This window comes from Petromyzon marinus, unplaced genomic scaffold, assembly GCF_048934315.1.
Source record: "Petromyzon marinus isolate PM22_M1 ecotype Great Lakes invasive population unplaced genomic scaffold, UKy_Petmar_22M1.pri1.0 PM_G_Scaffold_11, whole genome shotgun sequence".
Lineage (NCBI taxonomy): Eukaryota > Metazoa > Chordata > Hyperoartia > Petromyzontiformes > Petromyzontidae > Petromyzon > Petromyzon marinus.
Window position 1 is genome coordinate 3,707,040 of NW_027422662.1, and position 144,179 is coordinate 3,851,218.

The window sequence follows — 144,179 nt, forward strand, 5'->3', positions numbered from 1 at the left end:
AACCTCACACACACACACACTCTGACAACCTCACACTCACACACACACTGACAACCTCACACTCACACACACTGACAACCTCACACTCACACCCACTGACAACCTCACACTCACACACTGACAATCTCACACACACACACACTGACAACCTCACACACACACACACTGACAACCTCACACACGCACACTGACAACCTCACACACACAGTGACAACCTCACACTCACACACTCTGACAACCTCACACTCACACACACTGACAACCTCACCCTCACACACACACTGACAACCTCACACACACACCAACTGACAACCTCACACTCACACACACTGACAACCTCACACTCACACACACTGTGACAAACTCACTCACACACACTGACAACCTCACACTCACACACACTGACAACCTCACACACACACCAACTGACAACCTCACACTCACACACACACACTGACAACCTCACACACACACACACTGACAACCTCACACACACACACACTGACAACCTCACACACACACTGACAACCTCACACTCACACACACACACTGACAACCTCACACTCACACAGGCTGACAATCTCACACACACACACTGACAACATCACACACACTGACAACCTCACTCACAACCTCACACACACACACTGACAATCTCACACACACACAAGCTGACAATCTCACACACACACAGACTGACAATCTCACACACACACACTGACAACCTCACACTCACACAGGCTGACAACCTCACACACACACTGACAACCTCACACTCACACAGACTGACAATCTCACACACACACACTGACAATTACACACTCACACAGACTGACAATCTCACACACACACTGACAATTACACACTCACACATTCTGACAATCTCACACACAGGCTGACAATCTCACACTCACACACGCCCTGACAATCTCACACTCACACAGGCTGACAATCTCACACTCACACACAGACTGACAATCTCACACTCACACAGACTGACAATCTCACACTCACACAGGCTGACAATCTCACACAGGCTGACAATCTCACACACACACAGACTGACAATCTCACTCACATACAGACTGATAATCTCACACACACACTGACAATCTCACACTCACACAGGCTGACAATCACACACACACTAACAATCTCACACTCACACATTTTGACAATCTCAAACACACACAGGCTGACAACCTCACACTCACACAGACTGACAATCTCACACACACACTGACAATTACACACTCACACATTCTGACAATCTCACACACACAGGCTGACAATCTCACACTCACACACACACTGACAACCTCACACACACACTGACAATCTCACACTCACACACTGACAACCTCACACTTACACACTGACAACCTCACACACACACACACACTGACAACCTCACACTCACACCCACTGACAACCTCACACTCACACACTGACAACCTCACACTCACACACACTGACAATCTCACACTCACACACACTGACAACCTCACACACACACACTGACAACCTCACACACACACACAGTGACAACCTCACACACACACACTGACAACCTCACACACACACACACAGTGACAACCTCACACTCACACACTCTGACAACCTCACACTCACACACACACTGACAACCTCACACTCACACCCACTGACAACCTCACAATCACACACACTGACAACCTCACACACACACACTGACAACCTCACACACACACACACACACTGACAACCTCACACTCACACACACTGACAATCTCACACTCACACACACTGACAACCTCTCACACACACACACTGACAACCTCACACACACACACACTGACAACCTCACACACACACAGTGACAACCTCACACACACACAGACTGACAACCTCACACTCACACACAGTGACAACCTCACACACACAGACTGACAACCTCACACTCACACACAGTGACAACCTCACACACACACACTGACAACCTCACACTCACACACACACTGACAACCTCACACTCACACCCACTGACAACCTCACACTCACACACTGACAACCTCACACACACACACACTGACAACCTCACACACACACACTGACAACCTCACACACACAGTGACAACCTCACACTCACACACTCTGACAACCTCACACTCACACACTGACAACCTCACACTCACACACTGACAACCTCACACACACACCAACTGACAACCTCACACTCACACACACACACTGACAACCTCACACTCACACACACTGACAACCTCACACTCACACACTGACAACCTCACACTCACACACTGACAACCTCACACACACACCAACTGACAACCTCACACTCACACACACACACTGACAACCTCACACTCACACACACTGACAACCTCACACGCACACACACTGACAACCTCACACTCACACACACTGACAACCTCACACACACACACACTGACAACCTCACACACACACACTGACAACCTCACACTCACACACACTGACAACCTCACACACACACACACTGACAACCTCACACACACACTGACAATCTCACACTCACACACTGACAACCTCACACTTACACACTGACAACCTCACACACACACACACTCTGACAACCTCACACTCACACACACACTGACAACCTCACACTCACACACACTGACAACCTCACACTCACACCCACTGACAACCTCACACTCACACACTGACAATCTCACACACACACACACTGACAACCTCACACACACACACACTGACAACCTCACACACGCACACTGACAACCTCACACACACAGTGACAACCTCACACTCACACACTCTGACAACCTCACACTCACACACACTGACAACCTCACCCTCACACACACACTGACAACCTCACACACACACCAACTGACAACCTCACACTCACACACACTGACAACCTCACACTCACACACACTGTGACAAACTCACTCACACACACTGACAACCTCACACTCACACACACTGACAACCTCACACACACACCAACTGACAACCTCACACTCACACACACACACTGACAACCTCACACACACACACACTGACAACCTCACACACACACACACTGACAACCTCACACACACACTGACAACCTCACACTCACACACACACACTGACAACCTCACACTCACACAGGCTGACAATCTCACACACACACACTGACAACATCACACACACTGACAACCTCACTCACAACCTCACACACACACACTGACAATCTCACACACACACAAGCTGACAATCTCACACACACACAGACTGACAATCTCACACACACACACTGACAACCTCACACTCACACAGGCTGACAACCTCACACACACACTGACAACCTCACACTCACACAGACTGACAATCTCACACACACACACTGACAATTACACACTCACACAGACTGACAATCTCACACACACACTGACAATTACACACTCACACATTCTGACAATCTCACACACAGGCTGACAATCTCACACTCACACACGCCCTGACAATCTCACACTCACACAGGCTGACAATCTCACACTCACACACAGACTGACAATCTCACACTCACACAGACTGACAATCTCACACTCACACAGGCTGACAATCTCACACAGGCTGACAATCTCACACACACACAGACTGACAATCTCACTCACATACAGACTGATAATCTCACACACACACTGACAATCTCACACTCACACAGGCTGACAATCACACACACACTAACAATCTCACACTCACACATTTTGACAATCTCAAACACACACAGGCTGACAACCTCACACTCACACAGACTGACAATCTCACACACACACTGACAATTACACACTCACACATTCTGACAATCTCACACACACAGGCTGACAATCTCACACTCACACACACACTGACAACCTCACACACACACTGACAATCTCACACTCACACACTGACAACCTCACACTTACACACTGACAACCTCACACACACACACACACTGACAACCTCACACTCACACCCACTGACAACCTCACACTCACACACTGACAACCTCACACTCACACACACTGACAATCTCACACTCACACACACTGACAACCTCACACACACACACTGACAACCTCACACACACACACAGTGACAACCTCACACACACACACTGACAACCTCACACACACACACACAGTGACAACCTCACACTCACACACTCTGACAACCTCACACTCACACACACACTGACAACCTCACACTCACACCCACTGACAACCTCACAATCACACACACTGACAACCTCACACACACACACTGACAACCTCACACACACACACACACACTGACAACCTCACACTCACACACACTGACAATCTCACACTCACACACACTGACAACCTCTCACACACACACACTGACAACCTCACACACACACACACTGACAACCTCACACACACACAGTGACAACCTCACACACACACAGACTGACAACCTCACACTCACACACAGTGACAACCTCACACACACAGACTGACAACCTCACACTCACACACAGTGACAACCTCACACACACACACTGACAACCTCACACTCACACACACACTGACAACCTCACACTCACACCCACTGACAACCTCACACTCACACACTGACAACCTCACACACACACACACTGACAACCTCACACACACACACTGACAACCTCACACACACAGTGACAACCTCACACTCACACACTCTGACAACCTCACACTCACACACTGACAACCTCACACTCACACACTGACAACCTCACACACACACCAACTGACAACCTCACACTCACACACACACACTGACAACCTCACACTCACACACACTGACAACCTCACACTCACACACTGACAACCTCACACTCACACACTGACAACCTCACACACACACCAACTGACAACCTCACACTCACACACACACACTGACAACCTCACACTCACACACACTGACAACCTCACACGCACACACACTGACAACCTCACACTCACACACACTGACAACCTCACACACACACACACTGACAACCTCACACACACACACTGACAACCTCACACTCACACACACTGACAACCTCACACACACACACACTGACAACCTCACACTCACACACACAGTGACAACCTCACACACACACACACTGACAACCTCACACACACACACACTGACAACCTCACACTCACACACACTGTGACAACCTCACACACACACACTGACAACATCACACTCACACACACTGACAACCTCACTCACAACCTCACACACACACACTGACAATCTCACACACACACAGGCTGACAATCTCACAGTCACACAAGCTGACAATCTCACACACACACACAGACTGACAATCTCACTCACACACACATACAGACTGATAATCTCACACACACACTGACAATCTCACACTCACACAGGCTGACAATCTCACACACACTAACAATCTCACACTCACACATTTTGACAATCTCAGACACACACAGGCTGACAACCTCACACTCACACATACTGACAATCTCACACACACACTGACAATTACACACTCACACATTCTGACAATCTCACACACACAGGCTGACAATCTCACACTCACACACACACTGACAACCTCACACACACACTGACAATCTCACACTCACACACTGACAACCTCACACTTACACACTGACAACCTCACACACACACACACACTCTGACAACCTCACACTCACACACACACTGACAACCTCACACTCACACACACTGACAACCTCACACTCACACCCACTGACAACCTCACACTCACACACTGACAACCTCACACACACACACACTGACAACCTCACACACACACACACTGACAACCTCACACATGCACACTGACAACCTCACACACACAGTGACAACCTCACACTCACACACTCTGACAACCTCACACTCACACACACTGACAACCTCACCCTCACACACACACTGACAACCTCACACACACACCAACTGACAACCTCACACTCACACACACTGACAACCTCACACTCACACACACTGTGACAAACTCACTCACACACACTGACAACCTCACACTCACACACACTGACAACCTCACACACACACCAACTGACAACCTCACACTCACACACACACACACTGACAACCTCACACACACACACACTGACAACCTCACACACACACACACTGACAACCTCACACACACACTGACAACCTCACACTCACACACACACACTGACAACCTCACACTCACACAGGCTGACAATCTCACACACACACACTGACAACATCACACACACTGACAACCTCACTCACAACCTCACACACACACACTGACAATCTCACACACACACAAGCTGACAATCTCACACACACACAGACTGACAATCTCACACACACACACTGACAACCTCACACTCACACAGGCTGACAACCTCACACACACACTGACAACCTCACACTCACACAGACTGACAATCTCACACACACACACTGACAATTACACACTCACACAGACTGACAATCTCACACACACACTGACAATTACACACTCACACATTCTGACAATCTCACACACAGGCTGACAATCTCACACTCACACACGCACTGACAATCTCACACTCACACAGGCTGACAATCTCACACTCACACACAGACTGACAATCTCACACTCACACAGACTGACAATCTCACACTCACACAGGCTGACAATCTCACACAGGCTGACAATCTCACACACACACAGACTGACAATCTCACTCACATACAGACTGATAATCTCACACACACACTGACAATCTCACACTCACACAGGCTGACAATCTCACACACACTAACAATCTCACACTCACACATTTTGACAATCTCAAACACACACAGGCTGACAACCTCACACTCACACAGACTGACAATCTCACACACACACTGACAATTACACACTCACACATTCTGACAATCTCACACACACAGGCTGACAATCTCACACTCACACACACACTGACAACCTCACACACACACTGACAATCTCACACTCACACACTGACAACCTCACACTTACACACTGACAACCTCACACACACACACACACTGACAACCTCACACTCACACCCACTGACAACCTCACACTCACACACTGACAACCTCACACTCACACACACTGACAATCTCACACTCACACACACTGACAACCTCACACACACACACTGACAACCTCACACACACACACAGTGACAACCTCACACACACACACTGACAACCTCACACACACACACACACAGTGACAACCTCACACTCACACACTCTGACAACCTCACACACACACTGACAACCTCACACTCACACACACTGACAACCTCACACTCACACCCACTGACAACCTCACACTCACACACTGACAACCTCACACACACACACACTGACAACCTCACACACACACACACTGACAACCTCACACACACACACTGACAACCTCACACACACTCACAACCTCACACTCACACCCACTGACAACCTCACACTCACACACACACTGACAACCTCACACTCACACACACTGACAATCTCACACTCACACACACTGACAACCTCACACTCACACACACTGACAACCTCACACTCACACACACTGACAACCTCACACACACACACACTGACAACCTCACACACACACACAATGACAACCTCACACTCACACACACTGACAACCTCACACTCACACACACTGACAACCTCACACACACACACACACACTGACAACCTCACACTCACACACACACACTGACAACATCACACTCACACACACTGACAACCTCACTCACAACCTCACACACACACACTGACAATCTCACACACACACAGGCTGACAATCTCACAGTCACACAAGCTGACAATCTCACACACACACAGACTGACAATCTCACTCACACACACATACAGACTGATAATCTCACACACACACTGAAAATCTCACACTCACACAGGCTGACAATCTCACACACTAACAATCTCACACTCACACATTTTGACAATCTCAAACACACACAGGCTGACAACCTCACACTCACACAGACTGACAATCTCACACACACACTGACAATTACACACTCACACATTCTGACAATCTCACACACACAGGCTGACAATCTCACACTCACACACACACTGACAACCTCACACACACACTGACAATCTCACACTCACACACTGACAACCTCACACTTACACACTGACAACCTCACACACACTCACACACTCACAACCTCACACTCACACCCACTGACAACCTCACACTCACACACTGACAACCTCACACTCACACACACTGACAATCTCACACTCACACACACTGACAACCTCACACACACACACTGACAACCTCACACACACACACAGTGACAACCTCACACACACACACTGACAACCTCACACACACACACAGTGACAACCTCACACTCACACACTCTGACAACCTCACACTCACACACACACTGACAACCTCACACTCACACACACTGACAACCTCACACCCTCTTACAACCTCACACTCACACACTGACAACCTCACACACACACACACTGACAACCTCACACACACACACACTGACAACCTCACACACACACACTGACAACCTCACACACACACACAGTCACAACCTCACACTCGCACACTCTGACAACCTCACACTCACACACACACTGACAACCTCACACTCACACACACTGACAACCTCACACACACACACTGACAACCTCACACACACACACTGACAACCTCACACACACACCAACTGACAACCTCACACTCACACACACTGACAACCTCACACACACACACACTGACAACCTCACACTCACACACACACACTGACAACCTCACACTCACACAGGCTGACAATCTCACACACACACACTGACAACATCACACTCACACACACTGACAACCTCACTCACAACCTCACACACACACACACTGACAATCTCACACACACACAGGCTGACAATCTCACAGTCACACAAGCTGACAATCTCACACACACACAGACTGACAATCTCACACACACACACTGACAACCTCACACTCACACAGGCTGACAACCTCACACACACACACTGACAACCTCACACTCACACAGACTGACAACCTCACACACACACACTGACAATCTCACACACACACTAACAATCTCACACTCACACATTCTGACAATCTCAAACACATACAGGCTGACAACCTCACACTCACACAGACTGACAATCTCACACACACACTGACAATTACACACTCACACATTCTGACAATCTCACACACAGGCTGACAATCTCACACTCACACACACACTGACAATCTCACACTCACACAGGCTGACAATCTCACACTCACGCACACACTGACAATCTCACACTCACACAGACTGACAATCTCACACAGGCTGACAATCTCACACACACAGACTGACAATCTCACACTCACACAGACTGACAATCTCACACTCACACAGGCTAACAATCTCACACAGGCTGACAATCTCACACACACACACAGACTGACAATCTCGCTCACACACACATACAGACTGATAATCTCACACTCACACAGGCTGACAATCTCACACACACTAACATCTCACACTCACACATTTTGACAATCTCAAACACACACGCTGACAACCTCACACTCACACAGACTGACAATCTCACACACACACTGACAATTACACACTCACACATTCTGACAATCTCACACACACAGGCTGACAATCTCACACTCACACACACACTGACAATCTCACACTCACACAGGCTGACAATCTCACACTCACACAGGCTGACAATCTCACACAGGCTGACAATCTCACACAGGCTGACAATCTCACACTCACACAGGTTGACAATCTCACACTCACACAGGCTGACAATCTCACACACACTGACAACCTCACACACACACACACTGACAACCTCACACACACACACTGACAATCTCACACTCACACACAGACTGACAATCTCACACTCACACAGACTGACAATCTCACACTCACACAGGCTGACAATCTCACACACACACAGACTGACAATCTCACACTCACACAGGCTGACAATCTCACACAGGCTGACAATCTCACACACACACAGACTGAGAATCTCACTCACACAGACATACAGACTGATAATCTCACACACACTGACAATCTCACACTCACACAGGCTGACAATCTCACACACACACTGACAATCTCACACTCACACAGGCTGACAATATCACACACATAGGCTGACAATCTCACACTCACACACACTGACAATCTCACACTCACTGACAATCTCACACTCACACAGGCTGACAATCTCACACTCACACAGGCTGACAATCTTACACTCACATACAGACTTACAATCTCACATTCACACCCTGCCCCAACACAATTAAGGCTGCACACGAGCAGGTCCGGATTAAGATTGTGTAGGCCCCTATGCTACACTTTTACGTGGCCTTCACGTGGCCTCAAGGTGCACATGGCCTGGCACAAGCGTCGTGGTGATGTCACCGCCACTTAGTGGCGAATGGCGCTTGTTGTTGCTACAGGTACTTTGAGGCCCCCAGTAATATTCCCAAAAGGAAAACAAAGTTAAAGAACAATACAATTCATTTTTACAAGGCTAACGAGAAAATAAATTCAGCATTCACAACTGAAAAAAACTTTTTCTCTTAATCTCTGGAGGCCCTCCAGCTGGCGGAGGCCTCTGGGCTGCAGTTCCTAAAGCCCCCACGCCTCAATCCGGCCCTGCACACGGTCGATGCTTGTCTCTGTAGTGTGCGTGTGATTTTGTGTGTAACGTGTAAGGTTTATCTGCAGAGTCGATCGCATGGAGAAGTCCTCGACAGAGCCCGGTGCTAAAAGGCACCAATGCGACCGGTGTACCTACAGCACGGATCACGCTGAACACATGAAGCATCATCAGAGAACACACACGGGCGAAAAGCCATTCTGGTGCACCGTGTGTGAGAAGGCATTTGCTTGTTTAACAAATCTAAAAATTCACCAGAGAACACACGCGGGCGAAAAGCCATTCAAGTGCACCGTGTGTGAGAAGGCATTTGCTTGTGTAGTGTTGTAAGGACAAGCAGACTTCTTTAGGAGGCACACTCTGTTTATTGTATTATTTCCTTATACAACGCCTAACACACACAGAGGGATATTCGGTCCCCTCACCCGATACCCTAGGGAGGTACAGCCTCCGGACCTGGCGGGACTCTCACGTCTACCGCTAACCTCCTTGATACCTAAGGAGGTACAACCTCCGGACTTGGCGGGACTCACACGTCTGCCGCTATCCTAGTCCTCCGGCTAGGACCTAGGGGAGGCTATCTGACCCACCGCTGGCCCGGTGGGTCCTGACCACTGGGTATGCCGAGCCTTAGCCCTTAGAAGGGCTGGAAGGCTGGTCCAGGGTCCTAGCTAGGCTTCAGCCCAGTCTTCTATCTTCGTGCAGGGAGAGAACTCCCCGAGGTCCGTTGGGTCACCCGTCTTATACCCCTTTGTGGCCAGGTAGAACCAATCATACATTCCCACGTGGAACCGTCTGATTGGTTCGCACCAAACCCTGGCCACGATCCGTTTCACCTCGACTGACCCCAACCGTTGTACCCAGGGGTAATGCTGCACTGCCCTGGTGGCAACGCAGGTTACGCAACAGCGCGTAGTTAACACCTCTACATCACCCCCTCCTTCGGAAGCTCCAGCCGTCCCGGCTGCAACAATGGGAAACTCCGAAATTACCAATGGTAGAAGAATTGTGAGTGTGCCTCACGAACAACAAGAACAATTAAACCCCTATAAATACCCCCCTTAACAACATAACGTATGTACAAGGCACTAGACATGCCAAAAAAACATTATAACAACCGGCGAGATTTCGCGCGCGTGCGTTTCGCGGGACCATCGTAGGGGATGGCAGGCTTTGTCGGCGGCACAAGGGAAGGAGGAGGATGAGCCAGAGCATCCGGTGGGCCTTTATGCATCTCCACGGGGACACCTGCTGTTCCACGGTCCATTGAGGCCGAACGTGGCCTGCATGGAGCCGTCACTCCCACGTCATCTGCAGGAGGAATGGCACGCCTGCGCTGCGGGTTAGGCACCAATGGGGCAACATCCGGCTCGTCGGACGCGTCGCACACTCGGCCCCCATGTCGTGTGTGTTGTGGAGGGACGCGTGGCGTGACGAAGGGTTTTAACCGAGAGGGGTGAACGCACCAGCGACGCCGTCCCAGCTAATTTTAACACATTGGGGACGCAGGACTTCCACTACCTCAACCGGGCCTCGCCATGGTCTGAGGAGTTTGGCCGACGTGGACACCGGCACCTGGGGGCAGTGGAGCCATGCCCTGTCTCCCGGTGCCCACCGATGCATGTACGACCGAGGGTCCCGCAGTCGCAAATTCGCCCGTTGGCGGGAAGCCGAATTTTCAATGGCGGCGTCCCGTGCCTCGGCCAACTTACGGAGGTTGAATCGCAAGTGGTCAACGAGCTTTGACTTTTGCGGTGGCTGTTCGATTTCCAGCCGAACGTCGGCGGGAGGAAAGGCATCCCTGCCGTACATTAGAAAGAACGGGGAAAATCCCGTCGCCGCGTGAGGTGCCATACGGTATGCGGCGAGGACCCCCGGAACCTGCAAGTCCCAATCGAGGTGGGATTCATCGACCTGATGGCATAACATAGCGGTGAGAGTTCTATGAAGGCGCTCCACCATGCCGTCGGTCTGGGGATGGTAGGGCGAAGTGCGCACTTTCTTAGTGCCCAACAGGCGGCACACATCAGTCAGCAAGGCTCCCGAAAAATTTCTTCCCTGATCGGTCAGCAACCGTTCTGGTGCGCCCTTGTCCAGGACGTAGCCTTGAGCAAAGGCGTCCACAACGGCCGCCGCCGACTGGTTGGGGAGGGCCCAGGCCATATGCCACCGTGTAAAATACTCTACCCCAACCAGAAGGTACTTATTACCCCGTGGCGTAGTAGGAAAAGGGCCCAAAATATCGAGAGCCACCAACTCATTTATACGAGAGACCGAAATGGGTTGCAGGGGTGGACATGCCGGTTTAGCCGGCGGTTTACGTTGCGCACAATGGGTGCATCCCAGCAAAATGTCAGTGACGTCGCGCAGCATGCCCGGCCAGAAAAATTGCAACCGCAACAACCCAATGGTCTTATGAACACCCAGGTGCAATAAACGCTCATGCGCCGCCCATACGGCCTTGCATCGCAAGGCGGATGGCACGACGATTTTATGTTGACACGAGTCAGCATCCCAATGCATCAACAAGCCGCGCTTCATGACAAATGAATTAAATTTGCCCTGTCTTGGAACCGCATTATTCGCGTGGCGACGCAACCTCAATAACGACATGTCCTCGCCCTGGTGCCGACCCCATTCGGCCAAAGTTAGCCCCAGCAAATCGTCACTGGCCATTGGATCTGCATGATCCAACATCGGCGCTGAGGCGGCGGGAAGTGCGGCTGACACCGTTGTGAGAGCCGCGACCTGCGCAGGCAGTGGCGGCTTACAACGGCCCGAGCCCAAAAAACACGCACATTTTTGAGCCGGCAGAAGGCGAGACAACGCATCGGCATTCGTGTGTTGTGCACCCCTACGGTAAGTGACATTGAAATCGTAGTCCTGAAGGACTTCGAGCCACCGAGAAAGCTGCCCGGACTGTTGGTCAACCCGCAGAGCGTACTGTAAAGCCGAATGATCAGATCGCACGGTAAAATGCTGACCATACAGGTACGGCCTGTATTGCTGAATAAAAAAAACAATGGCCAGCAGCTCACGTCTGGTCACACAGTATCTTTGTTCAGCAAGAGACAAGACTCTGCTACCATAGGCAACAACCCTTTCAATGCCATCAACTTTTTGGGACAGAACACCCCCAATGCCCGTATTGCTAGCGTCGGTGTCCAACACGAATGGCACGGAAAAATCGGGGTACGCAAGGGACGGTGCCGTCTCGAGCGCGTTCCGCAAGGAGTCGAACGCAGCCTGTTCTGCGTCCCCCCAATGAAACGCCACCCCTTTTGACGTAAGGGCGTGGAGCGGCTTGGCAATCATCGCGAAGCCAGCAACAAACCGGCGGTAGTACGACGCAAAACCAATAAAACTACGAACATCGCCCGCAGATGTAGGGGTCGGCCAATGTTGAACACATTTGTTTTTTTCAGGGTCGGTAGAGATGCCCGAGCGGCTAACTATGTGGCCCAGATAGCGCACAGACTCACGCAAAAGGTGACACTTCTGCGGCTTGAATTTCAAGTTAGCGGCCCGCATTTTCAAGAAGACAGCACTCAACCGTTCGATGTGTTCGCCGAACGTGCGGCTAAAGACGATGACGTCGTCAAGATAAATGAGACATGAGTCCCACTGGAGCCCAGCGAGGACCAGCTCCATGAGCCTCTGGAACGTCGCTGGGGCCGAGTGGAGACCCATGGGCAATCTATTAAACTCGAAAAGGCCCTGTGGTGTCCGAAAAGCAGTCTTAGGTTTTGACGACTCGTCGAGGGGGAGTTGCCAAAACCCCGACAGAAGGTCCAAGGTGGAGAAATAGTGCGCCCCTGCCAGGGCATCCAATGACTCGTCCATACGAGGGAGAGGGTAGGCGTCCGCTAGCGAGATTTTATTTAGGCGCCGAAAATCAACGCAAAAACGGAGACTGCCATCGTGCTTTTTGACCAGCACTATTGGAGCACCCCAGGGACTAGTGGAGGGAGAAATTATATCGGCCTTCAGCATGTCATCCACAGCCGATTTAACATGCTGTTTCTCCGCCAGGCTAAGCCGAAACGGGTTTTGTCGAATCGGGGCAGCGTCACCAGTATCAATGTGGTGACGCAGCAGCTTGGTGCAGCCAATATCAAATTTAGATTTACTAAAGACATCGGAAAATTCTCGCAGAAGAGCGCGCAATTTAATTCGCTGCGAATGAGACAGATCACCCGTGTCTGTGCAGAGCGCGTCCAACCATCTCTCATCCGATTCAGAAGGAGGTGGGACCTGCGGCGTGTCATGCACGTGTCCCGCGACTCCGGTCCCCAACGGCACCGGGGTCGCGTGAGCGAGCACAGTTCCTTGCGGAATGACGGTTGTGGACAATCCGACATTCAAAACCTGCAAGAACGGCTCCCTGTCGGCTGCTACGAGGGTCTTTGCAGCCACCAAATCTAACCCCTTAGCAGCTGCGTTTGAAGGCCCCAGCAAAATGCCATGTGCCGAGGCCTCCGGGGCTAGCGGTTTTTTAAGTTGCAAGGGCACGAGCATTTGTGTCCCTGGCGGAATGCGGACTGTGCTCGCAACAAACGCCTGCACCGAGGCACTAGCCATGCGCGGATGTGAGGGTGTGGGCAAGAACGCCATCCGTCGACCCGACGGGAGTTCGATGCAGCCTTGATCTACAAGGATCTTAATAGGCATTTTCGCGAGAAAATCAGTGCCTAACAAACACGGCACGGCGAGGGAAGAAGAGACCAAAATTGGCCCTGCCAATTTAATGTCTCCAATCGAAATTTGCGCCCGAATTTGCCCAATAATACCAAGTGAACTGCCATTAGCGGCGAAACACGGGATAGAAACCCGTTCCAAGGGGCGGCATCGTACGGGCAGTATATTGTAAATCAGATCCGAAATGATCGTAGCCGACGCACCAGTATCGACCAACACGCGAAATTCCACACCCTCGATTGATCCGACAACCACGGACGAACCTGCCGTCGCCGCGACTACCCTATGGGCCAACTCGGACCACTGCCCAGGTCCGAGTGGCCGCGAACAAACGCCAGAATACCCCCCATCACACGCCGAATCGCGAGCCCTTCTTATGGTGCGTTGCAGTGTGTATGGTGTGAATGAGGGCCGAGCGTGAGAGGCGTCGCGACTTGCCTGGTTTTGCCGCGATGCCGTGGACGTCCTGTAGTCCTGGCCCCGGGATGCGGAGGGGCGTCGTCGAGGCGCACGGCAGTCAGAGGAGATGTGGCCTCGTCGGCCACAGTTGAAGCACGTCACGTCGCCGCGTGGAGCAGGCCGTCCCCGCTGCTGGTCGTTGCGGCGACCACCGTGGCCGGACGATCGCCGGCCCGTTGACCTGGTCGCCATGAAGGCCCGGTCGGGGGAGAACTCGGCGTCCCTGCTGGCAGGCTCCGACGTCGAAGCCGAGGCGGCGATGGTCGATTCCGTGTGGAGCAGCAGATGTGCGTGGATGCACCGAGCGGCTCGTAGCGAGCACATACCGTCGTCGTCCACCGCTTGGATGACGATGCGCAGCTCGCGCGCCAGCTCCAGCATCTTCTGGAGAACGATGGCATCGATGGCCTCGTCATCCATGCGAGGGTAACCCGCTCTTGCCATCGCCAGTAGAGCGGTCCGGAATGCCAACGGAGACTCTTTAGGGCGGCGTCGCCTGTCGTAAAATCGGCTGCGGACGTCGGATGGAGGCCCGTACACGTCGGACATCCGTCGGAGGGCCGATTGAAGAGTCGCCCTTTGTTGCCTGGGGATGGTGAGGAGCGAGGCGAGAGCGTCGTCATCCAAAGTGGCCGGTAGTGCTCGGAGCGCCTGTGCGTCCGACCAGCCCACCATCTCTTGGTGGCTCAGGAAGCGACGCTGGAACGCCACCCAGTCGCCCCCTTCAGATGTGAATTCTCGGAAGATGGGCAGGCGTTGTTGGAGGGCGGACGTCGTCTCCCCCTCAGCTTGTACCGTCTCGAGCCGGAGATCGGCGATTTCCCGACCGATAGAGTCTACTGTACCGTGTCGGTACAGTGATGACGCGGCGTCCGCTGAGGAACTCGAATTCGCAGCGTCGCGTGCTGATGATGTTGCGGGTTGTGATTGACCCCCCGCGTTCCCAGGATGCCCCTGGCTTCCGCTTCCGGCGGAATCACGTGGTTCCCCGGCGGGAAAATCAAAATGTCTGCCCCGGCCGATGGCGGGAACGTCTGCCGGCGGTTGACTCGGCCTGCCCGCAACCTCCAAGTTGATCTCTTCAAGAATGGAGGCCGCGGCATGTAGGAGTTGAGCGAGACGGCCGTGTGCTGCCCTGAGTCCGTCCCCCATGGCAGGGGGAGCAACCGGCTGCTCAACCGGTGGCTGGGCGGCCGTCAACGCGGCAGCGTTTTCAGCGGAGCTGGCGGTGCTTGCAGGTGAGACAGCGTTATCTTCGTTCTGGCTCCGCGCATGGGTTGAACTTCTGGTTTCCATTTCCAACCACTTCTGACTCCAGTTGTAGTGCTGTAAGGACGAGCAGACTTCTTTAGGAGGCACACTCTGTTTATTGTATTATTTCCTTATACAACGCCTAACACACACAGAGGGATATTCGGTCCCCTCACCCGATACCCTAGGGAGGTACAGCCTCCGGACCTGGCGGGACTCTCACGTCTACCGCTAACCTCCTTGATACCTAAGGAGGTACAACCTCCGGACTTGGCGGGACTCACACGTCTACCGCTATCCTAGTCCTCCGGCTAGGACCTAGGGGAGGCTATCTGACCCACCGCTGGCCCGGTGGGTCCTGACCACTGGGTATGCCGAGCCTTAGCCCTTAGAAGGGCTGGAAGGCTGGTCCAGGGTCCTAGCTAGGCTTCAGCCCAGTCTTCTATCTTCGTGCAGGGAGAGAACTCCCCGAGGTCCGTTGGGTCACCCGTCTTATACCCCTTTGTGGCCAGGTAGAACCAATCATACATTCCCACGTGGAACCGTCTGATTGGTTCGCACCAAACCCTGGCCACGATCCGTTTCACCTCGACTGACCCCAACCGTTGTACCCAGGGGTAATGCTGCACTGCCCTGGTGGCAACGCAGGTTACGCAACAGCGCGTAGTTAACACCTCTACACTTGTTTAACAAATCAAAAAATTCACCAGAGAACACACACGGGCGAAAAGCCATTCAAGTGCACCGTGTGTGAGAAGGCATTTGTGCATTCATCATATGTTCGAATTCACCAGAGAATGCACACGGGTGAGAAGCCCTACAAGTGCACTCTGTGCATGAAGGCATTTACTCGTTTAGAAATTCTTCAACATCACCAGAGTACACATACAGGCGACAAGCCCTACAAGTGCACCGTATGTGGGAAGGCATTTGTCTATTCAAGCTCTCTTCGGATTCACCAGAGAACACACACGGGCGAGAAGCCCTACAAGTGCAGCGTGTGTGGGAAAGGGTTTATCGCGTCAGGACAACGAACGATGCATGAAAAGATCCACGAGAGGGTGAAATCTACTTGTGAAGGCCAAAGTGCCGCTGCCATGAGTCCATCTCTCATAAAACAAGAACCGGAAGAAAATGACAACTTCGCTACGTGGCCAGGAGTGATGGTGGAGTGTGAAGAAGAGATAACGGTGAAGCGTGAAGGTCAGGGTTCGACTCGAGGTGGTGACCTCCTGGTGGATGGAGTAAGCGTCAAGCGGGAAGAGGAGAACTGAGACTGTCGCTTGTGATTGCCCGGTCGCTTCTGAACACATTCTGCGGAGGGAGCTAGTAGGAACGTTGGGTTGCCCCGTCAATGGCCAGGGTCAACGGCGGCGCCATCACGTGGTGTATTCCGCAAATATGCCCGACTGTGAGGGCTGGCACAAGTCGGCGTGAGTAGGTTAAACGTTTAGTTTTATAAGGGCACCACGGGGTGACCAGCCCCTCACCACCCAGCCCCACCCAGCCTCTCCCCTCTCCACCCAGCCCCACCCCTCCCATTTTTGGATGCACGACGGACGGACAGACACAATAATCCCCTGTGGGCTGGTGGTGTAACCAGGAAGTTCCTACCAGTAAAAGGGGTCGTGTAGCTCAGTCGGAATTACTGGGAAAAATAACCATTTTGTCTAATCTTGATTTGAAGCTTTCGTGATTTCTTTGTCTATTAAACTGGAAAAGGACTTTGGCCACATTCCAGGGAACCATTTGTGCTCCGTTTTTTTTTTGTTTGGGGGGGGATGTTATAGATTGCGTAAATATAAATATATACCCGGTGCGGGTTGTAAACATCGCCCCCTAGGGAGACAAAGGCGGTCAGCCGTGGTGCTGGCTACCCACCCCCTTGAGTGCCATTCGGGATGTGTTGCTCGCTAGTGTATAATGTAACATAGACTCACATAGAGACCCAGAGACTCATCACGCAGATACCCATAGATTAATCACACATACCCATAGACTCACCACGCAGAGACCCATAGACTCATCACACAGAGATCCATAGACTCATCACACAGAGACCCATAGACTCATCACACAGAGACCCATAGACTCACCACGCAGAGACCCATAGACTCATCACACAGAGACCCATAGACTCATCACACAGAGACCCATATACTCATCACACAGAGACCCATAGACTCATCACACACAGACCCATAGACTCACCACACAGAGACCCATAGACTCATCATAAAGAGACCCACAGACTCACCACACAGAGACCCATAGACTCATCATACAGAGACCCATAGACTCACCACAGAGACAGTCGACTCATCACACAGAGACCCACAGATTCATCACACAGAGACCCATAGACTCATCACACAGAGACCCATTGTAATAAAATAATTGCATTGTGAAAATTCTAAATTTTTCTGAAATGTTAGTTGTGTAATGTAATGAACGATGTGTTAAAGTGTCATTACAAACGTGTGTGTTGTGTGTATTATTGTGATTGATATTCTTGTTTAATATGTATGTACATTATTATGTGCGGTTATGCATAAAGTTTATCACGACTTATTATCTTTCAGTTTACCTTGTGTTATGAGGTGTGGTTCAGAGGATGAGGATGGGAGAAAATCTGGGTCACGTGACCCTGATAGTTGAGGACCATGAGTTTCATCCTCTTCCTCGTCTGACTCAAGTGAGAATGATTCTGGTGCATCAGGAACCGGCAGTCCTTCTCGTGGGGTCCTGGGCGTATAGCTGATGGAATGTTTGGATAATGCCCAGTCCACTTTTTATTCTTTGACAAACCTTTCCTAACTGGAGGCGCCATGCAGAAGTAACAATTGCCGATATGATCTGTTGGCTCTCTCCGAATCATTGGCACCCCAAAAGGCATAGATTTCCTGTTCCACCACTGGTGAAGATTTGTTGCACAAGTGTTGCAGTATAGAAGACAGTATATAAGGCTAGCGGTCACGAGTGGTAATAACAGGCTAGGTAGCAGAGAGGGAGCGATATTGGATCTTCGGGAAGGTTCAAGAACCTTCGAGAGAGTTCGAGAAGTAGGGGCGTGGCCGGGGGTGGGTGGATGGCCACGCTGGGGGTAAAAAGGGGGTGAGGAGCGAGGTTCTGGGCTGCCGTGGGAGTCGTCGCTGTCAAGGTAACCCTCACCAGTCAGAGTGTCCGAGAGTCGTTACACGTGGATTGTGTGTTGGGTAGAGGGGGCTCAATAGGAGCAGCATTGGCTGGAGAAGAGATGGATCTGACGGGTGAGTGAGTGGATGGGAGAGTGAGTGAGTGGATGGGTGAGTGGGTGGGTGAGTGCGTGAGTGGGTGGATGGGTGAGTGAGTTGAGTGAGTGGGTGAGTGAGTGAGTGGGTGGGTGAGTGGAAGGGGGAGTGAGTGGGTGGGTGAGTGGATGGGTGAGTGGGTGGGTGAGTGGATGGGTGAGTGGATAGGTGAGTGGGTGAGTGAGTGGGTGGGTGGATGGGTGAGTGGGTGAGTGAGTGGCGTGGGCTGGAGAAGAGATGGAGCTGACGCGGTACGGGAGGATGTGGGAGCTGAGTGGACATCTTCCCACGCCGTCTGGACACCGTGGAAGAGGAGGCCAAATACCCTGAAGGGTTCACTCGATTGGAGGGGGGGAGGGGTCAAGTTTTGACATTTTTGCGTATGTACTAAATGGATGGCCCCCAAGTTGATGTGTGGAATGTAACATTTAATCCGTGTGGATTACAGCATTCGATTCGATTCAGGTGAATATATAAGATTTTAGTTTTACAAAAATACAATAATTACAATTCCTAACCCCCGAACCAAAAAAGTAACCAATAAGGAAAAAACACAACTGTAAAAAGACAAAAAACACATTAACTGTAAAAAGACAAGAGCATGAGCCTGAACTTCTGTTGACCCCAATCCCTCGTGAAAACCTTCGTCTTAAAACATCACTAAATACGTTCACTATACGCAGTATTTGGGAGTATTTAGCTGCTATAGATTTCCACATTTCATATAAGCCCCTTCGTTCAGCTATAATTTGTGATAACCAGGTAGTTTCTGGCTTTACCTAGTAAAATATATAGTTTAATCAGCAGTAACCTACTTTAGGAGCTTAATATAATACATTAATTACCTGCTATAATCACCCAGAAATGTCTGTCCGTCCCGCGCGTGACGTCACTACACATGAGGCCTACCCCCCTGCGTGTCGTCACTCCACATGAGCCCCTCCCCCTTCATTAATATTCACGCACGCATGGAAATTTACACTGACGCACAAGAAGGTCGCGCACTCCACATGCTGCACCCCTCTCCCCCCATGAATATTCATGAGCAGGTGACGTCACTACATGGCGCACCCCTCCACAACCATGAGCCGGAGACGTCACTCCACATGGGGCAACCCCCACCCCCCCACGATTAATAATCACGAGCTGAACAATTTTTCTATTGAATATTTAAGACTTACTGCAATATACACCCGTCCTTGGACGGGCAAAAAGCTCGTCTCACATATTAAACTAAAACAATTTAATAAATCAAAATAGCAACCAGTAACGCCTAAAACAACTGTCTTATTAAGGTTACGAGCGCGAGGGGTGACGTCACGCGGGGGGGGGGGGGGTCCGTGACGTCACACGGTTGCCCACAACCACTCTCCCTCATCGTGACGTCACGAAAGCCTGCAACCACCCCCGCACCGTGACGTCACGAGCGCAACTGCAGGGTGACGTCACCGAGCGTGTGGATTGCTGTGAGGTAAAAACAATACAAAACTATATATTTTTCTATAAATCATATTAAACATTTCGGGGTTTATATCAAGTAGAGGACGTGGGGCGGCTGTTATTTTATGTTGCCGAGTAGTTTATTTATAAATACAATTTTACACGTCTGTTTTTTTAAGACTTCGGAGTCTGAGGGGGGGTTTTTTTCCTTAATTTTTTTCTCACCCCTTGAAGGTCACGAAACAAGCAATAAAAAGTGTGGGAATCCGAGTGTTTATAAATAACAAAAACAACATTACACGCTGGGGGGGGGGGGGGGGGGGGTGGCCGGGTTAAAAGTCGCCTCATAGAAAAAAAGAGCGGGAAACTGTAAAAAGTTGTGAGGCGATGGATTTAATTGTTTTATTTTATTTTTTATTTGGTATCGCCCTGTGAGCCACGACCCAGCGTCGCTTTCGTGAGGGCGAAACTTTCATCAGCCTCATCGGGGTCCACAACATTTTACTTTGCTTGGAAATACGACGTTTTACACCCCCCCTCCCATCCCCAGCGATTCGATTGCTGTGCAGTGTTTGGAATGTGCTAGGAGATGTTAACTACCTCGCCTGTTATCATCACAGTGACTAGGAGATGTTAACTACCTCACCTGTCATCATCACGGTGACTAGGAGATGTTAACTACCTCGCCTGTTATCATCACAGTGACTAGGAGATGTTAACTACCTCGCCTGTCATCATCACGGTGACTAAGAGATGTTAACTACCTCGCCTGTCATCATCACGGTGACTAGGAGATGTTGACTACCTCGCCTGTTATCATCACGGTGACTAGGAGATGTTAACTAGCTCGCCTGTCATCATCGCAGTGACTAGGAGATGTTAACTACCTCGCCTGTTATCATCACGGTGACTAGGAGATGTTAACTACCTCGCCTGTTATCATCACGATGACTAGGAGATGTTAACTACCTCGCCTGTTATCATCACGGTGACTAGGAGATGTTAACTACCTCGCCTGTCATCATCACGGTGACTAGGAGATGTTAACTACCTCGCCTGTCATCATCACGGTGACTAGGAGGTGTTAACTACCTCGCCTGTCATCATCACGGTGACTAGGAGATGTTAACTACCTCGCCTGTTATCATCACGATGACTAGGAGATGTTAACTACCTCGCCTGTTATCATCACGGTGACTAGGAGATGTTAACTACCCCGCCTGTCATCATCACGGTGACTAAGAGATGTTAACTACCTCGCCTGTCATCATCACGGTGACTAGGAGATGTTAACTACCTCACCTGTTATCATCACGGTGACTAGGAGATGTTAACTACCTCGCCTGTCATCATCACGGTGACTAGGAGATGTTAACTACCTCGCATGTCATCATCACGGTGACTAAGAGATGTTAACTACCTCGCCTGTCATCATCACGGTGACTAGGAGATGTTGACTACCTCGCCTGTTATCATCACGGTGACTAGGAGATGTTAATTAGCTCGCCTGTCATCATCGCAGTGACTAGGAGATGTTAACTACCTCGCCTGTTATCATCACGGTGACTAGGAGATGTTAACTACCTCGCCTGTTATCATCACGATGACTAGGAGATGTTAACTACCTCGCCTGTTATCATCACGGTGACTAGGAGATGTTAACTACCTCGCCTGTCATCATCACGGTGACTAGGAGATGTTAACTACCTCGCCTGTCATCATCACGGTGACTAGGAGGTGTTAACTACCTCGCCTGTCATCATCACGGTGACTAGGAGATGTTAACTACCTCGCCTGTCATCATCACGGTGACTAGGAGATGTTAACTACCTCACCTGTTATCATCACGGTGACTAGGAGATGTTAACTACCCCGCCTGTCATCATCACGGTGACTAAGAGATGTTAACTACCTCGCCTGTCATCATCACGGTGATTAGGAGATGTTGACTACCTCGCCTGTTATCATCACGGTGACTAGGAGATGTTAACTACCTCGCCTGTTATCATCACGATGACTAGGAGATGTTAACTACCTCGCCTGTCATCATCACGGTGACTAGGAGATGTTAACTACCTCGCCTGTTATCATCACAGTGACTAGGAGATGTTAACTACCTCGCCTGTCATCATCACGGTGACTAAGAGATGTTAACTACCTCGCCTGTCATCATCACGGTGACTAGGAGATGTTGACTACCTCGCCTGTTATTATCACGGTGACTAGGAGATGTTAACTAGCTCGCCTGTCATCATCGCAGTGACTAGGAGATGTTAACTACCTCGCCTGTTATCATCACGGTGACTAGGAGATGTTAACTACCTCGCCTGTTATCATCACGATGACTAGGAGATGTTAACTACCTCGCCTGTTATCATCACGGTGACTAGGAGATGTTAACTACCTCGCCTGTCATCATCACGGTGACTAGGAGATGTTAACTACCTCGCCTGTCATCATCACGGTGACTAGGAGGTGTTAACTACCTCGCCTGTCATCATCACGGTGACTAGGAGATGTTAACTACCTCGCCTGTCATCATCACGGTGACTAGGAGATGTTAACTACCTCACCTGTTATCATCACGGTGACTAGGAGATGTTAACTACCCCGCCTGTCATCATCACGGTGACTAAGAGATGTTAACTACCTCGCCTGTCATCATCACGGTGACTAGGAGATGTTGACTACCTCGCCTGTTATCATCACGGTGACTAGGAGATGTTAACTACCTCGCCTGTCATCATCACGGTGACTAGGAGATGTTAACTACCTCACCTGTTATCATCACGGTGACTAGGAGATGTTAACTACCTTGCCTGTCATCATCACGGTGACTAGGAGATGTTAACTACCTCGCCTGTTATCATCACGGTGACTAAGAGGTGTTAACTACCTCGCCTGTTATCACGGTGACTTGGAGATGTTAACTACCTCACCTGTTATCATCACGGTGACTAGGAGATGTTAACTACCTCGCCTGTTGTCATCACGGTGACTAGGCGATGTTAACTACCTCGCCTGTTGTCATCACGGTGACTAGGAGATGTTAACTACCTCGCCTGTTATCATCACGGTGACTAGGAGATGTTAACTACCTCGCCTGTTATCATCACGGTGACTAGGAGATGTTAACTACCTCGCCTGTCATTATCACGGTGACTAGGAGATGTTAACTACCTCGCCTGTTGTCATCACGGTGACTAGGAGATGTTAACTACCTCGCCTGTCAATCACGGTGACTAAGAGATGTTAACTACCTCGCCTGTTATCATCACGGTGACTAGGAGATGTTAACTACCTCGCCTGTTGTCATCACGGTGACTAGGAGATGTTAACTATCTTGCCTGTTATGGTGACTAGAAGATGTTAACTACCTCACCTGTTGTCATCACGGTGACTAGGAGATGTTAACTACCTCGCCTGTTATGGTGACTAGAAGATGTTAACTACCTCACCTGTTATCATCACGGTGACTAGGAGATGTTAACTACCTCGCCTGTTATGGTGACTAGAAGATGTTAACTACCTCACCTGTTGTCATCACGGTGACTAGGAGATGTTAACTACCTCGCCTGTCATAATCACGGTGACTAAGAGATGTTAACTACCTCGCCTGTTATCATCACGGTGACTAGGAGATGTTAACTAGCTCGCCTGTTATCATCACGGTGACTAGGAGATGTTAACTACCTCGCCTGTCATAATCACGGTGACTAAGAGATGTTAACTACCTCGCCTGTTATCATCACGGTGACTAGGAGATGTTAACTACCTCGCCTGTCATAATCACGGTGACTAGGAGATGTTAACTACCTCGCCTGTTGTCATCAAGATGACTAGGAGATGTTAACTACCTCGCCTGTCATCACGGTGACTAGGAGATGTTAACTACCTCACCTGTCATAATCACGGTGACTAGGAGATGTTAACTACCTCGCCTGTTATCATCACGGTGACTAGGAGATGTTAACTGCCTCGCCTGTAATCATCACGGTGGCTAGGAGATGTTAACTACCTCGCCTGTTATCATCACGGTGACTAAGAGGTGTTAACTACCTCGCCTGTTATCACGGTGACTTGGAGATGTTAACTACCTCACCTGTTATCATCACGGTGACTAGGAGATGTTAACTACCTCGCCTGTTGTCATCACGGTGACTAGGCGATGTTAACTACCTCGCCTGTTGTCATCACGGTGACTAGGAGATGTTAACTACCTCGCCTGTCATCATCACGGTGACTAGGAGATGTTAACTACCTCGCCTGTTATCATCACGGTGACTAGGAGATGTTAACTACCTCGCCTGTCATTATCACGGTGACTAGGAGATGTTAACTACCTCGCCTGTTGTCATCACGGTGACTAGGAGATGTTAACTACCTCGCCTGTCAATCACGGTGACTAGGAGATGTTAACTACCTCGCCTGTCATTATCACGGTGACTAGGAGATGTTAACTACCTCGCCTGTTGTCATCACGGTGACTAGGAGATGTTAACTACCTCGCCTGTCAATCACGGTGACTAAGAGATGTTAACTACCTCGCCTGTTATCATCACGGTGACTAGGAGATGTTAACTACCTCGCCTGTTGTCATCACGGTGACTAGGAGATGTTAACTATCTTGCCTGTTATGGTGACTAGAAGATGTTAACTACCTCACCTGTTGTCATCACGGTGACTAGGAGATGTTAACATCCTCGCCTGTTATGGTGACTAGAAGATGTTAACTACCTCGCCTGTTATCATCACGGTGACTAGGAGATGTTAACTACCTCGCCTGTTATGGTGACTAGAAGATGTTAACTACCTCACCTGTTGTCATCACGGTGACTAGGAGATGTTAACTACCTCGCCTGTCATAATCACGGTGACTAAGAGATGTTAACTACCTCGCCTGTTATCATCACGGTGACTAGGAGATGTTAACTACCTCGCCTGTTATCATCACGGTGACTAGGAGATGTTAACTACCTCGCCTGTCATAATCACGGTGACTAAGAGATGTTAACTACCTCGCCTGTTATCATTACGGTGACTAGGAGATGTTAACTACCTCGCCTGTCATAATCACTGTGACTAGGAGATGTTAACTACCTCGCCTGTTGTCATCAAGATGACTAGGAGATGTTAATTACCTCGCCTGTCATCACGGTGACTAGGAGATGTTAACTACCTCACCTGTCATAATCACGGTGACTAGGAGATGTTAACTACCTCGCCTGTTATCATCACGGTGACTAGGAGATGTTAACTGCCTCGCCTGTTATCATCACGGTGGCTAGGAGATGTTAACTACCTCACGCGTTATCATCACGGTGACTAGGAGATGTTAACTACCTTGCCTGTTATCATCACGGTGACTAGGAGATGTTAACTACCTCACCTGTCATCATCACGGTGACTAGGAGATGTTAACTACCTCGCCTGTTATCATCATGGTGACTAAGAGATGTTAACTACCTCGCCTGTTATCATCACGGTGACTAGGAGATGTTAACTACCTCGCCTGTCACATCACGGTGACTAGGAGATGTTAACTACCTCGCCTGTTGTCATCAAGATGACTAGGAGATGTTAACTACCTCGCCTGTCATCACGGTGACTAGGAGATGTTAACTACCTCACCTGTCATAATCACGGTGACTAGGAGATGTTAACTACCTCGCCTGTTATCATCACGGTGACTAGGAGATGTTAACTGCCTCGCCTGTTATCATCACGGTGGCTAGGAGATGTTAACTACCTCGCGTGTTATCATCACGGTGACTAGGAGATGTTAACTACCTTGCCTGTTATCATCACGGTGACTAGGAGATGTTAACTCCCTCACCTGTCATCATCACGGTGACTAGGAGATGTTAACTACCTCGCCTATTAATCACGGTGACTAAGAGATGTTAACTACCTCGCCTGTTATCATCACGGTGACTAGGAGATGTTAACTGCCTCACCTGTTATCATCACGGTGGCCAGGAGATGTTAACTACCTCGCGTGTTATCACGGTGACTAGGAGATGTTAACTTCCTCACCTGTTATCATCACGGTGACTAGGAGATGTTAACTACCTCGCCTGTCATCATCACAGTGACTAGGAGATGTTAACTACCTCGCCTGTTATCATCACGGTGACTAGGAGATGTTAACTACCTCGCCTGTTATCATCACGGTGACTAGGAGATGTTAACTACCTCGCCTGTTATCATCACGGTGACTAGGAGATGTTAACTACCTCGCCTGTCATCACGGTGACTAGGAGATGTTAACTACCTCACCTGTTATCATCACGGTGACTAGGAGATGTTAACTACCTCGCCTGTCATCATCACGGTGACTAGGAGATGTTAACTACCTCGCCTGTCATCATCACGGTGACTAGGAGATATTAACTACCTCGCCTGTCATCATCACGGTGACTAGGAGATGTTAACTACCTCGCCTGTCATCATCACGGTGACTAGGAGATGTTAACTCCCTCGCCTGTCATCATCACGGTGACTAGGAGATGTTAACTACCTTGCCTGTTATCATCACGGTGACTAGGAGATGTTAACAACCTCGCCTGTTATCATCGCGGTGACTAAGAGATGTTAACTACCTCGCCTGTTATCATCACGGTGACTAGGAGATGTTAACTCCCTCGCCTGTTATCATCACGGTAACTAGGAGATGTTAACTACCTCGCCTGTTGTCATCAAGGTGACTAGGAGATGTTAACTACCTCGCCTGTCATCACGGTGACTAGGAGATGTTAACTACCTCGCCTGTCATCATCACGGTGACTAGGAGATGTTAACTACCTCGCCTGTTATCATCACGGTGACTAGGAGATGTTAACTACCTCACCTGTTATCATCACAGTGACTAGGAGATGTTAACTACCTCGCCTGTCATCATCACGGTGACTAGGATATGTTAACTGCCTCGCCTGTTATCATCACGGTGGCTAGGAGATGTTAACTACCTCGCCTGTTATCATCACGGTGACTAGGAGATGTTAGCTACCTCGCCTGTTATCATCACGGTGACTAGGAGATGTTAACTACCTCGCCTGTCATAATCACGGTGACTAAGAGATGTTAGCTACCTCGCCTGTCATCATCACGGTGACTAGGAGATGTTAACTACCTCACCTGTTATCATCACGGTGACTAAGAGATGTTAACTACCTTGCCTGTTATCATCACGGTGACTAGGAGATGTTAACTACTTCGCCTGTCATAATCACGGTGACTAAGAGATGTTAGCTACCTCGCCTGTTATCATCATGGTGACTAAGAGATGTTAACTGCCTCGCCTGTTATCATCACGGTGACTAGGAGATGTTAACTACCTCGCCTGTCATCATCACGGTGACTAGGAGATGTTAACTACCTCGCCTGTTGTCATCAAGATGACTAGGAGATGTTAACTACCTCGCCTGTCATCACGGTGACTAGGAGATGTTAACTACCTCGCCTGTTATCATCACGGTGACTAGGAGATGTTAACTACCTCGCCTGTTATCATCACGGTGACTAGGAGATGTTAACTACCTCGCCTGTCATCATCACGGTGACTAGGAGATGTTAACTACCTCGCCTGTCATCATCACGGTGACTAGGAGATGTTAACTACCTCGCCTGTCATCATCACGGTGACTAGGAGATATTAACTACCTCGCCTGTCATCATCATGGTGACTAGGAGATGTTAACTACCTCGCCTGTCATCATCACGGTGACTAGGAGATGTTAACTACCTCGCCTGTCATCATCACGGTGACTAGGAGATGTTAACTACCTTGCCTGTTATCATCACGGTGACTAGGAGATGTTAACTACCTCGCCTGCTATTATCAAGGTGACTAAGAGGTGTTAACTACCCCACCTGTTATCATCACGGTGACTAGGGGATGTTAACTACCTCGCCTGTCATAATCACGGTGACTAGGAGATGTTAACTACCTCGCCTGTTATCATCACGGTGACTAAGAGATGTTAACTACCTCGCCTGTTATCATCACGATGACTAGGAGATGTTAACTACCTCGCCTGTTATCATCACGGTGACTAAGAGATGTTAACTACCTCGCCTGTTATCATCACGGTGACTAGGAGATGTTAACTCCCTCGCCTGTTATCATCACGGTAACTAGGAGATGTTAACTACCTCGCCTGCTATTATCAAGGTGACTAAGAGGTGTTAACTACCCCACCTGTTATCATCACGGTGACTAGGGGATGTTAACTACCTCGCCTGTCATAATCACGGTGACTAGGAGATGTTAACTGCCTCACCTGTTATCATCACGGTGGCCAGGAGATGTTAACTACCTCGCGTGTTATCATCATGGTGACTAGGAGATGTTAACTACCTCGCCTGTCATCATCACGGTGACTAGGAGATGTTAACTACCTCGCCTGTTATCATCACGGTGACTAGGAGATGTTAACTACCTCACCTGTTATCATCACAGTGACTAGGAGATGTTAAATACCTCGCCTGTCATCATCACGGTGACTAGGAGATGTTAACTGCCTCGCCTGTTATCATCACGGTGGCTAGGAGATGTTAACTACCTCGCCTGTTATCATCACGGTGACTAGGAGATGTTAACTACCTCGCCTGTCGTCATCACGGTGACTAGGAGATGTTAACTACCTTGCCTGTCATCATCACGGTGACTAGGAGATGTTAACTACCTTGCCTGTTATCATCACGGTGACTAGGAGATGTTAACTACCTCGCCTGTTATCATCACGGTGACTAAGAGATGTTAGCTACCTCGCCTGTTATCATCACGGTGACTAGGAGATGTTAACTACCTCGCCTGTCATAATCACGGTGACTAAGAGATGTTAGCTACCTCGCCTGTCATCATCACGGTGACTAGGAGATGTTAACTACCTCACCTGTTATCATCACGGTGACTAAGAGATGTTAACTACCTTGCCTGTTATCATCACGGTGACTAGGAGATGTTAACTACCTCACCTGTCATAATCACGGTGACTAAGAGATGTTAGCTACCTCGCCTGTTATCATCATGGTGACTAAGAGATGTTAACTACCTCGCCTGTTATCATCACGGTGACTAGGAGATGTTAACTACCTCGCCTGTCATCATCACGGTGACTAGGAGATGTTAACTACCTCGCCTGTTGTCATCAAGATGACTAGGAGATGTTAACTACCTCGCCTGTCATCACGGTGACTAGGAGATGTTAACTACCTCACCTGTCATAATCACGGTGACTAGGAGATGTTAACTACCTCGCCCGTTATCATCATGGTGACTAGGAGATGTTAACTGCCTCGCCTGTTATCATCACGGTGGCTAGGAGATGTTAACTACCTCGCGTGTTATCATCACGGTGACTAGGAGATGTTAACTACCTTGCCTGTTATCATCACGGTGACTAGGAGATGTTAACTACCTCACCTGTCATCATCACGGTGACTAGGAGATGTTAACTACCTCGCCTATTAATCACGGTGACTAAGAGATGTTAACTACCTCGCCTGTTATCATCACGGTGACTAGGAGATGTTAACTGCCTCACCTGTTATCATCACGGTGGCCAGGAGATGTTAACTACCTCGCGTGTTATCATCACGGTGACTAGGAGATGTTAACTACCTCACCTGTTATCATCACGGTGACTAGGAGATGTTAACTACCTCGCCTGTCATCATCACGGTGACTAGGAGATGTTAACTACCTCGCCTGTTATCATCACGGTGACTAGGAGATGTTAACTACCTCGCCTGTTATCATCACGGTGACTAGGAGATGTTAACTACCTCGCCTGTTATCATCACGGTGACTAGGAGATGTTAACTACCTCGCCTGTCATCATCACGGTGACTAGGAGATGTTAACTACCTCACCTGTTATCATCACGGTGACTAGGAGATGTTAACTACCTCGCCTGTCATCATCACGGTGACTAGGAGATGTTAACTACCTCGCCTGTTATCATCACCGTGACTAAGAGATGTTAACTACCTTGCCTGTTATCATCACGGTGACTAGGAGATGTTAACTAACTCGCCTGTCATAATCACGGTGACTAAGAGATGTTAGCTACCTCGCCTGTTATCATCATGGTGACTAAGAGATGTTAACTACCTCGCCTGTTATAATCACGGTGACTAGGAGATGTTAACTACCTCGCCTGTCATCATCACGGTGACTAGGAGATGTTAACTACCTCGCCTGTTGTCATCAAGATGACTAGGAGATGTTAACTACCTCGCCTGTCATCACGGTGACTAGGAGATGTTAACTACCTCACCTGTCATAATCACGGTGACTAGGAGATGTTAACTACCTCGCCCGTTATCATCACGGTGACTAGGAGATGTTAACTGCCTCGCCTGTTATCATCACGGTGGCTAGGAGATGTTAACTACCTCGCGTGTTATCATCACGGTGACTTGGAGATGTTAACTACCTTGCCTGTTATCACGGTGACTAGGAGATGTTAACTACCTCGCCTGTCATCATCACGGTGACTAGGAGATGTTAACTACCTCGCCTGTTATCATCACGGTGACTAGGAGATGTTAACTACCTCGCCTGTTATCATCACGGTGACTAGGAGATGTTAACTACCTCGCCTGTTATCATCACGGTGACTAGGAGATGTTAACTACCTCGCCTGTCATCATCACGGTGACTAGGAGATGTTAACTACCTCACCTGTTATCATCACGGTGACTAGGAGATGTTAACTACCTCGCCTGTCATCATCACGGTGACTAGGAGATGTTAACTACCTCGCCTGTTATCATCACCGTGACTAAGAGATGTTAACTACCTTGCCTGTTATCATCACGGTGACTAGGAGATGTTAACTAACTCGCCTGTCATAATCACGGTGACTAAGAGATGTTAGCTACCTCGCCTGTTATCATCATGGTGACTAAGAGATGTTAACTACCTCGCCTGTTATAATCACGGTGACTAGGAGATGTTAACTACCTCGCCTGTCATCATCACGGTGACTAGGAGATGTTAACTACCTCGCCTGTTGTCATCAAGATGACTAGGAGATGTTAACTACCTCGCCTGTCATCACGGTGACTAGGAGATGTTAACTACCTCACCTGTCATAATCACGGTGACTAGGAGATGTTAACTACCTCGCCCGTTATCATCACGGTGACTAGGAGATGTTAACTGCCTCGCCTGTTATCATCACGGTGGCTAGGAGATGTTAACTACCTCGCGTGTTATCATCACGGTGACTTGGAGATGTTAACTACCTTGCCTGTTATCATCACGGTGACTAGGAGATGTTAACTACCTCACCTGTCATCATCACGGTGACTAGGAGACGTTAACTACCTCGCCTATTAATCACGGTGACTAAGAGATGTTAACTACCTCGCCTGTTATCATCACGGTGACTAGGAGATGTTAACTGCCTCACCTGTTATCATCACGGTGGCCAGGAGATGTTAACTACCTCGCCTGTCATCATCACGGTGACTAGGAAATGTTAACTACCTCACCTGTTATCATCACGGTGACTAGGAGATGTTAACTACCTCGCCTGTCATCATAACGGTGACTAGGAGATGTTAACTACCTCGCCTGTTATCATCACGGTGACTAGGAGATGTTAACTACCTCGCCTGTTATCATCACGGTGACTAGGAGATGTTAACTACCTCGCCTGTTATCATCACGGTGACTAGGAGATGTTAACTACCTCGCCTGTCATCATCACGGTGACTAGGAGATGTTAACTACCTCACCTGTTATCATCACGGTGACTAGGAGATGTTAACTACTTCGCCTGTCATCATCACGGTGACTAGGAGATGTTAGCTACCTCGCCTGTCATCATCACGGTGACTAGGAGATATTAACTACCTCGCCTGTCATCATCACGGTGACTAGGAGATGTTAACTACCTCGCCTGTCATCATCACGGTGACTAGGAGATGTTAACTACCTCGCCTGTCATCATCACGGTGACTAGGAGATGTTAACTACCTTGCCTGTTATCATCACGGTGACTAGGAGATGTTAACTACCTCGCCTGTTATCATCAAGGTGACTAAGAGGTGTTAACTACCTCACCTGTTATCATCACGGTGACTAGGGGATGTTAACTACCTCGCCTGTCATAATCACGGTGACTAGGAGATGTTAACTACCTCGCCTGTTATCATCACGGTGACTAAGAGATGTTAACTACCTCGCCTGTTATCATCACGATGACTAGGAGATGTTAACTACCTCGCCTGTTATCATCACGGTGACTAAGAGATGTTAACTACCTCGCCTGTTATCATCACGGTGACTAGGAGATGTTAACTACCTCGCCTGTTATCATCACGGTAACTAGGAGATGTTAACTACCTCGCCTGTTGTCATCAAGGTGACTAGGAGATGTTAACTACCTTGCCTGTCATCACGGTGACTAGGAGATGTTAACTACGTCGCCTGTTATCATCACGGTGACTAGGAGATGTTAACTACCTCGCCTGTTGTCATCATGGTGACTAGGAGATGTTAACTACCTCGCCTGTCATCATCACGGTGACTAGGAGATGTTAACTACCTCGCCTGTTATCATCCCGGTGACTAGGAGATGTTAACTACCTCACCTGTTATCATCACAGTGACTAGGAGATGTTAACTACCTCGCCTGTCATCATCACGGTGACTAGGAGATGTTAACTGCCTCGCCTGTTATCATCACGGTGGCTAGGAGATGTTAACTACCTCGCCTGTTATCATCACGGTGACTAGGAGATGTTAACTACCTCGCCTGTCGTCATCACGGTGACTAGGAGATGTTAACTACCTTGCCTGTCATCATCACGGTGACTAGGAGATGTTAACTACCTTGCCTGTTATCATCACGGTGACTAGGAGATGTTAACTACCTCGCCTGTTATCATCACGGTGACTAAGAGATGTTAGCTACCTCGCCTGTTATCATCACGGTGACTAGGAGATGTTAACTACCTCGCCTGTCATAATCACGGTGACTAAGAGATGTTAGCTACCTCGCCTGTTATCATCACGGTGACTAGGAGATGTTAACTACCTCGCCTGTTATCATCACGGTGACTAAGAGATGTTAACTACCTTGCCTGTTATCATCACAGTGACTAGGAGATGTTAACTACCTCGCCTGTCATAATCACGGTGACTAAGAGATGTTAGCTACCTCGCCTGTTATCATCATGGTGACTCGGAGATGTTAACTACCTCGCCTGTCATCATCACGGTGACTAGGAGATGTTAACTACCTCGCCTGTTATCATCACGGTGACTAGGAGATGTTAACTACCTCACCTGTTATGATCACAGTGACTAGGAGATGTTAACTACCTCGCCTGTCATCATCACGGTGACTAGGAGATGCTAACTGCCTCGCCTGTTATCATCACAGTGGCTAGGAGATGTTAACTACCTCGCCTGTTATCATCACGGTGACTAGGAGATGTTAACTACCTCGCCTGTCGTCATCACGGTGACTAGGAGATGTTAACTACCTTGCTTGTCATCATCACGGTGACTAGGAGATGTTAACTACCTTGCCTGTTATCATCATGGTGACTAGGAGATGTTAACTACCTCGCCTGTTATCATCACGGTGACTAAGAGATGTTAGCTACCTCGCCTGTTATCATCACGGTGACTAGGAGATGTTAACTACCTCGCCTGTTATCATCACGGTAACTAGGAGATGTTAACTACCTCGCCTGTTGTCATCAAGGTGACTAGGAGATGTTAACTACCTCGCCTGTCATCACGGTGACTAGGAGATGTTAACTACGTCGCCTGTTATCATCACGGTGACTAGGAGATGTTAACTACCTCGCCTGTTGTCATCATGGTGACTAGGAGATGTTAACTACCTCGCCTGTCATCATCACGGTGACTAGGAGATGTTAACTACCTCGCCTGTTATCATCCCGGTGACTAGGAGATGTTAACTACCTCACCTGTTATCATCACAGTGACTAGGAGATGTTAACTACCTCGCCTGTCATCATCACGGTGACTAGGAGATGTTAACTGCCTCGCCTGTTATCATCACGGTGGCTAGGAGATGTTAACTACCTCGCCTGTTATCATCACGGTGACTAGGAGATGTTAACTACCTCGCCTGTCGTCATCACGGTGACTAGGAGATGTTAACTACCTTGCCTGTCATCATCACAGTGACTAGGAGATGTTAACTACCTTGCCTGTTATCATCACGGTGACTAGGAGATGTTAACTACCTCGCCTGTTATCATCACGGTGACTAAGAGATGTTAGCTACCTCGCCTGTTATCATCACGGTGACTAGGAGATGTTAACTACCTCGCCTGTCATAATCACGGTGACTAAGAGATGTTAGCTACCTCGCCTGTTATCATCACGGTGACTAGGAGATGTTAACTACCTCGCCTGTTATCATCACGGTGACTAAGAGATGTTAACTACCTTGCCTGTTATCATCACAGTGACTAGGAGATGTTAACTACCTCGCCTGTCATAATCACGGTGACTAACAGATGTTAGCTACCTCGCCTGTTATCATCATGGTGACTCGGAGATGTTAACTACCTCGCCTGTCATCATCACGGTGACTAGGAGATGTTAACTACCTCGCCTGTTATCATCACGGTGACTAGGAGATGTTAACTACCTCACCTGTTATGATCACAGTGACTAGGAGATGTTAACTACCTCGCCTGTCATCATCACGGTGACTAGGAGATGCTAACTGCCTCGCCTGTTATCATCACGGTGGCTAGGAGATGTTAACTACCTCGCCTGTTATCATCACGGTGACTAGGAGATGTTAACTACCTCGCCTGTCGTCATCACGGTGACTAGGAGATGTTAACTACCTTGCCTGTCATCATCACGGTGACTAGGAGATGTTAACTACCTTGCCTGTTATCATCATGGTGACTAGGAGATGTTAACTACCTCGCCTGTTATCATCACGGTGACTAAGAGATGTTAGCTACCTCGCCTGTTATCATCACGGTGACTAGGAGATGTTAACTACCTCGCCTGTTATCATCACAGTGACTAAGAGATGTTAACTACCTTGCCTGTTATCATCACGGTGACTAGGAGATGTTAACTACCTCGCCTGTCATAATCACGGTGACTAGGAGATGTTAACTACCTCGCCTGTTATCATCACGGTGACTAGGAGATGTTAACTACCTCGCCTGTCATAATCACGGTGACTAAGAGATGTTAGCTACCTCGCCTGTTATCATCACGGTGACTAGGAGATGTTAACTACCTCGCCTGTCATAATCACGGTGACTAAGAGATGTTAGCTACCTCGCCTGTTATAATCACGGTGACTAGGAGATGTTAACTACCTCACCTGTCATAATCACGGTGACTAGGAGATGTTAACTACCTCGCCTGTTATCATCACGGTGACTAGGAGATGTTAACTACCTCGCCTGTCATCACAGTGACTAGAAGATGTTAACTACCTCGCCTGTTATCATCATGGTGACTAGGAGATGTTAACTACCTCGCCTGTCATCATCACGGTGACTAGGAGATGTTAACTACCTCGCCTGTTGTCATCAAGGTGACTAGGAGATGTTAACTACCTCGCCTGTTGTCATCAAGGTGACTAGGAGATGTTAACTACCTCGCCTGTTGTCATCAAGGTGACTAGGAGATGTTAACTACCTCGACTGTTGTCATCAAGGTGACTAGGAGATGTTAATTACCTCGCCTGGCTTACAGGAGATTGTCGGTTTGCGCCCAGGCCCTGAGCACGCTTGCTCCTGCTGCTGTATATTTGGAGTCTGCGTCTCTCTCCCCATGTTGATTGCGTGGATTTGTCTCAGGGTCCTCCGATTTTTCCCGATACGGGGCCATCCATTTAGTTCGTTGTCATGGAGGGGGTTACCCAAAATGCGTACGCTTGCGTATGGGGGGTCTACTCACAATGTACGCATAGGAAACGGGGGGGGGGGGGGGGGTTGAAGCCTCGATAATAATGCAGCCGGCGGTGGACTATCTGTTTGCTTAAACACGTTAATATTAATAATTGATCGTTTCTGCGTGGATTACATATCGGCCGTTCTACAGGATTCTAGGGGGTGGGGGGGGGGGGGGGGGGTGATGCGTCAGGCGAACGTACGTAGGCAGGTGGGGGGGGTGTGTAAAAAGCCCGCGTGCGTACGGGGTCAGGTTTTGACAGATTTTTGCGTACCCACGAAAGGGATGGCCCCTACACATTTAGATACTGTACAGCACTGTACACGGAGTGATCCCAGCTGTCCGGCAATGGTTTGTGTGATCACTCTCTGTACTACAGAGTGGCATGTGTGTGATCTCCATTGGTTTCCTCCGAGTTTCCCTCCCATAGCTAAACCCACAAACACAGTGGAACTGGTACTGCCAGAACCACATCCCAAAGATAACAGATTACCTGGAAATGGCTCAGTGGGGGGATGACAGCAACATCGCCCCCTCTTGTGCAAACTTGGCAGGACCCCTCCTGAAGAAGAGTTGAGACTCAGTGGGGCTTTCCTGAGCAACAGGCGTATTCATACATTAACAATACGGATGAATACAGACGGCACATTGAGTGTGGCATGCAGTCATTATCCTCTGCCATTGTCAATCAACTTCCGGAACGAAAACCTCCCCAATTCGTCCCAATCTCAAGTGGTGAGGACTCAACACAGCCAGTCAGCCACTGACAAGCTCACTCACCCATTAACTCACTCACCCACCACACTGCAGGTCACAGCAGCACATTCGCGCAGCTAGTCAGCCACTGACAAGCTCCCTCACCCACTAACTCACTCATCCAACCACCCACTCATCACATTGAAGGTTACGACAGCACGCTAAGCCAGCCAGCCACTGACAGGCTCACTCACCCACTAATTCACTTGCACCCACTCACCAAACTGCAAGCACAACAAGACACTCACTGAGCCAACCAGCCACTGACTAGTTCACTCACTCACCCACGAACGCATCCACCTACCCACTCACCACATTGCAGGTCACGACAGCACACTAAAGCCAGTCGGCCACTCACAGGCTCACTCACCCACTAACTCACCCACTCACCAAACTGCAGGCACAAACAAGACACTCACTGAACCAGTCAGCCACTGACAAGTTCACTCACCAGAAACCCATCCACTCACCCCACCACCCTGCAGGTCACAACACACTCACCCTCGCAGAGGTTTTTGGGCAAGCCGTTGCGCACTTTCAGATGCGCTTCTGCGTCCGTCTGGAACCATTTTCCTTCCGTTATTAGGAATCCACTGAAACTGTGCATTTTAAAATCATCTAGATTGAAAACTTAATTTCTTTTGCACTGGTCTTTGTGTTTAGTTTCTTGTCCCTACCCGTACCTCCGATTAGCACGGTTCGCTCTGTACGGTGTGAAATAAGTTCAACGTGCATACACCCAGCCCATCAGCCACTTACAAGTTTGCTCACTCACCCACAAACTCATCCACCCACTCACCAAACGCAGGTCAGAACACTCCCCCTGCTCAGCAATTTATCCTCTAAAACCGTCGCTCTCCCAACTGATTTCTGTTTGCTTCGCCATCGTACTTTACCTCACTTGCCTTCCGTCATTACGCTGACCAAGATCTCTCGCTGCCCTTAACGAATGAGACCGCACCCCGGCGCTCTCTCTGGAGCTCTCAGCCGGTCAATAAACGGCAGGAGCTCGCAAAAAAAACGCGAACGCTTTTCGCGCGCTCCATGCGAAAACGTGTTTCACCCGCGATTCGTTTCCCTCAACCAGAACGGCGGCGACTGGAACAGAAGAACTGGCGGCCCCCCGGGGCCCAGTGGTCAGGCGGGGAGGAAATGTCGGCGCACGAACAATTTGGTGTGCAACTTGAGGAAGTGCCGGCGCATTGTCGGCGACTTCGCCTGGGTCACCTCCTGCTCGCACCTCTTTTGCGACGAGGACGGCGAACGCGAGTTCAAGACGGGGGCGGTCGCCTGCCCGGCGTGCGGCGCCTTGCCGCGCGGCAGCCTGGACGTGGTGCGGGTCTGCTTGAACCCCCCGAGGAGCACAAGTCCATGGTGCTGGCGGGCCTAGGGCCGGACGTCATCCAGGAGATATGTTCGCGGGCGCTTTCATTCTGGATCTTTCAGGTATCGGCGACGGATCGGTGACTTTTTAAAAATAAAATTATTTTTAAAAAGTAACAAACTGAAATGTTTTATATTTTAGCGGATAAAGTCCCACTGAGCTACGTAACCTCTTTTTTTGCAGAAGCGACCTGGCCATCACGAATGATAGCCCAACCCAAGCGGCTGTTATCATCACATGGAAATTTACAGCAGTCAAATACTCTAAAAACCGTTAGATGTCATTTCTAAACATTGGGAGGGAAAAACCAGAGGACCTGGAGAAAATCCACACGGCCACTGGGAGAACGTGCAAACTCCAAACATAAGTAGTGACTAACTCGGAGACAAAAAGGACTTGGAGCCACTTCTTTATTTAGCGAGCACCATTGGAATGACGCAGTTAATATTTAGTCCGTCTATTATCGGTGGCACTACTTAGAACATGTACAGCGTTTAAGATGTCACTCTTGAATTAATTTGCGTGATTTATGAATATTTTTCTCCTGCTGGGTTCTTTCGGTAAAGTCACGTAGAATGGAGATAAAATAATAAAAATAATAACAGAATTTATTATGTTATTATTATTTTAATTTTTTATTACAGAATAAATTCTGTTTTATTTTTTTATCTCAATTCTACGTGGTGACTTTACCGAAAGAACCCAGAACATGAATCCCTGCAGTCACGAAAGCTTTAAATTGAAAATTATGAATATTTGTTTTTCATTCTTTCGATTTTTTTTTGGAGCTTCGTCATTCCCAGAGGCTTCGCTAACCGAGTTATTCTTCTACATGTAAGTCCCCTTGCGCGTACGGCTCTTTAACCGATTAAAAATATGTTTAATCAAATTTTCCATCTCGCAGGTGCACCAGGAGAGACTGTATCAGGAACACTTGGCCGTGAATCAAAGAGGCTCAGGGTGCAGTCTGAGGACCGCTTCAAGCAGGAGATCCAGAACAAGGTCACAGAGGTCGCCACTCTAAAGCGGCAGTTCTCGCTTGCCAAGAGCGAGCTGGCCAAGTTCAAGAAGAGGTACAACGAGGCTGCCGAGAAACTGCTGGAGAGGGACCGGGAGCAGAAGAAACTGCAGGTCTCGTACGATCGCCTCCGCCTGCGATCCTCCGCTATCGACGAGGGGAGACGCGCCGAGGAGGAGGAGGCTCTGAACGGCGCGGCGTCCTCGCCATTCTTAGTGAGATTCGGTAGGGCCGTTTGAACTTTAGTAATAGGTTTTTACCCTTTTAGCTGGCACAAAAACTGACACCTTTATTCAAGGCATCATGTTTGCAATAACCACAACACAAGCAGTCAAAATGCAAACAAAAGAGACAACTCTGATAATAATATGCACTGTCCTTGAATTTGATTGGTCCACACCTGAGACGGGCTTTTCTTAGAGCCTAGTCTCCACTGGTGTTGGACCAGAAGACGCCAAAAGGCGTACAACTCAAAAACAGCGCACCATCAGGGAGTATTGAGGGCTCGGGTAAGCCTTTACATTATGAGACCTCCTTTGCCAGTAACAAGATATAGGAATATGTTTTTTACCCTTTTGGCTGGCACAAAAACTGACATCTTTATATAAGGGATCATGTTTGCAATAACCACAACACAAGCAGTCAAAAATGCAAACAAAAAGAAACAACTCTGATAATGATATGTTTGAACTTTGTTAGGAACCAACCAAGCAGGGAAAATGGGGATAGGTTAATACGGTGACGTTTGTACGTAATGTAATTTCCCCCCCCCCCCCCCCCCCCCGTAGCAGAGACGTCGACCCCGCGAACGTCGCAAGGCGCGGAGGGAAACGCGTGGAGCTGGATGATGAAAACGCCTTCGTGCTGCCGCCCCGAGGAGGCGGAGTTTGCGCCGAGGCCGTTGTTTTTCGACGGCAGCCCCCCGGGCAGGTCGCCGCAATCCGACGGCTTCCTCCGCTTCCCCTTCCCCGCCAAAGCCGCGGTGACCGGAGCCAGGAAGTGACCTCCCCCCGGTAACAACGCGAGAGTCCTTCCCTCGCCCGCCTCCCGCCCTCCAATGCGGTCGCAGGGTTCCCCAAAAAAAACGACGCAGAAAGGACCTCGCCCACTGGCCTCACCACTCATCAGATTCCTGTGGTCTTAACGCTGCCCGCAGGTCATCTGCTTACTCCCTGTGGCGCTTGGCAGGAGCCTCTCGTCGTTACCGCCAGTCGATTGCCTCCTGAGTGCAAACGGAATTCGAATCGGAAATATTTATTTACGCTGGAGGTAGGAATCCGACAAGCTGTGAAGCTCTTTTCCCACAGACTTCTGGTCGGGGGCCCCGGGTAAAAACGTTACAGCGACAAACAAATACAAAAAACCACATCGTGCACAAGCGTCACGGGGTCCACGCGTGCGAGCGCGTGGCTCGTCGCCCCCGTCAATTGTGTTCGGAGAGCCGCTCGCTGGAGATTTTCATGCACGACGACGATAACGCCGCGTCATTGAGCTATCGTTTGTGATGGCCAGGTCGCTTGTGAAAATAGCTGCATGGGCCGGTGGGTCCTCGCCTGGTAAAATGAAAAAAAAAATTGTTGAGTTTAATAGTTTCAATTCGTTACTACTTTAGCGCACACCAATTGTGTTCTGAGAGGGCAAACCCACGACGTTGACAGTGGAGTTTGACGTCCCGCTTGGTGATTACCACCAGCGGCAGTAACTGAACGACCGCACTCCGTTCAAGTGACAAACGTCTCCCATCATTGGCCGTGCCGGGTGGGGCTCACAGCGTTACGTCACTTTCACATCCATCAGAAACTTTTGTTTATACTGGAGGAATCCGTGCAGCCCTACAGGAGGTCGTAGGTGCGATCCCAATTCTGACAGCTGCTGCCATATATTTGGAGCTTGCGTCTCTCTCACTCTCTCATCATCATCACCACAGTGGCTATGAGATGTTAACTACCTCGCTTGGTCTACAGGAGGTCGTGGGTTCGATCCCGACTCTGACAGCTGCTGCTATAAACCGTGGCCGATGAGCTCCCGCTTTCGACCCCGCCGATTTGCGTGCTGGAGAGTAAACCCACGACATTTACCGCTTGAGCACCGTGAATTTTTTCCAGCGGGTAGGTTACCGGGTGTTGTCGTTGGCATTCGGGGGAGGGGGGACAGACCGGTGGTGGCGGCGCTCGTGACGGCACAGAGGGGTTTGCCGTTTAGAATCTCGCTGCGGCCGACCCGGAAGTTACCGTGGTGCGCGTTGTTTCTCAATGTTGTGTTGGAGTAAGTGCTGTTCACAAGAGGGAACCTGTTCCATTTGTTTTTCATTAAAAAGTTTAGGACTTTGCGGCCGCCAAAAACACTTCCTTTACATTACACAGACCACCCATACAGGTCGACACAACAACCGCCATTCGCCACTAAGTGGCGGTGACCTCACCACGTCGCTTGTGCCAGGCTATGTGCATGTTGAGGCCACGTGAAGTGTCGAAGGCCCACTGGTAGGAGGTTATGGGGCAGACCCAGGTGCCAGGGGTCCACTGACTGAAATGAATGGCCGATGCACCACCTGTGCCCCGTACTGTGCCAACTTGCTATGCTTCAGCCACCCAACTGCCCAGCAGCAGCATTCACGAGCCTCATCCAATTAGGCCGATCTAGACACCACTGGTACCAGTCCACTCAGCTCCACATACTCTTGTACCACATCACTCCATCTCTTCTCTAGCTCGTGCCGTGCTCGTTTAGCCCCCTCTATCTGGCTGAACAAAAGCTGTTTAGGCATGTGGGCTACATGACCCAACTAACGCAACCTTGCCTGCCAGAGGAGCTCACCGATGGGATTTTGTCCAGATCTTTCAAAGATCTGTGAGCTCCTCACACAATCCAGCCTGGTTAAACCCAGGATGGATCGTAGGCAGGCCAGCCTAAATGTTTCTAACCAGGGAAGATTTTCCTTTAGGGGGGTTTACATTTTGCAAGCGTAGAGAAGGGAGGGCATGACTGGCCGAGAAGATCCGAAGCTTCATAGGGAGTGACAGACCAGGTAGCTTTACGCAACTGATGGAAAGTTAATGCCGCTTGACTGATTCGGAATGAGACCTCTGTTGTCAAACCGGAGCTGGTCATGAGCACACTGCCCAGGTATGGAAAACTCTTCACTCTCTCCACAAACACAAAGATCCCCCATATAGCCTTAACAGGCCGGCATGGCACATGAAGGGGTGAGTGGCAAGCACAATGCCACGTCAGAATTGGGTATTACAGATAGGTAGCCTGCCGCCAACAAAAGAAAAGCTCCAGCAGAATTGCTTCATTATTTAGTTCTATCCATGGCTGGGTGAGCACGTCCCTACTTATCAAGCATTGTGCTCACCATTGTACCGAGTCACTTAAACGCAGGCGAGCTGCTGCTTCTCTACTGCATGAAAGTGACATGGCATGTTATCGTGAAACACCTCTATAGGCTTATCTTCCAAAGCCTCCAATTGGTGCGCAAGCTTTAACCCGCATTACATAGCCAATACTAACTAAAATAGCGCCTTCATCTACTGGCAGAAATTTAGTAACACGCTTTTCAACATGATTACAAATCAGAACCTCTGAGTGCGTGTGATCCAGCCACCGTTTAACGCACTAAAACATCACCTATTGATAATACTCATGTTTAGTTTCATATCGCGTCATCATTCATTGCAAATTGCATCTCACCATCGCTGAGGAACCTCAGGCATACAGGCTGTGAGCCAACACCAACAATTAGCCAAGCTCTGCAGTCCTCTGCAAATTAAGTTAATGAGTGTTGATCCCTCCAATTCGCACAATTGGCTCTGTACCGTGCAAACGAAGTTCAACATACACGCATACAGAAGGGACCTACAATATTTAGTCTGCACTTTGCTGTACTGCCTTCTTCCGGCGTGCCGGGGAGTGGCACCTCCTCGACGTCCATGGGAAGGGATTTTCGCAAAATGCGTGCGGTCCAGCCACCCTCACTGCCTCTGCGGTGCTGGATTAGAGGCTACGTACAGCATAGCCATCACCACCAAGCTATCTGTGATCCCCGAGATGCCTTTGTCCGTCTCCAAATTACACGCACTTTGCCCGTCTTAATGCAATGGACGCCACAAATACGGACTTTGAAATATCGAATCTCACGAATGAGAATGCTTACCTACCCTGCTTGGTGGGTTAGCACAGGGGTCCCCAACCCCCTGTTAGGAACTGGGCCGCACAGCAGCAGGAGGTGAGCGGTGAGTCCGCGTGTGGCCCGCCCCCATTATTTTATTATTTACCACTTCCGTCCGCGCCTCTTTCCCGCACTGCGCACTTGTCTCAGTCACGGTGTTGGTATAAAGCCCACAAGCTCTAACCCCCTAGTAGCCACAATGTGTAATAAACAAACGTTGCTGGAGAGCTTCTTTGAAAAGGGGGAAAGACCCAATGATGACCCCCCCCCCTCCCCCGGTCCGTGAAAAAAAATGTCTTCCACGAAACCGGTCCCTGGTGCCAAAAAGGTTGGGGGCCGCTGGGTTAGCACATTCCAAATGTAGCGTAATAGCGCCGTCTGCCGACTGAAAGTTATAAATACAGTGTACGGCAGTACATACGTCAGCAGGCGACAGTACACATGGGGGGAAGACCACTAGGACAGAGTTCATGGCCCCGATGATGGCAGCCTCGGCCGGTTGGTGCGCCCTGTTTTGTCCAGTTTTGTCTTGAGAGGGGCTTGCTGTTCAACACACTCGTGCTGGTGAGAGAGGCCTGCTGTTCATCACACCCGTGCTGGTGAGAGAGGCCTGCTGTTGAGAGGCCTGCTGTTCATCACACCCGTGCTGGTGAGAGAGGCCTGCTGTTCAGTACACCCGTGTTGAGGAGCCTGCTGTTCAGCACACCCTTGCTGGTGAGAGAGGCCTGCTGTTGAGAGGCCTGCTGTTCAGCACACCTGCGCTGGTGAGAGAGGCCTGCTGTTGAGGGGCCTGCTGTTCAGCACACCCGTGCTGGTGAGAGGGGCCTGCTGTTCATCACATCCGTGTTGGTGAGAGGGGCCTGCTGTTCAGCACACCCGTGCTGGTGAGAGAGGCCTGCTGTTCAGCACACCCGTGTTGAGGGGCCTGCTGTTCAGCACACCCGTGCTGGTGAGAGGGGCCTGCTGTTGAGGGGCCTGCTGTTCAGCACACCCGTGCTGGTGAGAGAGGCCTGCTGTTCAGCACACCCGTGTTGAGGGGCCTACTGTTCAGTACACCCGTGCTGGTGAGAGGGGCCTGCTGTTCAACATACCCGTGCTGGTGAGAGGGGCCTACTGTTCAGCACACCCGTGCTGGTGAGAGGGGCCTGCTGTTCAACACACCCGTGCTGGTGAGAGGGGCCTGCTGTTTAACACACCCGTGCTGGTGAGTGGGGCCTGCTGTTTTAACACACCCGTGCTGGTGAGAGGGGCCTGCTGTTCAGCACACCCGTGCTGGTGAGAGAGGCCTACTGTTCAGCACACCCGTGCTGGTGAGAGGGGCCTGCTGTTCAACACACCCGTGCTGGTGAGAGAGGCCTACTATTCATCACACCCGTGCTGGTGAGAGGGGCCTGCTGTTCACCACTCCCATGCTGGTGAGAGGGGCCTACTGTTCAACACACCAGTGCTGGTGAGAGAGTCCTGCTGTTCAGCACACCCGTGCTGGTGCGAAGATGGCGCCGATGATAGTAGCCTCAGCCGGTCGGTGCGCCCTGTTTTGTCTTGTTTTGTCTGTCAATTCAGTGTTTTGCCAAGATTTTCGGAGTTCTTTAACAAGAGACGAACTTTTAAATATCAGGGAAACAACTCCTGTGGATTTAATTTCTACTTTTCTGCTTCCAGCGGCAGAATTAGTAGGCATTCTAGTCAATGCCGCGCTAGGCTTTGCTCAAGCAGCGAAACGCCGCCCAAGGGGTAAACGGTCGGGGGCTCTAGTACGGCTACACAGACGCGGGATCCGAACAGTGCTTCTGAGCTTTTTCCTCTCCAACGTACGTTCACTGTACAACAAAATGGATGAACTTCAGCTACTGATGGTAAAAAACAAAGACTTTCTTTCAGCTTCTGTTTTGTGCTTCACGGAAACATGGCTGTGTGATTTGATTCCGGACACTTCGCTACAACTAGCAGGATTCCATCTTGTAAGATCGGATCGTGACATAGCACTCTCCGGCAAGACGAAAGGCGGTGGTATTTGTTTTTACATTAATAGTGGCTGGTGTGTAGATGTCACAGTGATTCTGCAACATTGTTCTCCACTCCTTGAATCAATTTTTATAACCTGTAAACCGTTTTACTCGCCTCGCGAGTTCGCGTCGCTCATTTTGGTCGGAGTTTATTTGCCGCCTTGTCCTCAGGTTAAAGAGGCCCAACGCATGCTCGCCGATCAGATTCTGAGTGTGGAGCGAGCAAATCCAGATTCGTTGGTTATCGTACTTGGCGACTTTAACAAAGGTAATCTCAGCCACGAACTCCCCAAATACATACAATTCATTAAATGCCCAACCAAAGAAGGGAACACTCTGGATCACTGCTACACTACAGTCAGTAGAGCCTACCACGCCGTCCCCCGAGCAGCACTAGGACACTCTGACCATGCCATAGTCCACCTGATTCCTGCATACAGGCAGAAACCAAAACTCTGTAAACCTGCTGTGAGGACATCTAAACAGTGGACCAGTGAGGCTGTGGAAGATTTGCGGGCGTGCTTAGACTGTACTGACTGGGATATGTTCACGACTGCTACCAATAGTCTGGATGAACTCAATGAGGCTGTGACGTCCTACATCAGCTTCTGTGAGGACTGCTGTATCCCAACACGTACCAGGGTGAACTTTAACAACAATAAGCCCTGGTTCTCAGCAAAGCTCAGAAGGTTGAGGTTGGAGAAGGAGGAAGCGTTTAGGAGTGGAGATAGAGACAGATTCAAGGAGTCGAAGAACAGGTTTAGCAAAGCGGTGAGAGAGGCTAAACGACTGTACTCAGAGAGACTAAAACACCAGTTCTCTACAAACGACGCTGCTTCTGTCTGGAGAGGGCTCAGGCAGATCACCAACTACAACCCCAGAGCCCCCCACACCACTAACAACTCCCGCCTAGCCAACGACCTGAACGAGTTCTACTGTAGATTTGAAAGACAATTGGACTGTCCTGAACCACCCCTTCCAACCCAAGAGGCCCCATCCCCCACCAATACTACAGAGACGACTATCTCCTTTCAGGAGGGAGAAGTTAATAGACTTTTCAAGAGGCAGAATCCACGCAAAGCAGCCGGGCCGGTCTCTGTCTCTCCAGCCACCCTCAGGCACTGCGCTGACCAGCTGTCTCCGGTGTTCACCAACATCTTTAACACCTCCCTGGAGACATGCCATGTACCAGCCTGTCTCAAGTCCTCCACCATCATCCCTGTGCCCAAAAAGCTAAGGCCAACAGGACTAAATGATTACAGACCGGTCGACCTTACATCTGTGGTAATGAAGTCTTTTGAGCGCCTGGTCCTGGCACACCTCAAAGCCATCACAGACCCTCTCCTGGACCCCCTTCAGTTTGCCTACAGAGCCAACAGGTCTGTGGACGACGCAGTTAACATGGCCCTCCACTTCACCCTACAGCATCTGGATGCCCCAGCATCCTACGCCAGGATCCTGTTTGTGGACTTCAGCTCTGCCTTCAACACCATCATCCCTGCCCTGCTTCAGGACAAGCTCTTCCAGCTGAACGTGCCCTACTCCACCTGCAGGTGGATCACAGACTTCCTCTCTGACAGGAAGCAGTGCGTTAAGCCGGGAACAGAAGTCTCTGACTCCAGGTCCATCAGCACGGGAACTCCTCAGGGCTGCGTCCTTTGCCCACTGCTCTTCTCCCTGTATACCAACAGCTGCGCCTCCAATCATCTGTCCGTCAAACTCTTGAAGTTTGTCGGACGACACCACCCTCATTGGGCTGATCTCTGGTGGGGATGAGTCTGACTATAGGTGGGAAGCTGACAACCTGGTGACCTGGTGTAGCCAGAACAACTTAGAGCTAAATGCTCTAAGGACAGTTGAGATGGTTGTGGACTTCAGGAAGAATACAGCCCCCCTCACCCCCATCACCCTGTTAGACTCCCCAGTCAAAATTGTAGAGTCCTTCCGCTTCCTGGGCACTATTCTCTCCCGGGACCTCAAGTGGGAACTGAACATCAGCTCCCTCACCAAGAGAGCTCAACAGAGGATGCACTTTCTACGGCAGCTGAAGAAATTCAACCTGCCAAAGACAATGATGGTGCAATTCTATACAGCGATCATTGAATCCATCCTCACCTCCTCCATAACCATCTGGTACGCTGCTGCCACTGCCAAGGACGAGAGCAGACTGCAGCGTATCATCCACACTGCTGAGAAGGTAATTACCTGCAATCTACCAACCCTCGAGGACCTGCACACAACAAGGTCCATGAGGCGAGCGAGGAAGATTGTGGCGGATTCCTCCCACCCTGGACACTCTCTGTTTCAGCTACTCCCCTCTGGCAAAAGGCTTCGGCCCATCAGGACCAAAACCTCACGCCATAAAAACAGTTTCTTCCCATCTGCTGCTGGCCTGTTAAACGAGGCCAAGGGCTAACACTGATTCTAACATTTTATCTACATGATGACACCTTGCCGATATTAACTATGTTAACCTGTTTGTATTTTTTATTTTTAAATTATATCTTAAAGCTATTTTATATTCGATATGTATTCAATTTTATATACTTCAGCCCCTTGGTGTTAGACTTTTAACCCTTATAATAGTAAGACTTGTTTAAAACTTATTTAAGATTTTAGATTCCTATATGTTGAATGTATGCACCATCCTGCCAAAGTAAATTCCGTATTGGTGTGAACTTTCATGGCGAAAAAAACCCTTTCTGATTCTGATTTCTGATTCATAGACTACAATGTTATCTCAATAGGAATCGATTCAAACGCTCTCCTTTTCTAACACAATCGATTCTCATGGTAGGTATCCCAATGGGATTCGATTCTATACGCTTTAAATCACTAGCTAGATCGATTCCTATGTTATTAGAACAAATCGCCATAATCAATTCCCATGTTATCGAAAATGTATTCGATTCCATTTTACACTCACGACCAACGTCAATTCCAATGCAGTCCCAATAGGGATCGATGCCATCGGCTCGATTTTTGACCACTATCGATTCGCATATGTTATCCCCATAGGAATCGATCCGAGTTTTTAATTTAACCTTGAATCGATTTCCTCAGCACGTGACTTGGGTGAGGCGGACGCGTGGCTGCGTGTGGGGTTAATGGCGATGTCGAAACTCTACAAACTTGGCCTACTCTTCCCCTTCATCCTGCCTCTCCTCCTCCTCCACCACCTCGTCACGTGCAGCAGCCACGGTGAGCAGAGCCCGAGGTGGTCGATAAATCGGGTGCCAGGTTGTGATTGTGGGGGGAGTGGTGGTGCAGTGGTTAGCGCACTGTGTGTGAGTGGGGAGTGGTGGTGCAGTGGTTAGCGCACTGTGTGAGTGAGGAGTGGTGGTGCAGTGGTTAGCGCACTGTGTGTGAGTGGTGGTGCAGTGGTTAGCGCACTGTGTGAGTGTGTGGGGAGTGGTGGTGCAGTGGTTAGCGCACTGTGTGTGTGGGTGGGGAGTGGTGGTGCAGTGGTTAGCGCACTGTGTGTGTGGGTGGGGAGTGGTGGTGCAGTGGTTAGCGCACTGTGTGTCTGTGAGTGGGGAGTGGTGGTGCAGTGGTTAGCGCACTGTGGGAGTGTGTGGGGAGTGGTGGTGCAGTGGTTAACGCACTCTGTGTTTGTGGGGAGTGGTGGTGCAGTGGTTAACGCACTGTGTGTGAGTGGGGAGTGGTGGTGCAGTGGTTAGCGCACTGTGTGGGTGTGAGTGGGGAGTGGTGGTGCAGTGGTTAACGCACTGTGTGTGTGTGGAGTGGTGGTGCAGTGGTTAACACACTGTGTGTGTAAGTGTGTGGGGAGTGGTGGTGCAGTGGTTAACGCACTGTGTGTGTGAGTGAGGAGTGGTGGTGCAGTGGTTAGCGCACTCTTGAGTGTTTTTCCCCATCTGCCCAGTTCCGCTGTTCCCACTGAATGTTCGTTTGGAGTCTCGAGACCTCCTGGCGACCCTTTGCTGGGACCCCGTTGAAGCGGCTCCCAGTGGGGATGGAGGGGATAGACCCCCACTTGTTGATCCTTTAACCATCAACTCGACCACCACGACCACGACCAACTCAACGTTCCTGAATGTTACATACACAGTTCAGAGCAAACTGTGAGATGCTCACTCACTCACTCAGCCACTCACTCACCAACCCACTCACTCACCAACCCATTCACTCACCCACTCACTCAGCCACTCACTCACAACCCACTCACTCACAACCCACTCACTCACCCACTCACTCACCAACCCACTCACCAACCCACTCACCCACTCACTTACTCACCCACTCACTCACCAACCTACTCACTCACCCACTCACTCACCAACCCACTCACTCACCTACTCACCAACCAATTACCCACTCACTCACCAACCCACTCACTCACCAACCCATTCACTCACTCAGCCACTCACTCACAACCCACTCACTCACCCACTCACTCACCAACCCACTCACCAACCCACTCACCCACTCACTCACCCACTCACTTACTCACCCACTCACTCACCAACCTACTCACTCACCCACTCACTCACCAACCCACTCACCCACTCACCAACCAATTACCCACTCACTCACCAACCCACTCACCCACCCACTCACCCACTGACTCACCAACCCACTCACCAACCCACTCACTCACCAACCCACTCACTCACCCACTCACCAACCAACTTACCCACTCACTCACCACCCCACTCACCCACCCACTCATCCACTCACTCACCAACCCACTCACCCACTCACTCACCAACCCACTCACTCACCCACTCACTCACCAACCCACTCACTCATCCACTCACCAACCAACTTACCCACTCACCAACCCACTCACCCACCCACTCACCCACTCACTCACCAACCCACTCACCAACCCACTCACTGACCAACCCACTCACTCACCCACTCACTCACCAACCCACTCACCAACCCCCTCACCCACTCACTCACCAACCCACTCAATCACCCACTCACTCACCCATTCAATCACCCACTCACCCATTCACCCACTCACTCACCAACCCATTCACCCACTCACCAACCCACTCACCCACTCACTCACCAACCCACTCACCCACCAACCCACTCACTCACACACACACCCATTCACCCACTCACTCACCAACCCACTCACCCACCAACCCACTCACACACACACACGTCTCTCTCACCCACTGGCTCCTCACCACCCTCACCACTCCTCCCTGTGTCTCTGTCTGCGCAGCTTCAGACGAGCCCGCTGGCAGACCGTCTGCGCTGCCACAACGGAGACGCGGTGCGACGTCTCCTCGGCGCTGGACGATCCCGGTGGCCGCTACCTCCTCCGTGTGAGATTCTCCTTCTCATCCTCGCCATCGCGATCCTCACCCTGGGTAGCGGTTGTGGTCGTGCCCTTGAGGGAAAGTGAGTGGCACGAGATTGTACATATGCCTGTGTCTTTGTGTGTGTCTCTCTCTCTGTGTCTCTGTGTGTGTGTCTCTCTCTGTGTCTGTGTGTGTGTGTCTCTCTCTGTGTCTCTCTCTCTGTGTCTCTCTTTGTCCGTGCCTGTCTGGTGCTCACTAACAGCACTTGCCCCAACGGTGTTTTTCAGGCTACACGGAAGATCTTTGTCATCTTTGTCTGTGTGTGTCTCTCTGTGTGTTTGTGTCTCTGTGTATGTCTGTGACTTTTTCTGCCTGTGTGTGTGTCTTCGGCTCACAGGGAGAGATCACACTAACTCCACTCACTCGCTGTGTAGGACAGGGGAAGATCACACAAACTCCACTCACACTGTAGAACAGGGGGAGATCACACACACTCCACTCACTCGCTGTGTAGGACAGGGGGAGATCACACAAACTCCACTCACACTGTAGAACAGGGGGAGATCACACAAACTCCACTCACTCACTCTGTAGGACAGGGGGAGAACACACAAACTCCACTCACTTGCTGTGTAGGACAGGGGGAGATCACACAAACTCCACTCACTCTGTAGAACAGGGGGAGATCACAAACTCCATTCACTCACTCTGTAGGACAGGGGGAGATCATACAAACTCAACTCACTCACTCACTCTGTAGGACAGGGGGAGATCACACAAACTCCACTCACTCACTCTGTAGGACAGGGGGAGATCACACAAACTCAACTCACTTGCTGTGTAGGACAGGGGGAGATCACACAAACTCCACTCACACTGTAGAACAGGGGGAGATCACACAAACTCCACACACTCACTCTGTAAAACAGGGGGAGATCACACAAACTCCACTCACCCACTCTGTAGAACAGGGGGAGATCACACAAACTCCACTCACTCACTCACTCACTTTGTAGGACAGGGGGAGATCACACAAACTCCACTCACTCTGTAGAACAGGGAGAGATCACACAAACCCCACTCACTCACTCTGTAGAACAGGGGGAGATCACACAAACTCCACTCACTCACTCTGTAGGACAGGGGGAGATCATACAAACTCCACTCTGTAAAACAGGGGGAGATCACACAAACTCCACACACTCACTCTGTAGAACAGGGGGAGATCACACAAACTCCACTCACTCTGTAGGACAGGGGGAGATCATACAAACTCTACTCACTCACTGTAGGACAGGGGGAGATCATACAAACTCCACTCATACACTCTGTAGAACAGGGGCAGATCATACAAACTCCACTCACTCACTGTAGAACAGGGGGAGATCACACAAACTCCACTCACTCTGTAGAACAGGGGGAGATCACACAAACTCCACTCACACACTCTCTAGAACAGGGGGAGATCACACAAACTCCACTCACTCAATCTGTAGAACAGGGGGAGATCATACAAACTCCACTCACTCTGTAGAACAGGGGGAGATCACACAAACTCCACTCACACACTCTGTAGGACAGGGGGAGATCATACAAACTCCACTCACACACTCTGTAGGACAGGGGGAGATAACACAAACTCCACTCACACTCACTCTGTGGAACAAGGGGAGATCACGCAAACTCCACTCACTCTGTAGAACAGGGGGAGATCACACAAACTCCACTCACTCTGTAGAACAGGGGGAGATCACACAAACTCCACTCACTCACACTGTAGGACAGGGGGAGATCATACAAACTCCACTCACACACTCTGTAGGACAGGGGGAGATCACACAAACTCCACTCACACTCACTCTTTGGAACAGGGGGAGATCACACAAACTCCACTCACTCTGTAGAACAGGGGGAGATCACACAAACTCCACTCACTCTTTGGAACAGGGGGAGATCACACAAACTCCACTCACTCTGTAGAACAGGGGGAGATCACACAAACTCCACTCACTCTGTAGGACAGGGGGAGATCACACAAACTCCACTCACTCTGTAGGACAGGGGGAGATCACACAAACTCCACTCACTCACTCTGTAGGACAGGGGGAGATCACACAAACTCCACTCACTCTGTAGGACAGGGGGAGATCACACAAGCTCCACTCATTCACTCTGTAGGACAGGGGGAGATCACACAAACTCCACTCACAAACTCTGTCGGACAGGGGGAAATCACACAAACTCCACTCACTCTGTAGGACAGGGAGAGATCACACAAACTCCACTCACTCTGTAGTACAGGGGGAGATCACACAAACTCCACTCATTCACTCTGTAGGACAGGGGGAGATCATACAAACTCCACTCACTCTGTAAAACAGGGGGAGATCACACAAACTCCACACACTCCTTCTGTAGAACAGGGGGAGATCACACAAACTCTACTCACTCTGTAGGACAGGGGGAGATCATACAAACTCCACTCACTCACTATAGAACAGGGGGAGATCACACAAACTCCACTCACTCTGTAGGAATGGAGGAGATCACACAAACTCCACTCACTGACTCTGTAGGACAGGGGGAGATCACACAAACTCCACTCACTCTGTAGAACAGGGGGAGATCACACAAACTCCACTCACTCTGTAGGACAGGGGGAGATCAAAAAAAACTCCACTCACTCACTCTGTAGCACAGGGGGAGATCACACAAACTCCACTCACTCGCTGTGTAGGACAGGGGGAGATCACACAAACTCCACTCACTCTGTAGAACAGGGGGAGATCACAAACTCCATTCACTCACTCTGTAGGACGGGGAGATCATACAAACTCAACTCACTCACTCACTCTGTAGGACAGGGGGAGATCACACAAACTCCACTCACTCACTCTGTAGGACAGGGGGAGATCACACAAACTCAACTCACTTGCTGTGTAGGACAGGGGGAGATCACACAAACTCCACTCACACTGTAGAACAGGGGGAGATCACACAAACTCCACACACTCACTCTGTAGAACAGGGGGAGATCACACAAACTCCACTCACTCACTCTGTAGGACAGGGGGAGATCACACAAACTCCACTCACTCTGTAGAACAGGGAGAGATCACACAAACTCCACTCACTCACTCTGTAGAACAGGGGGAGATCACACAAACTCCACACACTCACTCTGTAGAACAGGGGGAGATCACACAAACTCCACTCACTCTGTAGGACAGGGGGAGATCACACAAACTCCACTCACTCTGTAGAACAGGGGGAGATCACAAACTCCATTCACTCACTCTGTAGGACAGGGGGAGATCATACAAACTCAACTCACTCACTCACTCTGTAGGACAGGGGGAGATCACACAAACTCCACTCACTCACTCTGTAGGACAGGGGGAGATCACACAAACTCAACTCACTTGCTGTGTAGGACAGGGGGAGATCACACAAACTCCACTCACACTGTAGAACAGGGGGAGATCACACAAACTCCACACACTCACTCTGTAAAACAGGGGGAGATCACACAAACTCCACTCACTCACTCTGTAGAACAGGGGGAGATCACACAAACTCCACTCACTCACTCACTTTGTAGGACAGGGGGAGATCACACAAACTCCACTCACTCTGTAGAACAGGGAGAGATCACACAAACCCCACTCACTCACTCTGTAGAACAGGGGGAGATCACGCAAACTCCACTCACTCACTCTGTAGGACAGGGGGAGATCATACAAACTCCACTCTGTAAAACAGGGGGAGATCACACAAACTTCACGCACTCACTCTGTAGAACAGGGGGAGATCACACAAACTCCACTCACTCTGTAGGACAGGGGGAGATCATACAAACTCTACTCACTCACTGTAGGACAGGGGGAGATCATACAAACTCCACTCATACACTCTGTAGAACAGGGGCAGATCATACAAACTCCACTCACTCACTGTAGAACAGGGGGAGATCACACAAACTCCACTCACTCACTCTGTAGGACAGGGGGAGATCACACAAACTCCACTCACTCTGTAGAACAGGGGGAGATCACACAAACTCCACTCACACACTCTCTAGAACAGGGGGAGATCACACAAACTCCACTCACTCAATCTGTAGAACAGGGGGAGATCATACAAACTCCACTTACTCTGTAGAACAGGGGGAGATCACACAAACTCCACTCACACACTCTGTAGGACAGGGGGAGATCATATAAACTCCACTCACATACTCTGTAGGACAGGGGGAGATAACACAAACTCCATTCACACTCACTCTGTGGAACAAGGGGAGATCACACAAACTCCACTCACTCTGTAGAACAGGGGGAGATCACACAAACTCCACTCACTCACACTGTAGGACAGGGGGAGATCATACAAACTCCACTCACACACTCTGTAGGACAGGGGGAGATCACACGAACTCCACTCACACTCACTCTTTGGAACAGGGGGAGATCACACAAACTCCACTCACTCTGTAGAACAGGGGGAGATCACACAAACTCCACTCACTCTTTGGAACAGGGGGAGATCACACAAACTCCACTCACTCTGTAGAACAGGGGGAGATCACACAAACTCCACTCACTCTGTAGGACAGGGGGAGATCACACAAACTCCACTCACTCTGTAGGACAGGGGGAGATCACACAAACTCCACTCACTCACTCTGTAGGACAGGGGGAGATCACACAAACTCCACTCACTCTGTAGGACAGGGGGAGATCACACAAGCTCCACTCATTCACTCTGTAGGACAGGGGGAGATCACACAAACTCCACTCACAAACTCTGTTGGACAGGGGGAAATCACACAAACTCCACTCACTCTGTAGGACAGGGAGAGATCACACAAACTCCACTCACTCACTCTGTAGTACAGGGGGAGATCACACAAACTCCACTCATTCACTCTGTAGGACAGGGGGAGATCATACAAACTCCACTCACTCTGTAAAACAGGGGGAGATCACACAAACTCCACACACTCCTTCTGTAGAACAGGGGGAGATCACACAAACTCTACTCATTCTGTAGGACAGGGGGAGATCATACAAACTCCACTCACTCACTGTAGAACAGGGGGAGATCACACAAACTCCACTCACTCTGTAGGAATGGAGGAGATCACACAAACTCCACTCACTGACTCTGTAGGACAGGGGGAGATCACACAAACTCCACTCACTCTGTAGGACAGGGGGATATCACACAAACTCCACTCACTCACTCTGTAGCACAGGGGGAGATCACACAAACTCCACTCACTCGCTGTGTAGGACAGGGGGAGATCACACAAACTCCACTCACTCTGTAGAACAGGGGGAGATCACAAACTCCATTCACTCACTCTGTAGGACGGGGAGATCATACAAACTCAACTCACTCACTCACTCTGTAGGACAGGGGGAGATCACACAAACTCCACTCACTCACTCTGTAGGACAGGGGGAGATCACACAAACTCAACTCACTTGCTGTGTAGGACAGGGGGAGATCACACAAACTCCACTCACACTGTAGAACAGGGGGAGATCACACAAACTCCACACACTCACTCTGTAGAACAGGGGGAGATCACACAAACTCCACTCACTCACTCTGTAGGACAGGGGGAGATCACACAAACTCCACTCACGCTGTAGAACAGGGAGAGATCACACAAACTCCACTCACTCACTCTGTAGAACAGGGGGAGATCACACAAACTCCACACACTCACTCTGTAGAACAGGGGGAGATCACACAAACTCCACTCACTCTGTAGGACAGGGGGAGATCATACAAACTCCACTCACTCACTCTGTAGGACAGGGGGAGATCATATAAACTCCACCCACACACTCTGTAGAACAGGGGCAGATCATACAAACTCCACTCACTCACTGTAGAACAGGGGGAGATCACACAAACTCCACTCACTCTGTAGGACAGGGGGAGATCACACAAGCTCCACTCATTCACTCTGTAGGACAGGGGGAGATCACACAAACTCCACTCACAAACTCTGTCGGACAGGGGGAAATAACACAAACTCCACTCACTCTGTAGGACAGGGAGAGATCACACAAACTCCACTCACTCACTCTGTAGTACAGGGGGAGATCACACAAACTCCACTCACTCGCTGTGTAGGACAGGGGGAGATCACACAAACTCCACTCACTCTGTAGAACAGGGAGAGATCACAAACTCCATTCACTCACTCTGTAGGACGGGGAGATCATACAAACTCAACTCACTCACTCACTCTGTAGGACAGGGGGAGATCACACAAACTCCACTCACTCACTCTGTAGGACAGGGGGAGATCACACAAACTCAACTCACTTGCTGTGTAGGACAGGGGGAGATCACACAAACTCCACTCACACTGTAGAACAGGGGGAGATCACACAAACTCCACACACTCACTCTGTAGAACAGGGGGAGATCACACAAACTCCACACACTCACTCTGTAGAACAGGGGGAGATCACACAAACTCCACTCACTCTGTAGGACAGGGGGAGATCATACAAACTCCACTCACTCACTCTGTAGGACAGGGGGAGATCATATAAACTCCACCCACACACTCTGTAGAACAGGGGCAGATCATACAAACTCCACTCACTCACTGTAGAACAGGGGGAGATCACACAAACTCCACTCACTCTGTAGGACAGGGGGAGATCACACAAGCTCCACTCATTCACTCTGTAGGACAGGGGGAGATCACACAAACTCCACTCACAAACTCTGTCGGACAGGGGGAAATAACACAAACTCCACTCACTCTGTAGGACAGGGAGAGATCACACAAACTCCACTCACTCACTCTGTAGTACAGGGGGAGATCACACAAACTCCACTCACTCACTCTGTAGGACAGGGGGAGATCACACAAACTCAACTCACTTGCTGTGTAGGACAGGGGGAGATCACACAAACTCCACTCACTCACTCTGTAGTACAGGGGGAGATCACACAAACTCCACTCATTCACTCTGTAGAACAGGGGGAGATCACACAAACTCTACTCACTCTGTAGGACAGGGGGAGATCATACAAACTCCACTCACTCACTGTAGAACAGGGGGAGATCACACAAACTCCACTCACTCTGTAGGACAGGGGGAGATCACACAAGCTCCACTCACTGACTCTGTAGGACAGGGTGAGATCACACAAACTCCACTCACTCTGTAGAACAGGGGGAGATCACACAAACTCCACTCACTCTGTAGGACAGGGGGAGATCACACAAACTCCACTCACTCACTCTGTAGGACAGGGGGAGATCACACAAACTCCACTCACTCGCTGTGTAGGACAGGGGGAGATCACACAAACTCCACTCACTCTGTAGAACAGGGGGAGATCACAAACTCCATTCACTCACTCTGTAGGACGGGGAGATCATACAAACTCAACTCACTCACTCACTCTGTAGGACAGGGGGAGATCACACAAACTCCACTCACTCACTCTGTAGGACAGGGGGAGATCACACAAACTCAACTCACTTGCTGTGTAGGACAGGGGGAGATCACACAAACTCCACTCACACTGTAGAACAGGGGGAGATCACACAAACTCCACACACTCACTCTGTAGAACAGGGGGAGATCACACAAACTCCACTCACTCACTCTGTAGGACAGGGGGAGATCACACAAACTCCACTCACTCTGTAGAACAGGGAGAGATCACACAAACTCCACTCACTCTGTAGAACAGGGGGAGATCACACAAAGTCCACTCACTCACTCTGTAGGACAGGGGGAGATCATACAAACTCCACTCACTCTGTAGGACAGGGAGAGATCACACAAACTCCACTCACTCACTCTGTAGTACAGGGGGAGATCACACAAACTCCACTCACTCACTCTGTAGGACAGGGGGAGATCACACAAACTCAACTCACTTGCTGTGTAGGACAGGGGGAGATCACACAAACTCTACTCACTCTGTAGGACAGGGGGAGATCATACAAACTCCACTCACTCACTGTAGAACAGGGGGAGATCACACAAACTCCACTCACTCTGTAGGACAGGGGGAGATCACACAAACTCCACTCACTGACTCTGTAGGACAGGGGGAGATCACACAAACTCCACTCACTCTGTAGAACAGGGGGAGATCACACAAACTCCACTCACTCTGTAGGACAGGGGGAGATCACACAAACTCCACTCACTCACTCTGTAGGACAGGGGGAGATCACACAAACTCCACTCACTCGCTGTGTAGGACAGGGGGAGATCACACAAACTCCACTCACTCTGTAGAACAGGGGGAGATCACAAACTCCATTCACTCACTCTGTAGGACGGGGAGATCATACAAACTCAACTCACTCACTCACTCTGTAGGACAGGGGGAGATCACACAAACTCCACTCACTCACTCTGTAGGACAGGGGGAGATCACACAAACTCCACTCACTCACTCTGTAGGACAGGGGGAGATCACACAAACTCAACTCACTTGCTGTGTAGGACAGGGGGAGATCACACAAACTCCACTCACACTGTAGAACAGGGGGAGATCACACAAACTCCACACACTCACTCTGTAGAACAGGGGGAGATCACACAAACTCCACTCACTCACTCTGTACGACAGGGGGAGATCACACAAACTCCACTCACTCTGTAGAACAGGGAGAGATCACACAAACTCCACTCACTCACTCACTCTGTAGAACAGGGGGAGATCACACAAACTCCACACACTCACTCTGTAGAACAGGGGGAGATCACACAAACTCCACTCACTCTGTAGGACAGGGGGAGATCATACAAACTCCACTCACTCACTCTGTAGGACAGGGGGAGATCATATAAACTCCACCCACACACTCTGTAGAACAGGGGCAGATCATACAAACTCCACTCACTCACTGTAGAACAGGGGGAGATCACACAAACTCCACTCACTCTGTAGGACAGGGGGAGATCACACAAGCTCCACTCATTCACTCTGTAGGACAGGGGGAGATCACACAAACTCCACTCACAAACTCTGTCGGACAGGGGGAAATAACACAAACTCCACTCACTCTGTAGGACAGGGAGAGATCACACAAACTCCACTCACTCACTCTGTAGTACAGGGGGAGATCACACAAACTCCACTCACTCACTCTGTAGGACAGGGGGAGATCACACAAACTCAACTCACTTGCTGTGTAGGACAGGGGGAGATCACACAAACTCCACTCACTCACTCTGTAGTACAGGGGGAGATCACACAAACTCCACTCATTCACTCTGTAGAACAGGGGGAGATCACACAAACTCTACTCACTCTGTAGGACAGGGGGAGATCATACAAACTCCACTCACTCACTGTAGAACAGGGGGAGATCACACAAACTCCACTCACTCTGTAGGACAGGGGGAGATCACACAAACTCCACTCACTGACTCTGTAGGACAGGGGGAGATGACACAAACTCCACTCACTCTGTAGAACAGGGGGAGATCACACAAACTCCACTCACTCTGTAGGACAGGGGGAGATCACACAAACTCCACTCACTCACTCTGTAGGACAGGGGGAGATCACACAAACTCCACTCACTCGCTGTGTAGGACAGGGGGAGATCACACAAACTCCACTCACTCTGTAGAACAGGGGGAGATCACAAACTCCATTCACTCACTCTGTAGGACGGGGAGATCATACAAACTCAACTCACTCACTCACTCTGTAGGACAGGGGGAGATCACACAAACTCCACTCACTCACTCTGTAGGACAGGGGGAGATCACACAAACTCAACTCACTTGCTGTGTAGGACAGGGGGAGATCACACAAACTCCACTCACACTGTAGAACAGGGGGAGATCACACAAACTCCACACACTCACTCTGTAGAACAGGGGGAGATCACACAAACTCCACTCACTCACTCTGTAGGACAGGGGGAGATCACACAAACTCCACTCACTCTGTAGAACAGGGAGAGATCACACAAACTCCACTCACTCTGTAGAACAGGGGGAGATCACACAAAGTCCACTCACTCACTCTGTAGGACAGGGGGAGATCATACAAACTCCACTCACTCTGTAGGACAGGGGGAGATCACACAAACTCCACTCACACTGTAGAACAGGGGGAGATCACACAAACTCCACACACTCACTCTGTAGAACAGGGGGAGATCACACAAACTCCACTCACTCACTCTGTAGGACAGGGGGAGATCACACAAACTCCACTCACGCTGTAGAACAGGGAGAGATCACACAAACTCCACTCACTCACTCTGTAGAACAGGGGGAGATCACACAAACTCCACACACTCACTCTGTAGAACAGGGGGAGATCACACAAACTCCACTCACTCTGTAGGACAGGGGGAGATCATACAAACTCCACTCACTCACTCTGTAGGACAGGGGGAGATCATATAAACTCCACCCACACACTCTGTAGAACAGGGGCAGATCATACAAACTCCACTCACTCACTGTAGAACAGGGGGAGATCACACAAACTCCACTCACTCTGTAGGACAGGGGGAGATCACACAAGCTCCACTCATTCACTCTGTAGGACAGGGGGAGATCACACAAACTCCACTCACAAACTCTGTCGGACAGGGGGAAATAACACAAACTCCACTCACTCTGTAGGACAGGGAGAGATCACACAAACTCCACTCACTCACTCTGTAGTACAGGGGGAGATCACACAAACTCCACTCACTCGCTGTGTAGGACAGGGGGAGATCACACAAACTCCACTCACTCTGTAGAACAGGGGGAGATCACAAACTCCATTCACTCACTCTGTAGGACGGGGAGATCATACAAACTCAACTCACTCACTCACTCTGTAGGACAGGGGGAGATCACACAAACTCAACTCACTTGCTGTGTAGGACAGGGGGAGATCACACAAACTCCACTCACTCACTCTGTAGTACAGGGGGAGATCACACAAACTCCACTCATTCACTCTGTAGAACAGGGGGAGATCACACAAACTCTACTCACTCTGTAGGACAGGGGGAGATCATACAAACTCCACTCACTCACTGTAGAACAGGGGGAGATCACACAAACTCCACTCACTCTGTAGGACAGGGGGAGATCACACAAGCTCCACTCACTGACTCTGTAGGACAGGGTGAGATCACACAAACTCCACTCACTCTGTAGAACAGGGGGAGATCACACAAACTCCACTCACTCTGTAGGACAGGGGGAGATCACACAAACTCCACTCACTCACTCTGTAGGACAGGGGGAGATCACACAAACTCCACTCACTCGCTGTGTAGGACAGGGGGAGATCACACAAACTCCACTCACTCTGTAGAACAGGGGGAGATCACAAACTCCATTCACTCACTCTGTAGGACGGGGAGATCATACAAACTCAACTCACTCACTCACTCTGTAGGACAGGGGGAGATCACACAAACTCCACTCACTCACTCTGTAGGACAGGGGGAGATCACACAAACTCAACTCACTTGCTGTGTAGGACAGGGGGAGATCACACAAACTCCACTCACACTGTAGAACAGGGGGAGATCACACAAACTCCACACACTCACTCTGTAGAACAGGGGGAGATCACACAAACTCCACTCACTCACTCTGTAGGACAGGGGGAGATCACACAAACTCCACTCACTCTGTAGAACAGGGAGAGATCACACAAACTCCACTCACTCTGTAGAACAGGGGGAGATCACACAAAGTCCACTCACTCACTCTGTAGGACAGGGGGAGATCATACAAACTCCACTCACTCTGTAGGACAGGGAGAGATCACACAAACTCCACTCACTCACTCTGTAGTACAGGGGGAGATCACACAAACTCCACTCACTCACTCTGTAGGACAGGGGGAGATCACACAAACTCAACTCACTTGCTGTGTAGGACAGGGGGAGATCACACAAACTCTACTCACTCTGTAGGACAGGGGGAGATCATACAAACTCCACTCACTCACTGTAGAACAGGGGGAGATCACACAAACTCCACTCACTCTGTAGGACAGGGGGAGATCACACAAACTCCACTCACTGACTCTGTAGGACAGGGGGAGATCACACAAACTCCACTCACTCTGTAGAACAGGGGGAGATCACACAAACTCCACTCACTCTGTAGGACAGGGGGAGATCACACAAACTCCACTCACTCACTCTGTAGGACAGGGGGAGATCACACAAACTCCACTCACTCGCTGTGTAGGACAGGGGGAGATCACACAAACTCCACTCACTCTGTAGAACAGGAGGAGATCACAAACTCCATTCACTCACTCTGTAGGACGGGGAGATCATACAAACTCAACTCACTCACTCACTCTGTAGGACAGGGGGAGATCACACAAACTCCACTCACTCACTCTGTAGGACAGGGGGAGATCACACAAACTCCACTCACTCACTCTGTAGGACAGGGGGAGATCACACAAACTCAACTCACTTGCTGTGTAGGACAGGGGGAGATCACACAAACTCCACTCACACTGTAGAACAGGGGGAGATCACACAAACTCCACACACTCACTCTGTAGAACAGGGGGAGATCACACAAACTCCACTCACTCACTCTGTACGACAGGGGGAGATCACACAAACTCCACTCACTCTGTAGAACAGGGAGAGATCACACAAACTCCACTCACTCACTCTGTAGAACAGGGGGAGATCACAGAAACTCCACACACTCACTCTGTAGAACAGGGGGAGATCACACAAACTCCACTCACTCTGTAGGACAGGGGGAGATCATACAAACTCCACTCACTCACTCTGTAGGACAGGGGGAGATCATATAAACTCCACCCACACACTCTGTAGAACAGGGGCAGATCATACAAACTCCACTCACTCACTGTAGAACAGGGGGAGATCACACAAACTCCACTCACTCTGTAGGACAGGGGGAGATCACACAAGCTCCACTCATTCACTCTGTAGGACAGGGGGAGATCACACAAACTCCACTCACAAACTCTGTCGGACAGGGGGAAATAACACAAACTCCACTCACTCTGTAGGACAGGGAGAGATCACACAAACTCCACTCACTCACTCTGTAGTACAGGGGGAGATCACACAAACTCCACTCACTCACTCTGTAGGACAGGGGGAGATCACACAAACTCAACTCACTTGCTGTGTAGGACAGGGGGAGATCACACAAACTCCACTCACTCACTCTGTAGTACAGGGGGAGATCACACAAACTCCACTCATTCACTCTGTAGAACAGGGGGAGATCACACAAACTCTACTCACTCTGTAGGACAGGGGGAGATCATACAAACTCCACTCACTCACTGTAGAACAGGGGGAGATCACACAAACTCCACTCACTCTGTAGGACAGGGGGAGATCACACAAACTCCACTCACTGACTCTGTAGGACAGGGGGAGATGACACAAACTCCACTCACTCTGTAGAACAGGGGGAGATCACACAAACTCCACTCACTCTGTAGGACAGGGGGAGATCACACAAACTCCACTCACTCACTCTGTAGGACAGGGGGAGATCACACAAACTCCACTCACTCGCTGTGTAGGACAGGGGGAGATCACACAAACTCCACTCACTCTGTAGAACAGGGGGAGATCACAAACTCCATTCACTCACTCTGTAGGACGGGGAGATCATACAAACTCAACTCACTCACTCACTCTGTAGGACAGGGAGAGATCACACAAACTCCACTCACTCACTCTGTAGGACAGGGGGAGATCACACAAACTCAACTCACTTGCTGTGTAGGACAGGGGGAGATCACACAAACTCCACTCACACTGTAGAACAGGGGGAGATCACACAAACTCCACACACTCACTCTGTAGAACAGGGGGAGATCACACAAACTCCACTCACTCACTCTGTAGGACAGGGGGAGATCACACAAACTCCACTCACTCTGTAGAACAGGGAGAGATCACACAAACTCCACTCACTCTGTAGAACAGGGGGAGATCACACAAAGTCCACTCACTCACTCTGTAGGACAGGGGGAGATCATACAAACTCCACTCACTCTGTAGGACAGGGGGAGATCACACAAACTCCACTCACACTGTAGAACAGGGGGAGATCACACAAACTCCACACACTCACTCTGTAGAACAGGGGGAGATCACACAAACTCCACTCACTCACTCTGTAGGACAGGGGGAGATCACACAAACTCCACTCACGCTGTAGAACAGGGAGAGATCACACAAACTCCACTCACTCACTCTGTAGAACAGGGGGAGATCACACAAACTCCACACACTCACTCTGTAGAACAGGGGGAGATCACACAAACTCCACTCACTCTGTAGGACAGGGGGAGATCATACAAACTCCACTCACTCACTCTGTAGGACAGGGGGAGATCATATAAACTCCACCCACACACTCTGTAGAACAGGGGCAGATCATACAAACTCCACTCACTCACTGTAGAACAGGGGGAGATCACACAAACTCCACTCACTCTGTAGGACAGGGGGAGATCACACAAGCTCCACTCATTCACTCTGTAGGACAGGGGGAGATCACACAAACTCCACTCACAAACTCTGTCGGACAGGGGGAAATAACACAAACTCCACTCACTCTGTAGGACAGGGAGAGATCACACAAACTCCACTCACTCACTCTGTAGTACAGGGGGAGATCACACAAACTCCACTCACTCGCTGTGTAGGACAGGGGGAGATCACACAAACTCCACTCACTCTGTAGAACAGGGGGAGATCACAAACTCCATTCACTCACTCTGTAGGACGGGGAGATCATACAAACTCAACTCACTCACTCACTCTGTAGGACAGGGGGAGATCACACAAACTCCACTCACTCACTCTGTAGGACAGGGGGAGATCACATAAACTCAACTCACTTGCTGTGTAGGACAGGGGGAGATCACACAAACTCCACTCACACTGTAGAACAGGGGGAGATCACACAAACTCCACACACTCACTCTGTAGAACAGGGGGAGATCACACAAACTCCACTCACTCACTCTGTACGACAGGGGGAGATCACACAAACTCCACTCACTCTGTAGAACAGGGAGAGATCACACAAACTCCACTCACTCACTCTGTAGAACAGGGGGAGATCACACAAACTCCACACACTCACTCTGTAGAACAGGGGGAGATCACACAAACTCCACTCACTCTGTAGGACAGGGGGAGATCATACAAACTCCACTCACTCACTCTGTAGGACAGGGGGAGATCATATAAACTCCACCCACACACTCTGTAGAACAGGGGCAGATCATACAAACTCCACTCACTCACTGTAGAACAGGGGGAGATCACACAAACTCCACTCACTCTGTAGGACAGGGGGAGATCACACAAGCTCCACTCATTCACTCTGTAGGACAGGGGGAGATCACACAAACTCCACTCACAAACTCTGTCGGACAGGGGGAAATAACACAAACTCCACTCACTCTGTAGGACAGGGAGAGATCACACAAACTCCACTCACTCACTCTGTAGTACAGGGGGAGATCACACAAACTCCACTCACTCACTCTGTAGGACAGGGGGAGATCACACAAACTCAACTCACTTGCTGTGTAGGACAGGGGGAGATCACACAAACTCCACTCACTCACTCTGTAGTACAGGGGGAGATCACACAAACTCCACTCATTCACTCTGTAGAACAGGGGGAGATCACACAAACTCTACTCACTCTGTAGGACAGGGGGAGATCATACAAACTCCACTCACTCACTGTAGAACAGGGGGAGATCACACAAACTCCACTCACTCTGTAGGACAGGGGGAGATCACACAAACTCCACTCACTGACTCTGTAGGACAGGGGGAGATCACACAAACTCCACTCACTCTGTAGAACAGGGGGAGATCACACAAACTCCACTCACTCTGTAGGACAGGGGGAGATCACACAAACTCCACTCACTCACTCTGTAGGACAGGGGGAGATCACACAAACTCCACTCACTCGCTGTGTAGGACAGGGGGAGATCACACAAACTCCACTCACTCTGTAGAACAGGGGGAGATCACAAACTCCATTCACTCACTCTGTAGGACGGGGAGATCATACAAACTCAACTCACTCACTCACTCTGTAGGACAGGGGGAGATCACACAAACTCCACTCACTCACTCTGTAGGACAGGGGGAGATCACACAAACTCAACTCACTTGCTGTGTAGGACAGGGGGAGATCACACAAACTCCACTCACACTGTAGAACAGGGGGAGATCACACAAACTCCACACACTCACTCTGTAGAACAGGGGGAGATCACACAAACTCCACTCACTCACTCTGTAGGACAGGGGGAGATCACACAAACTCCACTCACTCTGTAGAACAGGGAGAGATCACACAAACTCCACTCACTCTGTAGGACAGGGGGAGATCACACAAACTCAACTCACTTGCTGTGTAGGACAGGGGGAGATCACACAAACTCCACTCACACTGTAGAACAGGGGGAGATCACACAAACTCCACACACTCACTCTGTAGAACAGGGGGAGATCACACAAACTCCACTCACTCACTCTGTAGGACAGGGGGAGATCACACAAACTCCACTCACTCTGTAGAACAGGGAGAGATCACACAAACTCCACTCACTCTGTAGAACAGGGGGAGATCACACAAAGTCCACTCACTCACTCTGTAGGACAGGGGGAGATCATACAAACTCCACTCACTCTGTAGGACAGGGAGAGATCACACAAACTCCACTCACTCACTCTGTAGTACAGGGGGAGATCACACAAACTCCACTCACTCACTCTGTAGGACAGGGGGAGATCACACAAACTCAACTCACTTGCTGTGTAGGACAGGGGGAGATCACACAAACTCTACTCACTCTGTAGGACAGGGGGAGATCATACAAACTCCACTCACTCACTGTAGAACAGGGGGAGATCACACAAACTCCACTCACTCTGTAGGACAGGGGGAGATCACACAAACTCCACTCACTGACTCTGTAGGACAGGGGGAGATCACACAAACTCCACTCACTCTGTAGAACAGGGGGAGATCACACAAACTCCACTCACTCTGTAGGACAGGGGGAGATCACACAAACTCCACTCACTCACTCTGTAGGACAGGGGGAGATCACACAAACTCCACTCACTCGCTGTGTAGGACAGGGGGAGATCACACAAACTCCACTCACTCTGTAGAACAGGGGGAGATCACAAACTCCATTCACTCACTCTGTAGGACGGGGAGATCATACAAACTCAACTCACTCACTCACTCTGTAGGACAGGGGGAGATCACACAAACTCCACTCACTCACTCTGTAGGACAGGGGGAGATCACACAAACTCCACTCACTCACTCTGTAGGACAGGGGGAGATCACACAAACTCAACTCACTTGCTGTGTAGGACAGGGGGAGATCACACAAACTCCACTCACACTGTAGAACAGGGGGAGATCACACAAACTCCACACACTCACTCTGTAGAACAGGGGGAGATCACACAAACTCCACTCACTCACTCTGTACGACAGGGGGAGATCACACAAACTCCACTCACTCTGTAGAACAGGGAGAGATCACACAAACTCCACTCACTCACTCTGTAGAACAGGGGGAGATCACACAAACTCCACACACTCACTCTGTAGAACAGGGGGAGATCACACAAACTCCACTCACTCTGTAGGACAGGGGGAGATCATACAAACTCCACTCACTCACTCTGTAGGACAGGGGGAGATCATATAAACTCCACCCACACACTCTGTAGAACAGGGGCAGATCATACAAACTCCACTCACTCACTGTAGAACAGGGGGAGATCACACAAACTCCACTCACTCTGTAGGACAGGGGGAGATCACACAAGCTCCACTCATTCACTCTGTAGGACAGGGGGAGATCACACAAACTCCACTCACTCTGTAGAACAGGGGGAGATCACACAAACTCCACTCACTCTGTAGGACAGGGGGAGATCACACAAACTCCACTCACTCACTCTGTAGGACAGGGGGAGATCACACAAACTCCATTCACTCACTCTGTAGGACGGGGAGATCATACAAACTCAACTCACTCACTCACTCTGTAGGACAGGGGGAGATCACACAAACTCCACTCACTCACTCTGTAGGACAGGGGGAGATCACACAAACTCAACTCACTTGCTGTGTAGGACAGGGGGAGATCACACAAACTCCACTCACACTGTAGAACAGGGGGAGATCACACAAACTCCACACACTCACTCTGTAGAACAGGGGGAGATCACACAAACTCCACTCACTCACTCTGTAGGACAGGGGGAGATCACACAAACTCCACTCACTCTGTAGAACAGGGAGAGATCACACAAACTCCACTCACTCTGTAGAACAGGGGGAGATCACACAAAGTCCACTCACTCACTCTGTAGGACAGGGGGAGATCATACAAACTCCACTCACTCTGTAGGACAGGGAGAGATCACACAAACTCCACTCACTCACTCTGTAGTACAGGGGGAGATCACACAAACTCCACTCACTCACTCTGTAGGACAGGGGGAGATCACACAAACTCAACTCACTTGCTGTGTAGGACAGGGGGAGATCACACAAACTCTACTCACTCTGTAGGACAGGGGGAGATCATACAAACTCCACTCACTCACTGTAGAACAGGGGGAGATCACACAAACTCCACTCACTCTGTAGGACAGGGGGAGATCACACAAACTCCACTCACTGACTCTGTAGGACAGGGGGAGATCACACAAACTCCACTCACTCTGTAGAACAGGGGGAGATCACACAAACTCCACTCACTCTGTAGGACAGGGGGAGATCACACAAACTCCACTCACTCACTCTGTAGGACAGGGGGAGATCACACAAACTCCACTCACTCGCTGTGTAGGACAGGGGGAGATCACACAAACTCCACTCACTCTGTAGAACAGGGGGAGATCACAAACTCCATTCACTCACTCTGTAGGACGGGGAGATCATACAAACTCAACTCACTCACTCACTCTGTAGGACAGGGGGAGATCACACAAACTCCACTCACTCACTCTGTAGGACAGGGGGAGATCACACAAACTCCACTCACTCACTCTGTAGGACAGGGGGAGATCACACAAACTCAACTCACTTGCTGTGTAGGACAGGGGGAGATCACACAAACTCCACTCACACTGTAGAACAGGGGGAGATCACACAAACTCCACACACTCACTCTGTAGAACAGGTAGAGATCACACAAACTCCACTCACTCACTCTGTACGACAGGGGGAGATCACACAAACTCCACTCACTCTGTAGAACAGGGAGAGATCACACAAACTCCACTCACTCACTCTGTAGAACAGGGGGAGATCACACAAACTCCACACACTCACTCTGTAGAACAGGGGGAGATCACACAAACTCCACTCACTCTGTAGGACAGGGGGAGATCATACAAACTCCACTCACTCACTCTGTAGGACAGGGGGAGATCATATAAACTCCACCCACACACTCTGTAGAACAGGGGCAGATCATACAAACTCCACTCACTCACTGTAGAACAGGGGGAGATCACACAAACTCCACTCACTCTGTAGGACAGGGGGAGATCACACAAGCTCCACTCATTCACTCTGTAGGACAGGGGGAGATCACACAAACTCCACTCACTCACTCTGTAGGACAGGGGGAGATCACACAAACTCCACTCACTCTGTAGAACAGGGAGAGATCACACAAACTCCACTCACTCTGTAGGACAGGGGGAGATCATACAAACTCCACTCACTCACTCTGTAGGACAGGTGGAGATCATATAAACTCCACCCACACACTCTGTAGAACAGGGGCAGATCATACAAACTCCACTCACTCACTGTAGAACAGGGGGAGATCACACAAACTCCACTCACTCTGTAGGACAGGGGGAGATCACACAAGCTCCACTCATTCACTCTGTAGGACAGGGGGAGATCACACAAACTCCACTCACTCACTCTGTAGGACAGGGGGAGATCACACAAACTCCACTCACTCTGTAGAACAAGGAGAGATCACACAAACTCCACTCACTCTGTAGGACAGGGGGAGATCACACAAACTCAACTCACTTGCTGTGTAGGACAGGGGGAGATCACACAAACTCCACTCACACTGTAGAACAGGGGGAGATCACACAAACTCCACACACTCACTCTGTAGAACAGGGGGAGATCACACAAACTCCACTCACTCACTCTGTAGGACAGGGGGAGATCACACAAACTCCACTCACTCTGTAGAACAGGGAGAGATCACACAAACTCCACTCACTCTGTAGAACAGGGGGAGATCACACAAAGTCCACTCACTCACTCTGTAGGACAGGGGGAGATCATACAAACTCCACTCACTCTGTAGGACAGGGAGAGATCACACAAACTCCACTCACTCACTCTGTAGTACAGGGGGAGATCACACAAACTCCACTCACTCACTCTGTAGGACAGGGGGAGATCACACAAACTCAACTCACTTGCTGTGTAGGACAGGGGGAGATCACACAAACTCTACTCACTCTGTAGGACAGGGGGAGATCATACAAACTCCACTCACTCACTGTAGAACAGGGGGAGATCACACAAACTCCACTCACTCTGTAGGACAGGGGGAGATCACACAAACTCCACTCACTGACTCTGTAGGACAGGGGGAGATCACACAAACTCCACTCACTCTGTAGAACAGGGGGAGATCACACAAACTCCACTCACTCTGTAGGACAGGGGGAGATCACACAAACTCCACTCACTCACTCTGTAGGACAGGGGGAGATCACACAAACTCCACTCACTCGCTGTGTAGGACAGGGGGAGATCACACAAACTCCACTCACTCTGTAGAACAGGGGGAGATCACAAACTCCATTCACTCACTCTGTAGGACGGGGAGATCATACAAACTCAACTCACTCACTCACTCTGTAGGACAGGGGGAGATCACACAAACTCCACTCACTCACTCTGTAGGACAGGGGGAGATCACACAAACTCCACTCACTCACTCTGTAGGACAGGGGGAGATCACACAAACTCAACTCACTTGCTGTGTAGGACAGGGGGAGATCACACAAACTCCACTCACACTGTAGAACAGGGGGAGATCACACAAACTCCACACACTCACTCTGTAGAACAGGGGGAGATCACACAAACTCCACTCACTCACTCTGTACAACAGGGGGAGATCACACAAACTCCACTCACTCTGTAGAACAGGGAGAGATCACACAAACTCCACTCACTCACTCTGTAGAACAGGGGGAGATCACACAAACTCCACACACTCACTCTGTAGAACAGGGGGAGATCACACAAACTCCACTCACTCTGTAGGACAGGGGGAGATCATACAAACTCCACTCACTCACTCTGTAGGACAGGGGGAGATCATATAAACTCCACCCACACACTCTGTAGAACAGGGGCAGATCATACAAACTCCACTCACTCACTGTAGAACAGGGGGAGATCACACAAACTCCACTCACTCTGTAGGACAGGGGGAGATCACACAAGCTCCACTCATTCACTCTGTAGGACAGGGGGAGATCACACAAACTCCACTCACTCTGTAGAACAGGGGGAGATCACACAAACTCCACTCACTCTGTAGGACAGGGGGAAATCACACAAACTCCACTCACTCACTCTGTAGGACAGGGGGAGATCACACAAACTCCACTCACTCGCTGTGTAGGACAGGGGGAGATCACACAAACTCCACTCACTCTGTAGAACAGGGGGAGATCACAAACTCCATTCACTCACTCTGTAGGACGGGGAGATCATACAAACTCAACTCACTCACTCACTCTGTAGGACAGGGGGAGATCACACAAACTCCACTCACTCACTCTGTAGGACAGGGGGAGATCACACAAACTCAACTCACTTGCTGTGTAGGACAGGGGGAGATCACACAAACTCCACTCACACTGTAGAACAGGGGGAGATCACACAAACTCCACACACTCACTCTGTAGAACAGGGGGAGATCACACAAACTCCACTCACTCACTCTGTAGGACAGGGGGAGATCACACAAACTCCACTCACTCTGTAGAACAGGGAGAGATCACACAAACTCCACTCACTCTGTAGAACAGGGGGAGATCACACAAAGTCCACTCACTCACTCTGTAGGACAGGGGGAGATCATACAAACTCCACTCACTCTGTAGGACAGGGAGAGATCACACAAACTCCACTCACTTGCTGTGTAGGACAGGGGGAGATCACACAAACTCTACTCACTCTGTAGGACAGGGGGAGATCATACAAACTCCACTCACTCACTGTAGAACAGGGGGAGATCACACAAACTCCACTCACTCTGTAGGACAGGGGGAGATCACACAAACTCCACTCACTGACTCTGTAGGACAGGGGGAGATCACACAAACTCCACTCACTCTGTAGAACAGGGGGAGATCACACAAACTCCACTCACTCTGTAGGACAGGGGGAGATCACACAAACTCCACTCACTCACTCTGTAGGACAGGGGGAGATCACACAAACTCCACTCACTCGCTATGTAGGACAGGGGGAGATCACACAAACTCCACTCACTCTGTAGAACAGGGGGAGATCACAAACTCCATTCACTCACTCTGTAGGACGGGGAGATCATACAAACTCAACTCACTCACTCACTCTGTACGACAGGGGGAGATCACACAAACTCCACTCACTCACTCTGTAGGACAGGGGGAGATCACACAAACTCCACTCACTCACTCTGTAGGACAGGGGGAGATCACACAAACTCCACTCACTCACTCTGTAGGACAGGGGGAGATCACACAAACTCAACTCACTTGCTGTGTAGGACAGGGGGAGATCACACAAACTCCACTCACACTGTAGAACAGGGGGAGATCACACAAACTCCACACACTCACTCTGTAGAACAGGGGGAGATCACACAAACTCCACTCACTCACTCTGTACGACAGGGGGAGATCACACAAACTCCACTCACTCTGTAGAACAGGGAGAGATCACACAAACTCCACTCACTCACTCTGTAGAACAGGGGGAGATCACACAAACTCCACACACTCACTCTGTAGAACAGGGGGAGATCACACAAACTCCACTCACTCTGTAGGACAGGGGGAGATCATACAAACTCCACTCACTCACTCTGTAGGACAGGGGGAGATCATATAAACTCCACCCACACACTCTGTAGAACAGGGGCAGATCATACAAACTCCACTCACTCACTGTAGAACAGGGGGAGATCACACAAACTCCACTCACTCTGTAGGACAGGGGGAGATCACACAAGCTCCACTCATTCACTCTGTAGGACAGGGGGAGATCACACAAACTCCACTCACTCTGTAGAACAGGGGGAGATCACACAAACTCCACTCACTCTGTAGGACAGGGGGAGATCACACAAACTCCACTCACTCACTCTGTAGGACAGGGGGAGATCACACAAACTCCACTCACTCGCTGTGTAGGACAGGGGGAGATCACACAAACTCCACTCACTCTGTAGAACAGGGGGAGATCACAAACTCCATTCACTCACTCTGTAGGACGGGGAGATCATACAAACTCAACTCACTCACTCACTCTGTAGGACAGGGGGAGATCACACAAACTCCACTCACTCACTCTGTAGGACAGGGGGAGATCACACAAACTCAACTCACTTGCTGTGTAGGACAGGGGGAGATCACACAAACTCCACTCACACTGTAGAACAGGGGGAGATCACACAAACTCCACACACTCACTCTGTAGAACAGGGGGAGATCACACAAACTCCACTCACTCACTCTGTAGGACAGGGGGAGATCACACAAACTCCACTCACTCTGTAGAACAGGGAGAGATCACACAAACTCCACTCACTCTGTAGAACAGGGGGAGATCACACAAAGTCCACTCACTCACTCTGTAGGACAGGGGGAGATCATACAAACTCCACTCACTCTGTAGGACAGGGAGAGATCACACAAACTCCACTCACTCACTCTGTAGTACAGGGGGAGATCACACAAACTCCACTCACTCACTCTGTAGGACAGGGGGAGATCACACAAACTCAACTCACTTGCTGTGTAGGACAGGGGGAGATCACACAAACTCTACTCACTCTGTAGGACAGGGGGAGATCATACAAACTCCACTCACTCACTGTAGAACAGGGGGAGATCACACAAACTCCACTCACTCTGTAGGACAGGGGGAGATCACACAAACTCCACTCACTGACTCTGTAGGACAGGGGGAGATCACACAAACTCCACTCACTCTGTAGAACAGGGGGAGATCACACAAACTCCACTCACTCTGTAGGACAGGGGGAGATCACACAAACTCCACTCACTCACTCTGTAGGACAGGGGGAGATCACACAAACTCCACTCACTCGCTGTGTAGGACAGGGGGAGATCACACAAACTCCACTCACTCTGTAGAACAGGGGGAGATCACAAACTCCATTCACTCACTCTGTAGGACGGGGAGATCATACAAACTCAACTCACTCACTCACTCTGTAGGACAGGGGGAGATCACACAAACTCCACTCACTCACTCTGTAGGACAGGGGGAGATCACACAAACTCCACTCACTCACTCTGTAGGACAGGGGGAGATCACACAAACTCAACTCACTTGCTGTGTAGGACAGGGGGAGATCACACAAACTCCACTCACACTGTAGAACAGGGGGAGATCACACAAACTCCACACACTCACTCTGTAGAACAGGGGGAGATCACACAAACTCCACTCACTCACTCTGTACGACAGGGGGAGATCACACAAACTCCACTCACTCTGTAGAACAGGGAGAGATCACACAAACTCCACTCACTCACTCTGTAGAACAGGGGGAGATCACACAAACTCCACACACTCACTCTGTAGAACAGGGGGAGATCACACAAACTCCACTCACTCTGTAGGACAGGGGGAGATCATACAAACTCCACTCACTCACTCTGTAGGACAGGGGGAGATCATATAAACTCCACCCACACTCTGTAGAACAGGGGCAGATCATACAAACTCCACTCACTCACTGTAGAACAGGGGGAGATCACACAAACTCCACTCACTCTGTAGGACAGGGGGAGATCACACAAACTCCACTCACTCTGTAGAACAGGGGGAGATCACACAAACTCCACTCACTCTGTAGGACAGGGGGAGATCACACAAACTCCACTCACTCACTCTGTAGTACAGGGGGAGATCACACAAACTCCACTCACTCACTCTGTAGGACAGGGGGAGATCACACAAACTCAACTCACTTGCTGTGTAGGACAGGGGGAGATCACACAAACTCTACTCACTCTGTAGGACAGGGGGAGATCATACAAACTCCACTCACTCACTGTAGAACAGGGGGAGATCACACAAACTCCACTCACTCTGTAGGACAGGGAGAGATCACACAAACTCCACTCACTCACTCTGTAGTACAGGGGGAGATCACACAAACTCCACTCACTCACTCTGTAGGACAGGGGGAGATCACACAAACTCAACTCACTTGCTGTGTAGGACAGGGGGAGATCACACAAACTCTACTCACTCTGTAGGACAGGGGGAGATCATACAAACTCCACTCACTCACTGTAGAACAGGGGGAGATCACACAAACTCCACTCACTCTGTAGGACAGGGGGAGATCACACAAACTCCACTCACTGACTCTGTAGGACAGGGGGAGATCACACAAACTCCACTCACTCTGTAGAACAGGGGGAGATCACACAAACTCCACTCACTCTGTAGGACAGGGGGAGATCACACAAACTCCACTCACTCACTCTGTAGGACAGGGGGAGATCACACAAACTCCACTCACTCGCTGTGTAGGACAGGGGGAGATCACACAAACTCCACTCACTCTGTAGAACAGGGGGAGATCACACAAACTCCACACACTCACTCTGTAGGACGGGGAGATCATACAAACTCAACTCACTCACTCACTCTGTAGGACAGGGGGAGATCACACAAACTCCACTCACTCACTCTGTAGGACAGGGGGAGATCACACAAACTCCACTCACTCACTCTGTAGGACAGGGGGAGATCACACAAACTCAACTCACTTGCTGTGTAGGACAGGGGGAGATCACACAAACTCCACTCACACTGTAGAACAGGGGGAGATCACACAAACTCCACACACTCACTCTGTAGAACAGGGGGAGATCACACAAACTCCACTCACTCACTCTGTACGACAGGGGGAGATCACACAAACTCCACTCACTCTGTAGAACAGGGAGAGATCACACAAACTCCACTCACTCACTCTGTAGAACAGGGGGAGATCACACAAACTCCACACACTCACTCTGTAGAACAGGGGGAGATCACACAAACTCCACTCACTCTGTAGGACAGGGGGAGATCATACAAACTCCACTCACTCACTCTGTAGGACAGGGGGAGATCATATAAACTCCACCCACACACTCTGTAGAACAGGGGCAGATCATACAAACTCCACTCACTCACTGTAGAACAGGGGGAGATCACACAAACTCCACTCACTCTGTAGGACAGGGGGAGATCACACAAGCTCCACTCATTCACTCTGTAGGACAGGGGGAGATCACACAAACTCCACTCACTCTGTAGAACAGGGGGAGATCACACAAACTCCACTCACTCTGTAGGACAGGGGGAGATCACACAAACTCCACTCACTCGCTGTGTAGGACAGGGGGAGATCACACAAACTCCACTCACTCTGTAGAACAGGGGGAGATCACAAAATCCATTCACTCACTCTGTAGGACGGGGAGATCATACAAACTCTACTCACTCACTCACTCTGTAGGACAGGGGGAGATCACACAAACTCCACTCACTCACTCTGTAGGACAGGGGGAGATCACACAAACTCAACTCACTTGCTGTGTAGGACAGGGGGAGATCACACAAACTCCACTCACACTGTAGAACAGGGGGAGATCACACAAACTCCACACACTCACTCTGTAGAACAGGGGGAGATCACACAAACTCCACTCACTCACTCTGTAGGACAGGGGGAGATCACACAAACTCCACTCACTCTGTAGAACAGGGAGAGATCACACAAACTCCACTCACTCTGTAGAACAGGGGGAGATCACACAAAGTCCACTCACTCACTCTGTAGGACAGGGGGAGATCATACAAACTCCACTCACTCTGTAGTACAGGGAGAGATCACACAAACTCCACTCACTCACTCTGTAGTACAGGGGGAGATCACACAAACTCCACTCACTCACTCTGTAGGACAGGGGGAGATCACACAAACTCAACTCACTTGCTGTGTAGGACAGGGGGAGATCACACAAACTCTACTCACTCTGTAGGACAGGGGGAGATCATACAAACTCCACTCACTCACTGTAGAACAGGGGGAGATCACACAAACTCCACTCACTCTGTAGGACAGGGGGAGATCACACAAACTCCACTCACTGACTCTGTAGGACAGGGGGAGATCACACAAACTCCACTCACTCTGTAGAACAGGGGGAGATCACACAAACTCCACTCACTCTGTAGGACAGGGGGAGATCACACAAACTCCACTCACTCACTCTGTAGGACAGGGGGAGATCACACAAACTCCACTCACTCGCTGTGTAGGACAGGGGGAGATCACACAAACTCCACTCACTCTGTAGAACAGGGGGAGATCACAAACTCCATTCACTCACTCTGTAGGACGGGGAGATCATACAAACTCAACTCACTCACTCACTCTGTAGGACAGGGGGAGATCACACAAACTCCACTCACTCACTCTGTAGGACAGGGGGAGATCACACAAACTCCACTCACACTGTAGAACAGGGGGAGATCACACAAACTCCACACACTCACTCTGTAGAACAGGGGGAGATCACACAAACTCCACTCACTCACTCTGTACGACAGGGGGAGATCACACAAACTCCACTCACTCTGTAGAACAGGGAGAGATCACACAAACTCCACTCACTCACTCTGTAGAACAGGGGGAGATCACACAAACTCCACACACTCACTCTGTAGAACAGGGGGAGATCACACAAACTCCACTCACTCTGTAGGACAGGGGGAGATCATACAAACTCCACTCACTCACTCTGTAGGACAGGGGGAGATCATATAAACTCCACCCACACACTCTGTAGAACAGGGGCAGATCATACAAACTCCACTCACTCACTGTAGAACAGGGGGAGATCACACAAACTCCACTCACTCTGTAGGACAGGGGGAGATCACACAAGCTCCACTCATTCACTCTGTAGGACAGGGGGAGATCACACAAACTCCACTCACTCTGTAGAACAGGGGGAGATCACACAAACTCCACTCACTCTGTAGGACAGGGGGAGATCACACAAACTCCACTCACTCACTCTGTAGGACAGGGGGAGATCACACAAACTCCACTCACTCGCTGTGTAGGACAGGGGGAGATCACACAAACTCCACTCACTCTGTAGAACAGGGGGAGATCACAAACTCCATTCACTCACTCTGTAGGACGGGGAGATCATACAAACTCAACTCACTCACTCACTCTGTAGGACAGGGGGAGATCACACAAACTCCACTCACTCACTCTGTAGGACAGGGGGAGATCACACAAACTCAACTCACTTGCTGTGTAGGACAGGGGGAGATCACACAAACTCCACTCACACTGTAGAACAGGGGGAGATCACACAAACTCCACACACTCACTCTGTAGAACAGGGGGAGATCACACAAACTCCACTCACTCACTCTGTAGGACAGGGGGAGATCACACAAACTCCACTCACTCTGTAGAACAGGGAGAGATCACACAAACTCCACTCACTCTGTAGAACAGGGGGAGATCACACAAAGTCCACTCACTCACTCTGTAGGACAGGGGGAGATCATACAAACTCCACTCACTCTGTAGGACAGGGAGAGATCACACAAACTCCACTCACTCACTCTGTAGTACAGGGGGAGATCACACAAACTCCACTCACTCACTCTGTAGGACAGGGGGAGATCACACAAACTCAACTCACTTGCTGTGTAGGACAGGGGGAGATCACACAAACTCTACTCACTCTGTAGGACAGGGGGAGATCATACAAACTCCACTCACTCTGTAGGACAGGGGGAGATCACACAAACTCCACTCACTCACTCTGTAGGACAGGGGGAGATCACACAAACTCCACTCACTCGCTGTGTAGGACAGGGGGAGATCACACAAACTCCACTCACTCTGTAGAACAGGGGGAGATCACAAACTCCATTCACTCACTCTGTAGGACGGGGAGATCATACAAACTCAACTCACTCACTCACTCTGTAGGACAGGGGGAGATCACACAAACTCCACTCACTCACTCTGTAGGACAGGGGGAGATCACACAAACTCAACTCACTTGCTGTGTAGGACAGGGGGAGATCACACAAACTCCACTCACACTGTAGAACAGGGGGAGATCACACAAACTCCACACACTCACTCTGTAGAACAGGGGGAGATCACACAAACTCCACTCACTCACTCTGTAGGACAGGGGGAGATCACACAAACTCCACTCACTCTGTAGAACAGGGAGAGATCACACAAACTCCACTCACTCTGTAGAACAGGGGGAGATCACACAAAGTCCACTCACTCACTCTGTAGGACAGGGGGAGATCATACAAACTCCACTCACTCTGTAGGACAGGGAGAGATCACACAAACTCCACTCACTTGCTGTGTAGGACAGGGGGAGATCACACAAACTCCACTCACACTGTAGAACAGGGGGAGATCACACAAACTCCACTCACTCACTCTGTAGGACAGGGGGAGATCACACAAACTCAACTCACTTGCTGTGTAGGACAGGGGGAGATCACACAAACTCCACTCACACTGTAGAACAGGGGGAGATCACACAAACTCCACACACTCACTCTGTAGAACAGGGGGAGATCACACAAACTCCACTCACTCACTCTGTAGGACAGGGGGAGATCACACAAACTCCACTCACTCTGTAGAACAGGGAGAGATCACACAAACTCCACTCACTCTGTAGAACAGGGGGAGATCACACAAAGTCCACTCACTCACTCTGTAGGACAGGGGGAGATCATACAAACTCCACTCACTCTGTAGGACAGGGAGAGATCACACAAACTCCACTCACTCACTCTGTAGTACAGGGGGAGATCACACAAACTCCACTCACTCACTCTGTAGGACAGGGGGAGATCACACAAACTCAACTCACTTGCTGTGTAGGACAGGGGGAGATCACACAAACTCTACTCACTCTGTAGGACAGGGGGAGATCATACAAACTCCACTCACTCACTGTAGAACAGGGGGAGATCACACAAACTCCACTCACTCTGTAGGACAGGGGGAGATCACACAAACTCCACTCACTGACTCTGTAGGACAGGGGGAGATCACACAAACTCCACTCACTCTGTAGAACAGGGGGAGATCACACAAACTCCACTCACTCTGTAGGACAGGGGGAGATCACACAAACTCCACTCACTCACTCTGTAGGACAGGGGGAGATCACACAAACTCCACTCACTCGCTGTGTAGGACAGGGGGAGATCACACAAACTCCACTCACTCTGTAGAACAGGGGGAGATCACAAACTCCATTCACTCACTCTGTAGGACGGGGAGATCATACAAACTCAACTCACTCACTCACTCTGTAGGACAGGGGGAGATCACACAAACTCCACTCACTCACTCTGTAGGACAGGGGGAGATCACACAAACTCCACTCACTCACTCTGTAGGACAGGGGGAGATCACACAAACTCAACTCACTTGCTGTGTAGGACAGGGGGAGATCACACAAACTCCACTCACACTGTAGAACAGGGGGAGATCACACAAACTCCACACACTCACTCTGTAGAACAGGGGGAGATCACACAAACTCCACTCACTCACTCTGTACGACAGGGGGAGATCACACAAACTCCACTCACTCTGTAGAACAGGGAGAGATCACACAAACTCCACTCACTCACTCTGTAGAACAGGGGGAGATCACACAAACTCCACACACTCACTCTGTAGAACAGGGGGAGATCACACAAACTCCACTCACTCTGTAGGACAGGGGGAGATCATACAAACTCCACTCACTCACTCTGTAGGACAGGGGGAGATCATATAAACTCCACCCACACTCTGTAGAACAGGGGCAGATCATACAAACTCCACTCACTCACTGTAGAACAGGGGGAGATCACACAAACTCCACTCACTCTGTAGGACAGGGGGAGATCACACAAACTCCACTCACTCTGTAGAACAGGGGGAGATCACACAAACTCCACTCACTCTGTAGGACAGGGGGAGATCACACAAACTCCACTCACTCACTCTGTAGTACAGGGGGAGATCACACAAACTCCACTCACTCACTCTGTAGGACAGGGGGAGATCACACAAACTCAACTCACTTGCTGTGTAGGACAGGGGGAGATCACACAAACTCTACTCACTCTGTAGGACAGGGGGAGATCATACAAACTCCACTCACTCACTGTAGAACAGGGGGAGATCACACAAACTCCACTCACTCTGTAGGACAGGGAGAGATCACACAAACTCCACTCACTCACTCTGTAGTACAGGGGGAGATCACACAAACTCCACTCACTCACTCTGTAGGACAGGGGGAGATCACACAAACTCAACTCACTTGCTGTGTAGGACAGGGGGAGATCACACAAACTCTACTCACTCTGTAGGACAGGGGGAGATCATACAAACTCCACTCACTCACTGTAGAACAGGGGGAGATCACACAAACTCCACTCACTCTGTAGGACAGGGGGAGATCACACAAACTCCACTCACTGACTCTGTAGGACAGGGGGAGATCACACAAACTCCACTCACTCTGTAGAACAGGGGGAGATCACACAAACTCCACTCACTCTGTAGGACAGGGGGAGATCACACAAACTCCACTCACTCACTCTGTAGGACAGGGGGAGATCACACAAACTCCACTCACTCGCTGTGTAGGACAGGGGGAGATCACACAAACTCCACTCACTCTGTAGAACAGGGGGAGATCACACAAACTCCACACACTCACTCTGTAGGACGGGGAGATCATACAAACTCAACTCACTCACTCACTCTGTAGGACAGGGGGAGATCACACAAACTCCACTCACTCACTCTGTAGGACAGGGGGAGATCACACAAACTCCACTCACTCACTCTGTAGGACAGGGGGAGATCACACAAACTCAACTTACTTGCTGTGTAGGACAGGGGGAGATCACACAAACTCCACTCACACTGTAGAACAGGGGGAGATCACACAAACTCCACACACTCACTCTGTAGAACAGGGGGAGATCACACAAACTCCACTCACTCACTCTGTACGACAGGGGGAGATCACACAAACTCCACTCACTCTGTAGAACAGGGAGAGATCACACAAACTCCACTCACTCACTCTGTAGAACAGGGGGAGATCACACAAACTCCACACACTCACTCTGTAGAACAGGGGGAGATCACACAAACTCCACTCACTCTGTAGGACAGGGGGAGATCATACAAACTCCACTCACTCACTCTGTAGGACAGGGGGAGATCATATAAACTCCACCCACACACTCTGTAGAACAGGGGCAGATCATACAAACTCCACTCACTCACTGTAGAACAGGGGGAGATCACACAAACTCCACTCACTCTGTAGGACAGGGGGAGATCACACAAGCTCCACTCATTCACTCTGTAGGACAGGGGGAGATCACACAAACTCCACTCACTCTGTAGAACAGGGGGAGATCACACAAACTCCACTCACTCTGTAGGACAGGGGGAGATCACACAAACTCCACTCACTCACTCTGTAGGACAGGGGGAGATCACACAAACTCCACTCACTCGCTGTGTAGGACAGGGGGAGATCACACAAACTCCACTCACTCTGTAGAACAGGGGGAGATCACAAACTCCATTCACTCACTCTGTAGGACGGGGAGATCATACAAACTCAACTCACTCACTCACTCTGTAGGACAGGGGGAGATCACACAAACTCCACTCACTCACTCTGTAGGACAGGGGGAGATCACACAAACTCAACTCACTTGCTGTGTAGGACAGGGGGAGATCACACAAACTCCACTCACACTGTAGAACAGGGGGAGATCACACAAACTCCACACACTCACTCTGTAGAACAGGGGGAGATCACACAAACTCCACTCACTCACTCTGTAGGACAGGGGGAGATCACACAAACTCCACTCACTCTGTAGAACAGGGAGAGATCACACAAACTCCACTCACTCTGTAGAACAGGGGGAGATCACACAAAGTCCACTCACTCACTCTGTAGGACAGGGGGAGATCATACAAACTCCACTCACTCTGTAGTACAGGGAGAGATCACACAAACTCCACTCACTCACTCTGTAGTACAGGGGGAGATCACACAAACTCCACTCACTCACTCTGTAGGACAGGGGGAGATCACACAAACTCAACTCACTTGCTGTGTAGGACAGGGGGAGATCACACAAACTCTACTCACTCTGTAGGACAGGGGGAGATCATACAAACTCCACTCACTCACTGTAGAACAGGGGGAGATCACACAAACTCCACTCACTCTGTAGGACAGGGGGAGATCACACAAACTCCACTCACTGACTCTGTAGGACAGGGGGAGATCACACAAACTCCACTCACTCTGTAGAACAGGGGGAGATCACACAAACTCCACTCACTCTGTAGGACAGGGGGAGATCACACAAACTCCACTCACTCACTCTGTAGGACAGGGGGAGATCACACAAACTCCACTCACTCGCTGTGTAGGACAGGGGGAGATCACACAAACTCCACTCACTCTGTAGAACAGGGGGAGATCACAAACTCCATTCACTCACTCTGTAGGACGGGGAGATCATACAAACTCAACTCACTCACTCACTCTGTAGGACAGGGGGAGATCACACAAACTCCACTCACTCACTCTGTAGGACAGGGGGAGATCACACAAACTCCACTCACACTGTAGAACAGGGGGAGATCACACAAACTCCACACACTCACTCTGTAGAACAGGGGGAGATCACACAAACTCCACTCACTCACTCTGTACGACAGGGGGAGATCACACAAACTCCACTCACTCTGTAGAACAGGGAGAGATCACACAAACTCCACTCACTCACTCTGTAGAACAGGGGGAGATCACACAAACTCCACACACTCACTCTGTAGAACAGGGGGAGATCACACAAACTCCACTCACTCTGTAGGACAGGGGGAGATCATACAAACTCCACTCACTCACTCTGTAGGACAGGGGGAGATCATATAAACTCCACCCACACACTCTGTAGAACAGGGGCAGATCATACAAACTCCACTCACTCACTGTAGAACAGGGGGAGATCACACAAACTCCACTCACTCTGTAGGACAGGGGGAGATCACACAAGCTCCACTCATTCACTCTGTAGGACAGGGGGAGATCACACAAACTCCACTCACAAACTCTGTCGGACAGGGGGAAATAACACAAACTCCACTCACTCTGTAGGACAGGGAGAGATCACACAAACTCCACTCACTCACTCTGTAGTACAGGGGGAGATCACACAAACTCCACTCACTCACTCTGTAGGACAGGGGGAGATCACACAAACTCAACTCACTTGCTGTGTAGGACAGGGGGAGATCACACAAACTCCACTCACTCACTCTGTAGTACAGGGGGAGATCACACAAACTCCACTCATTCACTCTGTAGAACAGGGGGAGATCACACAAACTCTACTCACTCTGTAGGACAGGGGGAGATCATACAAACTCCACTCACTCACTGTAGAACAGGGGGAGATCACACAAACTCCACTCACTCTGTAGGACAGGGGGAGATCACACAAACTCCACTCACTGACTCTGTAGGACAGGGGGAGATCACACAAACTCCACTCACTCTGTAGAACAGGGGGAGATCACACAAACTCCACTCACTCTGTAGGACAGGGGGAGATCACACAAACTCCACTCACTCACTCTGTAGGACAGGGGGAGATCACACAAACTCCACTCACTCGCTGTGTAGGACAGGGGGAGATCACACAAACTCCACTCACTCTGTAGAACAGGGGGAGATCACAAACTCCATTCACTCACTCTGTAGGACGGGGAGATCATACAAACTCAACTCACTCACTCACTCTGTAGGACAGGGGGAGATCACACAAACTCCACTCACTCACTCTGTAGGACAGGGGGAGATCACACAAACTCAACTAACTTGCTGTGTAGGACAGGGGGAGATCACACAAACTCCACTCACACTGTAGAACAGGGGGAGATCACACAAACTCCACACACTCACTCTGTAGAACAGGGGGAGATCACACAAACTCCACTCACTCACTCTGTAGGACAGGGGGAGATCACACAAACTCCACTCACTCTGTAGAACAGGGAGAGATCACACAAACTCCACTCACTCTGTAGAACAGGGGGAGATCACACAAAGTCCACTCACTCACTCTGTAGGACAGGGGGAGATCATACAAACTCCACTCACTCTGTAGTACAGGGAGAGATCACACAAACTCCACTCACTCACTCTGTAGTACAGGGGGAGATCACACAAACTCCACTCACTCACTCTGTAGGACAGGGGGAGATCACACAAACTCAACTCACTTGCTGTGTAGGACAGGGGGAGATCACACAAACTCTACTCACTCTGTAGGACAGGGGGAGATCATACAAACTCCACTCACTCACTGTAGAACAGGGGGAGATCACACAAACTCCACTCACTCTGTAGGACAGGGGGAGATCACACAAACTCCACTCACTGACTCTGTAGGACAGGGGGAGATCACACAAACTCCACTCACTCTGTAGAACAGGGGGAGATCACACAAACTCCACTCACTCTGTAGGACAGGGGGAGATCACACAAACTCCACTCACTCACTCTGTAGGACAGGGGGAGATCACACAAACTCCACTCACTCGCTGTGTAGGACAGGGGGAGATCACACAAACTCCACTCACTCTGTAGAACAGGGGGAGATCACAAACTCCATTCACTCACTCTGTAGGACGGGGAGATCATACAAACTCAACTCACTCACTCACTCTGTAGGACAGGGGGAGATCACACAAACTCCACTCACTCACTCTGTAGGACAGGGGGAGATCACACAAACTCCACTCACACTGTAGAACAGGGGGAGATCACACAAACTCCACACACTCACTCTGTAGAACAGGGGGAGATCACACAAACTCCACTCACTCACTCTGTACGACAGGGGGAGATCACACAAACTCCACTCACTCTGTAGAACAGGGAGAGATCACACAAACTCCACTCACTCACTCTGTAGAACAGGGGGAGATCACACAAACTCCACACACTCACTCTGTAGAACAGGGGGAGATCACACAAACTCCACTCACTCTGTAGGACAGGGGGAGATCATACAAACTCCACTCACTCACTCTGTAGGACAGGGGGAGATCATATAAACTCCACCCACACACTCTGTAGAACAGGGGCAGATCATACAAACTCCACTCACTCACTGTAGAACAGGGGGAGATCACACAAACTCCACTCACTCTGTAGGACAGGGGGAGATCACACAAGCTCCACTCATTCACTCTGTAGGACAGGGGGAGATCACACAAACTCCACTCACAAACTCTGTCGGACAGGGGGAAATAACACAAACTCCACTCACTCTGTAGGACAGGGAGAGATCACACAAACTCCACTCACTCACTCTGTAGTACAGGGGGAGATCACACAAACTCCACTCACTCACTCTGTAGGACAGGGGGAGATCACACAAACTCAACTCACTTGCTGTGTAGGACAGGGGGAGATCACACAAACTCCACTCACTCACTCTGTAGTACAGGGGGAGATCACACAAACTCCACTCATTCACTCTGTAGAACAGGGGGAGATCACACAAACTCTACTCACTCTGTAGGACAGGGGGAGATCATACAAACTCCACTCACTCACTGTAGAACAGGGGGAGATCACACAAACTCCACTCACTCTGTAGGACAGGGGGAGATCACACAAACTCCACTCACTGACTCTGTAGGACAGGGGGAGATCACACAAACTCCACTCACTCTGTAGAACAGGGGGAGATCACACAAACTCCACTCACTCTGTAGGACAGGGGGAGATCACACAAACTCCACTCACTCACTCTGTAGGACAGGGGGAGATCACACAAACTCCACTCACTCGCTGTGTAGGACAGGGGGAGATCACACAAACTCCACTCACTCTGTAGAACAGGGGGAGATCACAAACTCCATTCACTCACTCTGTAGGACGGGGAGATCATACAAACTCAACTCACTCACTCACTCTGTAGGACAGGGGGAGATCACACAAACTCCACTCACTCACTCTGTAGGACAGGGGGAGATCACACAAACTCAACTAACTTGCTGTGTAGGACAGGGGGAGATCACACAAACTCCACTCACACTGTAGAACAGGGGGAGATCACACAAACTCCACACACTCACTCTGTAGAACAGGGGGAGATCACACAAACTCCACTCACTCACTCTGTAGGACAGGGGGAGATCACACAAACTCCACTCACTCTGTAGAACAGGGAGAGATCACACAAACTCCACTCACTCTGTAGAACAGGGGGAGATCACACAAAGTCCACTCACTCACTCTGTAGGACAGGGGGAGATCATACAATCTCCACTCACTCTGTAGGACAGGGGGAGATCACACAAACTCCACTCACACTGTAGAACAGGGGGAGATCACACAAACTCCACTCACTCTGTAGGACAGGGGGAGATCACACAAACTCCACTCACTCACTCTGTAGTACAGGGGGAGATCACACAAACTCCACTCACTCACTCTGTAGGACAGGGGGAGATCACACAAACTCAACTCACTTGCTGTGTAGGACAGGGGGAGATCACACAAACTCTACTCACTCTGTAGGACAGGGGGAGATCATACAAACTCCACTCACTCACTGTAGAACAGGGGGAGATCACACAAACTCCACTCACTCTGTAGGACAGGGGGAGATCACACAAACTCCACTCACTGACTCTGTAGGACAGGGGGAGATCACACAAACTCCACTCACTCTGTAGAACAGGGGGAGATCACACAAACTCCACTCACTCTGTAGGACAGGGGGAGATCACACAAACTCCACTCACTCACTCTGTAGGACAGGGGGAGATCACACAAACTCCACTCACTCGCTGTGTAGGACAGGGGGAGATCACACAAACTCCACTCACTCTGTAGAACAGGGGGAGATCACAAACTCCATTCACTCACTCTGTAGGACGGGGAGATCATACAAACTCAACTCACTCACTCACTCTGTAGGACAGGGGGAGATCACACAAACTCCACTCACTCACTCTGTAGGACAGGGGGAGATCACACAACCTCAACTCACTTGCTGTGTAGGACAGGGGGAGATCACACAAACTCCACTCACACTGTAGAACAGGGGGAGATCACACAAACTCCACACAGTCACTCTGTAGAACAGGGGGAGATCACACAAACTCCACTCACTCACTCTGTACGACAGGGGGAGATCACACAAACTCCACTCACTCTGTAGAACAGGGAGAGATCACACAAACTCCACTCACTCACTCTGTAGAACAGGGGGAGATCACACAAACTCCACACACTCACTCTGTAGAACAGGGGGAGATCACACAAACTCCACTCACTCTGTAGGACAGGGGGAGATCATACAAACTCCACTCACTCACTCTGTAGGACAGGGGGAGATCATATAAACTCCACCCACACACTCTGTAGAACAGGGGCAGATCATACAAACTCCACTCACTCACTGTAGAACAGGGGGAGATCACACAAACTCCACTCACTCTGTAGGACAGGGGGAGAACACACAAGCTCCACTCATTCACTCTGTCGGACAGGGGGAAATACAACAAACTCCACTCACTCTGTAGGACAGGGAGAGATCACACAAACTCCACTCACTCACTCTGTAGTACAGGGGGAGATCACACAAACTCCACTCACTCACTCTGTAGGACAGGGGGAGATCACACAAACTCAACTCACTTGCTGTGTAGGACAGGGGGAGATCACACAAACTCCACTCACTCACTCTGTAGTACAGGGGGAGATCACACAAACTTCACTCATTCACTCTGTAGAACAGGGGGAGATCACACAAACTCTACTCACTCTGTAGGACAGGGGGAGATCATACAAACTCCACTCACTCACTGTAGAACAGGGGGAGATCACACAAACTCCACTCACTCTGTAGGACAGGGGGAGATCACACAAACTCCACTCACTGACTCTGTAGGACAGGGGGAGATCACACAAACTCCACTCACTCTGTAGAACAGGGGGAGATCACACAAACTCCACTCACTCTGTAGGACAGGGGGAGATCACACAAACTCCACTCACTCACTCTGTAGGACAGGGGGAGATCACACAAACTCCACTCACTCGCTGTGTAGGACAGGGGGAGATCACACAAACTCCACTCACTCTGTAGAACAGGGGGAGATCACAAACTCCATTCACTCACTCTGTAGGACGGGGAGATCATACAAACTCAACTCACTCACTCACTCTGTAGGACAGGGGGAGATCACACAAACTCCACTCACTCACTCTGTAGGACAGGGGGAGATCACACAAACTCAACTCACTTGCTGTGTAGGACAGGGGGAGATCACACAAACTCCACTCACACTGTAGAACAGGGGGAGATCACACAAACTCCACACACTCACTCTGTAGAACAGGGGGAGATCACACAAACTCCACTCACTCACTCTGTAGGACAGGGGGAGATCACACAAACTCCACTCACTCTGTAGAACAGGGAGAGATCACACAAACTCCACTCACTCTGTAGAACAGGGGGAGATCACACAAAGTCCACTCACTCACTCTGTAGGACAGGGGGAGATCATACAAACTCCACTCACTCTGTAGGACAGGGGGAGATCACACAAACTCCACTCACACTGTAGAACAGGGGGAGATCACACAAACTCCACACACTCACTCTGTAGAACAGGGGGAGATCACACAAACTCCACTCACTCACTCTGTAGGACAGGGGGAGATCACACAAACTCCACTCACGCTGTAGAACAGGGAGAGATCACACAAACTCCACTCACTCACTCTGTAGAACAGGGGGAGATCACACAAACTCCACACACTCACTCTGTAGAACAGGGGGAGATCACACAAACTCCACTCACTCTGTAGGACAGGGGGAGATCATACAAACTCCACTCACTCACTCTGTAGGACAGGGGGAGATCATATAAACTCCACCCACACACTCTGTAGAACAGGGGCAGATCATACAAACTCCACTCACTCACTGTAGAACAGGGGGAGATCACACAAACTCCACTCACTCTGTAGGACAGGGGGAGATCACACAAGCTCCACTCATTCACTCTGTAGGACAGGGGGAGATCACACAAACTCCACTCACAAACTCTGTCGGACAGGGGGAAATAACACAAACTCCACTCACTCTGTAGGACAGGGAGAGATCACACAAACTCCACTCACTCACTCTGTAGTACAGGGGGAGATCACACAAACTCCACTCACTCGCTGTGTAGGACAGGGGGAGATCACACAAACTCCACTCACTCTGTAGAACAGGGGGAGATCACAAACTCCATTCACTCACTCTGTAGGACGGGGAGATCATACAAACTCAACTCACTCACTCACTCTGTAGGACAGGGGGAGATCACACAAACTCCACTCACTCACTCTGTAGGACAGGGGGAGATCACACAAACTCAACTCACTTGCTGTGTAGGACAGGGGGAGATCACACAAACTCCACTCACACTGTAGAACAGGGGGAGATCACACAAACTCCACACACTCACTCTGTAGAACAGGGGGAGATCACACAAACTCCACTCACTCACTCTTTACGACAGGGGGAGATCACACAAACTCCACTCACTCTGTAGAACAGGGAGAGATCACACAAACTCCACTCACTCACTCTGTAGAACAGGGGGAGATCACACAAACTCCACACACTCACTCTGTAGAACAGGGGGAGATCACACAAACTCCACTCACTCTGTAGGACAGGGGGAGATCATACAAACTCCACTCACTCACTCTGTAGGACAGGGGGAGATCATATAAACTCCACCCACACATTCTGTAGAACAGGGGCAGATCATACAAACTCCACTCACTCACTGTAGAACAGGGGGAGATCACACAAACTCCACTCACACTGTAGAACAGGGGGAGATCACACAAACTCCACACACTCACTCTGTAGAACAGGGGGAGATCACACAAACTCCACTCACTCACTCTGTAGGACAGGGGGAGATCACACAAACTCCACTCACTCTGTAGAACAGGGAGAGATCACACAAACTCCACTCACTCTGTAGAACAGGGGGAGATCACACAAAGTCCACTCACTCACTCTGTAGGACAGGGGGAGATCATACAAACTCCACTCACTCTGTAGGACAGGGGGAGATCACACAAACTCCACTCACACTGTAGAACAGGGGGAGATCACACAAACTCCACACACTCACTCTGTAGAACAGGGGGAGATCACACAAACTCCACTCACTCACTCTGTAGGACAGGGGGAGATCACACAAACTCCACTCACGCTGTAGAACAGGGAGAGATCACACAAACTCCACTCACTCACTCTGTAGAACAGGGGGAGATCACACAAACTCCACACACTCACTCTGTAGAACAGGGGGAGATCACACAAACTCCACTCACTCTGTAGGACAGGGGGAGATCATACAAACTCCACTCACTCACTCTGTAGGACAGGGGGAGATCATATAAACTCCACCCACACACTCTGTAGAACAGGGGCAGATCATACAAACTCCACTCACTCACTGTAGAACAGGGGGAGATCACACAAACTCCACTCACTCTGTAGGACAGGGGGAGATCACACAAGCTCCACTCATTCACTCTGTAGGACAGGGGGAGATCACACAAACTCCACTCACAAACTCTGTCGGACAGGGGGAAATAACACAAACTCCACTCACTCTGTAGGACAGGGAGAGATCACACAAACTCCACTCACTCACTCTGTAGTACAGGGGGAGATCACACAAACTCCACTCACTCGCTGTGTAGGACAGGGGGAGATCACACAAACTCACTCACTCTGTAGAACAGGGGGAGATCACAAACTCCATTCACTCACTCTGTAGGACGGGGAGATCATACAAACTCAACTCACTCACTCACTCTGTAGGACAGGGGGAGATCACACAAACTCCACTCACTCACTCTGTAGGACAGGGGGAGATCACACAAACTCAACTCACTTGCTGTGTAGGACAGGGGGAGATCACACAAACTCCACTCACACTGTAGAACAGGGGGAGATCACACAAACTCCACACACTCACTCTGTAGAACAGGGGGAGATCACACAAACTCCACTCACTCACTCTTTACGACAGGGGGAGATCACACAAACTCCACTCACTCTGTAGAACAGGGAGAGATCACACAAACTCCACTCACTCACTCTGTAGAACAGGGGGAGATCACACAAACTCCACACACTCACTCTGTAGAACAGGGGGAGATCACACAAACTCCACTCACTCTGTAGGACAGGGGGAGATCATACAAACTCCACTCACTCACTCTGTAGGACAGGGGGAGATCATATAAACTCCACCCACACATTCTGTAGAACAGGGGCAGATCATACAAACTCCACTCACTCACTGTAGAACAGGGGGAGATCACACAAACTCCACTCACTCTGTAGGACAGGGGGAGATCACACAAGCTCCACTCATTCACTCTGTAGGACAGGGGGAGATCACACAAACTCCACTCACAAACTCTGTCGGACAGGGGGAAATAACACAAACTCCACTCACTCTGTAGGACAGGGAGAGATCACACAAACTCCACTCACTCACTCTGTAGTACAGGGGGAGATCACACAAACTCCACTCACTCACTCTGTAGGACAGGGGGAGATCACACAAACTCAACTCACTTGCTGTGTAGGACAGGGGGAGATCACACAAACTCCACTCACTCACTCTGTAGTACAGGGGGAGATCACACAAACTCCACTCATTCACTCTGTAGAACAGGGGGAGATCACACAAACTCTACTCACTCTGTAGGACAGGGGGAGATCATACAAACTCCACTCACTCACTGTAGAACAGGGGGAGATCACACAAACTCCACTCACTCTGTAGGACAGGGGGAGATCACACAAACTCCACTCACTGACTCTGTAGGACAGGGGGAGATCACACAAACTCCACTCACTCTGTAGAACAGGGGGAGATCACACAAACTCCACTCACTCTGTAGGACAGGGGGAGATCACACAAACTCCACTCACTCACTCTGTAGGACAGGGGGAGATCACACAAACTCCACTCACTCGCTGTGTAGGACAGGGGGAGATCACACAAACTCCACTCACTCTGTAGAACAGGGGGAGATCACAAACTCCATTCACTCACTCTGTAGGACGGGGAGATCATACAAACTCAACTCACTCACTCACTCTGTAGGACAGGGGGAGATCACACAAACTCCACTCACTCACTCTGTAGGACAGGGGGAGATCACACAAACTCAACTCACTTGCTGTGTAGGACAGGGGGAGATCACACAAACTCCACTCACACTGTAGAACAGGGGGAGATCACGCAAACTCCACACACTCACTCTGTAGAACAGGGGGAGATCACACAAAGTCCACTCACTCACTCTGTAGGACAGGGGGAGATCATACAAACTCCACTCACTCTGTAGGACAGGGAGAGATCACACAAACTCCACTCACTCACTCTGTAGTACAGGGGGAGATCACACAAACTCCACTCACTCACTCTGTAGGACAGGGGGAGATCACGCAAACTCAACTCACTTGCTGTGTAGGACAGGGGGAGATCACACAAACTCTACTCACTCTGTAGGACAGGGGGAGATCATACAAACTCCACTCACTCACTGTAGAACAGGGGGAGATCACACAAACTCCACTCACTCTGTAGGACAGGGGGAGATCACACAAACTCCACTCACTGACTCTGTAGGACAGGGGGAGATCACACAAACTCCACTCACTCTGTAGAACAGGGGGAGATCACACAAACTCCACTCACTCTGTAGGACAGGGGGAGATCACACAAACTCCACTCACTCACTCTGTAGGACAGGGGGAGATCACACAAACTTCACTCACTCGCTGTGTAGGACAGGGGGAGATCACACAAACTCCACTCACTCTGTAGAACAGGGGGAGATCACAAACTCCATTCACTCACTCTGTAGGATGGGGAGATCATACAAACTCAACTCACTCACTCACTCTGTAGGACAGGGGGAGATCACACAAACTCCACTCACTCACTCTGTAGGACAGGGGGAGATCACACAAACTCAACTCACTTGCTGTGTAGGACAGGGGGAGATCACACAAACTCCACTCACACTGTAGAACAGGGGGAGATCACACAAACTCCACACACTCACTCTGTAGAACAGGGGGAGATCACACAAACTCCACTCACTCACTCTGTAGGACAGGGGGAGATCACACAAACTCCACTCACTCTGTAGAACAGGGAGAGATCACACAAACTCCACTCACTCTGTAGAACAGGGGGAGATCACACAAAGTCCACTCACTCACTCTGTAGGACAGGGGGAGATCATACAAACTCCACTCTGTAAAACAGGGGGAGATCACACAAACTCCACACACTCACTCTGTAGAACAGGGGGAGATCACGCAAACTCCACTCACTCTGTAGGACAGGGGGAGATCATACAAACTCCACTCACTCACTCTGTAGGACAGGGGGAGATCATATAAACTCCACTCACACACTCTGTAGAACAGGGGCAGATCATACAAACTCCACCCACTCACTGTAGAACAGGGGGAGATCACACAAACTCCACTCACTCTGTAGGACAAGGGGAGATCACACAAACTCCACTCACTCTGTAGAACAGGGGGAGATCACACAAACTCCACTCACTCAATCTGTAGAACAGGGGGAGATCATACAAACTCCACTCACTCTGTAGTACAGGGGGAGATCACACAAACTCCACTCACTCTGTAGAACAGGGGGAGATCACACAAACTCCACTCACACACTCTGTAGGACAGGGGGAGATCATACAAACTCCACTCACACACTCTGTAGGACGGGGGGAGATCACACAAACTCCACTCGCACTCACTCTGTGGAACAGGGGGAGATCACACAAACTCCACTCACTCTGTAGAACAGGGGGAGATCACACAAACTCCACTCACTCTGTAGAACAGGGGGAGATCACACAAACTCCACTCACTCACACTGTAGGACAGGGGGAGATCATACAAACTACGCTCACACACTCTGTAGGACAGGGGGAGATCACACAAACTCCACTCACACTCACTCTGTGGAACAGGGGGAGATCACACAAACTCCACTCACTCTGTAGAACAGGGGGAGATCACACAAACTCCACTCACTCTGTAGAACAGGGGCAGATCACACAAACTCCACTCACTCTGTAGGACAGGGGGAGATCACACAAACTCCACTCACTCTGTAGGACAGGGGGAGATCACACAAACTCCACTCACTCACTCTGTAGGACAGGGGGATATCACACAAACTCCACTCACTCTGTAGGACAGGGGGAGATCACACAAACTCCACTCACACACTCTGTAGGACAGGGGGAGATCACACAAACTCCACTCACCCTGTAGGACAGGGGGAGATCACACAAGCTCCACTCATTCACTCTGTAGGACAGGGGGAGATCACACAAACTCCACTCATTCACTCTGTAGGACAGGGGGAGATCATACAAACTCCACTCACTCTGTAAAACAGGGGGAGATCACACAAACTCCACACACTCCTCTGTAGAACAGGGGGAGATCACACAAACTCTAATCACTCTGTAGGACAGGGGGAGATCATACAAACTCCACTCACTCACTGTAGAACAGGGGGAGATCACACAAACTCCACTCACTCTGTAGGGCAGAGGGAGATCACACAAACTCCACTCACTCTGTAGGACAGGGGGAGATCACACAAACTCCACTCACTCTGTAGGACAGGGAGAGATCACACAAACTCCACTCACTCACTCTGTAGTACAGGGGGAGATCACACAAACTCCACTCACTCGCTGTGTAGGACAGGGGGAGATCACACAAACTCCACTCACTCTGTAGAACAGGGGGAGATCACAAACTCCATTCACTCACTCTGTAGGACGGGGAGATCATACAAACTCAACTCACTCACTCACTCTGTAGGACAGGGGGAGATCACACAAACTCCACTCACTCACTCTGTAGGACAGGGGGAGATCACACAAACTCAACTCACTTGCTGTGTAGGACAGGGGGAGATCACACAAACTCCACTCACACTGTAGAACAGGGGGAGATCACACAAACTCCACACACTCACTCTGTAGAACAGGGGGAGATCACACAAACTCCACTCACTCACTCTTTACGACAGGGGGAGATCACACAAACTCCACTCACTCTGTAGAACAGGGAGAGATCACACAAACTCCACTCACTCACTCTGTAGAACAGGGGGAGATCACACAAACTCCACACACTCACTCTGTAGAACAGGGGGAGATCACACAAACTCCACTCACTCTGTAGGACAGGGGGAGATCATACAAACTCCACTCACTCACTCTGTAGGACAGGGGGAGATCATATAAACTCCACCCACACATTCTGTAGAACAGGGGCAGATCATACAAACTCCACTCACTCACTGTAGAACAGGGGGAGATCACACAAACTCCACTCACACTGTAGAACAGGGGGAGATCACACAAACTCCACACACTCACTCTGTAGAACAGGGGGAGATCACACAAACTCCACTCACTCACTCTGTAGGACAGGGGGAGATCACACAAACTCCACTCACTCTGTAGAACAGGGAGAGATCACACAAACTCCACTCACTCTGTAGAACAGGGGGAGATCACACAAAGTCCACTCACTCACTCTGTAGGACAGGGGGAGATCATACAAACTCCACTCACTCTGTAGGACAGGGGGAGATCACACAAACTCCACTCACACTGTAGAACAGGGGGAGATCACACAAACTCCACACACTCACTCTGTAGAACAGGGGGAGATCACACAAACTCCACTCACTCACTCTGTAGGACAGGGGGAGATCACACAAACTCCACTCACGCTGTAGAACAGGGAGAGATCACACAAACTCCACTCACTCACTCTGTAGAACAGGGGGAGATCACACAAACTCCACACACTCACTCTGTAGAACAGGGGGAGATCACACAAACTCCACTCACTCTGTAGGACAGGGGGAGATCATACAAACTCCACTCACTCACTCTGTAGGACAGGGGGAGATCATATAAACTCCACCCACACACTCTGTAGAACAGGGGCAGATCATACAAACTCCACTCACTCACTGTAGAACAGGGGGAGATCACACAAACTCCACTCACTCTGTAGGACAGGGGGAGATCACACAAGCTCCACTCATTCACTCTGTAGGACAGGGGGAGATCACACAAACTCCACTCACAAACTCTGTCGGACAGGGGGAAATAACACAAACTCCACTCACTCTGTAGGACAGGGAGAGATCACACAAACTCCACTCACTCACTCTGTAGTACAGGGGGAGATCACACAAACTCCACTCACTCGCTGTGTAGGACAGGGGGAGATCACACAAACTCACTCACTCTGTAGAACAGGGGGAGATCACAAACTCCATTCACTCACTCTGTAGGACGGGGAGATCATACAAACTCAACTCACTCACTCACTCTGTAGGACAGGGGGAGATCACACAAACTCCACTCACTCACTCTGTAGGACAGGGGGAGATCACACAAACTCAACTCACTTGCTGTGTAGGACAGGGGGAGATCACACAAACTCCACTCACACTGTAGAACAGGGGGAGATCACACAAACTCCACACACTCACTCTGTAGAACAGGGGGAGATCACACAAACTCCACTCACTCACTCTTTACGACAGGGGGAGATCACACAAACTCCACTCACTCTGTAGAACAGGGAGAGATCACACAAACTCCACTCACTCACTCTGTAGAACAGGGGGAGATCACACAAACTCCACACACTCACTCTGTAGAACAGGGGGAGATCACACAAACTCCACTCACTCTGTAGGACAGGGGGAGATCATACAAACTCCACTCACTCACTCTGTAGGACAGGGGGAGATCATATAAACTCCACCCACACATTCTGTAGAACAGGGGCAGATCATACAAACTCCACTCACTCACTGTAGAACAGGGGGAGATCACACAAACTCCACTCACTCTGTAGGACAGGGGGAGATCACACAAGCTCCACTCATTCACTCTGTAGGACAGGGGGAGATCACACAAACTCCACTCACAAACTCTGTCGGACAGGGGGAAATAACACAAACTCCACTCACTCTGTAGGACAGGGAGAGATCACACAAACTCCACTCACTCACTCTGTAGTACAGGGGGAGATCACACAAACTCCACTCACTCACTCTGTAGGACAGGGGGAGATCACACAAACTCAACTCACTTGCTGTGTAGGACAGGGGGAGATCACACAAACTCCACTCACTCACTCTGTAGTACAGGGGGAGATCACACAAACTCCACTCATTCACTCTGTAGAACAGGGGGAGATCACACAAACTCTACTCACTCTGTAGGACAGGGGGAGATCATACAAACTCCACTCACTCACTGTAGAACAGGGGGAGATCACACAAACTCCACTCACTCTGTAGGACAGGGGGAGATCACACAAACTCCACTCACTGACTCTGTAGGACAGGGGGAGATCACACAAACTCCACTCACTCTGTAGAACAGGGGGAGATCACACAAACTCCACTCACTCTGTAGGACAGGGGGAGATCACACAAACTCCACTCACTCACTCTGTAGGACAGGGGGAGATCACACAAACTCCACTCACTCGCTGTGTAGGACAGGGGGAGATCACACAAACTCCACTCACTCTGTAGAACAGGGGGAGATCACAAACTCCATTCACTCACTCTGTAGGACGGGGAGATCATACAAACTCAACTCACTCACTCACTCTGTAGGACAGGGGGAGATCACACAAACTCCACTCACTCACTCTGTAGGACAGGGGGAGATCACACAAACTCAACTCACTTGCTGTGTAGGACAGGGGGAGATCACACAAACTCCACTCACACTGTAGAACAGGGGGAGATCACGCAAACTCCACACACTCACTCTGTAGAACAGGGGGAGATCACACAAAGTCCACTCACTCACTCTGTAGGACAGGGGGAGATCATACAAACTCCACTCACTCTGTAGGACAGGGAGAGATCACACAAACTCCACTCACTCACTCTGTAGTACAGGGGGAGATCACACAAACTCCACTCACTCACTCTGTAGGACAGGGGGAGATCACGCAAACTCAACTCACTTGCTGTGTAGGACAGGGGGAGATCACACAAACTCTACTCACTCTGTAGGACAGGGGGAGATCATACAAACTCCACTCACTCACTGTAGAACAGGGGGAGATCACACAAACTCCACTCACTCTGTAGGACAGGGGGAGATCACACAAACTCCACTCACTGACTCTGTAGGACAGGGGGAGATCACACAAACTCCACTCACTCTGTAGAACAGGGGGAGATCACACAAACTCCACTCACTCTGTAGGACAGGGGGAGATCACACAAACTCCACTCACTCACTCTGTAGGACAGGGGGAGATCACACAAACTTCACTCACTCGCTGTGTAGGACAGGGGGAGATCACACAAACTCCACTCACTCTGTAGAACAGGGGGAGATCACAAACTCCATTCACTCACTCTGTAGGATGGGGAGATCATACAAACTCAACTCACTCACTCACTCTGTAGGACAGGGGGAGATCACACAAACTCCACTCACTCACTCTGTAGGACAGGGGGAGATCACACAAACTCAACTCACTTGCTGTGTAGGACAGGGGGAGATCACACAAACTCCACTCACACTGTAGAACAGGGGGAGATCACACAAACTCCACACACTCACTCTGTAGAACAGGGGGAGATCACACAAACTCCACTCACTCACTCTGTAGGACAGGGGGAGATCACACAAACTCCACTCACTCTGTAGAACAGGGAGAGATCACACAAACTCCACTCACTCTGTAGAACAGGGGGAGATCACACAAAGTCCACTCACTCACTCTGTAGGACAGGGGGAGATCATACAAACTCCACTCTGTAAAACAGGGGGAGATCACACAAACTCCACACACTCACTCTGTAGAACAGGGGGAGATCACGCAAACTCCACTCACTCTGTAGGACAGGGGGAGATCATACAAACTCCACTCACTCACTCTGTAGGACAGGGGGAGATCATATAAACTCCACTCACACACTCTGTAGAACAGGGGCAGATCATACAAACTCCACCCACTCACTGTAGAACAGGGGGAGATCACACAAACTCCACTCACTCTGTAGGACAAGGGGAGATCACACAAACTCCACTCACTCTGTAGAACAGGGGGAGATCACACAAACTCCACTCACTCAATCTGTAGAACAGGGGGAGATCATACAAACTCCACTCACTCTGTAGTACAGGGGGAGATCACACAAACTCCACTCACTCTGTAGAACAGGGGGAGATCACACAAACTCCACTCACACACTCTGTAGGACAGGGGGAGATCATACAAACTCCACTCACACACTCTGTAGGACGGGGGGAGATCACACAAACTCCACTCGCACTCACTCTGTGGAACAGGGGGAGATCACACAAACTCCACTCACTCTGTAGAACAGGGGGAGATCACACAAACTCCACTCACTCTGTAGAACAGGGGGAGATCACACAAACTCCACTCACTCACACTGTAGGACAGGGGGAGATCATACAAACTACGCTCACACACTCTGTAGGACAGGGGGAGATCACACAAACTCCACTCACACTCACTCTGTGGAACAGGGGGAGATCACACAAACTCCACTCACTCTGTAGAACAGGGGGAGATCACACAAACTCCACTCACTCTGTAGAACAGGGGCAGATCACACAAACTCCACTCACTCTGTAGGACAGGGGGAGATCACACAAACTCCACTCACTCTGTAGGACAGGGGGAGATCACACAAACTCCACTCACTCACTCTGTAGGACAGGGGGATATCACACAAACTCCACTCACTCTGTAGGACAGGGGGAGATCACACAAACTCCACTCACACACTCTGTAGGACAGGGGGAGATCACACAAACTCCACTCACCCTGTAGGACAGGGGGAGATCACACAAGCTCCACTCATTCACTCTGTAGGACAGGGGGAGATCACACAAACTCCACTCATTCACTCTGTAGGACAGGGGGAGATCATACAAACTCCACTCACTCTGTAAAACAGGGGGAGATCACACAAACTCCACACACTCCTCTGTAGAACAGGGGGAGATCACACAAACTCTAATCACTCTGTAGGACAGGGGGAGATCATACAAACTCCACTCACTCACTGTAGAACAGGGGGAGATCACACAAACTCCACTCACTCTGTAGGGCAGAGGGAGATCACACAAACTCCACTCACTCTGTAGGACAGGGGGAGATCACACAAACTCCACTCACTCTGTAGGACAGGGGGAGATCACACAAACTCCACTCACTCACTCTGTAGGACAGGGGGAGATCACACAAACTCCACTCACTCTGTAGGACAGGGGGAGATCACACAAACTCCACTCACACACTCTGTAGGACAGGGGGAGATCACACAAACTCCACTCACCCTGTAGGACAGGGGGAGATCACACAAGCTCCACTCATTCACTCTGTAGGACAGGGGGAGATCACACAAACTCCACTCATTCACTCTGTAGGACAGGGGGAGATCATACAAACTCCACTCACTCTGTAAAACAGGGGGAGATCACACAAACTCCACACACTCCTCTGTAGAACAGGGGGAGATCACACAAACTCTAATCACTCTGTAGGACAGGGGGAGATCATACAAACTCCACTCACTCACTGTAGAACAGGGGGAGATCACACAAACTCCACTCACTCTGTAGGACAGGGGGAGATCACACAAACTCCACTCACTCTGTAGGACAGGGGGAGATCACGCAAACTCCACTCACTCTGTAGGACAGGGAGAGATCACACAAACACCACTCACTCTGTAGGACAGGGGGAGATCACACAAACTCCACTCACTCACTCTGTAGGACAGGGGGAGATCATACAAACTCCACTCACTCACTGTAGAACAGGGGGAGATCACACAAACTCCACACACTCACTCTGTAGGACCGGGGGAGATCACACAAACTACACTCACTCACTGTAGGACAAGGGGAGATCACACAAACTCCACTCACACACTCTGTAGGACAGGGGGAGATCACACAAACCCCACTCACTCTGTAGGACAGGGAGAGATCACACAAACTCCACACACTCTGTAGGACAGGGGGAGATCACACAAACTCCACTCACTCTGTAAACAGGGGGAGATCACACAAACTCCACTCACACACTCTGTAGGACAGGGGGAGATCACACAAACTCCACTCACTCTGTAGGACAGGGGGAGATCACACAAACTCCACACACTCTGTAGAACAGCGGGAGATCACACAAACTCCACACACTCTGTAGGACAGGGGGAGATCACACAAACTCCACTCACTCTGTAGGACAGGGGGAGATCACACAAACCCCACTCACTCTGTAGGACAGGGGGAGATCACACAAACTCCACACACTCTGTAGGACAGGGGGAGATCACACAAACTCCACTCACTCTGTAAACAGGGGGAGATCACACAAACTCCACTCACACACTCTGTAGGACAGGGGGAGATCACACAAACTCCACTCACTCTGTAGGACAGGGGGAGATCACACAAACTCCACACACTCTGTAGAACAGCGGGAGATCACACAAACTCCACACACTCTGTGTAGGACAGGGGGAGATCACACAAACTCGTCTCACACTCACTCTGTAGGACAGGGGGAGATCACACAAACTCCACACACTCTGTAGAACACGGGGAGATCACACAAACTCCACTCACTCACTCTGTAGAACAGGGGGAGATCACACAAACTCCACTCACTCTGTAGGACAGGGGGAGATCATACAAACTCCACTCTGTAAAACAGAGGGAGATCACACAAACTCCACACACTCACTCTGTAGAACAGGGGGAGATCACACAAACTCCACTCACTCTGTAGGACAGGGGCAGATCATACAAACTCCACTCACTCACTCTGTAGGACAGGGGGAGATCATACAAACTCCACTCACACACTCTGTAGAACAGAGGCAGATCATACAAACTCCACTCACTCACTGTAGAACAGGGGGAGATCACACAAACTCCACTCACTCTGTAGGACAGGGGGAGATCACACAAACTCCACTCACTCTGTAGAACACGGGGAGATCACACAAACTCCACTCACTCTGTAGAACAGGGGGAGATCACACAATCTCCACTCACTCACTCTGTAGGACAGGGGGAGATCACACAAACTCCGCACACTCTGTAGGACAGGGGGAGATCACACAAACATCCCTCGCCATGACCCCCCCTCTCCCGTGTCTCAGCTGTGCTCAGCGCTCCGTCGTTCACCCTGAGGCTCAACAAACTGACGCTGGGGAAGGAGGAGGAGGGCGATGGTCATGGTGAGGAGGAGAAGGATGAGGAGTGCGGTATTGTGGGTGACGATGAAGACAACGACGATGATGGCTACAACGACAACGATGATGACGATGTCCGTGACGGCGGTGATGACGACCGCCGTGACTATAACGTTGAGGTCGATGGCGACGACTTCGACGACGATGACGATGGCCGTGACGGCGGTGACGATGACCGCCGTGACTACGACGTCGATGGCGACAACCTCGACGACGATGGTCCTGGGGAGGCTGGGGAGTTGGAGGCGGTGGTTGACGGAGAGCCGGAGGTGTGGAAGCTGTCGTTGTTGGTCTCCGTCGGGCGTGGGTTGAGGACGCTGGTGTCGCACGACGTGGAGTTCCACCATCAGGTTGACATCTCGACAAGAGGCGGCGTTCGACGCACGGTGAGAGGTTGCCGGAGTTGTGACGGGGGTCGGGAGGTTGTGGCGGGAGATGTGTGTGGTTGAATGGGTGGGTGGTGATGCTGCTACTGATGATGATGATACTACCAATGACACTACTACTGATGATGCTACTACTACTGCTGCTGTTGCTGCTACTACTACTGCTGCTATTACTACTGATGATGATGATACTGATGATGCTACTACCAATGACACTACTACTGATGATGCTGCTACTACTGATGATGATGCTGTTGCTGCTACTACTACTGCTACTACTACTGATGATGATGATGATACTGATGATGATACTACCAATGACACTACTACTGATGATGCTACTACTACTGATGCTGTTGCTGCTACTACTACTACTGCTGCTACTACTGATGATGATGATGCTTACTGCCAGGAACGCTTCATCGGATGCCGGTACCAACACCAAATTATGCTTCTGCCGGGACGCGAGGATGAGTACTGCGTCCGCGTGAGAATGGTAGCCGACTTCCCACGGTGGAAGGCAGGGGAGTGGTCTCCACTGTCGTGTGTCTCCGTCCCTCCACCACACAGCACCGTGGGTGAGTGGGTGGCTGGGTGAATGAGTGAGAGGTATTTTTGTGCGTGTGAAGTGGGTCTCTGTGTGAGTAGCCTTGGGTCTCTATGAGTGGTCTATGGGTCTCTGTGTGAGTAGTCTATGGGTCTCTATGAGTAGTCTATGGGTCTCTGTGTGAGTAGTCTATGGGTCTCTATGAGTAGTCTATGGGTCTCTGCGTGAGTAGTCTATGGGTCTCTGCGTGAGTAGTCTATGGGTCTCTGTGTGAGTAGTCTATGGGTCTCTGTGTGAGTGGTCTATGGGTCTCTATGAGTAGTCTTTGGGTCTCTGCGTGAGAAGTCTATGGGTCTCTGTGTGAGTAGTCTATGGGTCTCTATGCGAGTAGTCTATGGGTCTCTGTGCGAGTAGTCTATGGGTTTCTGTGTGAGTAGTCTATGGGTCTCTGTGTGAGTAGTCTATGGGTCTCTGTGAGTAGTCTATGAGTGTCTGTGTGAGTAGTTTATGGGTCTCTATGAGTAGTCTATGAGTCTCTGTGTGGTCTTCCCACCCAGCCCCTCGTGTGGGTGTCGACACGGACGGCCAGGTCACGGCAGTCGTCGGCCAGAAGGTGGCGCTGCTGCGCTGCGTCCTGTGGGGTGCGGCCGTGGTGGTGGTGCAGGCCAACTGGCTGAACGCCTCCCGTGACGACGTCTGGGCGGGGGCCAATTTGGCCACGCTCAGCCCGCTGCACGGCACGGCGTACTCCAACTCGTCCCTCGCGGGCCGACTGCGGTTCCGCGTTGGGGGGCCTCCCGGCGACGTCTCGCTGGAGCTGCTGGACGTGCGGGCTGGCGACGGGGGCCTCTTCCTCTGCCACGTGGCCACCTTCCCCCACGGCAACTTCGAGGGGAGGGTCAACCTCTCTGTCATCGGTGAGGATTGGCACTGCCCCACGCAGAGACCCATAGACTCATCACACAGACACCCATAGACTACTCACACAGAGACCCATAGACTCATCACGCAGAGACCCATAGACTACTCACACAGAGACCCATAGATGACTCACACAGACACCCATAGACTACTCACACAGAGACCCATAGACTACTCACACAGAGACCCATAGACTCACACAGAGACCCATAGACTACTCACACAGAGACCCATAAACTACTCACTCAGAGACCCATAGACTACTCAACGCAGAGACCCATAGACTCACACAGACACCCATAGACTACTCACACAGAGACCCATAGACTACTCACAGAGAGACCCATAGACTCACACAGAGACCCATAGACTACTCACACAGAGACCCATAGACTCATCACACAGAGACCCATAGACTACTCACACAGAGACCCATAGACTACTCACACAGAGACCCATAGACTACTCACACAGACACCCATAGACTACTCACACAGAGACCCATAGACTACTGACACTGAGACCCATAGACTACTCACACAGACACCCATAGACTACTCACACAGAGACCCATAGACTCATCACACAGACACCCATAGACTACTCACACAGAGACCCATAGACTACTCACACAGACACCCATAGACTACTCACACAGACACCCATAGACTACTCACACAGAGACCCATAGACTACTCACACAGACACCCATAGACTACTCACACAGAGACCCATAGACTACTCACACAGACACCCATAGACTAAATTTCGATTTAAAGCTTTCGTGACTGCAAGGATTCATCTTCTTTGGTTCTTTCGGTAAAGACACGTAGAATGAGAATAAATAATATATTGATAAAATAAAATAACACAATAAAATTCTCATGACGTTCTGGCCAAAACACAAGCGGCCTTCATCAGGTGAAGGGACGAGACTGTCTGGAGGACAGCGCTGGAGCGAACAAAGCCACGCTCAGATCCCGACCTTTAAGCTGTGTGAGAAGAAACAAAGCGCCTTGACAAAGGAATTAGCATAGAATTTAGCATTGAAATAGCTGAGTGATTAGCTTGTGACTGGTCACAGAAATGGCTATGTTAAAGTCAATGCATACACATCTACAGAGACACCCCTTGACAAAGGAATTAGCATAGACTTTAGCATTGAAATAGCTGAGTGATTAGCTTGTGACTGGTCACAGAAATGGCTATGTTAAAGTCATAGCATACACATTCACAGAGGCACCTAGTACAAATCAAACAGGAGAATTTAGCATTGAAATAATTAGGAGAATTTAGCATTGAAATAACTGAGTGATTAGCTTGTGACTGGTCACAGAAATGGCACAGTAACTGGGTATACACTACACTATATAATGAATACTATATAGTAAACCAATAAAAAACTAAAATATAAATTACCTCAATGTTATCAATGAACTCTATATATTCTCCAATCAGCTAAGCTACCACAATAAGTCGTTATATATCACAATGCTATCTGGCGAAAAAATGGGTGGATTCTTACCCTCAACTTTAGCATCACGGATAGCTAAGAGCCCCGTTCAGACGGACGAGTTCATCCATGGTCAGAACGGAGGAGGGGGAGAGAGACAGCTGCGAGGCGCTGTTATACTCCATGTTGTAAACCACACCATTAACCGTGGTGTGAGAGGTATTAAGAGTCAATGCCAGCGAAAGAGCTGCGGTCTGAAGGTCATCGTAAAATACAATTAATTAAGAACGAAATGGTTTAAAACATCTTTCCAATGGTTACTAAGCCAGAATCCATCTTCTCGGTTGAAATTGTCTCTGTGCTTGTATATGTGAATGGCCTCATGAACGAATCTCTCATGGTAGCCACTGTCATCATGGACAAAACAGAATATAACAACAAAATTCAAGAACTGCTCAACGATGGCAGCTATACAAAAATAAAAAGAGATCCCACCAACAGCCTGGTTACCAAAACGAACAAAATCATCTCTGATTCAACAGCATTAATTGATCAGACCAAACAGTTCTCGTTGAAACCCTCTGCTGCCAGACCACCAAGATTATATGGCCTTCCAAAGGTACACAAAGAAGATACACCCTTTCGTCCCATAGTCTCTACTATCAACTCCCCCACCTATAAACTGGCACGTTTTCTTGCTGATATACTGCGACCTTTCACTGGAAAAACCACCTCTGCGGTACTAAATTCGACTCACCTTGTATTGACAATCAAAGGCATTTCCCTGTCCCCAGACGACCTGCTTGTCAGTTTTGATGTGGTGTCCTTGTTCACCAAAGTCCCGGTACCTGACACCATCGCTATCATTGAAGACCTGGTTCATCAAGGACTGCATACTGATGTACCCCCGCCTGGTGAGACATTGCTTAACCAACACAAACTTCACCTGGAATGGAACTTTCTACAAACAAACTGAGGGCACCCTAATGGGCTCCCCCCTATCTCCGGTTGTAGCCAACATATTCATGGAAAAATTTGAAACTGACGCCATCCAGACTGCCACTCTACGCCCGACCTTATGGAAGAGGTACGTGGATGACACCTTTGTCATCTGGCCACATGGCCAGCCTGCTCTAGACCAATTCTGCGACCACATCAATTCCATACACCCAGCCAACAGATTTACCATGGAGGTCGAAAAATATGGCAAACTACCCTTTTTGGATGTCTTAATTAAAAGGACACATGATGGTTCAATGAGCCACTCTGTCTACAGGAAAGCTACCCATACAGATGCTTACTTGAAACCGGATTCCCACCACCATCCATCCCAGAAGAACTCCCTCATCAAGACTCTATACCATAGAGCCCAATGAACACATTACCAGAACTCAAGCACGTACACCAGGCTCTCAGGGCTAATGGTTACTCCGACTACACAATCCGCAAAGCCATCACTCCAGTCATGAAGAAGGATCCTCTTGTGGAGCCACTCAAAACCATCACCTTACCCTACATTGCAGGGGTCACTCAAAAGATCTCCAAAATCCTGAATAAACACAAGATCCAGGTCCGATTCAACACAGTACATAAAATCCGTGATCTGGTTCCATCTGTAAAAGATGCTGTTCCAGACATACAGTACCCGGGCGTTTACAAACTAAAGTGCCTCTGTGGTAGTAGCTACATTGGAGAAACCAAAGGACATATCTCGGACCGCATCTGCGAACATAAAGCAGACTTGAAACACGGTAGAACGAACTCCTCTGCCGTGGCAGGTCACTGTTATAATTCAGTGGGCTCACATGACATTGACTTCTCCAAGACGGAGGTTCTTTCCAAACCAACCGGCAACCATGAGAGATTCGTTCATGAGGCCATTCACATATACAAGCACAGAGACAATTTCAACCGAGAAGATGGATTCTGGCTTAGTAACCATTGGAAAGATTTTTTAAACCATTTACGTTCTTAATTAATTGTATTTTACGATGACCTTCAGACCGCAGCTCTTTCGCTGGCATTGACTCTTAATACCTATCACACCACGGTTAATGGTATGGTTTACAACATGGAGTATAACAGCGCCGCGCAGCTGTCTCTCTCCCCCTCCTCTGTTCCGACCATGGATGAACTCGTCCGTCTGAACGGGGCTCGTAGCTATCAGTGGTGCTAAAGTTGAGGGTAAGAATCCACCCATTTTTTCGCCATATAGCATTGTGATATATAACGACTTATTGTTGGTAGCTTAGCTGATTGGAGAATATAGAGTTTATTGATAACATTGGGGTAATTTATATTTTAGTTTTTTATTGGTTTACTATGTAGTATTCATTATATAGTGTAGTGTATACCCAGTTACTGTGAATTGCTCAGATGTGTAGGCTTTGACTTTAACATAGGCATTTTTGTGACCAGTCACAAGCTAATCACTCAGTTATTTCAATGCTAAATTCTCCTAGTTATTTCAATGCTAAATTCTCCTGTTTGATTTGTACTAGGTGCCTCTGTGAATGTGTATGCTTTGACTTTAACATAGCCATTTCTGTGACCAGTCACAAGCTAATCACTCAGCTATTTCAATGCTAAAGTCTATGCTAATTCCTTTGTCAAGGGGTGCCTCTGTGGATGTGTATGCTTTGACTTTAACATAGCCATTTCTGTGACCAGTCACAAGCTAATCACTCAGCCATTTCAATGCTAAATTCTATGCTAATTCCTTTGTCAAGGCGCTTTGTTTCTTCTCACACAGCTTAAAGGTCGCGATCTGAGCGTGGCTTTGTTCGCTCCAGCGCTGTCCTCCAGACAGTCCCGTCCCTTCACCTGATGTTGTGGCCGAAACGTCGTGAGAATTTTATTGCGTTTTTTTATTTTATAAATTTATTATTTTATTCTCATTCTATGTGACTTTACCGAAAGAACCAAAGAAGACCCATAGACTACTCACACAGAGACCCATAGACTACTCACACAGAGACCCACAGACTCACAAAGAGACCCATAGACTACTCACATAGAGACCCATAGACTACTCACACAGAGACCCACAGACTCACACAGAGACCCATAGACTACTCACACAGAGACCCATAGACTACTCACACAGAGACCCATAGACTCAGACAGAGACCCATAGACTCATCACACAGACACCCATAGACTACTCACAGAGAGACCCATAGACTCACACAGAGACCCATAGACTCATCACACAGACACCCATAGACTACTCACACAGAGACCCATAGACTCACACAGAGACCCATAGACTCATCACACCGAGACCCATAGACTACTCACATAGAGACCCATAGACTACTCACACAGACACCCATAGACTCACCACACAGACACCCATAGACTACTCACACAGAGACCCATAGACTACTCACACAGAGACCCATAGACTCATCACACAGACACCCATAGACTACTCACACAGAGACCCATAGACTACTCACTCAGAGACCCATAGACTCACACAGACACCCATAGACTCACACAGAGACCCATAGACCACTCACACAGAGACCCATAGACTCACACAGACACCCATAGACTCACACAGAGACCCATAGACTACTCACACAGAGACCCATAGACTACTCACACAGAGACCCATAGACTCACACAGAGACCCATAGACTCATCATACAGACACCCATAGCCTACTCACACAGACACCCATAGACTACTCACAGACACCCATAGACTCACACAGAGACCCATAGAGTCATCACACAGACACCCATAGACTACTCACACAGAGACCCATAGACTCACACAGAGACCCATAGACTACTCACACAGAGACCCATAGACTCATCACACAGACACCCATAGACTACTCACACAGACACCCATAGACTTCTCAGACAGAGACCCATAGACTCACACAGAGACCCAAAGCTGATGTAGATGCTACTGGTTCTTCACGTTCTGCAGATGTAGATGCCACTGGTTCTTCACGTTCTGCAGATGTAGATGCCACTGGTTCTTCACGTTCTGCAGATGTAGATGCCACTTGTTCTTCACCTTTTACAGATGTAGATTACACTAATTCTTCACGCTCTGCAGATGTAGATGCCACTGGTTCTTCACGCTCTGCAGATGTAGATGCCACTAATTCTTCACGTTCTGCAGATGTAGATGCCACTGGTTCTTCACGTTCTGCAGATGTAGATGCCACTGGTTCTTCACGTTCTACAGATGTAGATGCCGCTGGTTCTTCACGCTCTGCAGATGTAGATGCCACTGGTTCTTCACGTTCAGCAGATGTAGATGCCACTGATTCTTCACGTTCTGCAGATTAGATGCCGCTGGTTCTTCACGCTCTGCAGATGTAGATGCCACTGGTTCTTCACTGTCTGCAGATGTAGATGCCACTGGTTCTTCACGCTCTGCAAATGTAGATGCCACTGGTTCTTCATGTTCTGCAGATGTAAATGACACTGGATCTTCACGTTCTGCAGATGTAGAGGCCACTGGTTCTTCGCGTTCTGCAGATGTAGATGCCACTGGTTCTTCACGTTCTACAGATGTAGATGCCACTGGTTCTTCACCTTCTACAGATGTAGATGCCACTGGTTCTTCACGTTCTACAGATGTAGATCCCACTGGTTCTTCACGTTCTGCAGATGTAGATGCCACTGGTTCTTCACATTCTGTAGATGTAGATGGCACTGGTTCTTTACATTTTGCAGATGTACATGTCACTGGTTTTTCGTATTCTGTTGATATTAATGTCACTGGTTCTTCTCGTTTTGCAGATGTAGATGCCACTGGTTCTTCACCTTCTGGAGATGTAGATGCCACTGGTTCTTCACCTTCTGGAGATGTAGATGCCACTGGTTCTTCACGTTCTACAGATGTAGAGGCCACTGGTTCTTCACGTTCTGCCACTGGTTCTTCACGTTCTACAGATGTAAATTACACTGGATCTTCACGTTCTACAGATGTAAATGACACTGGATCTTCACGTTCTACCGATGTAGACGCCACCACCGCCGTCTGTTGCACGCCGGTTGAACTCACGACTTTCAGTCTGAACAGGCAACTGGACACACGAACAGGTTTGCACGTGTGTTGGTGCGTGTCTGTCCGTGTGCGTGTGCATGGTTGTCTGTCCGTATGCGTGCTTGTGCGTGTGTGTGCGTGCGTGTCCGCGTGCGTGTGTGTGTGTGTGTGCGTGCGTGTCCGTGTGTGTGTGTGTGTGTGCGTGTCCGTGTGTGTGTCCGTGTGTGTGTCCCTGTTCTGGCCACCCATCCCCTCGTTTGTCACAATCACGGCCTTCACAGCTGCTGATACTCGCTAACGGCACCCGCCCCGACAGTCCGCCGGGGCCTTTACGGGGGAGACTTTGTCTCCGTCCGTCCCTTCGTCTCGCTCCCTCGACCCGCAACGCCCGGGTGCGAGCGCCACGAGCCTCAAAGCGCACCTAGCCTGGCGCGTGTGGTCATCGCGGCGGTTGTCGTCGTCGTGCTACGGCGGCACGCTGACGCCACGCGGGGGATTGTTGTTGTGCCACGCAGAGAAGGCGGCGGCGGCGGGCCGGGCCAGCTGGGCCGCTCCGGCCGCGATCCTCGCCGTGTCCCTCGCCCTGGTGGCCACGCTGCTGCTGCTGCTGCTGCTCTACCGCCGCCGACGCCGCCGGCAGCAGCAGCATTGGCAGGAGCCCTGGGGCCCCACGTGAGTCGCTCGCTTCTCTCGGACGTGGGGCGGACGTCGGCGGTGCCCGCGGGGTCATCTTTGTGACGACCTGCCGTTGTGCCCCCCCCCACCACCCCCCCCACTACCCCCTCACTACCCCCCCACTACCCCCCCACTACCCACATGCGTGCAGGGAGGATCCCCCCACTCTCCCCAAGGCACCACAGAGAAACGCGGAGGGCGACCGTGGCTACGTGAGTGGCACACCGCCAGGACACAGAGGGGTGTATAGTGTAGTGTATAGTGTAGTGTGTAGTGTAGTGTGTAGTGTAGTGTATAGTGTAGTGTGTAGTGTAGTGTATAGTTTAGTGTGTAGTGTAGTGTATAGTGTAGTGTATAGTGTAGTGTATACTAGTGTAGTGTATAGTGTAGTGTATAGTAGTGTATAGTGTGTAGTGTAGTGTATAGTGTAGTGTGTAGTGTATAGTGTAGTGTATAGTGTAGTGTATAGTGTAGTGTATACTAGTGTAGTGTGTATAGTGTAGTGTATAGTAGTGTAGTGTATAGTAGTGTGTAGTGTAGTGTATAGTGTAGTGTATAGTGTAGTGTATAGTAGTGTAGTGTATAGTGTAGTGTATAGTGTAGTGTATATATAGAGACACACTTAGACTCGACCTAAAGCTTTCATGACTGCAGGAATTCATTTTCTTTGGGTCTTTCGGTAAAGTTGTGCCCACTTTGTTTATGACCCTTGGGCTACACCCAACTTTAAAACTTTAAAACAGCCTGCTGCCTGCTCAGCAACTTTCTTCCCCCTCGTTTCGCCTCCTGATGACGATTGCCAAATTAATACCCACAGACTCACCACACAGAGACCCATAGACTCACCACACAGAAACCCATAGACTCACCAGACAGATACCCACAGACTCACCACACAGAGACCCACAGACTCACCAGACAGATACCCACAGACTCACCACACAGAGACCCACAGACTCACCAAACAGATACTCACAGACTCACCACACAGAGACCCACAGACTCACCAGACAGAGACCCACAGACTCACCACACAGAGACCCACAGACTCACCACATAGAGACCCACAGACTCACCACACAGAGACCCACAGACTCACCACACAGAGACCCACAGACTCACCACACAGAGACCCACAGACTCACCACACAGAGACCCACAGACTCACAACACAGAGACCCACAGACTCACCACACAGAGATCCACAGACTCGCCACACAGAGACCCACAGACTCACCACACAGAGACACCCACAGACTCACCACACAGAGACCCACAGACTCACCACACAGAGCCCACAGACTCACCACACACTGTGCGTGTTGTGGGGATGCTCCGTGTGTAGTTGCTAATGCTAGAGAGTGGCAACAAGGCGGATATGGAGCTGCACGAGTTGCCACCGCAGCCTCAGCACCAAGACAGCGGAGCTGGCAGCTACGACTACACGGTGAGGAGGGGTGGGTGGCGAGCGAGCGAGCGGTGAGCGAGTGTCCGTCCACTGCTTAGGCTGAGTGAGCGATCCGCTTCTGGCCACCCCAGTGGGTGGGGGGTGGGGGTGGGGTCGGTCACCGTCTCTCTAATTTATTCCGACCCCCGCAGGTTTTCACAGACGAAGATGACGATGAGGAGTGGAAGGAAGATTTTTGAGAAGCGGCTCGGGGTGGGGCGGGGGGGGGAGGAGCGAGAGTGCTCCACCTTGCCGTGCTCCGCCTTGCCGTGCTCCACCTTGCCGTGCCCCGCCTTGCCGTGCCTCCGGTTGCCGGCGGCAACGCCGGGGATTGTCGCTTCGCGAGCGGGTGAACCCCCCCCCCCCCCGTAAGAACCAAGAAGAATTGTTGTTGTTGTTTGATCCCAACTGAGCGATGTTTTTCAGCATTGGGGGATATTTGCCTTGTGCCGGTTACAATCGGTGCCCCGAGTTTGGCTTTTCACTTTTTTTTGGGTGGGGTGGGGGTGGGAATTTTGTTTTACGAAAGAGCTCTCCGTTACCGGACGCAGTTTTTTGTTATTTTATTTTAGTCTTCGCGACGGTCTCTCACCTCCCAGCGCTTTCCCCCGGCGTTGTGCCGCTGGACGGGAGGCGACCGGGCGTCGTGCCAGGGAGCCAGGGAGAAGGGGGTGGGGGGAGAATTTAAATTCGCCCTCGCGTGGCCGGGGGTCGACGAGCGGCGACATCGGCACGGTCCGTCACGACGTCCGGCACCGAGAGGGAGTACCGCGTGTTTATATTATTGTTTTACCGGGGCGACAAGCGGCGTCACGATGGCGCGTACAACGGCGTGAGCCTTCCTGCGCCACGTCAGCATCTCGGTTTTTTTATTTCTCCCCGAACCCGGCCAGTTTCATCGGCCGCTCCCGCGATGCCGCAGCACTTTCGTAGTTTGACGCTGTTGGTTTTCGGCGAGCCGATATCATCCGGGTTAGATTGTGTGAATGAATAAATGCACAATTGTCGCTGTCGCCTGATGAAGCTGGTTGTTGTGATTGCTGGCGAAATGTCACGGTATCCAGAGTGCAAATGTTGTTGCTTGGCTCGCTAACCCACCAGTCTTCTTTGGTTCTTTCGGTAAAGTCATGTAGAATGAGAATAAAATAATAAATTAATAAAATAAATAACACAATAATATTCTCACGACGTTTCGGCCACAACACAAGCGGCCTTCATCAGGTGAAGGGACAGCACACTGGACAGCGCTGTTCTACCAGACAGGCTCGTCCCTTCACCTGATGAAGGCCGCTTGTGTTGTGGCCGAAACGTCGTGAGAATATTATTGTGTTATTTTATTTTATCAATTTATTATTTTATTCTCATTCTACGTGACTTTACCGAAAGAACCAAAGAAGATGAATCCTTGCAGTCACGAAAGCTTTAAATCGAAATTTAACCCACCACTGTTCTGTATTAGTCTACTACACTACACTATACACTATACTATACACTACACACTACACTATACACTCCACTACACACTATATATACTACACTATATATATTACACTACACACTATACTATACACTATACACTACACACTATATATATACTACACTATTTTGTTGCTTGGCTCGCTAACCCACCAGTGTGCTGTACTAGTGTACTACACTACACTACATCACACTATACACTACACTATACACTACACTATATACTACACTATACATTACACTATACACTACACTATACACTACTATACACTACACTATACACTACACTACACATATATACTACGCTCTGTTGTTGCTTGGCTCGCTAACCCACCAGTGTGCTGTACTAGTGTACTACACTACACTATACACTACACTATACACTACACCATACACTACACTATACACTACCCTATATATACTACACTATACAATACACTACACTATACACTACACTATACACTACACTATACACTACACACTATATATATACTACACTACACACTATACACTACACACTATATATACTACACTATATGCTACACTATACACTATATACACTACACTATACTACTATACACTACACTATACACTGCACTATATACTACATTATACACTACGACACACTACATTAGTAGGATCCGTCGATTGTTTTGTGATGTTCTTCTGCCCGTTCACCCAGAGCCTTACTGCTTATTCATATTCTCTGGTTCTTTCAGTAAAGTCACGTAGATAGAACAAATAAAGTGAAGAAAAAATACCACCACGTTTAGATCGCAACACGGAGAGCCATTGACTCACACGGAGCACCACAGAATCACAGAGACATAGACTCACACAGAGAGCCACAGACTCACACAGAGAGCCACAGAATCACAGAGCCATAGACTCACACAGAGAGCCAGAGACTCACACAGACAGCCACAGAATCACATAGCCATAGACTCACACAGAGAGCTACAGACTCAAACAGAGCCACAGAATCACAGAGCCAGAGACTCACACAGAGAGCTACAGACTCAGAGAGCCACAGAATCACAGAGCCATAGACTCACACAGAGAGCCATAGACTCACACGGAGAGCCACAGACTCACACAGAGCCACACAATGACAGAGCCATCGACTCACACAGAGCCACACAATGACAGAGCCATAGACTCACACGGAGAGCCACAATCACAGAGACAGACTCACACGGAGAGCCACAGAATGACAGAGTCACACAACGACAGAGCCATAGACTCACACGGAGAGCCATTGACTCACACAGAGCCACAGAATCACAGAGACATAGACTCACACGGAGAGCCATCGACTCACACAGACAGCCACAGAATCACAGCGATAGACTCACACAGAGAGCCATCGACTCACACAGACAGCCACAGAATCACAGAGACATAGACTCACACGAAGAGCCATCGACTCACACAGACAGCCACAGAATCACAGAGCAATAGACTCACACAGAGACCCATAGAGACCCATAGACTCACACAGAGACCCATAGACTCGCACGCAGCCAAAACAAACTACAAAACAATTCACTGCCAAACACATCCGAAGAGAGGCGCCCGACAGACACCCGAGTTCGATTCCCGCTCACGGATGCGCCCTACCCAACACCATCAAAGACGTAACCGGTCAAACTGGGGGGGGGGGGGGGGGAGACAAAGGCGGCCGGGCGTGGTTGCTGGCCCACACCCCCGTCTCGTGTGACGTCTTTAAATGCAAAAGCACTGAAGCTGGCGCGTGTCTTGACAATGGCGCCCTCTAGTGGCTGCTCACGCGTGGCGATGGCGCTTTGTTGACAAATTAGAGACAACGATCCCCCGCGCCCCCCCCCCAGAGGGGAGGCGGTGGGCGGGTCTCGTGATGGGGGGAGGGGCAGTCACGTGCCTACGGGTGGGGAGTTTGGTGGTGTGAGGTGACGAGAAGGGAGTGATTTGAGGTGCGGAGTTTAGGCGAGAGAGAGGAGGTGTGGCGAGAGAGAGGAGGTGAGGCAAGGAGAGAGAGGAGGTGAGGCAAGGAGAGAGAGGAGGTGAGGCGAGGAGCGAGGCGTGAAGGGGCTGAAATCCGGCAAGTGGAGGGAGCCACATTGCATTCATGGCTTTTATTTTGGTGATTTCGAAAAGTTTTTTTGGTTTTGGCCATGTTTTTGTTTATTGTAGTACGGAGTTAGACTGATGGCCTTAATCTTAGTTGTCTTGTGGTTGTTGTTATTTGACTTGCATTCCACTGGGATTTTTGCACACAGCGTTGGTGTACGGTGCTATTTCAGGAATATTTTGATGTTTTTTTCCTGGATTTGTAGTAGCTACATTGGAGAAACCAAAAAACATATCTCGGACCGCATCCGCGAACACAAAGCAGACTTGAAACACGGTAGGACGAACTCCTCTGCCGTGGCAGATCACTGTTATAATTCAGTGGGCTCACATGACATTGACTTCTCCAAGACGGAGGTTCTTTGCAAACCAACCGGCTACCATGAGAGATTCGTTCATGAGGCCATTCACATATACAAGCACAGAGACAATTTCAACCGAGAAGATGGATTCAGGCTTAGTAACCACTGGAAAGATGTTTTAAATCATTTCTGTTCTTAATTAATTGTATTTTTACGATGACCTTCAGACCGCAGCTCTTTCGCCAGCATTGCCTCTTAATACCTCTCACACCACGGTTAATGGTATAGTTTTACAATATGGAGCATACTAGGGCCTCGCAGCTGTCTCTCTCCCCCTCCTCTGTTCCGACCATGGACGAACTCGTCCGTCTGAACGGGGCCCGTGGTGCTGAAATTTGAGGGTAAGAATCCACCCATTTTTTCGCCATATAGCATTGTGATATATAACGACTTATTGTTGGTAGCTTAGCTGATTGGAGAATATAGAGTTTATTGATAACATGAAGGTAATTTATATTTTAGTTTTTATTGGTTCACTATATAGTACTGTGAATAGCTCAGATGTGTAGTCATTTCTGTGACCAGTCACTAGCTAATCACTCAGTTGTTTCAATGCTGGATTCGCCTAGTTATTTCAATGCTAAATTCTCCTGTTTGATTTGTACTAAGGGCCTCGGTGAATGTGTATGCTCTGACTTTAACGTAGCTATTTCTGCAGCAGGTACAAGCTCTATTTCTGCAGCAGGTACAAGCTAATCACTCAGCTTTCTAAATGCAAAATTCTATGCTAATTCCATTGTCAAGATGTGTATGCCTTAACTTAGCTATTTCAATGCTAAATTCCATGCTAATCCCTTTAACAATGGGTGCCTCTGCGGGTGTGTATGCTTTAACTTTTAACATAGCTATTTCTGTGACCAGTCACAAGCTAATCATTCAGCCATTTCAATGCTAAATTATATGCTAATTCCTTTGTCAAGGCACTTTGTTCCTCTCACACAGCTTAAAGGCCGTATCTGAACGTGGCTCTTTCACTCCAGCGCTGTCCTACCAGACAGTCTCGCCCCCCTTCACCTGATGAAGGCCGCTTGTGTTGTGGCCGAAACGTCGTGAGAATATTATTGTGTTATTTTATTTTATCAATTTATTATTTTATTATCATTCTACGTGACTTTACCGAAAGAACCAAAGAAGATCACTTCAAGATGTTTTCTTGTTCATGTTTGTTTTGTTTGTTGCGATTGCACCCGATTCAAGAGCCGAATGGCTCACAGGGCTATACCAACATAAATGAACTATGAACTAACTATGAACTATGCTTCGCCGTTCTTACCCTCACCGCGATCACGGCGGCAGCAAGCAGCGGCAAGCAGGGGCGGCACCGCTCCCCCATCGCCATGAGCCTCCTCCACTCAAGCCGCCGGCCGCGTCCGCACCGCCTCGTCCAGGCCCCGGCGTGGCTGGCGCCGCGCGCCACGCTGCGGTGAGATCCCCGCTCGGCCAGGACGCTCCGCGGCTCCGAGCTGATGGAGGCGCCGCGGTTCGCGTGGGGCACCGACGGCTTCTACGCGGCGCGGCGGGGCGAGGGCCGTGGCGGCGGGGGCGCCGGGGCGGGCGGCGTCGTGGACGAGTGCCGCTTCCGTTCCCGCTCGCCGACGCGACCGGAGCGGTACTGCGCTCCGCCTCGCGGCACGGGGGGGGGGGGCCTCGAGGCACGGGGGGGGGCCTTGAGGCACGGGGGGGCCTCAAGGCACGGGGGGGCCTCAAGGCACGGGGGGCCTCGAGGCACGGGGTGGCCTCGAGGCACGGGGGGGCCTCGAGGCACGGGGGGGCCTCGAGGCACGGGGGGGCCTCGAGGCACGGGGGGGCCTCAAGGCACGGGGGGGGGCTTACTGATGAGCGCGCCGTGAAGAAAAAAAAATTCCTTCTAGAAAAGTAGAGAAGGGGGGATGGGGGGTTACGTAAAACAAAGCATTAAAAATCCCCAAAAAAATCGAGTGCAACTGGGTTAATTAATTAACCAAGTCACCAGGAATGTGTCCGATCTCACACGATCTCGGAAGCTCAGCACGGTTGAGTCTGGATCGTGCGTCGATCGGTGACCACCATACAAACCGGCTTAGTGCAGGCTGCTGTTATGCTTCATGGTGGGCAGCTCTATCATCTTAATGCTCCTGCTCTCACCATAATCCTCACAACTCACATGGTGGAAAGCCCTCATCCAGTGGTGAATTAATAAAGTGATGTACAAATATAAGACAACGGTCTGATTTGCTCCCCAAAAAGGTAAGATTAAATCCCCATTAGCCTAATAAACTTAAAAAGCAATGTTTAAACAACCAAACTCGTAATTTGTTTTATTGATGGGGAATATTGCTGGGGAGATGCTTTATCGCTAGCCATGCTATCTTAATGTTTTACAGCTGTAATCCTCTTGTTACGTGTGCATTGCATCAATAAATTGAGAAATATTCAGATAATTAGCGCTGTAAATGCCTCGGAGGCCAATTTCATTTACCAAATATAATTTCAGGTAAGAATAGGAGGAATAAGAAGTGTGTTTAGTATAGAACATGCAGTGCAGTCGCCATCCATGTTAATGTAAGCCACAGGATGGCAGCAGCATGTATACACTGTTGATTAAAACCTTCCACTTTTATAACGAAAGCTGTTTTATAAGCAGACTTGAAGATAATGTTATAGTAAACGTGCGTATAATATGTTTTTAACATCTCTTTTTTAACATTTTTTTTATTATACAACTAATTCCTCAATGTTACATGTATAATAAAAGGAATTTACTCGCAACACAAGACGATTGCTTGTGTTGCGATGGAAACGTGATATTGTTTTTATTTTCATTATGTTTTCTATCTACGTGGCTTTACCGAAAGACCCAAAGAATATAGAAATTACATTTTGTATGACTTACCCAACCAAGATGGTTCTTGTATCATATGCTAGATGTACTGTAATTGAACATTTGTCTTGGTTTTTGTTTCTGACCGTGCAGATATGCCTGACCGGGTGCCCTCAGGATGCCATGATTAAGATTAATAGAATCTGTCACGAGCATAATTTCAAGTTCTTTGCAGGAGATGTGTTTGGTTATCACAGCTACATGTTTATATTCTTAGCTCTTTCGGTAAAGTCACGTTTAAGGGAAACAATAAAATAATAAAATATATATAAAACAATAAAAATTATCACGATGTCTGAAATCCTGCGTCCTTTCACTGGAAAAACCACCTCTGCGGTACAAAATTCTACTCACCTGGTATCGACAATCAAGGGTATTCCCCTGTCCCCAGACGACCTGCTTGTCAGTTTTGATGTAGTTTCCTTATTCACCAAGGTTCCTGTACCTGACACCATCACAATCATTGAAGACTTGGTTCATCAAGGACTAAACACTGAGGTACCCACCCTGGTGAGACACTGTTTAACCAATACATACTTCACTTGGAATGGAACTTTCTACAAACAAACTGAGGGCACCCCAATGGGCTCCCCCCTATCTCCGGTTATAGCTAACATTTTCATGGAGTAATTTGAGACTGACGCCATCCAGACTGCCACTCTGCACCCAACCTTATGGAAGAGGTACGTGGATGACTTTGTCATCTGGCCACATGGCCGGCCTGCTCTAGACCAATTCTTCGACCACATCAATTCCATACACCCAGCCGTCAGATTTACCATGGAAGTCGAAATAGATGGCAAGATACCTTTTTTGGATGTCATTAAAAAGAGACCTGATGGTTCAATGAGCCACTCTGTCTACAGGAAAGCTACCCATACGGATGCTTATCTGAAACCGGATTCCCACCACCATCCATCACAGAAGAATTCTCTCATCAAGAGTATCATAGAGCCCAATGCATATCCGACCAGGAACACATAGGCAGTGAACTCAAGCACGTACACCAAGCTCTTAAGGCTAATGGTTACTCCGACTATACAATCCGCAAAGCTATCACTCAAACCATGAAGAAGGACCCTCTTGAGGAGCCTTTCAAAATCATCACTTTACCCTACATTGCGGTGATCACAAAAAAGATCTCCAAAATCTTGAATAAACACAAGATCCAGGTCCGTTTCAACACATTACATAAAATCCGTGATCTGGTTCCGTCTGTAAAAGATGTGATTCCGGACATACAGTACCCTGATGTCTACAAACTAAGTTGCCTCTGTGGTAGTAGTTACATTGGAGAAACCAAACGCCATGTCTCAGACCGCATTCGTGAACACAAAGCAGACCTTAAACACGGTAGGACCAACACCTCGGCCGTGGCAGATCATTGTTATAATTCAGTAGGCTAACATGACATTGACTTTTCCAAGACAGGTTCTTTGTAAGCCATCTGGCTACCATGAGAGATTCGTTCATGAGGCTATCCACATATACAAGCACAGAGACAATTTCAACCGAGAAGATGGATTCTGGCTTAGCAATCATTGGAAAGATTTGATAAACCATTTCAGGTCTTAATTGATTGTTCACGCTTACAGTGGCTTTCAGACAGCATACATTAATTTTTCGTCTCCCCCCTCTTTTCAGAACATAGATGGACTAGTCCTTCTAAATAAACTGCCAAATCGCTGCGCGTGGCGCTGACGTTTTTTTAATATAAATAAATGCACCGTTTAAAATAAATAAATTAATGCAAACCGACACACCTGATGACGACCGTTTGTGTTATGGTCGAAACGTGATAATTTTTATTGTTTTATATATATTATTATTTTATTGTTTCCCTTCAATAATAAAATATATATAATATATACTTTATTATTTTTTTGTTTCCCTTCAACGTGACTTTACCGAAAGAGCTAAGAATATGAGTTTATCAATCTCCATGACGACGACGATGATGATGATGAGGTTGTCAATCTCCATAACGACGATGATGATGACGAGTTTGTCAATCTCCATGACGACAATGATGATGACGAGTTTGTTAATCTCCATGACGACGGTGATGACGAGTTTGTAAATCTCCATGACGATGATGATGAGTTTGTCAATCTCCATAACGACGATGATGATGACGAGTTTGTAAATCTCCATGACGATGATGATGTTGAGTTTGTAAATCTCCATGACGACGATGATGATGACGAGTTTGTAAATCTCCATGATGACGATGAGTTTGTAAATCTCCATGATAATGATGACGAGTTTGTTAATCTCCATGACGATGATGATGATGACGAGTTTGTAAATCTCCATGACGACGATGATGATGACGAGTTTGTCAATCTCCATGACGACGATGATGATGAGTTTGTAAATCTCCATGACGATGATGATGATGATGATGACGAGTTTGTCAATCTCCATGACGACGATGATGATGAGTTTGTAAATCTCCATGACGATGATGAGTTTGTAAATCTCCATGATGATGATGACGATGAGTTTGTCAATCTCCATGACGACGATGATGATGACGAGTTTGTAAATCTCCATAAAGACGATGATGATGATGAGTTTGTCAATCTCCATGACGATGACGATGAGTTTGTTAATCTCCATGATGACGACGATGATGATGACGAGTTTGTAAATCTCCATGACGATGATGATGACGAGTGTTAATCTCCATGACGACGATGATGATGACGAGTTTGTAAATCTCCATGACGACGACCTCCAAGCCTCGTGGAGCCTCCAGCAGCCCCCGTTGCCATGGCCACGGGCACAACCACTTGAAGACTTCAACCCGGGGTGGTGGTCGACATCGGGCGGTGGCAGTGTTCAGTGGCGATCATCTGCGTTGTGTCTGGCATTTGCGTGAGAGAGAGGGTTTCAAGTTTTCAAGTTTCATTGATTAGGTATAGCCCTGTGAGCCATGCGGCTCTTAAGTCGGGTGCAACCGCAACAAACAAAATTTGAACACAGAACATCTTAAAGCGACAATGCGTAACAGAAACATTCTGGAATAAACCAGCAAATATTCCACGCAAAAAAACATGTTAAAACGCTGTGTGTTAAAATCAATGTGGTGCAAGCCAACAACAACAACCATAAGACAATTTAGATTAACCATATGTTTTCAAATCACCAAAATAAAGCTGTAAAAACAATGTAACAACAGTAATCATAGGAACTGTGAATTTAAATTTAACAATAAACGATATACATAACACGTACGACAAAAAAACTGCAGCCATAGCTGGCAGCACGACACTCCCAGTGTATGATGTGTGAGTGAGTCAGCAGCAGAGTGAGTGAGTGTATGATGTGCGAGTCAGCGTATGAAGAGTGAGTTAGTGAATGATGTGTGAGCGAGTGTATGATGTGTGAGCGAGTTAGTGGCAGTGTGAGTGTATGATGTGTGAGTCAGCGCACGATGTGTTAGTCAGCGCATGATGAGTGAGTCAGTGTATGATGTGCAAGTGAGCCAGCAAACAATGAGTGAACCTGTGTATGATGAGTGAATGAGTCAGTGGTTGTGCGAGTGTATGATGTGTGAGTGAGTAAGCGCATGATGAGCGAGTCAGTGCATGATGTGTGAGTGAGTCAGTGCATGGTGTGAGTGAGTCAGTGCATGGTGTGAGTGAGTCAGTGTATGATGTGTGAGTGAGTCAGTGCATGGTGTGAGTGAGTCAGTGTATGATGTGTGAGTGAGTCAGTGCATAATGTGTGAGTGAGTCAGTGCATGGTGTGAGTGAGTCAGTGTATGTGTGAGAAAGTCAGTGTATGATGTGTGAGTGAGTCAGTGCATGGTGTGAGTGAGTCAGTGTATGATGTGTGAGTGAGTCAGTGCATTGTGTGAGTGAGTCAGTGTATGATGTGTGAGTGAGTCAGTGTATGATGTGTGAGTGAGTCAGTGCATGGTGTGAGTCAGTGTATGATGTTTGAGTGAGCCAGTGTATGATGTGTGAGTGAGTCAGTGTATGATGTGTGAGTGAGTCAGTGTATGATGTGTGAGTGAGTCAGTGTATGATGTGTGAGTGAGTCAGTGTATGATGTGTGAGTGAGTCAGTGTATGATGTGTGAGTGAGTCAGTGTATGATGTGTGAGTGAGTCAGTGTATTATGTGTGAGTGAGTCAGTGCATGGTGTGAGTGAGTCAGTGTATGATGTGTGAGTGAGTCAGTGCATGGTGTGAGTGAGTCAGTGCATGGTGTGAGTGAGTCAGTGTATGATGTGTGAGTGAGTCAGTGCATGGTGTGAGTGAGTCAGTGTATGATGTGTGAGTGAGTCAGTGCATGGTGTGAGTGAGTCAGTGCATGGTGTGAGTGAGTCAGTGTATGATGTGTGAGTGAGTCAGTGTATGATGTGTGAGTGAGTCAGTGTATGATGTGAGAGTGAGTCAGTGTATGATGTGTGAGTGAGTCAGTGTATGATGTGTGAGTGAGTCAGTGCATGATGTGTGAGTGAGTCAGTGCATGGTGTGAGTGAGTCAGTGCATGGTGTGAGTGAGTCAGTGTATGATGTGTGAGTGAGTCAGTCCATGGTGTGAGTCAGTGCATGGTGTGAGTGAGTCAGTGTATGATGTGTGAGTGAGTCAGTGTATGATGTGTGAGTGAGTCAGTGTATGATGTGAGAGTGAGTCAGTGTATGATGTGTGAGTGAGTCAGTGTATGATGTGTGAGTGAGTCAGTGCATGATGTGTGAGTGAGTCAGTGCATGGTGTGTGAGTGAGTCAGTGTATGATGTGTGAGTGAGTCAGTGTATGATGTGAGAGTGAGTCAGTGTATGATGTGTGAGTGAGTCAGTGTATGATGTGTGAGTGAGTCAGTGCATGATGTGTGAGTGAGTCAGTGTATGATGTGTGAGTGAGTCAGTGTATGATGTGTGAGTGAGTCAGTGTATGATGTGTGAGTGAGTCAGTGTATGGTGTGTGAGTGAGTCAGTGTATGATGTGTGAGTGAGTCAGTGTATGGTGTGTGAGTGAGTCGGTGTATGATGTGTGAGTGAGTCAGTGTATAATGTGTGAGTGAGTCAGTGTATGATGTGTGAGTGAGTCAGTGCATGGTGTGAGTGAGTCAGTGTATGATGTGTGAGTGAGTCAGTGCATGGTGTGAGTGAGTCAGTGCATGGTGTGAGTGAGTCAGTGTATGATGTGTGAGTGAGTCAGTGCATGGTGTGAGTGAGTCAGTGTATGATGTGTGAGTGAGTCAGTGCATGGTGTGAGTGAGTCAGTGCATGGTGTGAGTGAGTCAGTGTATGATGTGTGAGTGAGTCAGTGTATGATGTGTGAGTGAGTCAGTGTATGATGTGAGAGTGAGTCAGTGTATGATGTGTGAGTGAGTCAGTGTATGATGTGTGAGTGAGTCAGTGCATGATGTGTGAGTGAGTCAGTGTATGGTGTGTGAGTGAGTCAGTGTATGATGTGTGAGTGAGTCAGTGCATAATGTGTGAGAAAGTCAGTGTCGGCTCCATCTGCTTGCGCCGTCGCCCCGTTCCCCCTGTTGACTCCGTCGCCCCCCCCCGGCTCCATCGCCCCCCCGCTGGCTCCGTCGCCCCCCCCCCAGCTCTGTCGGCCCCCCCTCCAGCTCTGTCACCCACCCCCCCAGCTCCGTCGCCCCCCCAGCTCCGTCGCCCCCCCCCCCGGCTCCGTCGCCCCTCCCTGGCTTCGTCGCCCCCCCCCCCCGACACCGTTGGCCCCCCCCAGCTCCGTCGGCCCCCCCCTGGCTCCGTCGGCCCTGCCCCCACCCCCGTCGGCCCCCCCCGGCTCCGTCGGCCCCCCCCCTCCCGACACCGTTGGCCCCCCCTGGCTCCGTCGCCCCCCCCCCAGCTCCGTCGCACCCCTCCGACTCCATCGGCCCCCCTGGCTCCGTCGGCCCCCCCCCGGGCCCCCCGGCTCCGTCAGCCCCCTCGGCTCCGTCGGCCCCCCACAGCTCCGTCGCCCCCCCCAGCTCCGTCAGCCCCCCCCCCGGCTCCGTCGGCCCCCCCCCTGCCGACTCCGTTGGCCCCCCCTGGCTCCGTCGCCCCCCCCCAGCTCCGTCGCCCCCCCCCCGACTCCGTCGGCCCCCCCCGGCCCCCCCGGCTCCGTCGGGCCCCTCGGCTCCGTCGGCCCCCTCCGTCAGCTCCCTCAGCCCCCTCACAAATGCCCCCGCCAGCCGCTGCTGGCCGCACGCGCCTCAGGTGTAGATGGTGTGGATATTCGTATTTTCTGTCTGCAGCTGACGCTGGTCTGATGGAGCAAAGGCACTCAGCACAGCAGCTCGGTACGACAAGTCAACAATGCGACCGGCGTGCATACAGCACGGATCGGACTGGAAATTTGACACGGCACCAGAGAACTCGCACAGGAGAGAAACCCTTCAAATGTACTGTGTGTAACAAGGCATTTGCATGGCCATCAGTTCTTCAGACCCACCAGAGAACACACACGGGAGAGAAACCCTTCCGGTGCACTCTGTGCAGGAAGGCGTTTGCACAGTCACCACATCTTAAAGTACACCAGAGAACACACACGGAAGAGAAACCCTTCAAGTGCAGTGTGTGCGTGAAGGCGTTTGCACAGTCATCTGCTCTTGTAAAACACCAGAGAACACACACAGGAGAGAAACCCTTCAAGTGCAGTGTGTGCGGGAAGGCATTTGCACATTCATCAAATCTTCAAGTACACCAGAGAACACAGAAGCATCAGAAGATCCACAAGGAGTGGAGTCTGAAATCAGCTTGTGAAAGTCAAAGTGCCGCAATGAGCCCATCCCTCATGAAACAAGAACCAGACGAAAATCCCAGCTTAGACACTTTTAAGGTATAAAGGTGAAATATGAAGAGGTGAAGGTGAAATATGAAGAGGTGAAGGTGAAATGTGAAGAAGTGATGAGCGAAGAAGTGAAGGTAAAATGTGAAGATGAAAATTCAACTCCAAAATGGGACCTTCACATCGTGAAGCAGGAGGAGAATTCTGACTGTGAGTCAGAGTGAGGCAACTCCCAGCAGTTTGTGGAAGTGGAGGTGTGGGTGGACTTGCTCCTAGACAATACAAAGTCAAGTGGAGACCCGGTAGATGTGTAAGCCAGAAACGATGTTGCCCCAATAGATGCACCTTTGTCACAGGCCTTTAATGACAAGAATGCAAAGTTGAACACTTTGTGGGCCCGTGGGTTGGGTAGATCTTTAACCAGGAGCGAGAGACAATAAGCCCCCAAGCATTCACTATGTTATCATAATAATTGCTTTTACATGGTGCTTGCTTAATCGCCTCAGCAACTCGGAGTTTTGTATCTCAAACGCTTGAGCATCCCCAAGTAGCAGCTGCCCCTGTGTGGCACAAGGTGGTGGCCCTGCACTGGCCTGCATGTGGACAAGAGCCTGTCAGTAGGGGGCGATGATTGATGTGTCATCTTAGTTGTGTAGTTTGTAGGTAATGTTTAGAATTTGCTAAATTTTCACTCACACGCCAGCATGCAATGGCCTACTCGTTTTGAATGACACAACAGTATGTTTTACATACACTGTGAAGCAGACTGTGCAGCTTTTTGTAAAAAGCTTCTTGTTAATACGATGTAACGTGATGCAGTATATTTCACTGCAGTAATCCAATTTTGTTAATATGCCTGTCAATAATTTAGAATGTATACGTGTCTGATTTTGTGCATATTTGTAACATTTGATCTATAAGGGTCAAACATTGAATAAGTGATGTTAGGACAAAGTGTGTGTGTGTGTGTTTGAAAGTAACCTGTACAGAGAACTCAGGTGAGACCCATTGTTCTTGTGATACAGGTCAAATGGTGTTTTTGTGTTCCACGAAGCATCTGGAGCAACGCATTGTCTTTGAAATAGGTAGCACCCTCGGATCATTCATCAGTTACAAGGCATACCACTTAAAAGTTACACGTATAGGAGGAGGTACATTCTCTACAACACGAATTGTAGTTTTGTCTTACGTGTTGACGTAGATTTTGTCTAACTAGGACTAGAAATGTGTCTTGCTGATTGACGTCTGGATGTTCGTACCTATCGGTTGAAGCAAACCCCACTGCTGTTGTTGAGACGCTGTGCACCAATAAGGGACCAACACATTGACGGCCTTCAGGCCAGGAAAGTCACAACATTTGCACACGAAGGACGCATTCACGCAAGTACCCCATGCTTCGTTTTTGAAGTTTTAAAATGAAACATCTTTGAATTGTGTTGTGTTTTGAATTAGATGATTTTATTTCTTCATTAAAAGCTTGTATCAATTTACATCTGGAAGACTTCATTGAAAAGGACATTTCGTGTGAATTGTCTCTCGTCATTAAGTAGATGGCCTTGCCGGGGGTTCGGTTCAATGCGGACACAAACAGTGTACACACACACAGTGTATACACACACAGTGTATACACACAGTGTACACACACAGTGTATACACACAATGTACACACACACAATGTACACACAATGCACACACAGTGTACATACAGTGTACGCACACTGTACACACAGTGTACACACTGTACACAAACAGTGTACACACACACATTGTGTACACACAGAATGTACACACAGTGTACACACACACAGTATACACACAGTGTATACACACAGTCTACATACACAGTGTACACACACAATGTACACACACATTGTACACACACAGTGTACACACACACAGCGTACACACACAGTTTATACACAGTGTACACACACAGTGTATACACAGTGTACACAAACAGTACACAGTGTACACACAGTGTACATACAGTATATACACAGTGTACAAACACACAGGGTACAGTGTATATATACACACAGTGTACACACACAATGTATATATACACACACACAGTGTACACACACACAGTGACACAGCGACACACAGTGACACACAGTGACACAGTGTATACACAGTGTACACACACTGACACTGACACACACAGTGACACACACATAGTATACACAGTGACACAACAACCGCCATTTGCCACTAAGTGGCGGTGACGTCACCACGACGCTTGTGCCAGGCACAGTGACACACACAGTGACACAGTGACACACAGCGACACACAGTGTACACATAGTGTACACACACAAGTGTACACGCACAGTGTACACACACGCAGTGTATACACATAGTGTGCACACAGTGTACACACACACACACACAGTGTATACACATAGTGTACACACACAGTGTACATACACACAGTGTACACACACACAGTGTATACACACACAGTGTATACACAATAATGTCCACGTTGTTGCTGAGCTCACACACCCAAGGGAGGGAGCAATGTAAAATGAATCTAAATCAACTTAAACTCCAACTCTGTGACGTCACCACTCTGCATTACCTCATCGGCGTGAAACGCCAGAGGGAGGTGTACCTCGCTAGTGACGTCATGTCACCAAGGTATTCACCCCGACCCCCGTCCACCGCGCTCTTGAGCGTGACGTCACCTCCGCCTGGGTCACTTCCGATATCGTCCCAGTGGCAATCCTTATTTGGGCAAAGCTACGCCCAGTGACTGGCGGCTCATTAACATAATGTGTCCGTTAAAGCCGTCGCGAGTTTATTGCGACGGGTTCAGCGCCCACGCCCCCATCCCTCGACATATGGGCAGGCCTCATTAACATAATTTATTCAGTTACAGAGCCGCTTTTGGGAGGGAAGTGACGTCATACTACTTCCTGCTGTCGCGAGGCAACAGGAAGCTGCCGTGTGCGCGCTTGCACTGAAATCCGAGGTGAGAAATTCTCATCGTTGTGGTGGTGGTGGTCGTTGTGGTGGTGGTTGTTGTTGTTGTTTACCAAGGTAGAGCCTCTCTCTCTCGTAGGGATGTCAGTTGAGTAGCAGCGAGCATGGGAATCGATGTCCAGGTTGGAACTTTACAACGTGGGGCCTAGCCACGCGGCGCCTTGCCTCCTGCCCTCGCCTGATTGCATTCACTTTAATTATCTCGCTTAAGTTTAATTTGTCTTCACCCGGCTCGCCACTTTGTAACTTTGTTTTATTGTAAATATTCACGCAGTTTTTATTTTATTTTGTTAGCAGGCCAAGTCCGCTTGAGCTGCTATACCGCTCTTGTTATCAGAAGCGACCTGCCCACAACAACACAAGGTGAGGCTTTGTCAACGTGTGTGAATGTTTTGACTTAAAACTTTGGTGACTGCAGGAATTAATATTCTTGGTTCTTTCGGTAAAGTCACGTAGATAGAAAATTAAATGAAAATAACAAAAAAAATGTAAAAGCAAAAAAACTCACGTCGTTTTGATCGCAACACAAGTGGTCTTTATTTAATGTAATTGTATTATCTGTTATTGTTATTTTCTATACGTAACTTTACTGAAAGAAACAAGAATACGTGTGTCAATGTCTATCAGTCAAAGACGCTAAACGTAGAGACGCGCAAACTCCAAATATACAGCAGGCGTCAGGGTCGGGATCGAACCCACGACTTCCTGTATACCAGGTGAGGTAGTTAACATCTCACCACGGAGAGAGACACGCAAACTCCAGTTAGCCTCGGCTGTGTTCGTTGATCCTCAATTAATTACTTGGTGAAGTGAGGAAGCATTCATGCCGAAGCAGATGAAGGTGGCCAGGCATGATTCTAGACACGCCACCGCCTGTTTACCCAGTGACAGTGTACAGTTTGTGTTTGCAGTAACGTCTATTAACTCTGTTGAACACGGAGGTTATAGCGTAATAATAGTTTATTTTTGTTTTCCTCTGGAACTCTTTGTAAGAATGGAAACAGGAAGTTAACACAGCACACACATTCAGCTGAAGTCGGAACTGTTCATCCCAGCATTTAAGGACATCTGAGCCTGGATTCACACCTCTAAGTTGTGATTGAACAATAATTTATGAATTTCTGCATAACACAAATAGTATTGTTTTCAACACCCTCTGCTATGTCAGCTGAATTGAGCTTTCATAAATATTCCTTTTGCAGCCAGACAGCTTAAATTGTGGGCTCGGAGTTTTGGGTGAACATTCATTTTGAAGATACGAGGGCTTCCCGGCATGTTTATAACCATTTGCCCTCTCATTGTGTGCCATAACAGCCCTGTGATGAATTTGGGACACTTTTTCACTACATCATGAATATATGAATAAGTATAGACGTGTAAGTCACATGTGACTATATATGCATTCCTCTGTGCCTCGATACTGTCGTGTAGATGGTGTGGATATTATTTTTTTCTGTCTGCAGCTGACGCTTTCTCTGACGCTTCCTCCGCAGAATTGGTCTGATGGAGCAAATGCACTCAGCGCAGCTCGGTAGGACAAGTCAACAATGCGACCAGCGTGCATACAGCACGGATCGTACTGGAGATTTCACACGGCACCAGAGAACTCACACAGGAGAGAAACCGTTCAAGTGCAGTGTGTGTGGGAAGGCGTTTTCACGGTCATCTGTTCTTAAGGAACACCAGAGAACACACACGGGAGAGAAACCCTTCAAGTGTACTGTGTGTGGGAAGGCATTTTCACAGTCAACTGTTCTTAAAAAACACCAGAGAACACACACAGGAGAGAAACCATTCAAGTGCACTGTGTGTGGGAAGGCATTTTCACTGTCATCTGTTCTTAAAAAACACCAGAGAATACACACAGGAGAGAAACCCTTCAGGTGCATTTTATGCGGGATGATGTTTGCACAGTCACCACATCTTCAAGTACACCAGAGAACACACACGGGAGAGAAACCCTTCAAGTGCACTCTGTGCGGGAAGGCGTTTTCACAGTCACCACATCTTAAAGTACACCAGAGAACACACACAGGAGAGAAACCCTTCAAGTGCAGTGTGTGTGGGAAGGCGTTTGCACAGTCATCTCCTCTTGTAACACACCAGAGAACACACACAGGAGAGAAACCCTTGAGGTACACTCTGTGTGGGATGATGTTTGCACAGTCATCACATCTTGAAGTACACCAGAGAACACACACGGGAGAGAAACCCTTCAGGTGCATTCTGCAGGAAGGCGTTTGCACATTCATAAAATCTTCAAGTACACCAGAGAACACGGACGCATCAGAAGATCTGCAAGGAGTGGAGTCTGAAATCAGCTTGTGAAAGTCAAAGTGGCACTATAAGCCCATCCCTCATGAAACACGAACCGGAAGAAAATCCCAGCTTGGACACTTTTCAAGGTATCAAGGTGAAATATGAAGAGGTGATGGTGAAGAGGGAAGAAGTGATGGTGAAGAAGGAAGAAGTGATGGTGAATAGCGAAGAAGTATAGGTGAAATGTGAAGATGAAGATTCAACTCCAAAATCGGACCTTCATATTGATGTCAAGCAGGGGGTGAATTCTGACTGTGAGGCAGAGCAAGGCAACTCCCAGCAGTTTGTGGAAGTGTGGGTGGAGTTTCTCCTAGACAATACAACGTCAAGTGGAGACCCGGTAGATGTGTAAGCCAGAGACGATGTCGCTACAATAGATGCACCTTTGTCACAGGCCTTTAATGACAAGAATTTGAAGTTGAACACTCAATTCCTAGATTCAACCTGCAGAGTAAGAGTGGCCAGTCTTTGTGGACCTGTGGGTTGGGTCAATCTCTCACCAGGAGCGAGAGCCAATAAGCTCCCAAGCATTCACGATGCTCTCATGATAATTGCTTTTACGCTTTGCTCGCTTAATCGCTTCGGCAACTCGGAGTTTTGTATCTCCTCTGAGACGCTCGAAGAGCATCCCCAAGTAGCAGCTGCCCCTGTGTGGCTCGGAGTGGTGGCCCTGCACCGGCCTGCATGTGGGCAAGAGCCTGTCAGTAGGGGGCGATGATTGATGCGTCATCTAGGTTGTGTAGTATGTCGGCAATCTTGATTCGAAGCTTTTGTGACTGCAGGAATCCACACTCTCGTTATTTCGGTAAAGTCATCACGTGGGTAGAAACATAACAGACCACGGCGTTTAGATCACAACACAAGCAATCGTCATCAGGTGGGACAACCACAGCAAGAAGAAGACGCTGAAGTAGTAGGCGCCTACTTCAGCAGTTTTGTCTTCTTGCTGCCGTGGTTGTCCCACCTGATGACGATTGCTTGTGTTGCGATCTAAACTACGTGATCTATTATTTGTAGCTAATGTTTATAATTTGCTACATTTTTACCCAGAGGCCAGCATGCAATGGCCTACTCGTTTTGAATGACACTGCAATAGTACGGTGTACATACACTGTTAAGCAGGCGGTGCGTATTTTTAAAATAACTTCTTGTTAATACGATGTAACCTGATGCAGTCAATTTCGCTGCAGTAATTCAATGTTAATATGCCCGTCAATTATTTAGAATGAATACTTGTCTGACTGTGCGCGTACATGTAACATTTTGTCTGAGGGTCACACATTGAATAAGTGATGTTAGGACAAAGTGTGTGTGTGTTTGGAAGTAACATGTACAGAGAACTCAGGTGAGACCCGTTGTTCTTGTGATACAGGTCAAAGGGTACTTTTGTGTTTCACGAAGCGTCTGCCTCTGGAGCAACTCATCGTCTTTGAAATAGGGAGCACGTCCGGATCATTCATCAGTTACAAGGTATACCACTTGAAAGTTACACGTATAGGAGGAGGTACATTCTCTACAACACGAATTATAGTTTTGTCCTACGTGTTAACGTAGATTTTGTCTAACTAGGACTATAAATGCACCTTGCTGATTCACGTCTGGATGTTCGTTACCTATCGGTTGAAGCAAACCCGCTGCTGTTGTTGAGACGGTGTGCACCAATAAGGGTCCAACACATTGACGGCCTTCAGGCCAGGAAAGTCACAACATTTGCACACGAAGGACGCATTCACGCAAGTAACCCATGCTCCATTTTAAAGTTTTAAAATGAAGCATCTTTGAAAAGTGTTTTGTTTTTTGAATTAGATGATTTTATCTCTTCATTAAAAGCTTGTATCAATTTACATCTGGAAGACTTCATTGAAAAGGACATTTCGTGTAAATTTTCTCTCGTCATTAAGTAGATGGCCTTGCCGGGGGTTCGGACACAAACAGTGTCACACACACAATGTACACACACAGTGTACACACACAGTGTACACACAGTGTACACATGCACACAGTGTACACACACACAGTGTATACACACAGTGTACACACACACAGTGACACAGTGTACACACACACAGTGACACACACAGTGTATACACACATAGCGTACACACACACAGTGTATACACAGTGTGTACACACACTGTGTACACACAGTGTATGCACTGTACACATGCACAGGGTATACACTGTACAGACACTGTACACACATACAGTGTATACACAGTGTACACACACAGGGTACACACACAGTGCATATACACACAGTGACACACACAGTGATACACACACAGTGTGCACAGGCAGTGTACACACACACAGTGTACACACACGCAGTGTACACACAGTGACACTGTACACATAGTGACACACACAGTGACACAGTGACACAACAACAATCGCCATTCGCCACTAAGTGGCGGTGACGTCACCACGACGCTTGTGCCAGGCACAGTGACACACACACAGTGACACACAGTGACACACAGCGACACACAGTGACAGTGTCACACAGTGTATACACATAGTGTACACACATACAGTGTACACACACAGTGTATACAGTGTATACACAGTGTATATACGTACACACAGTGTACACACACACAGTGTATACACAATAATGTCCACGTTGTTGCTGAGCTCACACACCAAAGGGAGGGAGCAATGGGAAATTAATCTAAATCAACTAAAACTCCAACTCTGTGACGTCAGCACTCTGCATTACCTCATCGGCGTGAAACGCCAGGGTGAGGTGTACCTCGCTAGTTACGTCATCAAGGTATTCACCCCTACCCCGTCCACAGCGCTCTTGAGCGTGACGTCCCCTCCGCGTGGGTCACTGCCGATATCGTTCCAGTGGCAATCCTTATTTGGGCAAAGCTACGCCCAGTGACTGGTGGCTCATTAACATAATATATCCGTTAAAGCCGTCGCGAGTATATTGCGACAGGTTCAGCGCCCACGCCCCCATCCCTCGACATATGGGCTGGCTTCATTAACATAATTTATTCAGTACAGAGCCGGTCTTTGGAGGGAAGTGACGTCATACTACTTCCTGCTGTCGCCAGGCAACAGGAAGCTGCCGAGTGCGCGCTTGCACTGAAATCCGAGGTGAGAAATTCTCATCGTTGTGGTGGTGGTGGTCGTTGTGGTGGTGGTTGTTGTTGTTTACCAAGGTAGAGCCTCGCTCTCTCGTAGGGATGTCAGTTGAGTAGCAGCGAGCATGGGAATCGATGTCCAGGTTGGAACTTTACAACGCGGGGCCTAGCCACGCGGGGCCTTGCCTCCTGCCCTCGCCTGATTGCGTTTACTTTAATTATCTCGCTTAAGTTTAATTTGTCTTCACCCGGCTCGCCACTTTGTAACTTTGTTTTATTGTAAATATTCACGCAGTTTTTATTTTCATTTTTTTTCACCAGGCCAAGCCCGCTTGAGCTGCTATACCGCTCTTGTTATCAGAAGCGACTTGCCCACAACAACACAAGGTGAGGCTTTGTCAACGTGTGTGAATGTTTTGACTTAAAACTTTGGTGACTGCAGGAATTAATATTCTTGGTTCTTTCGGTAAAGTCACGTAGATAGAAAATAAAATAAAAATAAATAAAAATAAATTGTAAATAAAGCAAAAAAACTCACGCTTTGAACACAAGCAGTCTTTATTTAATGTAATTGTATTATCAGTTATTGTTATTTTCTATCTACGTAACTTTACCGAAAGAAACAAGAATACGTGTGTCAATGTCTATCGGTCAAAGACGCTCAGCGGAGAGACGCGCAAACTCCAAATATACAGCAGGCGTCAGGGTCGGGATCGAACCCACGACTTCCTGTATACCAGGTGAGGTAGTTAACATCTCACCACGAAGAGAGACACGCAAACTCCAGTTAGCCTCAGCTATGTTCGTTGATCCTCGATTAATTACTTGGTGGAGTGAGGAAGCATTCATGCCAAGCAGATGAAGGTGGCCAGGCGTGATTCTAGACACGCCACCGCCTGTTTACCCAGTGACAGTGTACAGTTTGTGTTTGCAGTAACGTCTATTAACTCTGTTGAACACGGAGGTTATAGCGTAACAATAAATTTCGATTTAAAGCTTTCGTGACTGCAATGATTCATCTTCTTTAGTTCTTTCGGTAAAGTCAAGTAGAATGAGAATAAAATAATAAATTGATAAAATAAAATAACACAATAATATTCTCACGACGTTTCGGCCACAACACAAGCGGCCTTCATCAGGTGAAGGGACGAGACTGTCTGGTAGGACAGCGCTGGAGTGAAAGAGCCACGTTCAGATCACGGCCTTTAAGCTGTGTGAGAGGAACAAAGCGCCTTGACAAAGGAATTAGCATATAATTTAGCATTGAAATGGCTGAATGATTAGCTTGTGACTGGTCACAGAAATAGTTATGTTAAAAGTTAAAGCATACACATCCGCAGAGGCACCCCTTGACAATGGAATTAGCATAGAATTTAGCATTGAAATAGCTAAGTTAAAGCATACACATCCGCAGAGGCACCCCTTGACAATGGAATTAGCATAGAATTTAGCATTGAAATAGCTGAGTGATTAGCTTGTAACTGCTCACAGAAATAGCTACGTTAAAGTCAGACCATACACATTCACCGAGGCACTTAGTACAAATCAAACAGGAGAATTTAGCATTGAAATAACTAGGCGAATTTAGCATTGAAATAACTGAGTGATTAGCTAGTGACTGGTCACAGAAATGACTATGTTGAAGTCAAGGCCTACACATCTGAGCTATTCACAGTACTATATAGTGAACCAATAAAAACTAAAATATAAATTACCTTAATGTTATCAATAAACTCTATATTCTCCAATCAGCTAAGCTACCAACAATAAGTCATTATATATCACAATGCTATATGGCGAAAAAATGGGTGGATTTTTACCCTCAACTTTAGCACCACGGATAGCTACGGGCCCCGTTCAGAAGGACGAGTTCGTCCATGGTCGGAACAGAGGAGGGGGAGAGAGACAGCTGCGAGGCCCTAGTATACTCCATGTTGTAAAACCATACCATTAACCGTGGTGTGAGAGGTATTAAGAGGCAATGCTGGCGAAAGAGCTGCGGTCTGAAGGTCATCGTAAAAATACAATTAATTAAGAACAGAAATGATTTAAAACATCTTTCCAGTGGTTACTAAGCCAGAATCCATCTTCTCGGTTGAAATTGTCTCTGTGCTTGTATATGTGAATGGCCTCATGAACGAATCTCTCATGGTAGCCGGTTGGTTTGCAAAGAACCTCCGTCTTGGAGAAGTCAATGTCATGTGAGCCCACTGAATTATAAAAGTGATCTGCCACGGCAGAGGAGTTCGTCCTACCATGTTTCAAGTCTGCTTTATGTTCGCGGATGCGGTCCGAGATATGTCTTTTGGTTTCTCCAATGTAGCTACTACCACAGAGGCACTTTAGTTTGTAAACGCCCGGGTACTGTATGTCTGGAACAGCATTTTTTACAGATGGAACTAAATCACGGATTTTATGTACTGTGTTGAATCGGACCTGGATCTTGTGTTTATTCAGGATTTTGGAGATCTTTTTAGTGACCCCTGCCATGTAGGGTAAGGTGATGGTTTTGAGTGGCTCCACAAGAGGATCCTTCTTCATGACTGGAGTGATGGCTTTGCGGATTGTGTAGTCGGAGTAGCCATTAGCCCTGAGAGCCTGGTGTACGTGCTTGAGTTCACTGGTAATGTGTTCCTGGTCGGAAATGCATTGGGCTCTTTGGTATAGAGTCTTGATGAGGGAGTTCTTCTGGGATGGATGGTGGTGGGAATCCGGTTTCAAGTAAGCATCTGTATGGGTAGCTTTCCTGTAGACAGAGTGGCTCATTGAACCATCATGTCTCCTTTTAATTAAGACATCCAAAAAGGGTAGTTTGCCATCTTTTTCGACCTCCATGGTAAATCTGATGGCTGGGTGTATGGAATTGATGTGGTCGCGGAATTGGTCTAGAGCAGGCTGGCCATGTGGCCAGATGACAAAGGTGTCATCAACGTACCTCTTCCATAAGGTCGGGCGTAGAGTGGCAGTCTGGATGGCGTCAGTTTCAAATTTTTCCATGAATACGTTGGCTACAACCGGAGATAGGGGGGAGCCCGAAAGAACCAAAGAAGATGAATCATTGCAGTCACGAAAGCTTTAAATCGAAATTTATACAGCAGGCGTCAGGGTCGGGATCGAACCCACGACTTCCTGTATACCTAGTGAGGTAGTTAGCATCTCACCACGGAGAGAGACACGCAAACTCCAGTTAGCCTCGGCTATGTTCGTTGATCCTCAATTAATTACTTGGTGGAGTGAGGAAGCATTCATGCCAAGCAGATGAAGGTGGCCAGGCGTGATTCTAGACACGCCACCGCCTGTTTACTCAGTGACAGTGTCAAGTTTGTGTTTGCAGTAAAGTCTATTAACTCTGTTGAACACGGAGGTTATAGCGTAACAATAGTTTACTTTTGTTTTCCTCTGGAACTCTTCATAAGAATGGAAACAGGAAGTTAACACAGCACGCACATGCAGCTGAAGTCGGAACTGATCATCCCAGCATTTAAGGACATCTGAGCCTGGATTCACACCTCTAAGTTGCGATTGAACATTAATTTATGAATTTCTGCATAACACAAATAGTATTGTTTTCAACACCCTCTCCTATGTCAGCTGAATTTAGCTTTCATAAATATTACTTTTGCAGCCAGACAGCTGAAATTGTGTGCTCGGAGTTTTGGGTGAACATTCATTTTGAAGATACGAGGGCTTCCCGGCATGTTAATAATCATTTGCCCTCTCATTGTGTGCCATAACAGCCCGTGTGATGAATTTGGGACACTTTTCCACTATATCATGAATATATGAATAAGTATAGACGTGTAAGTCACGTGTTACTGTGTATATATGCTTTCCTCTGTGCATCGATACTGACGTGTAGATGGTGTGGATATTATTTTTTTCTGTCTGCAGCTGACGCTTCCTCTGACGCTTCCTCCGCAGAATTGGTCTGATGGAGCAAATGCTGTCAGCATAGCAGCTCGGTATGACAAGTCAACAATGCGACCAGCGTGCATACAGCACGGATCGGACTAGAAATTTGACACGGCACCAGAGAACTCACACAGGAGAGAAACCCTTCAAGTGCATGATGTGCGGGAAGGCGTTTGCACGTTCATCAAATCTGCAAAGACACCAGAGAACACACACGGGAGAGAAACCCTTCAAGTGCAGTGTGTGTAACAAGGCATTTGCTCGGTCATTTGCTCTTAAAATACACCAGAGAACACACACGGGAGAGAAACCCTTCAAGTGCACTGTGTGTGGGAAGGCATTTTCACGGTCATCTATTCTTAAAGAACACCAGAGAACACACACAGGAGAGAAACCCTTCAAGTGCAGTGTGTGTGGGAAGGCGTTTGCACGTTCATCTGCTCTTGTAACACACCAGAGAACACACACGGGAGTGAAACCCTTCAAGTGCACTGTGTGTGGAAAGGCATTTTCACAGTCCCCACATCTTCAAGTACACCAGAGAACACACACAGGAGAGAAACCCTTTAAGTGCACTGTGTCTGGGAAGGCATTTGCATGGCCATCAGTTCTTCAGACCCTCCAGAGAACACACACAGGAGAGAAACCCTTCAAGTGCACTGTGTGGGGGAAGGCATTTGCACATACATCAAATCTGCAAAAACACCAGAGAACACACACGGGAGAGAAACCCTTCAAGTGCACTGTGGTTGGGAAGGCGTTTTCACATTCATCTTCTCTTGTAGAACACCAGAGAACACACACGGGAGAGAAACCCTTCAAGTGCAGTGTGTGTGGGAAGGCGTTTCCACGTTCATCTGCTCTTGTAATACACCAGAGAGCACACACGGGAGAGAAACCCTTCAAGTGCAGTGTGTGTGGGAAGGCGTTTCCACGTTCATCTGCTCTTGTAATACACCAGAGAACACACACGGGAGTGAAACCCTTCAGGTGCACGATGTGTGGGAAGGCGTTTGCACATTCATCTACTCTTGTAAAACACCAGAGAACACACACGGGAGAGAAACCCTTCAAGTGCAGTGTGTGTGGGAAGGCATTTTCACAGTCAACTGTTCTTAAAAAACACCAGAGAACACACACAGGAGAGAAACCATTCAAGTGCACTGTGTGTGGGAAGGCATTTTCACTGTCATCTGTTCTTAAAAAACACCAGAGAATACACACAGGAGAGAAACCCTTCAGGTGCATTTTGTGTGGGATGATATTTGCACAGTCATCATATCTTCAAGTACACGAGAGAACACACACGGGAGAGAAACCCTTCAAGTGCACTCTGTGCGGGAAGGCGTTTTCACAGTCACCACATCTTAAAGTACACCAGAGAACTCACACGGGAGAGAAACCCTTCAAGTGCAGTGTGTGTTGGAA

General features: G+C 49.3%; 1 protein-coding gene across 1 annotated transcript; it reads left to right on the plus strand.

Annotated features, from left to right (window-relative positions):
* Nucleotides 1-50,241: 50,241 nt before the first annotated feature.
* Nucleotides 50,242-117,902, plus strand: LOC142908937 (uncharacterized). Its single transcript, XM_076059610.1, has 11 exons — nt 50,242-50,387; nt 51,070-51,268; nt 52,387-52,565; nt 106,346-106,824; nt 107,237-107,402; nt 107,929-108,288; nt 114,515-114,817; nt 115,277-115,433; nt 115,588-115,648; nt 116,782-116,883; nt 117,036-117,902. The coding sequence occupies exons 1-11, from the start codon at nt 50,294-50,296 to the stop codon at nt 117,081-117,083; spliced, it is 2,148 nt and encodes a 715-aa protein (XP_075915725.1). The 5' UTR covers nt 50,242-50,293; the 3' UTR covers nt 117,084-117,902.
* The last annotated feature ends 26,277 nt before the right edge of the window (nt 117,903-144,179 follow it).

What these genes read in the sequence shown, in the direction of transcription:
- LOC142908937 (XM_076059610.1), top strand. Translation starts at nt 50,294, where the DNA reads ATGGCGATGTCGAAACTCTACAAACTTGGCCTACTCTTCCCCTTCATC. An exon ending in CGTCACGTGCAGCAGCCACG is followed by an intron (nt 50,388 to 51,069) that starts GTGAGCAGAGCC and finishes CCATCTGCCCAG; the next exon opens with TTCCGCTGTTCCCACTGAAT. An exon ending in CTGGCAGCTACGACTACACG is followed by an intron (nt 116,884 to 117,035) that starts GTGAGGAGGGGT and finishes CGACCCCCGCAG; the next exon opens with GTTTTCACAGACGAAGATGA.